The sequence below is a fragment of the Abramis brama genome (assembly GCF_963993115.1).
Source record: "Abramis brama genome assembly, chromosome: 2".
Lineage (NCBI taxonomy): Eukaryota > Metazoa > Chordata > Actinopteri > Cypriniformes > Leuciscidae > Abramis > Abramis brama.
The window spans coordinates 19,586,612-19,708,507 of record NC_139964.1 but is presented as its reverse complement, the minus strand read 5'-3'; the positions used below and the strand labels follow the sequence as shown (position 1 = coordinate 19,708,507).

The following is a 121,896-nucleotide window of genomic DNA, read 5'->3' as shown; positions in this document are numbered from 1 at the left end:
GTCTATATACGGTAGCCAAGGCTAGAGATAATATGGATTTTTTTCTAACATCTAAGAGCGTAACATTTAGTACAAGTATTTCAAACGAAATAAACTTATAACCCGTTTTCTGAGTAACATTGAGAATATCTCTATAGACCGCTGCAACACCGCCGCCACGACCAATCAGACGGGGTTCGTGCTTATAGGAGTATCCTGATGGAGTAGACTCATTTAGACCGAAATAATCATTAGGTTTAAGCCAAGTTTCAGTAAGGCAAAGGACATCGAAGCTATTATCCGTGACTATTTCATTTACAATAACTGCCTTAGGTGTGAGTGATCTAATGTTTAGAAGACCTAGCTTTAGAAATTGTTTTTGTTTACTAATAGCAACATTTTCTGGTTTAATAACAATTAGATTTTTTCTAGATCCTGCAGTAGATTTATTATTTGATCTCACTAAACGAGGAATAGACACAGTTTCTATGCAATGTTCTACACTATTTATATCAGTTAATTTGGTGCAGCAGAGACTATGATTTGAACTTTTGGTTACTAGTCAAAAGGTATTTAACATTTTGGAGATGTTATCTGACAGAAGATCCGATCCGAATCTGCTTGGGTGTAAGCCATCGGCACGGTAAAGCCTAGGACGCTCCCAAAACAGATTCCAATTATTTACAAAGAGCAGTTTCTGCTCATTGCACCATGACATTAACCATTCATTTAGCGCGAATAATCTACTAAACTTTTCATGACCTAGTCGGTACGTGGGAAGCGGTCCTGACACAATGATCGTTATATCAGGCGATGTGCTGCGTACCGTATCGATCAGATTCCTGAAGTCTTTCTTCAGAACCTCTGTCTGTCGCAGCCTGATGTCGGCCCCTCCCGCGTGCAGGACCACAGTTCCGACGCGCTCGTTCAGAATCTCGGGAACGTGAGCAGCGATTTCAGAAACACGAGCACCAGGAAAGCAGTGACTATGCACCTTACTTTTATTTAACGTAGCTTGTACGTGTCGAACGATGGAATCACCGATGATCACAGCATCGCGTTCTGTTTCGCGAAGAGGGGAGAAGCGGTTTTGTGTGGATATCTCGAAAACCGGGAGGGTCGGAGAGAGTTTTCTTGGTCTAGACCTGACTCGCGTCTTCCGCTGCGGAAATATCCAGGCTTCGTGGTGGCATGTTGGAGCCGGCGTAAACGAGACCATGGCTGATCGCGGCCTCGACGCTCGTGACCGATGCTGAGAAACGCACGGAGTAGACGAGGTCGGAGTCAGCGGGTTAGTAACGTTGATCACTGATTTGTGTGCATCGGCGCGTGATGTTTCAAGAGCTAACCGCCGGTCTATCAGCTCGGCTTTTCTCACTAAAAGGTCGTGGATCTGTTTCTCAACAGCTTCCAGCTCAGACTGCAACGCGTGTAGCTCAAATGTGTCCTCACCTGCACCAAAAGGTAGACTACTTACATCTGATATATTCGCCATTTTAACAGATGGACAGTAAGTTAAGTTAGCAACGACGCTACCAGTGATGCTATCAATATTAATACTAATTTATGACTGAAGTCTTGGATATAATCCGTCTTTTTAGTGGTACAGGTGTAGAGTAGACGCACGATAGGCGAAAAAAATGTTTGTTTGTAAGTGAGTGTGGAGAAGACGCGTTCAGCCGTGATCCACAGGAGTAACCTATAAGAGTATCCGACGTTGGATCACTAATAGGCTTGAGACGCGTCTGCTCAACAGTCCGCGTTGTAACTATGAGGTGAGGAAAAATAGAAAATGTTCGTTGTAAGTGAGTTTAAAGAGAAATCAAGAATTATAAATCAATCGATGGAGCTCCAAAGACAACAACGCGTTCAGACGCGACGCATGCGCATGCGCATGTTCCGCCCGCAACTTTAGTTCCGCCCTCATTTGTCACACCGTGACATTATATACTACAAAACATGCCCGATGTTACAGTTACTGCACTTGCCGCCCAGAACAAAAGAGAACATCCCAATCGAGTGAAGGGATTGCTGAAACTGAAATGTATCACACACCTAATTCAGACTAAAACACATCTATTTAGCCTCACATACTGACTTTATTTGTAGTTCATACTGTTTTAATACTCTGTATTTTCTTTCTCATTTTTAGGAAAAGCACTTAATTGCATTGTTTATTTCTATACCAAATGTCATACACTTGCAATGAAACTAAAAATATAAACAACTACATCATTATGTTGATATCCTATATTTTTACAATAAAACTTACAACAAACATGTCTTCTAATATCCTCAGTTGTTGCGTATACCGAGCTGCATCGAACACATTTGTAAATTACTTTCCTTGAACCCATTGTGCGAGTTCACTTTAATACCGCGTGCTTTATATACATGTTGCTGCTGATTGGACTGCAGTTCTGACACACCCACCAAACAAGAGAAAACATATCTCAAACCCCGTTGCACACCGGTGCTGCGTTCCAGTCCAAAATTGTCATGCCCTTCACTCGCTAACTTCCCTCCGTCTCGTTCACTCGGATGTACGTCATTGCTTACGTTGCACAAGTGCCCACTACTGGCGGGAACTGCAATGGGCTGAACTGGAACGTCCTAAGCCCTTGATCACTTGGAATCAGCTGTGGAGTTGATTTATTATTTACATTTTTTTTTTTATCCTTTAAGAATTTGTTTAATGCAGCATCCAAATGTTTATGTGTTTGGGTTTTAAATAAAATAAAAAATATAATTAATATATCATAGAGTTGTCTGTTGTGGAGGTGATTAGACGAGATATGTGGTGACGTCACAGTCGTACTGCATTGAGGGACATATAGGTACCTGAAGTGTACATTTGAAGTAGACTCGCTCCCTCGGTCAAGATCGAGGGAACGAGGATCTTCCCTCGTCCACTTCACGAAGTGGAACGCACTTCAAAATGGCAGCAGGGATTCCCCCGAGGGGAAGTGCTTAGGGAAGTTCGCAAGTGCGTGTCTAAAAGTGGACTGGAACGCAGCATGGTGCACTCCGTTTCCAGGAAACATGACGTTCAACCCGGAAACCGTAGCAAAACGTTGCGCAACGTTTTGAACTTGAACGTGCCCCAGCTGTTCTCGGATCAGCCTGAACTCTGATTGGTTCTATTCACTAGCTAGGGTGGGACTTGAGATTTTATTGGGTCCTCCGCTGACTGAACTGAAGTGATTAATAACAATAGGACTAAACCATTTTTAGGGAGGGAAGGGAGAGGAGATTGTTTAAATTTCAAGGTTTTTTTTTTTTTTGGTTTTCAGTTTCACACAGAAAGAGACAAACACACAGACACGATGGAGGTGAAGCTGCTGTGTCTGACTGTTGTTCTTCTCTCCTCACCCCTCCTCACACTGTGTGACCCGCTGTGAGTATTAAACACACCGTTTGCTCATAGAGTTACTAATAATCAGTTTTTAAGATTTCAAACGCTGTGATTTGATCTCCTCAGGTTTGTTCTGTCAGCTCCTAATTTGCTGAGAGTGGGTTCCTCAGAGAACGTGTTTGTGGAGGCTCAGGATTACTCTGGAGGAAACCTGAACGTGAGGATCACAGTGAAGAACTTCCCAAAGAAAGACAGGGAGATACTGTCCAAACCAGTGACACTGACTGCAGAAAACAATTACCAGATCCTTACAGATATAAAGGTGAGAGCTACATAACAGTGCAGTGATCTTTAATTCTGATTAATTTATTATCAGATATAATTTAGGCTGACTGATTATATATTCTTTAGATCCCTGATGATAAGAACTTGTTCTCTGATGATCCTCTGGAGAAGCAGTATGTGTATCTACAAGCTCAGTTTCCATCCAAAACCCTGGAGAAAGTGGTCATGGTCTCATTCCAGACTGGATATATATTTGTACAGACAGACAAGCCCATCTACACGCCTGCTAGCACAGGTACGAGTATGTGCAAAAAAATTGGAAAAATACAACAAAGTGAATTTTAAACATGTTACATAAGCATAACATAATTGTTTATTATTAAAGTGACTGCTGCATGTATTCAGGGTTTGAATCTGAGTAAAAAACATCAGAACTCATATTTCAGTTTTTTGCTTTGACCTCTTTTGCAGTTCAATACAGGATTTTCTCTCTGACGCCCAACATGAAACCACTCAGTCAGACTGGAGTCACGGTGGAGATCATGGTACACACTTCTATAAGTGCACACTGTTATTACATGCGCGCATGCACACACACACACACACACACACACACACACACACACACACTTGAGACATTTCAGCTGTAATGGGCATCATTGCACTGCTGATCTCAGTAAACACACAGTGTTTAATGCTGATTTCTGTGTTTATGAAGAATCCACAAGGCATCACAGTTTCATCAGAGAAGATAGAACCAGTGAAAGGGATGAAGTCTGGAAGCTACGCCATTCCTGAGGTTGCCAGGTGTGTAAAACACTGACTGAAGATATTCAACCTGAGTGAACTTTATTTAATGATTCAATGATTTCTCTTTAATTTATCTACACAATACTCATAAATGTGATCTGTGTTATAAGATTCATTTGATCTGTTGTATAATGCTTATTTAAAAATGTTTTGAAATGTTTTTGTTTCAGTCTTGGGATCTGGAAAGTTGTCACTCGGTACACAGACACTCCTCAGAAGACGTTTACTGCAGACTTTGAGGTCAAAGAATATGGTAAGATGTGTGTCAACAAAATGTTTGTTGTGTAAATGCAATAAAAACTAAAATAATGTATTTATTTATTTGTGTCTTTTCTCTGGATTGGTTTATAGTGCCGCTAACATTTGAAGTCAGATTAAGACCCAGTAAGTCATTCTTCTATGTGAGTGACGAGAGCCTGACAGTCGACATTGAAGCCAAGTAAGACAACATATGTTCTGCTTCACTTTATTCAAAATGAATCTTTAATTTGTGAACACACTGATTTAAAATATATTTGTTTGTAAACTACAAAATAATGTGCTATGAGCAACCAAAACTTTTCATGAGTTGAGGTGGTAACTTCCAAAGAAATAAATACATTTATTTTATTTGGTTATTTTCTGTTTTACTGGTAGAACAAATATTGTTTCAGTTGTGTCTGACCCTTCTCACTAGATCTGCACTACACAATATGTGGTAACACTTTAATTAATTAATTAACCCTCTGGGGACCAAGCTGTTTTTGGGGTCCTTGAGATGTTCTGACATGCCTTGACATTTGTGCTTTTTTCAGTTATTTATAAACATGTTAATGGCAAAGGTGTAAATTCACTCTATATAGCACAAACAGGGCTACCATAATATGCGAGCAACGTGTATGTAGATGTTTGTATTTTTAAGAGAATAATGTTTATGCGTGGTTATTGAAAAAAATTAAAATGAAAGTTGCTGAATTAAGACCACAAAACACATATTAAATATGTGTCCACAAGACTTTTGACTAATGGATGTTGTCCCTTTGAGTTCTAGCTTCAAAATGATGTAAAAATAGTCTTGCTTTATCGTTCACAAAAAAAAATACATTGATTTAAATGGTGTAAAACAGGTTTTGCTTGGAAAGCCAATATGCGAGGGGGAGGAGTAGTTTACACCTTAGATTATGAATGTCCCACCCACTCTGCATAATGAGCCATTCACTCAGGTGTGATACTGACTGAGCCACAATGCAAGGACAAAAGATGTAGAAGAAGACTTATATTGACCATTTAAGATTTCGCTTACATCTCTCTTGTAAATATGTTTTGCTATTTTATTCAAAATGTTACAATTACAACAATAATTACAATTTCAACAATATTTCAAGTGTACTCTTTCTTTGTAAAAAAAAAAAAAAAAAAAAAAAGATTATAGGCCTACATTTTATCATATGTATTCATTAGTTTGAATATAGCCAACATTGGAACATCTAACATCTTAGTCTATGAATTTATTTTTGACAAAAATAGTATTTTTTTTGCAGTTTAATACGTTGCTTATACAAATACATTTTATTTCAACATATTCCAGTCGATTTTTACTCATCTCAGTAGGCTATAGCAAAGCAGTTTATTCTTTCACACACAGACGCGCGATTCATATTTAGGCTAAACAGTCTTTACAAATATGTCCCCTTCATTCATCTCGCAGAAAGGCGAGTCATATTATAGAAATGCGATTCATCTTTTTGCGGTTTACATAGGCCTACACTAACGTTATTCCATAACGTTATTCCACACGTGAGAAAAGAAAACAGCCTACCTCACTCCTCAGCGGAATCTGCTCCTCATTTCAGGAGATATTGCTCCTCATCAGCACTGTTCTGATAAGGTAGGCTATAATGTCTCACTCGCGAGGAGTCGCGACGTGCTTTGTTTACAGCTGATGTGGGCGTTTCACAGCTCTGAAATAGTTCTCAGAATTTGCGTTTGAATAGCACGCGCTCTCCGGGGAGTGGTCACATTACTGTGAATTAGGTCGTAATGAGCTCGACAGGAGTCGCTCTCTTTTTATACAGATTACAGAAGCTGAGAATATTTGTTTTTTATATAAATGACTTCATTTAAAAGATGCGATCTCAAGCTTTATGCCCGTGGGTCTGTTTGACTGAATTTTCGCGGAGTTATAGATCATTTTCGAACGCGTTTCAAATGGGAGTTTACTGACAGAGAGAAGCCAGAACTCGCATCATGTTAATTTTTCTTTATTTGTCAAAAAGCAAAACACTTTATTTTTATTGTGAGTATACAGAAAAAAAATAGAAACTGAACAGGATCGATTGATGTATTACACGAAAATGAAAGATCAAAATTAACAGAGCATTTAGTGTTTATTTTCATTGCTAAAAAAAAAAAACGAGCAAAACGCGCGGGCGCGTTTGTGGTCCCCAGAGGGTTAATACAGTTTGCTTAACATTTAAATGGTTTTGTAGGAGCAATTTATTGTACTGTAAAGCTTTTGTTGTCCACCGAGTGGCGCTGTGACATATTAGAATTAGAGTAACAAGAAGTGTGTGAGTCGGTAATGGGGAAGCTCACAGTTTTTGAGTGTGCTAAAGGGTAGTAAGGAACATGGTAGTCTCAGCCTCAGTGACAATCATGGATTGCACAATTTACTGGGAACACTTCAGGATTTGCAATGTCTGGAAGACGTGTGTGTTGTGTTCTTTAACTGTCCGCCTGGAAACAAATGTAGTAATGCCAAAACCCCTCGTGGAAGAAGAACGCCATTGTGTTTACAATGAGCACTTACCAGGATCAACTAAATGCTGCATTTCAAAAGTATGTGAAGTTCGCGGCTCCATTGTCGCAGTAAACTTTCACAGCATTCTTGAATGAATAATTTATTAGAAGAACGCCGGTCTGTTATTGTAGGGACATCGACTTTACATTTTCACACCTCTAAACATGACGTGGAGCAAAACGAACTGTGATTGGTTGCGTTACATATCAGTCAAACCAATGAAAGCTGTGATAGAGTCCAGACCTTCTGCCGTAAGTCTGAAGCTCTGGCTATGCAAGACTATGAACATGGTGGATTATGGACAGTATGCTGGGTCTGTAATGTATGAACTCAGAGTACATGATAATGAACATTAAGGAAAGAAGTGGATTTGATGCAATGTTTATTCATTGGAACAAAATAAAGAAAGACATTTGTATGCATCTACATCTGAATGCATGGACTTTGTTTGTAGGCATCAAATACTTGTCAAATACCTGTAATAATGACAACGGCTTAATGGAAATCTGTTACAGGTTTTATATAAGATTTAATATGACAGAATCAACCTGACCTGATCATTTGGTTACAGCAGGGGTTTTTGAAGTGTGGGGCGCAGAGGAGTATATTGGCTACTTTATTGATACTTTTAGAGCTATAGAGAAACATGCTTGTTAAGTTTGTCATAAACCACAATAGACTTGCATGTCTTTTCTGACTCTGTTTACTGAACACTCATACGTACGCATGCATACATAATGCATGCATAATGACCAATGAGAAAGAGTTACTAACAAGTACTATTGCTAGTACAGTAAGGATGCACTTTACTTTCCATGAACTTGTGGAGCTGATCTTTGATTAGTTCAGATAACATTTTAAGCTGTTAAATGGTCATGTTACAATGTGCCCCACCTATGGGGCATGTCACATTTAACTTCCATTCTTTCGGGGTAAATCAGGAAAACCGTATACACTGTAATTAACATAAATAAAAATACTCTGAAAAATAAGTAGGTTTACACAAACTGAGACAGTCAAAAACTGTTAGGTTGTGTTCATTTATGCATGACTGACAAATATGAAACGCATTCAGTTTATTAATACAATTACATAAATCTTACCAGTTTCATTTATGCATAACTGACAAACATAAATCACATTCAGTTTATTAATTTATGTTAAAACAATGTAGTCCACATGGGTGGAAATTTATATGCAATTCAAATACATACATCTTAAGTTTAGATGTAAATGTTTACATGTGCAAACAATAATGTATTACTATTGAACTTAGGGCTTTAAAGAACAGTTAAGCAGGTATACCAGCAGCCAAGGTGTTGATTTAAAAATCTTGCTTTCCCCTGTTGTTTAATTTCATGGAAACAGACACCAGTGATTTTGCCAAGAGATCTCTTATTTATTTATTATATAAAACATAGGAGGAAGAGACAATGGACCAAGCGAAGGTCTAATTCAGCTTCTCAGTCATTTTTCCTACATTTCCATCTCTTCCTGATTTTCGGACAAACAGGGCTTGGTTTTTATACCACTGACCAAGGAAAAAACTACATCACCATAGGAACACATACATTCAGCAGAGGAACATATGGTTTCCATTAATGTTGGAATGCACCCCTTATGTTATGCTTGATGAAAAACTGCATATACATTTCAGTCCAGCAGCACACACTCAAGTCCAAAGTTTCCCAAAGTCTCTCCCACATATTCACAAAATACATTGAGTACAAATGATTATGAATGTATATAAAAAGTAATAATAATACTAAAAACAACATTAAATTATGAAATTCTGTTGTTTAATTTCATGGAAACAGACACCAGTGATTTTGCCAAGATATCTCTTATTTATTTATTATATAAAACATAGGAGGAAGAGACAATGGACCAAGCGAAGGTCTAATTCAGCTTCTCAGTCATCTTTCCTACATTTCCATCTCTTCCTGATTTTCGGACAAACAGGGCTTGGTTTTTATACCACTGACCAAGGAAAAAACTACATCACCATAGGAACACATACATTCAGCAGAGGAACATATGGTTTCCATTAATGTTGGAATGTACCCCTTATGTTATGCTTGATGAAAAACTGCATATACATTTCAGTCCAGCAGCACACACTCAAGTCCAAAGTTTCCCAAAGTCTCTCCCACATATTCACAAAATACATTGAGTACAAATGATTATGAATGTATATAAAAAGTAATAATAATACTAAAAACAACATTAAATGATGAAATTTGAGTCTTCACAAGGGAAGAGGTCAAATATATGTAAAACTCATTAAGGATTGTGTTTGACTTGAATGATAAACTTGATCCGCCACTGCTTTTATTCACATACAAACATTAATCAGTGAACATAAACAGAAGCTCAACTGAAACTGTTTGACGCGTGAGAACAAACCTCTTCCTAAGCTCAAACGTGCTGCGTAACACGAGAATGAACCTCATTGGTTCTTGCAGAAGCTCAAACTTGCTGCGTAACACGAGAATGAACCTCATTGGTTCTTGCTGAAGCTCAAACGTGCTGCGTAACTCGAGAATGAACCTCATTGGTTCTTGCTGAAGCTCAAAAGTGCTGCGTAACACGAGAATGAACCTCATTGGTTCTTGCTGAAGCTCAAAAGTGCTGCGTAACACGAGAATGAACCTCATTGGTTCTTGCTGAAGCTCAAACGTGCTGCGTAACACATGAGAATGAACCTCATTGGTTCTTGCTGAAGCTCAAATGTGCTGCGAAACACGAGAATGAACCTCATTGGTTCTTGCTGAAGCTCAAAAGTGCTGCGTAACACGAGAATGAACCTCATTGGTTCTTGCTGAAGCTCAAACGTGCTGCGTAACACATGAGAATGAACCTCATTGGTTCTTGCTGAAGCTCAAATGTGCTGCGTAACACGAGAATGAACCTCATTGGTTCTTGCAGAAGCTCAAACGTGCTGCGTAACACGAGAATGAACCTCATTGGTTCTTGCTGAAGCTCAAAAGTGCTGCGTAACACGAGAATGAACCTCATTGGTTCTTGCTGAAGCTCAAACGTGCTGCGTAACACGAGAATGAACCTCATTGGTTCTTGCAGAAGCTCAAACTTGCTGCGTAACACGAGAATGAACCTCATTGGTTCTTGCTGAAGCTCAAACGTGCTGCGTAACTCGAGAATGAACCTCATTGGTTCTTGCTGAAGCTCAAAAGTGCTGCGTAACACGAGAATGAACCTCATTGGTTCTTGCTGAAGCTCAAACGTGCTGCGAAACACGAGAATGAACCTCATTGGTTCTTGCTGAAGCTCAAAAGTGCTGCGTAACACGAGAATGAACCTCATTGGTTCTTGCTGAAGCTCAAACGTGCTGCGTAACACATGAGAATGAACCTCATTGGTTCTTGCTGAAGCTCAAATGTGCTGCGTAACACGAGAATGAACCTCATTGGTTCTTGCAGAAGCTCAAACGTGCTGCGTAACACGAGAATGAACCTCATTGGTTCTTGCTGAAGCTCAAAAGTGCTGCGTAACACGAGAATGAACCTCATTGGTTCTTGCTGAAGCTCAAACGTGCTGCGTAACACATGAGAATGAACCTCATTGGTTCTTGCTGAAGCTCAAATGTGCTGCGTAACACGAGAATGAACCTCATTGGTTCTTGAAGAAGCTCAAACGTGCTGCGTAACACGAGAATGAACCTCATTGGTTCTTGCTGAAGCTCAAACGTGCTGCGTAACACGAGAATGAACCTCACTGGTTCTTGCAGAAGCTCAAACGTGCTGCGTAACACGAGAATGAACCTCACTGGTTCTTGCAGAAGCTCAAACGTGCTGCGTAACACGAGAATGAACCTCATTGGTTCTTGCTGAAGCTCAAACGTGCTGCGTAACACGAGAATGAACCTCATTGGTTCTTGCAGAAGCTCAAACGTGCTGCGTAACACGAGAATGAACCTCATTGGTTCTTGCTGAAGCTCAAAAGTGCTGCGTAACACGAGAATGAACCTCATTGGTTCTTGCTGAAGCTCAAACGTGCTGCGTAACACGAGAATGAACCTCACTGGTTCTTGCAGAAGCTCAAACGTGCTGCGTAACACGAGAATGAACCTCATTGGTTCTTGCTGAAGCTCAAACGTGCTGCGTAACACGAGAATGAACCTCATTGGTTCTTGCAGAAGCTCAAACGTGCTGCGTAACACGAGAATGAACCTCATTGGTTCTTGCTGAAGCTCAAACGTGCTGCGTAACACGAGAATGAACCTCATTGGTTCTTGCTGAAGCTCAAACGTGCTGCGTAACACGAGAATGAACCTCATTGGTTCTTGCTGAAGCTCAAACGTGCTGCGTAACACGAGAATGAACCTCATTGGTTCTTGCTGAAGCTCAAACGTGCTGCGTAACACGAGAATGAACCTCATTGGTTCTTGCAGAAGCTCAAACGTGCTGCGTAACACGAGAATGAACCTCATTGGTTCTTGCTGAAGCTCAAACGTGCTGCGTAACACGAGAATGAACCTCATTGGTTCTTGCAGAAGCTCAAACGTGCTGCGTAACACGAGAATGAACCTCATTGGTTCTTGCTGAAGCTCAAACGTGCTGCGTAACACGAGAATGAACCTCATTGGTTCTTGCAGAAGCTCAAACGTGATGCGTAACACGAGAATGAACCTCATTGGTTCTTGCTGAAGCTCAAACGTGCTGCGTAACACGAGAATGAACCTCATTGGTTCTTGCAGAAGCTCAAACGTGATGCGTAACACGAGAATGAACCTCATTGGTTCTTGCTGAAGCTCAAACGTGCTGCGTAACACGAGAATGAACCTCATTGGTTCTTGCAGAAGCTCAAACGTGCTGCGTAACACGAGAATGAACCTCATTGGTTCTTGCAGAAGCTCAAACGTGCTGCGTAACACGAGAATGAACCTCATTGGTTCTTGCTGAAGCTCAAACGTGCTGCGTAACACGAGAATGAACCTCACTGGTTCTTGCAGAAGCTCAAACGTGCTGCGTAACACGAGAATGAACCTCATTGGTTCTTGCTGAAGCTCAAACGTGCTGCGTAACACGAGAATGAACCTCATTGGTTCTTGCAGAAGCTCAAACGTGCTGCGTAACACGAGAATGAACCTCATTGGTTCTTGCTGAAGCTCAAACGTGCTGCGTAACACGAGAATGAACCTCATTGGTTCTTGCTGAAGCTCAAACGTGCTGCGTAACTCGAGAATGAACCTCATTGGTTCTTGCTGAAGCTCAAACGTGCTGCGTAACACGAGAATGAACCTCATTGGTTCTTGCTGAAGCTCAAACGTGCTGCGTAACACGAGAATGAACCTAATTGGTTCTTGCAGAAGCTCAAACGTGATGCGTAACACGAGAATGAACCTCATTGGTTCTCACACGTCAAGCAAACATGCTTGAGCTTCTGTTTACCACAACTGATGTGTGTTGATGAATGTTTATATGTGAATAAAAGCCTAAATTATGTCTGTTCATAGAAAGTGATCATGTCTCTTCAGAAAACTTGGACTAAATCACTCAATATGGATTAGTTTTATGGTCTCTTTATGAATTTATTAAAGCGTCAAAGTGTAAGGTGCGTAGCTGTCAATGGAGGGACAGAAATCTCAGATTTCATCAAAAAGATCTTCATTTGCTCCGAAGATGAACGAAAGTCTAATGGGTTTGAAATGACATGAGGATGAGTAATTAATGACAGAATGATCATTTTTAGGTGAAATAACCCTTTAATCCAACAAAAAAAGGAAAGGAAAAAATCGCTCATTGCTCTTGACTATTATAGCACTTTTAATTTGTCACTCTTTGACTTTAAAACCCTCTGGGTGACACCAGCAAGCAAACATATATTCTGTTTGTCAGAACAGGAAAAGAGCTCCTTAATTGAATAGTTTGAAATAGTCCAAAAATTTAAATTACACACCCTCATGTCATTCAAAACCTGTATGACTGTGGAGAAAGAAAAGAAGGTAGTTAGTCAAACATTCAAGCTGCTTTTTTTCTATGTAATGAAACTGAATGTGGATCAGGGACAGTCGGCGTCACGTTCAGTTTTTACAGCAGAAATTGTATGTGCTTTTATAGGTACCTGTTTGGACAGAAGGTGGAAGGAAATGCGTTTGTGGAGTTTGGTGTGATGGACGGTGAGAAGAAAACAAGTATTCCTTCTTCTCTTCAAAAAGTTCAGGTGAGAGACATTAAACCGTTTACAAGCTGGGATCAATCTCATTTCTCTTCACCTAAAGGATGACTTTAAACATTAAATACATTTTTATCTTGTCTTGTTGACTGCTGTTGTCTTTCTCATATGAATAGATTAGGGAAGGAGAAGGTACAGCAGAACTGAGCAGGGAGATGATCACTAAGACCTTTCCAGACATTAAGCAGCTGGTTGGACGATCAATCTATGTTTCAGCCAGTCTTTTAACAGAAAGTGGTAAGACTCAACAGATACTGTACATCTGTATGTTTACATGCCTGTGTGTGAATGTATATGAGAGGCTAATCCTGTGCGTGTGCGTGTGTTTGTGTGTGTGTGTGTGTGTGTGTGTGTGTTTGTGTGTGTGTGTGTGTGTTTGTGTGTGTGTGTTTCAGGCAGTGAAATGGTGGAAGCAGAAAGGAGAGGCATTCAGATTGTGACGTCACCGTACACCATCCACTTCAAAAGAACACCACAATTCTTCAAACCTGGGATGCCCTTCAGTGTCTCGGTATAAACATAGATAAACATTAGAAAGTAGGGGTGTGCGATATGACAAAGTCTGCATGAAACAAAATTTGCAAAGTCTTTTTTTTTTTCTTTTGTGGCATTTATATATTTATATAGATATAGAAATAAAGATATATTTTGCCATATTGCCTATCCATACTAGAAAGTTGCAAACCTGAAGGGTTGCAGGAACAATTTCATAAATATATTATTTATTTATTTTTGCTCTGGGTTCTTTAAAAGGCAAGGCAAGGCAAGGCAAGTTTATTTATATAGCACATTTCGTACACAATGGCAATTCAAAGTGCTTTACATAGAAGAAATTAAAATAATAAAAAGAAATAAGAATAATTAAAAACGGTTTAGAAAAATAGAAATAAAATACAGTACAGTACAAACAGTCGGACGAAACAGTGGCACAGTGCTCATTCAGTAAATGCATAGCTAAACAGATGTGTTTTGAGTCTGGATTTGAATGTGACTATTGTAGGAGCACATCTGATCTCCTCTGGAAGCTGGTTCCAGCTGCGGCTGGCATAATAGCTAAAAGCAGATTCGCCATGCTTAGAGTGAACCCTTGGTATTTCTAGCTGATATGATCCTAATGATCTGAGTGATCTGTTGGGTTTATATTCAGTGAGCATATCTGCAATGTATTTAAAAGGTTTACGTAACAAATCCTGACCAGACTCCTGCTGAAAATGTGGAAGTGGAGGTCAATCCTGGAGGGGTCAGAGGTCAAACAAGAGCCAATGGCATTGCAAAGGTTACCGTCAACACTCCAGGAGGATCTTCTACACTGCAGATCACTGTAAGACCTGCAAACTCAACTAATGTTCAGTCACTTTCACTGAAGAACTGGTGGAAAATAGATCAGTTAACATATGTTGAACAAGCAATGGAGTATATTCTATACAGCACATCAGAAAACAGTGTATTTGTTCTTTTCAGGCAAAGACCAAAGATCCACAATTAACAGATGAACAGCAGGCAGTGAAGACGATGACGGCTCACGCTTACATTCCCAAAGGAGACTCCAAGAATTACCTGCACATCGACATTTGTGCTGCAGAGCTTCAGATCGGTGATCAAATGACAGTCAATCTCAACACAGGACAAAGTCCAGGAGTCAAAGATCAAGATTACACATACATGGTAAAGATTATGGTTATTTCTAAATAAAGCTGCACCACAAATGTATTTATTATATCAATATTTGATTAACTACCAAAGCTTGTATTTGAAACCATACCTATATCATAAATACTGTTAACTCATCTGTCTCATTTTCAGATCTTAAGTAAAGGTCAGATTGTTAAAGCAGACAGGTTTAAGAGGAGAGGACAACCTCTAGTGACTCTGACTCTAACCGTAACCAGAGACATGGTGCCGTCCTTCCGCTTTGTGGCTTATTATCATGTGGGCTCGTCTGAGGTGGTGTCTGATTCAGTCTGGGTCGACGTGAAGGACACATGCATGGGAACGGTGGGTCAACCATCACAAGAAATGGTTGACATGCTAATCAACTAGATCTGATTCAGTGTCTCTCGTTTTAACAGCTCAAGCTTAAGGTGAAGAACAAGATGAATACCTTTGGCACAAGAGATGAGGTCAAGCTGCAGATAACTGGAGATCCTGGAGCTAGAGTTGGGCTGGTGGTGGTTGAAAAGGCTGTGCATGTCCTTAACAAGAACAGACTCACTCAGACTCAGGTGAAGGACCTTCTTCAGATGGCATGGCATAATCAGTTCTGATAAAGCACAAACTTAATGAAAGTCAAGGGTCAAGAGCCCAACTAAAGCAAACACTGATCTCCATGATGGTGACATCAACATCTAAACCTCTGTTAATTCTCAATAAGATCTTTTGTAGACGTCTGACAGAAATAAAGTCAGTCTGGTTAGTAATAAGTGAAGCTGGTAATTCTGATTGTGGAGTTGTTTAATCAGATCTTCAGAGAGTTAATGTCTTTTATCTTCAGTTCATCTAAGGCTGTGTCTGAATAAAGTTGTGTTTGTGTTCTTATTACTCTTTCGAAAGATGATTGAAAGAATGTTTCAGGAACATCACACTAACGTTTAAATAACATTTTAGTAACATTAAGGAAAATTGACATTTTTATGTTCTTTAAATCAAAGTTCCTATAATGTTGCATTTTAAATCAAAATTAAGTTGAAAGTTTGAGGAACATTATACCTTTTAAAACACGTTCCTCTAACGTCAAGAAAACTGGACATTTTTCATGTTCCCAGAACCAACACTGAATATTTGGGGAATATACTTATAACAAAAGTCTGTTAGCTGGGATGGCACAATCCGCTCTGATTTAAACCGCATGCAACTGGTGTCTTTTTGCACCTTTAGATCTGGGACGTCATAGAGAAGCATGACACCGGCTGTACGGCAGGAGGTGGAAGGGACAGTATGGGGGTTTTCACTGATGCCGGTCTGATGTTTGAGTCACACACTGCAGGAGGAACCGACACCAGAACAAGTATATATTTGTAATTTTTTCAATTTTAATTAAAAAAAAACATTATATTTTATTTTATATTTCTCTACAAACAATCCAGAGGGGCAGTTTCCATGAACATACAATTAAAATAATTTCTTACAGATTTGCCCCTGAATGTCTCCAGTGTCTATTATGTTTGTTTTTTTTTTTGTTTTTTTTTGTGCTTTTTTTGCTTTATTTAGTTTGACATGGACATTGTACATTAATAAAAACATTCCTGTAAATGTACCAGAATTAGCCAAGGGCTATTTTTCATCCGTAGTCCCTGGACAAGATGTTATAAGTCAACCTAAACGACATATGATTAAGAATACATAATAGAAAATTTAATAATTACACAATACAAGAAAAAATCTATTTAAACAATTAAAGATCAATTAAAAACAATGCAACTAAATTCAAACAATAATAGGATGGCCAGCAGATATAAGATTCTAGTGTTGACAGAGCTTAACCAATTCTTCAATTGAACCCTAAATAAAGCATATGTGTCTAGATTTCTTATAGATGTTGGAATAGTATTCCATTCTTGTGCAGCTTTAACAGAAAAAGCAGATTGACTAAATTTACTTCGTCTAAGCGGTATGATAGTCTTGTTTTAATGCGCCTCTTGTAGAGCGATAATCAGTTGTTCTAATACGAACTAGCTGACCAAGAGGGGGAGAAGATAAACCATAAAAAATGTTATACATCAAGCATACATTTGCATACTTAATCATGTTTTCCCAACTCAATAAATTATATTTTTTCAGTATTGGACAATGATGAGAATATACCGATTTCTTATCAAGGACCTTAAGTGTACGTTTGTATAAGGACTCTAATGGTTTTAGAGTCACTGAACTCGCCAGAGACCAAGTGGTTAAACAAAGTCATGTGAGAGATAACCATAGAGTACATAAACATCTTAGCTGCTTCTAATGACATGTTATCTCTAGTAAGCTTAAAATTATAGAGATTAAACTTAACCTGCTTACAAACCTTTTTTGCGTGAGCTTTAAATGTAAGTTTAGAATCAATCAGTATTCCCAGATATTTATATTGTGGCACTACCTGCAGCCTCACCCCTGACACGTAAACATCCGGCTCTTTAATAATACTGTTAGACTTAGAGAAAAACATACATACTGTTTTGGACACATTTAGTTGCAAGCAATTCTCTTTTAGCCATGCTGACACATTAACCATAGAATTCGTAAGTTAATTTGCAACTTGTGTCAGACTATTACCATGTATATAAATCACTGTATCGTCTGCATACATTTGTATATTAGTGCCAGGACATGAAAGATGAAAATCATTTATATACATAGCAAAAAGCATTGGACCCAAGATAGATCCTTGCGGAACACCAGTTGATATACCTAAATCATTAGATAGGTGATTGTGTAGTCTAACACATTGAAATCTATCTGATAGATATGACTCTATCCAATTAAGTGTATGTGATGAGAAATTAAAACAAGCTAACTTAGATTAAAGTGAACTAATTTAAGTTGGTATAATCGGCGCTGGAAAAGCACTGCACCAAGTTCAATTGTAGTGAATTCCCTCTCACACATTAGAGTGCCATATGCTAATTTCATTCTAATTAAATTCCCTCTAGTGCCGGAGTGTCCCATCCTTTCAAAGAGAAGACGGAGATCACCGGGTGAGAATCTGCTCTTATGATTCGACCCTTTTAAAGATTAAACATGTTTTTAAAGTTCATATCTGCTGTTGTTTTTCTATCATTGTGGCTTGAACGGACCCTGTATTGGAATAAAGTTAACATAATCTTGAGGATTATCAGAATATGCTAGTAATGATCCAGCCATGATGTTAAGGGACATGGTGGGAAAAAAATATGAGATGGGAGGAAACATATTATGACAATACTTTTGCATTCTCTCACAAATGTATAGCATTCCCCCAATAAACTTTCAGAAAATAAATTATTGGTAAATCAGTGCATAGGGCTCTAGCACCATCTGGGCTTGGAACCCTAATACATTTTTACTTGACTTTGTAAAACTCAAACTTGTTTACAAACTTTTGCTTGTTTGTCCTTTTGCTGTATTAGGTCTATTCTGTCACATTTTTATCTGTTACAACAGGTGATGATGATGATGACTATTATACAGACTCTGATGAGATCATGTCACATACTCAGTTCCCTGAGAGTTGGCTTTGGGAAGAGATTGATCTATGTGAGAATTGGTGAGTAGGAGACTTTTAGACAAAAGCTGTGAGTTTAGCCCCGTTCACACCACTAGTGACTCGTAGCAAGTCATTTACATTATGTCATTCGACAAGAGCTGTTGACGGCATACAGTGTTTCCCCTACCATTATATAAGGGGGGCGCCCCGCCCTCCTAACGGCTCCCCCCGCCCCCCTTGAAGGTCAAGTAAATTTGATTTGATTTTCTTTATAGCGCCAGATTAAATGTTTTTATTTTATTACAAAAACTAAATAGCCCTTAAGTAATATGTTATTTATCTTATTTCCACGATGGCATGTCTTTTCTGTCTGTGTTTGCGCGTTTACAATTATCCCAATGAGTGCGCAAGCGCGCACACTCACACACAAACAAACACTTGCATGAAATACAGATGAGCACTAGCGGACAGAGAGCGCGCGGCGGGAAATATGTCGCTGAACTGAAGATGGCAACACTCACTCTACTGCGAGTAGCAGCCGGAGTAGCTCTCCTGCTCCAAGTCTAATGCCCGTTTCACACATATTTCGTTTGCAGTGTGTATGCGGTGAGTATTGTTTTCCGTACCCATGTTTACAGAGCTTTCACACTGCACGCGGATGCAGTCCGTCGATGATCGATCCGTTCCAGTTGCGGTGCGTATACAGCAGTGCAGCGATCGTTTCCGCACCGAGTCTATTTTTGCCGTTTATGATTTTTGCTGTGCTGCAAACACTGAATTAAAGTGACAGCGCATGTTTCGTGGTCAAAATGAACACAGATTGACCTGAAAATGTAGTTATTTCACCATAAGTGCGATTAATTAAATAAAATGTATGTATTTATACCATAAATTTATTTAATTAAATACTACTTTTTTCATTCTAAGACAAAGCAAGGAAAACTACAATTTACCTCAACAAGGCGACATAATGACATTCGTGGAGGTGGAAAAACAAGTTCTTTGTGACATGCAAGATTTATTGTATTAAAATTGAAATGCAAAAGATTTTAATATAAATACATGGTTAAATATTTTACCACTTGCTTGAGTAACTTAATATATAATTATATAGAAGTAATGCATTGAATAATACATTGTTTAAATTGTGTTTAAACGTGAACGCGCGTTCACAGCAGTGCTGCGTCTGACAGGATTATTCTCTCCAATAAATGCATCATAGAAATAAAAACTTCTCAAAAAAAGCCAATTTAAAATTTGTTTGTCATATAAATGTATTAACTAACATTAATGAACAATGAATGAGCAATATATTTGTTAGAATTTTTAAACACTTGGGTTTTATGTTAACTTTTACAAAGCATTACCCTCCCAGACAACCAATTAATGTGACAGATAGATAGATAGATAGATAGATAGTTAGATAGATAGTGTCTGTCAATTTTCCCCAACTAACCCCCCCCCCCCCCCCCCCCCCCCCCCCCCCAAACCTGTAAACCTAGGGGAAACACTGGCATATTGTGGGCCCTATTTTAACGGTCTGAAATGTGGGTGGGTCTCAGGCGCTGTTGCTATTATACCGGCGGGAATAAATGACTCTTGCGCCCGACGCAAATCTAAAATGTGTTGGTCTGAAGAAGTTACATTACTCATAGGTGTGGTTTGGGAAATAAACGTAACGTGAAATAAACCAATCAGAGCGTCATCTCACATTCCCTTTAAGAGCAGGCGCACTTGTTTCATGGCGGATTGGTATTATAACATCGGATTTGCCAGGCGCGCGCCAGGAGCGGTTCACAGCCGAGGAGACTGACGTTCTCGCCAGGGCCGTAAAAAACAAAAGTGACATTGTATGGGGAAGGGAGAAACCCACCCAAATTAATAATATTTATATATAATAATATATATAATATAATAATATCCTGAATAATTTGGGTAAATGTGTAAGCTAGATTTATGCCTATTTTTTCACATCTTCATGGACACCACAATGATTTCCCTCATGTGGAATGTTTTTCCTTGTAATTATGTATGGGTTCCAAAAATGTGAACTGCTGCATCTGTGTAGATGTGAGAAGCAAAGTGCATGAGCGTTGTGCACACGCTACATTATGGCCAAGCATGCGCCCTTAAAATAGCATCTGAATAACACGTCACTGACTTTACACAGCAAAAACTCCAGTGTTAAATTAACACTCCTGGGAGTGTATATGAGTCCACACTCAAGAGTGTAAAGTGTTAAAATATGAGTATTAAATTAACACTCAAGAGTGTTGAAGTTAATGAGATAATTAAGTGATTAATTGAGTGATGATTGATCATCATTGAAGACACCTGATGTTAACAAGCAGAATCACGGAAGAAGAAAATCTCAAATTGTAAGCCACCGTTATGGTGATCATTGTTTGCTTTAGTTGGGCTCTTGACCCTTATATTATGACAATCATCATTTGAACTTGATCACTGAACTCATTAAGATCCTTATTTCTGACTTAGATTTGCGTTGTTGATTACAGCATAACTGTGATTCTGCATAAATATAATACAAAGGATTTCTTAAAAGTTGTTTTGAAAAAAAAAACCTTTATTTTAGGCACACACAGATGTCAAGATTCAGTGTATGCATCTCAACAATGGTGACGAGCAGAATATTCAATTAGGAAAAGGAAATTAGTAAGACAATTCAGATCATAATTTATTCATACCGCAATGCATGATGGGAGCCATTAATGAGTTGTGATTGGTGGCAGCCACTGCAACATGCTTTATTATTGTCACCATTGTTGAGATTCACAGGCTGATTATTGATGTCTGTGTTTCTAAATAAATTTATTTGAAAGTCTTTTGATCAGAACAATGTTTATTAAATATTTTGGATTATATGAAAAATACTGAAACTCATATGCTGTAGAATCACAGAGCTGCTGTAATTAACAAGTCAAACCAAACTATCTCAATAAGTTTCGTTTTTCGGATCACAACATGATTGTCAAAACATAACCAACACCATCAGATCACATTGTCTCTTTGTTCATTTGACTGTTATAAATCAATAACAGCAGACAAACAAAATTAAAGTAAACATATAAGGGTCAAGAGCCCAACTAAAGCAAACACTGATCGCCATAACGGTGGCTTACAATTTGTGATTTTCTCCTTCAGTAATTCTGCTTGTTAACATCAGGTGTCTTCAATAATGCTCAATCATCACTAAATTAATCACTTAATTATCTCATTAACTTCAACACTCTTGAGTGTTAATTTAACACTCATATTTTAACACTTTACACTCTTGAGTGTGGACTCATATACACTCCCAGGAGTGTTAATTTAACACTGGAGTTTTTGCTGTGTAGACTAGGTTTTTCCTGGTCTGTGGCGGAATTGTTTTCGGAAACTGCAAAATAGCACCAGAGAACGTTTGCGCAGGAACACTCCTCCTCTTTTCGCTGAACCGCCCCCGGGAGCGCAAGTTCATTCCCTAATTTACCTAAGTGTGTCTGTGGAGGGAAAAATCCGCTGTGCGTCGGGTGCAAAATAGGAATGAGACATGCGTCGGTGTACAAAGTCAATTGCGCTTGGTGCAAGATAGGGCCCTGTGTGTGTGTGTGTGTGTGTGTGTGTGTGAGTCTGACAATAAACAACCATTAGAATTCTACATTCAGTATTTCAACAGTTTTTGTTGTATTTTCCTCATATCTCAGTCCAGCACCAGTCAGAGATAAAGTGATCCTCCTGAAAGACTCTATTACTACCTGGCAGATCTTGGCTGTCAGTCTGTCACCAACACTTGGTAAGATGAAGCTGCAAACACAGGATACATGGTCTGAAAATCATCATCATCATCATCATCATCATCATCATCATCCAGGAGCTGCTGCTTTAAACCCTTCTGTGTGTCTGTGTTCCTCCTCAAAGGCCTCTGTGTGGCAGAACCTGAGGAGATTATAGTTTTTAAGAGCTTATTCATTGACCTCAAGATCCCTTATTCAGCTGTGCGCGGTGAACAACTGGAAATCAAGGCCATTATTCACAACTACACACCAAGGAAGCAGAAGGTGGTATATATGATTTGATATTAAAAATGTATTTGATGATGATGATTTTATGGTATACATTAAAACCATGTGCATCATAATAACCCCTTCTGATTGATTAAAATTATTTACTAATGGTAGCATGGATTCTGCGAGTCATTTCATTTTTTTTCTGCTTGTGATTCAAACTGTAGAAAAGTACACTTAAACAAAAATATTGTCCATACATTTCATATTTGATTCAAATGCATTTACTTTGGATGAACTATCATCTACATATTGAAGAGATGTATACCTCACTCCCATTTTCACAGGTGCGTGTGGAGTTTATGGAGACAAAAGATGTTTGCAGCTCTGCCAGTAAGAAAGGCAAATACAGAACAACAGTAAACATTGACAAAGACTCCAGCACAGCGGTTTCATATGTGATTATTCCCATGACACTGGGACATCATGACATTGAGGTGAAAGCTGCAGCATATGATTCTGTCCTCACTGATGGAGTGAGAAAGACCCTGAAGGTGGTGGTACGTCTGATGGCATTCCTGTCAATTTTGATTTGGTCATTCATTAATGTAATCAATAGATGTTTGTCATATTTTGAATAGATAATCTCTCTCTCTCTCTCTTTCTCTCTCTCTCTCTTTCTCTCTCTCTCTCTCTCTCTCTCTCTCTCTCTCTCTCTCTCTCTCTCTCTCTCTCTCTCTCAGTCTGAGGGTGTGCTGACTCCATTACACAGACCAAACGTGGAGCTCAATCCTATTAAGAATGGTGAGATTTACTGTGAACCCTACAATTACATTACTGTGTTATACTTCCATTATACAACATTACACACATTATACTTTCAGCCAATTATAAAAATAAAAAAAACACTTTTCTAAATTTCATTATAGTTCGAGTTAATCAAGAGATCAGAATGAACTCCTACACTTTTGTAGCTACTCCTACTCTTACTCACCAAAAGTGTACAAAATTTCACCAACTCATTACTCTTCCTCCATCTTCCTCTTTGTCTCTGTTTCTCATCCCAAATGGAACAGGGGAAACACCTATAGTTATTAAAGCTGAAACACCAGCTGATCGGGTTCCAGACACACCTGCTATCACCTACATCTCCATTACTGGTGAGGAAAAATATGTTTTCATGAATGTGCAACATCCATCTACTCCTCCGGGAGTCTTAGCACTTGTATGAAGATTGTTCCTCAGTATTTAATGCTGGGACTAGTTTGTAATTGGGTTTGAACGACTTCATATTTTTTAAAGTCGACATTTATGTGATGAAAGTCGAGTCGACTAGTCGCTGATGACATCATTGATGAACAAATCAGCTTTGGCATATGACGCTCCTACATAACAGCTTATTTTTATCAGTTCTTTTGTCTTTTTGGATTATTATGTTTATCACAGATTTCTGCTCGTTCTAAATCAGATATAGATAAAGATTACATATAAATGAATGCATTAGTGTGTGAGTGCCATTGCGTGTGAATTAATTTTACCTGGCAGCGTCTCTCCACTAAGAAATATATGGCAGGACAGTTTTTAGTTTCTAAGCTATTTTATTGATAAATCACAGAACAGAGTTTACAATACATTACAGCACTACAGAAAGATTCTGTATGCGCGATCTTCACGTGATATGTGTGCTATTGTCTGTCTGTGTGTGAGTGTGTGAGTGTGTGAGTGTGTGAGTGTGTGAGTGTGTGTGTGTGTGTGTGTGTGTGTGTGTGTGTGCGAAATGCAGCAGCAGAATCCCAGATAGCGTACATATCCAGGCCTCATCTGGGCCAACTATGGCACATTTGGCTCAGTTCTGGCAGTGGGAAAGGTCAAATGGGCCGTATCTGGCTCACACACATCAAACTGGTTTTCAAGCAGATCACCTGTCAATCAAACTCCCTGTGAAGGGTGAATTTTCCAGCTTTCCATGTTTTCACTGTTATACGGTAGGGGGCGCTATTACACATCTTCTGAAAGAGTACAGAATCTCCAGATCAAAACCAAGCGTGCAGCACAAGCCCTGAAAAGTGAAGCCAAAACGTCTCGATCGCCCCCCGGTGACTGGTCCTAGTATAGGTCATAAACCCACCTCCCCGTGTTATTCAACGGGACGTGAGACCAACTAAACAATTAAATTACACTTCAAATATCTTTTTTCCAAAGGTGGTTTCTTTCATTTGCTGGTGTAAAATCAAGTGTGTGTTTCAAAAATAAGTTGGTTTTTAGTTAGTTGCGTGATGCGGTGGTGTAACGTCATGATTGACAGCTATGATTGACAGCTATGATTGACAGGACGTACAGTACGTCCAACGGACATTTTTTTTCCGGATCTTTGGAGGACTGAGGAGATTGTATTTACTTTATTTTAAAAAGCCTCTTGTCGTACTGCAATCAATTTTTTAAAAAGTGCACTCAGGGAGAGTGCATTCTGCGAGAGTGAGGGCGGGGCGTTAATTTCGCGGCTTTACTTCCTGCAGTGCTCACTACTGCGCAGGTCTGGTCCCGAGATCGCTACTGCGCAGACTCAAGGTCCAAGATGTCAGCGCCATATCGGGACACTGGCGGCTTCAGTTCTCACCAATGGAAGAGAGCGAAGAGGCGTCGTCCAAACACATGCGAGAAAGATGCAGAAACATGCAATCTCATATCATGTGCATATTTAAAATAAATAATATGATCATCAACATGAAACAGCATATAAATCAAAACTGCCTAATGTTACTGAATGAAATGTCAACCCAGGATGAGCTACAGGACTTTGGGGGGTGTTGATGGACTCGATCTACTCCATCTGTGTTTTGATCATTGTACTGAATACAATCTGAATGTAGTCTTTGACAAAAAAAATAAATAAATAAATAATAATAATTCTTAGCTTTTTGATCAAAATATGGCATTTTTATTAAACTAACCCACATTCAAATGTTGATAAAAAAGAATGCATGAAGCTAGAATTAAAACGTTTTTTTATTTTTGGGAAAATTATCAAAAACGCTGTGTATCCTGCATTAAACTTAAAGAATTTGAAACTGTGCAGATACAAAACCAAACAGTGTCAAAATGTTGCATAAATATTCCATCCTGACAAAGATAATAAAAAACTGAATTCTCAGCCTGCTCTTTCCTCCTTCCAGGTGAAGAGATCTCTCAGACAGTCGAGCAGGCCATCAGTGGAGACTTCATGGGTCGCCTTATTGTCCAGCCCAGTGCTGATGGAGAGGCAAACATGATCTTAATGACTCTACCTGTCACTGCCACTCATTATCTGGACAACACCAATCAGTGGGACACTGTTGGAATAGACCGCCGTAATGAAGCCATTAACCATATCAACACAGGTCAGCAGGACAAATATAAGGTCAGTTCAGGTTGATTGGGACACATTATGCCATTAAGATGACTAGGAAAATGTGTCCCAATCAACCTGAATTCACCCCTAAAGAAAATGAAATAAAATCAAAAGCACACTCAAAGATGCTCTCATGAAAAATGCGGAAAATATATGTAATAAATACATTTTCTTTCTTTATCTTGTTTGTATGAAGGTTATCATCGGCAGCTGAGTTACCGTAAATCAGATGGATCTTACGCTGCCTGGATAAACAGGCCGAGCAGCACATGGTAAAGTCGGTTTTGTTTCGTTTCATGCCTGATTTTGCTCGTCTTACATTTTTATTATTTAACATTGTTTTAATAGTAAAAAATCATTATTACTTGTTTTTTATTTGATTTATTTATATCTTTCTGTTTGTCTGTTTTTAAGGCTGACTGCATATGTTGCTAAAGTCTTCGTCATGGCCTGTAACTTAATTGCTTTAGAGGAAAATGTGCTCTGCAGCGCCCTCAAGTGGCTGATTCTCCACAAACAACTGGCAGACGGCTCCTTTAAAGAGGATTCACCTGTAATTCATGGAGAGATGGTGGTAAGTTGAATGTGGTCGGTTTGTGTTCACCTGTGTTCAGAAAAGAATGATGAAATAATCCAGAACCAGGTATTTATTTATCTGTGGTTGTCAGTAGTAACACATGAAATACTCACTAAAAAAAATCTTTAAAAAACTGTCAGCTATGGCTGCCAAACAAAATCCATAAAATATCCTAATTGAAATAAAGTGGAAAAAACTGAAACAGAAATTTTCCTTGAATGTTTTATAGAAAAAACACTTATTCTACAGCTATTTCCTGAATTATTATGATCAAACACTTTAAAAAAGAACGTAAAAACGGTCAAATGACTGTCAGCAATGGTTGCCATTCAAAAAACATAAAATGAAAGTAAAATATCCTAATTTAAATAAAGTGCAAAAGTCTTTTACAGACATTTTCATTAAACTTTTTAACAGAAACAGTTATTTTACAAATATTTCCAGAATTTTTACTGACAAACACATTAACTGTAAAAAGTGAATCTCTTACAGTGAACTACATGCATGATTTGCTGTGACTATACATCACTGCATCAGCAATTATATACTTATATACTGTATGTTAAATAAAGCAACACACAACATATCATCAGTGTTTCTCTGCTCATCCTGGGCTGAAGCTCAGGCTCTACTCTTCAACACAATGGTGACACACAAACAGACAATACAGAAACACTTTAAATCCCATCAGAACATTAAACACTAAGAGATCTCTCAGGATCTCAGCATCTTCACTTATTACAATCCAGACTTTATTTCTTTCATACTAAAGCTCTTATTGAGAATTAACAGAGGTTGAAGTTGCTGTTTTATTGAAAATAATAAAGTTAGCTTTAGTTGTGCTCTTGACCCTTGGATTTTTAACATTAGTTTTATTCTACATTTACATTTAGTCATTTAGCAGACGCTTTTGTCCAAAGTGACAAATTAGGACTAAATTAAGCGAGTCATCGTGAAGAGGCAAAAACAACGCAAGAAGTGCTCAAATACGAAGTTCAGGCATTGATCAGTGTAGCATAAGCCCGATAAGCGAGGATTTAAAGGAAAAGGAAATAATTTTTTCTTTTTTTTTATGAGGTTAAGTGCTCACGGAAGAGATGGGTTTTCAGCTTTCTTTTGAATGTTGTCAGGGATTCTGCATTCCGGATGAGGGTGTGGAGAGCGTTCCACCAGCATGGAACTGTGAAAGAGAATGTTCTGGAAAGTGATTTTGTGGCTTTCTGTGATGGAACCACGAGACGTCGCTCATTGACCGATCGTAGGCTTCTGGTAGGGATGTAGGCTCGTAGCAGTGAGTGAAAGGAGGAGGGAGCTGAGCCTGTGATAGATCTGTAAGCATTCTGGCTGCTTTAACTGTGTGTCTCTGAAACATGGCAAAGAATGCAAGAGTAAATCAGATCAGATGATGTTAGGTATTTTTTAGTGATGTCATCATGTAGTGGCCTGATTTATTCATACCACCTGAACTCTAATATCTGATTAAGTTGTTAAATATTAGTTGTTAACTTTGCATGCCAATACTGCTGTGATACTCTGAACGATTTTATGAAGCCATCATACAGAACATTTTTTGACAAGATCATATAGACACACATCCAGGAAATGCACACTTTAGAACCACACTGTAAAAATGAATACGCTATATCTAATCAATAAAATTGTGGCAACAGATTACAAGCAATATTATTAATTAAATTTAACAAATTAGAATTGAGTAATAATTAATCAAATTAATTCCTTAAAAGTTAACCATTTAAAATGAGTAAAATTTACAACCATTTTTTTAAACCATTTTTTTTATTGCCAACATTGAAGACACCTGATGTTAACGAGCAGAATCACTGAAGGAGAAAACCGTAATTTTAAGTCACCATTATGGTGATCAGTGTTTGTTTTAGTTGGGCTCTTGACCTTAAATCATTGACTTTAGATTTTGTTTGGCTGCTGTACCTGAGTTATAACAGCCAGATGAACAAAGAGAAAATGTGATCTGATGGTGTTGGTTGTGTTTTAACCCCCTGAGGTCGGCTCGTTTTTTTTCCTTATCTGTGCAAAAACAAATCTAAATACTAATATTAATTTTTATCTTATATGCTTGTGTTATACATCAATCGATCCTGTTTAGTGTGTATTTTTTTTGTGTATACTCATAATAAAAACAAAGTGTTGTGCTTTTCGCCAAATAAAGAAAAATAAACATGATGCGAGTTCTGCCTACTCTCCGTCAGTGAAGTCCATTCTGAAACGCGTCCGAAAATGAACTGTAACTCAGCGAATACTCAGTCAAACAGGCATACAGACACACAGGCATGAAGCTTGAATTCTCTTCTTTTAAATGAAGTAATTTTTATAAAAAACAAATATTCACAGTTTATGTAATATGTATATAAAGAGAGAGATGTCAGTCGTTCTCATCTCAGCTAATTAAGTTTTAATGTGACTCCGCCCACGGAGACCGCGCTATACAAACGCAAATGTGAGGCGATCCATACAAACCTGTGAAACGCCCACATCAGCTGGATAAGGCCGGTGACACACTGGATGCGTGGCGTAAGCGTCTCAGCTGCGTGGCGTGTTCGTTTTTATTTCGGCTCCCATGTTAACAGTTTAGAGTTTGCTAGAAATAGAACCGACGTCTATTTTTCACGCGACACGCAAGCGTCTTGGAAGCGTTTCCATGCAAAATTGAATACACAGCAAAAACTCCAGTGTTAAATTAACACTCCTGGGAGTGTATATGAGTCCACACTCAAGAGTGTAAAGTGTTAAAATATGAGTGTTAAATTAACACTCAAGAGTGTTAAAGTTAATGAGATAATTAAGTGATTAATTTAGTGATGATTGAGCATTATTGAAGACACCTGATGTTAACAAGCAGAATCACGGAAGAAGAAAATCTCAAATTGTAAGTTACCATTATGGTGATCAGTGTTTGCTTTAGTTGGGCTCTTGACCATTATATGTTTACTTTAATTTGGCTGCCACCAATCACAACTCATTAATGGCTCCCATCATGCATTGCGGTATGAATAAATTATGATCTGAATTGTCTTACTAATTTCCTTTTCCTAATTGAATATTCTGCTCGTCACCATTGTTGAGATTCATACACTGAATCTTGACGTCTGTGTGTGCCTAAAATAAAGATTTTTTTTTTTTCAAAACAACTTTTAAGAAATCCTTTGTATTATATTTATGCAGATTCACAGTTATGCTGTAATCAACAACGCAAATCTAAGTCAGAAATAAGGATCTTAATGCGTTCAGTGATCAAGTTCAAATGATGATTGTCATAATATAACCAACACCATCAGATCACTTTTTTTCTTTGTTCATCTGTCAGTTATAACTCAGATACAACAGCCAAACAAAATCTAAAGTAAACATATAAGGGTCAATAGCCCAACTAAAGCAAACACTGATCGCCATAACGGTGGCTTACAATTTGAGATTTTCTTCTTCAGTGATTCTGCTAGTTAACATCAGGTGTCTTCAATAATGATCAATCATCACTAAATTAATCACTTAATTATCTCATTAACTTTAACACTCTTGAGTGTTAATTTAACACTCATATTTTAACACTTTACACTCTTGAGTGTGGACTCATATACACTCCCAGGAGTGTTAATTTAACACTGGAGTTTTTGCTGTGTATTCAATTTTGCATGGAAACGCTTCCAAGACGCTTGCGTGTCGCGTGAAAAATAGGCGTCGATTCTATTTCTAGCAAACTCTAAACTGTTAACATGGGAGCCGAAATAAAAACGGACACGCCACGCAGCTGAGACGCTTACGCCACGCATCCAGTGTGTCACCGGCCTTATCCAGCTGATGTGAGCGTTTCACAGGTTTGTATGGATCGCCTCACATTTGCGTTTGTATAGCGCGGTCTCCGTGGGCGGAGTCACATTAAAACTTAATTAGCTGAGATGAGAACGACTGACATCTCTCTCTTTATATACATATTACATAAACTGTGAATATTTTTTTTTTTTTTTTTGCAGGACAGCCAATAGGCACGCGAGCCGTCTTGCTGTCTTGTCTGTATGCTGCTGCAATGCGTTTTACATTAATACAAAATTAAGGATAATTTTTTGGCTTCAATATCTCGCGGAAAAGGGATTTTCCCAGAGCGTAAGATACTTATCAAATCAAATCAAATCAAATCAAGTATATTTGTATAGCGCTTTTCACAATACAGATTGTATCAAAGCAGCTTCACAGTATTAAAATAAAATAATACAACAAAGTTTGTTTCTAGTGGAATTTATTGATTGATAGAATCAAATTAAATATCCCCAAAATATCCCCAACTGAGCAAGCCAAAGGCAACAGTGGCAAGGAACCGAAAAACTCCATCAAGTGACCTAATGGTGTCCTAAAACTCCATCAGGTGACCTAATGGAGAAAAAAAAAACCTTGGGAGAACCCAGGCTCAGTCAGGGGCCAGTTCTCCTCTGGCATTTATGAACTAGAGGCCGGATTGTAGTTTGAAACTGTGAGATTAACAATATTATATGAATGCCTGGTAGGGCTGGGCGATTTAAATCGCGATATTGTTATGCGCATCTCGTCAGTAAAGCCGGTTCCTTGATTAGTAGTAAATCGCCTTCACCTGCTTTCAGATGGAGCGGCATTTACTACAAAGAGCCGTAGTTAACTGACAAGCTGAGCCAAATCACATCAATATCGCGGACGTATCGCCAGCGATATTTAATGCGATATGGCTCAGCTTGTCAGTTAACTACGGCTCTTTGTACACAGCAAACACTCCTGTCTTAAATTAACACTCCTGGGAGTGTATGAGTCCACACTCAAGAGTGTTGAAGTTAATGAGATAATTAAGTGATTAATTTAGTGATGATTGAACATTATTGAAGACACCTGATGTTAACAAGCAGAATCACTGAAGGAGAAAATCTCAAATTGTAAGTTACCATTATGGCGATCAATGGTTGCTTTAGTTGGACTCTTGACCCATATATTATTAACTTTAGATTTTGTTTGGCTGTTGTATCTGGCTTATAATCGCCAGTTGAACAAAGAAAAAAGTGATCTGATGGTGTTGGTTATATTATGACAATCATCATTTGAACTTGATCACTGAACTCATTAAGACCCTTCTTTCTGACTTCGATTTATGTTGTTGGTTACAGCATAACTGTGAATCTGCATAAATGCCCAGAATTTTTGATATAATATAAAGGATTTCTTAAAAGTTGTTTAAAAAAAAAAATCATTATTTTAGGCACACACAGATGTCAAGATTCAGCCTATGCATCTCAACAATGGTGACGAGCAGAATATTCAATTAGGAAAAGTAAATTACATAGACAATTCAGATCATAATTTATTCATACCGCAATGCATGATGGGAGCCATTAATGAGTTGTGATTGGTGGCAGCCACTGCAACATGCTTTATTATTGTCACCATTGTTGAGATTCACAGGCTGATTATTGATGTCTGTGTTTTAAATGAATTTGTCCGAATATCTTTTGATCAGAACAATGTTCATTAAATATTTTGAATTAAAGTACTGATAATCGTAGGCCGAAGAATCACAAAACTGCTGCTAACAAGTTAAATCAAACTATCTCAATAAGTTTCCTTTTTAAGATCACAGCATGATTATGTCAAAACATAACCAACACTATAAGATAACATTTTACTTTGTTCATTTAACTGTTATAAATCAATAACAGCAGACAAACAACAGTAAATATTAAAGTAAACATATAATGGTCTAGAGCCCAACTAAAGCAAACACCCATCACCTTAATGGTAACTTACAATTTGTGATTTTCTCCTTCAGTGATTCTGCTTGTTAACATCAGGTGTCTTCAATAATGCTCAATAATCACTAAATTAATCATTTAATTATCTCATCAGCCCTAAATGCCGCTCCATCTGAAAGCAGGTGATGGTGATTTACTACTAATCAAGGAACCGGCTTTACTGACGAGATGCGCATAACAATATCGCGATTTAAATCGCCCAGCCCTAATGCCTGGCTGAAAAGATGCGTCTTTAATCTAGTTTTAAACTGGGAGAGCGAGTCCGAGCAACGAACAGTATCAGGAAGGCTATTCCAGAGTTTTGGAGCCAAATGTGAAAATGCTCTCCCTCCTTTGGTGGATCTGGATATCCTAGGTATGACCAAAAGCCTTGAATTTATTGATCTTAAAGAGCGCGATGGATTATAGGGTGATAGAAGATCCGTTAAATAGACTGGAGCTAAGCCGTTTAGGGCTTTATAAGTCAGTAGCAATACCTTATAATTAATACGGAACTTTATAGGTAGCCAATGTAGTGATGATAAAATCGGTGTTATATGATCATATTTTCTTGATCTAGTAAGAACTCTAGCGGCTGCATTTTGGACTAACTGTAGCTTGTTTATTGAGGATGCAGGACAACCGGCTAATAAAGCATTACAGTAATCTAGTCTCGAGGTCATGAATGCATGAACTAACTTTTCTGCATCAGAAACTGATAGCATATTACGTAGCTTAGCAATGTTTCTAAGGTGGAAAAAGGCTGTTTTTGTAACATACGAAATATGATTTTCAAAAGACAGGTTACAATCGAGTATAACACCCAGGTCTTTTACTGTAGTGGATAAAGTAACAGGACATCCTACGATGTCAAAGTTGTATTGTGAGAGGTTCTGTGGGCGGTTTTTTGAACCGATAAATAATACCTCTGTCTTGTCTGGATTTAATAAAAGAAAATTACGCGTCATCCAATCTTTTATATCTTTAACACACTCTGTCAATTTGGATAATTTAGCGTTTTCATCCGGCCGTGATGAAATATATATTTGAGTGTCATCAGCATAACAATGGAAACTAATTCCATGTTTCCTTATAATATTTCCAAGTGGTATCATATATATTGAGAATAACAGAGGGCCCAACACAGATCCCTGCGGCACTCCATAGTTTACTGGAGTTATGATCGATTTTTCTCCATTTAAATAGACAAAATGGTAGCGGTCTGATACACTGTTAGACCTTACCAGGTTTTTTTACAGTAAAATACTGGCAACACTGTTGCCAGTAATTTACTGTTAATTGTGCAGTTCTTTACTGTAAAAATGCACTAAAACTTGAGTTAACTAATTTCACTTGCAGAAACCGACTGCCTTTAATTGACCAACTGTCATTTAAATGTATTAACTAAAATTTATAATGCATTAATAACGTGAGCAAAGTATTACTGTGAACTTATTTCATTTGAAACCACAAAAAAACTTTGGTAAATAAAGAGATTTCCACTGGACCAGCAACTACACAGTCACCGCCTGTTAAATAAAGCAACATGCAGCAAATCATCAATGTTTGTAGATCTTCTCCTGGACTGAAGCACAGGCTCTACTCTTCTGCACAATGGTGACCCAACAAATTAATTTTACAGTAAACTACTGGCAATGCAGTGTTGCCAGTATAAACCTGTTTTATAACTTACAGTTTATTACTGTTAAAATACATTTTGTGGGTGTGTCTTTTTATCTTACACTGTTAATCCTTTCAACCCCACAGGGAAATCCACACTACAAAGAGTAAAAGTAACATTGAGACAGTGTTGCAGTGAGATAATTAAGTGAATATGTACGTGATTGTTGAGCATTAGTGATGAACACCTGCTGTTAGAACAGAAAATAGAGAAACACAAGAACTACAACTGACTTCCAGCCATTACACATTATTATACTTATTATTAACCAGTATGACCTTATTTCTGTCATATATCTACAGAAGTTGTTATTAAGATGTTTAATTGAAAATGTTTGGTTTGAAGTTACCATTATAGAGATCAGTGCTTGCTTTAGTTGGGATGCTGATGCTAAAACATTAGTTTTTCTTTTGCTGCTTGAGCTGTGTTTTTGCAAGTCACACTTGTGCACACACACAGTTTATGAATGATTGTGGTTATAATGATTATGATGACAAAATCATCATATTGCCTGTTCATTCACTAAGGAATTCATCCTCAATCAAAAGTGTTACATTACCACCACTGTGATACCACAACAATAAATTACAATGATTCATTTTTTTTAACACATGATGCATAACCAGAGAAACAGAGCTACACTGTCTTTTAGAAACACAGAGATATCACAATTTAGCACATTAATCTCAACAATGGTGGCAATATATATTTTTTTATTCATGCAGCAGTGCATGCTGGGAGTTTTATATTATCCTGGAACCCAGCATGCATTGCGACATGAAACTTTTGATTGTCACCATTGTTGAGATTCATGTGCTGATTGTTGATGTCTGTGTGTGTCTGAGTCAAACAGGTGTTCAAAAATGTTTTAATGCACTATATGATTACGATATTCTTCAGAAGACCTTATTATAGTATTGATTTTATGTTGTAGATTTACAGATATGCTAAATAGGAAATACCCATAAATTCAAAGAATAAATACAGAAAAAATCAGAGAATCAGACATGTCCAGGATTATGACATCATCACAAAAGCCAAAAACACCTGATTAACTTCCTCTTGGCTCTTTCTTGTCATTACAAATGTGCTTTTTAAACTCACTGTTACAGCAGCCAGAGAGAGATGAATGGTAAGAAGTCAAGGGACAAGAGACCAACTAAAGCAAATACTGATCTCCATCATGGTGACAACAAACTTTATTATTAACTCTCTGTTAATTCTCAACAAGAACTTTGTACAAGTATGAAAGAAATAATCGTAAACTGGTTTCACACTCAGTATTCCTGGAAGTCAATTGTAGTTTTTGTGTTTCTCTTTTTCATTCAGAGTTCATTCACTCTGTCAAGTGGACTATATTAGTGAACTAATGTAGGGAATAGTGAATGAGGGTATAGGGTGTGATTGGGAAAACAGCCTCTGAGTGTCGACTTTAATTCACAGTATATTCCTGTAGGCTAGTTTTTTTTTTTCTATGGTATATCACTGTTTTAATGGAAAATGGTATGATATTGTCAGAATTTGGCCTTTTTTTACAGCAAGGGTTAACAGTGTATGATCTAAACCAGCTTAATGCTTGTCCTTGAACACCAGTATAATTTTGTAGTCGATCTAAGAGTATTGTATGATCTATAGTATCGAACGCAGCACTTAGATCAAGTAAAACTAATATTGAGATACAGCCTTGGTCAGAAGCTAAGAGTAAATCATTTGTGATTTTAACGAGCGCAGTTTCAGTGCTATGATGCGGCCTGAATCCTGACTGAAACTTTTCATACACTGTTAGACCTTACCGGGTTTTTTTACAGTAAAATACTGGCAACACTGTTGCCAGTAAAATACTGTTAATTGTACAGTTCTTTACTGTAATCTAGTTTGTTTCTATAAAAATGCACTAAATTCTAATTCAAGTTAACTAATTACACTTGCAGAAACCGACTGCCTTAAAATGACCAACTGTCATTTAAATGTATTAACTAAAATTTATAATGCATTAATAATGTGAGCAAAGTATTACTGTGAACTTCTTTCATTTGAGACCACTAAAAAACTATTGTACATAAAGAGATTTCCACTGGACCAGCAACTACACAGTCACCGCCTGTTAAATAAAGCAACATACAGCATATCATCAATGTTTGTAGATCTTCTCCTGGACTGAAGCACAGGCTCTACTCTTCTGCACAATGGTGACCCAAAAAATTAATTTTACAGTAAACTACTGGCAACAGTGTTGCCAGTATATACCTGTTTTATAACTTACAGTTTATTACTGTTAAAATACATTTTGTGGGTGTGTCTTTTTATCTTACACTGTTAACCCTTTCAACCCCACAGGGAAATCCACACTACAACGAGTAAAAAGCAACATTGAGACAGTGTTGCAGTGAGATAATTAAGGGAATATGCAAGTGATTGTTGAGCATTAGTGATGAACACCTGCTGTTAGAACAGAAAATAGAGAAACACAAGAACTACAACTGACTTCCAGCCATTACACATTATTACACTTATTATTAACCAGTATGACTTTATTTCTGTCATACAGAAGTTGTTATTGAAAATGTTTGGTTTGAAGTTACCATTATAGAGATCAGTGCTTGCTTTAGTTGGGATGCTGATGCTAAAACATTTGTTTTTCTGTTGCTGCTTGAGCTGTGTTTTTGCAAGTCACACTTGTGCGCACACACAGTTTATGAATGATTGCGGTTGTAATGCTTATGATGACAAATTCATCATATTGCCTGTTCATTCACTAAGGAATTAATTCTTATTCATTCAGAGTTTTATCCTCGATCAAAAGTGTTACATTTGCACCACTGTGAAACTACAGCAATAAATTACTATGACTCATTTTTTTCTTAACACATCATGCATAAACCAAAAAAAACAGAGCTACACTATGTTTTAGAAACACAGATATATCACAATTTAGCACATTAATCTCAACAATGGTGGCAATATTTCTTTTTATTATTATTATTCATGCAGCAGTGCATGCTGGGAGTTTTATATTATCCTGGAACCCAGCATGCATTGCGACATGAAACTTTTCACCATTGTTGAGATTCATATGCTGATTGTTGATGTCTGTGTGTGTCTGAACCAAGCAGGAGTAAAATAAAATTGAATGCACTATATGATTGTTATTTTTCAGAAGACCTGATTACAGAAATATTGATTTCATTTTGTAGATACACAGATTTATGCTAAATATGACATACCCATAATTTCAATGAATATATACAGGAAAAATCTGAAAATCAGGCATGTCCAGGATGATTGTGACATCATCACAAAAGAATAAAAACACCTGATCGTCTTCCTCTTGACTTTTTCTTACCATAACAAATGTGTTTTATTAACTCACTGTTACAGCAGCCAGAGAGAGATGAATGGTAAGAAGTCCAGGGACAAGAGACCAACTAAAGCAAATACTGATCTCCATCATGGTGACAACAAACTTTATTATTAACTAAATCTCTGTTAATTCTCAACAAGAACTTTTGTACATGTATGAAATCAATAATCGTAAACTGGTTTGTAAACTGGTTTCACACTCAGTATTGCTGGAAGTCAGTTGTAGTTTTTGTGTTTCTCTTTTTTCTGTTCTTTTTTCTCTGTCCTTCAGTGATTCTGCTTATCAGGTGTTCATCAGTTTCTCAATTCACTCACTTCTTTTCATTCACTCTGTCAAGGGGACTATATTAGTGAACTAATGTAGGGAATAGTGAATGAGGGTATTGGGTGTGATTGGGAAAACAGCCTCTGAGTGTCGATTTTGAGCACTGTTCATTTACAGTATATTCCTGTAGGCTATTTTTGTTTTCTACGGTATATTACTGTTTTAATGCGAAATGGTATGATACTGTCTGAATTACGCCTTTTTTTACAGCAAGGGCTAACAGTGTAGATATCATTTTCTTGCAAGAAAGAGCCCAGTTGAGCGGACACCACTTTTTCTAATATTTTAGACATAAATGGAAGATTTGAAATGGGTCTATAATTTGCTAGATTATTATGATCTAATTGTGGTTTCTTAATGAGAGGTTTTATAACTGCCAGTTTAAATGTTCTTGGAACATGACCTAAAGATAAAGATGAGTTAATAATATTGAGGAGAGGCTCTTCCACTACAGGTAAAACTTCCTTCAGTAGTTTAGTTGGTATAGGATCTAATAAACATGTTGTTGTTTTAGATGAAGTGATAAGTTTATTTAACTCTTTTTGTTCTATAGTTGTAAAGCACTGTAATTGTTCTTGAGGGGTGATAATTGAGGCTGAATTATAAGGTGCGATTGAGGATTGAACGTTTACAATTGTGGTTCTGATGTTTTCTATTTTCTCAGTGAAGAAGTTCATGAAATCATTACTACTGAACTGTAACGGGATATTTTGTTCGGGTGACGTCTGTTTATTTGTTAGTCTAGCCACGGTGTTAAATAAAAACCTAGGATTGTTTTGGTTGTTTTCTATTAGTTTGCGGAGGTGCTCAGCCCTGGCCGCTTTTAGGGCCTTTTTATAACGTGACATACAGTCTTTCCACGCGATTCTAAAGACCTCTAAATTAGTTTGTTTCCATTTACGCTCTAAATTACGGGTTTCTCTCTTTAGAACATGCGTAGTATTATTGTACCATGGTGCTTTTATTTTCTCTCTGACCTTTTTTAATCTAATGGGTGCAACAACATCCAATGTTCTAGAGAGAATGGTGCTCATAGTGCTAGTTAGTTCTTCTAGTTCATCTGTTTGTTTGGGTTCAGGCAGCAGCTGAGACAGACTAGATAAGCAATTTGAGAAATTATCTATGGTGGATGGAAGGATTGTTCTGCCTGGTCGATAACGCGGCGCCGCATGACATATTACAGCAGTACGTAATATGCAAGTTACCAAGTAATGGTCAGTGACATCATCACTTTGTGGAATGATATCTATATCGGTTGGATCGGTTCCATATGATATAATTAAATCGAGTGTGCTCGTTCCCTCTTCTAGAGAGAACCGAGGTTACGTTAGTAACGTTTTTGCAAACTGTACAAAAACAGCGTATTTGACTAGTATAAACTACTAATATAAAATGTCAATTACAAACATTCAAAACTGATCACAAGTGGTGTTTCTGTATTTGTTTTAAATGGCTCATGTTGTATTTACTTTTTAGCAATTTGACCTCTAGAATTTACTTTTGTGCAATTTTATCTACATAGTCAGATGTGATTCTGTTGTAATAGTTCAAGTGTGAAACAGCATGCACTTACTTTTCGTGTTGATACTTCGTGTAATCCCACATCATAGATAGAGGGAAAGTTGCACTAAACAAAGTATCAATTTAGTCAAACATTCTCAAACAGAAAGACTATCACTTAATTGTCATTTATTCCTGTAAACACTGAATGTTGACCACTCTCAAAGAAAAGTCTTCACCTAAAACACATACAGTCCAACATACAAATGTGAACCAGTATCATTTGCTATCTGAGCAATGATAACTAAATCTAGTGGAGAAATACAACCATTATTTGCAAACTTTTGTGTATTTATTATAAACTGTGCTTTTCAACCCTCTCTTCTTAGTGATTTGGTCTTTTGAATCTTACATGGATGTTTTGTGATTCCTGTGTAAAGATTATGTTTTAAAGTTAGTCCATAGGCTTAATCACTGCGGTGTGACAAAATATGTTGCCGTGTAAAATTACACCCAAAGATTTAAGCACAACTATTTACACACATACCAAGTAGGAGAATATCTAACTGTATATTGTAGATTGTGAACATTCCATTATCTGTTTATTTGGGGTCAGAGAACATCCTTAGCTCATTCGTCTCTTTACTTTGTGCTGGATGTAAAAAATAAAGGTATTAGTTAATAACAAACAAACAAAAACTTTAAATCAACATGAAACCATAATATTAAAGGGATATTTCAGGATTTAGCATTAAGCTTTGTATTAGTAGAAAACCTGTAGTATTTTCAAATTACCATGCTTTCCTCCCTCATATCCCCCTGAGACGAGAGATTTATGTATTTTTTGTCTGGAAAAAATCCTCCGGAGGATTTTTTTGGCCAGAGGCTAAAGACTACAGCTAGTAGTAGGGGCTGTCCCGCATGTCTTCAACCCGCCCATAGAGGGTGGGGTCTCACTCACAGAATGTACACAGTGTCAGCCGTCTTTCTTTGGAAGCTAAGCTAACAGGCTCTTGTTCTGTGGAGAAAGCTGAGTAGTAGGGGTTACCATCCTCTTTTTCCCGGACATGTCCGGCTGTCGAGATCGTCCAAAATGTCCGGGATTCAGCTTTTGCTTTCTGCAGTCGCCCTTCATTGTTTACATGCACAATTTTTGTTTCAATCTAACTGAATTCATTCCGATTGGTGAATCTGAATGTAGTGTTTACATGAACGCTAAACAAGTGATCGGTTGATGTGCGTTTTACCATTGCTAAGAAAATTCCCGCTCCTCCGTGAGAGATGCGAGACCGGTGCGTCTCAGTAATCACGCCACCGGCCTCGCGCCGTTCTCCCACGGCCTCAGTCTCGTCCTGCTCGCCACAGTAAACATGATGAATGGTGACTGTAGAACGCAAAAGCCGAATCCCGGCCATTTTGGGCGATCTCGAAATCCCGGGTAGACTCGTCATCTGGTTTAGTCGTATTTTAAAACACTGCTTTTTCTTAAAAACATTGTGTCAGACGTATTTGCTGGCATGATTATCTTGTTTCATTGTGTATTAAGTCTTATCAGGCTGTTATTTATCAGGCTGATATTTGTACACAGCAAAAACTCCTCAGCAAAATTAACACTCCTGGGAGTACATGTGAGACCACACTTGTAGAGTGTAAAGTGTTAAAATATGAGTGTTAAATTAACACTCAAGAGTGTTAAAGTTAATGAGATAATTAAGTGATTAATTTAGTGATGATTGAGCATTATTGAAGACACCTGATGTTAACAAGCAGAATCACTGAAGGAGAAAATCACAAATTGTAAGCCACCGTTATGGTGATCAGTGTTTGCTTTAGTTGGACTCTTGACCATTATATTATTAACTTTAGATTTTGTTTGGCTGCTGTATCTGAGTTATAACTGCCAGATGAACAAAGAAAAAATGTGATCTGATGGTGTTGGTTATATTATGACAATCATCATTTGAACTTGATCACTGAACTCATATTTCTGACTTAGATTTATGTTGTTGGTTACAGCACAACTGTGATTCTGCATAAATATCCAGAATTTTAGATATAATACAAAGGACTTCTTAAAAAAAAAAAATCTTTCTTTTAGGCACACACAGATGTCAAGATTCAGTCTATGCATCTCAACAATGGTGACGAGCAGAATATTCAATTAGGAAAAGTAAATTAGACAATTCAGATCATAATTTATTCATACCGCAATGCATGATGGGAGCCATTAATGAGTTGTGATTGGTGGCAGCCACTGCAACATGCTTTATTATTGTCACCATTGTTGAGATTCACAGGCTGATTATTGATATCTGTGTTTCTAAATAAATTCATTAATTTGAAAGTCTTTTGATCAGAACAATGTTAATTAAATATTTTGGATTACATGAAAAATACTGAAAATCATATGCTGTAGAATCACAGAGCTGCAGTAATTAACAAATCCAAACTATCTCAATAAGTTTAGTTTTTCAGATCACAACATGATTATGTCAAAACATAACCAACACCATCAGATCACATTTTTTCTTTGTTCATCTGACTGTTATAAATCAATAACAGCAGACAAGCAAAATTTAAAGTACACATATAATGGTCAAGAGCCCAACTAAAGCAAACACTGATCGCCAAAACGGTGGCTTACAATTTGTGATTTTCTCCTTCAGTGATTCTGCTTGTTAACATCAGGTGTCTTCAATAATGGCCGTTCACTCATTAGGAGTATTACCGCCACCTACTGTACAGGCTACCTTGCGCACATGATCGTCGTGCTCTGATAGGCGCTCAACTGTTTTTCCTATCCTGGGTAGCCCGGATGTTACCATGTGAATATTTAACTTGAATTTTTTTATCTGAATTTGAGCAGTCGAATTAGACTGATGTTTTCTTTGAAAAATATTAACTTGAAATTTGAGATCTGAATTTGAGCAATCAAATTTGATCAACTTGAATCTATTTTATCTGAAATTCTGTAAGTTGATTTTTTTTTTAATCTGTATTTGTGAGCATTGAAAAATATTCATCGAAATTCAGGTTTTGAGAGGTAAATTCGAAACAAATAAATTCAGAAACATGGTTTCCAAAGTAAAATAATTTCTAAGGGGTGAATTCAGAGCAAATAAATTCAGATAAATGTTTTTCAAAATAAAATATTTCAAAACTAAGTATTCAGTGGCTGTTAAATTTCAAATAGTTCTGTCTCTTATTTGCTTCCATATCACAGACCATAACAAAAACAAACATTGCAGCCTGGAAACGCACATTTCAAAGTAAAATAACTGGCTGTAGAAGTGTTTTTCAGAGAAACGAGTATGTGAACTTTGCATGTCTCCTCAATATATGCAAACATATTATGGTATTTTTATGCTTTAGTAGAGTGAAAAAGTTACATACAGCACCTTTAAGGGTCAAGAGCCCAACTAAAGCAAACACCGATTATCATAATGGTGATTTAAAAATTGTGATTTTCTTCTTCAGTGATTCTGCTTGTTCGCATCAAAAAAAAAAAAAAAAAAAAAAAAAAAATTCAATAATGCTCATTCATCACTCAAATTGTTATTGAATGATTAAAACCCACACATAATATGATTGTTTTGTGATATAGTCTGTTTATGTGTGCTTTATTCCAGGGTGATGTACAAGGTAAAGATGCTGATGCCTCTCTGACGGCCTTTGTTGTGATTGCCATGCAAGAGGGCAGAGGGATCTGTGCTGGATCAGTTGGTGTAAGTGAATTTGTTTCACCTCCAGTGGCCGCTCGGGGATTTCTAAAACAGAGGAAGCACAGTAATAATAGTGGTCTTGGGATCCTCTCCCAAAACATTTTTGAAATATTATTATCTGCTTTAAAATGTCTTTTTGAATCACTTTTAGACATAAAATGTAAAAAACAAAATGAAACTTGCATTAAGGAAATATAAATATAATTTCACTCACCTTGCCTTTCACCTGAAGAAAAAATCCATCCTTCTATTCTTTTTTTAATGTCTGTGTTAGGCCTTTTATTAAAGCTGACTGCCTGTAGTTAACTTAGGCGTGGGGTCTTCCTTCGTTTATAATTTGCAGCTTCTGCTAGAATGGAATCTTGTTAAATTTGTTGGCGAGCAAATATTCAATATTTCATCTCTACATAATTAAGGTAGTTAATTGCTAAGTTAGATTAGCAGCGGGAACAGTTTAAAATATTATCACGTAATTTATGTCTCTGCCATGTAGTTTTTCTCAGCACTTACTGCTGAAAGTGAAATGCTTGATTGTGATTGGCTATTTTCTTTTAGTAACGGAAGGAAAAGTCTCCAGCTATGGATATGCCTCCGCATCTCTATCCCCTCAGACTCGCATAATTGCACAGTTTTCTGATTTGGACATTCAGGGAAGAGCAGCGGTGGTTCAGACTTCAGTGATATTTTACGGTGTTACAATGGTGAATTTACAAACAAGACATTCACATTCTGAGATATGAAATTAAATGAATAACAGAGAATTTTATTAACATTAAATCATCCTTCTCCACCTCAACATTTTGGGTAGGCTGTGGCTCCCTTGCCTCTCCTGAAGAGCCGCCACTGTTCACCATGTGCAGGTTTAGTGCTTAAGACTCTTATTTCCTCCTGAATCAATGGCAATGTAAACGCAGCTAAACCTGGATGTCACTTCATCTTTTAGTGCCTAATCATGTTCTATGCACACAAAGTTCATTGATTTACAGGCACCAAAAATTCAGTAGTGGAAATAAAACAATTCTATCATAAACATAATTATGCAAATGCTATATTTTGGAAATAAGACCAAAATATCACAACCTGCAACAGCTTGACTCATAACTGGACTGATTTTATAGAATTAATAAACTTTCTTAAGTGACTCCATAATAAAGTGACTTTTATAATTATTAGTGGACAAGGCAACACTTTGAAGCATCTTTCCAAGCATAAACCAAACACAGGGTCTCTTTCAAAGGTGGTTTAGTAAAAAAGTGCAGGACAGAACAAATTTTTGGTTGCTAATTTTACTTTCGTCAAAAATAGTAGATACCAAAGGGGTTAAATGATTCAAGGCAAGCAAAAATTTTATATATGACTTCATTACTGTCTAAAACCTTTTTTCTGCCATTCGACTGTATTATTTATGGACCCTTATGACAAAGTTAATCTAAAGAATTGTGATGGGTGAAATCATACAGGTAACAGCATAAATTAACCTTGAAGACTTGGTGAATTATACAGTATGTTGTAGGATGCAGATCTAAGAACTTTTAACCTCTTACACACACTTTTATAGAGTCTGGATGAAAGTATCAGGAGGGCTGTTGCATTCTTAGAAGGTCGACTTCCACAACTGACCAATCCTTACGCTGTTGCGATGACGTCCTACGCCATGGCCAATGCTGAAAAACTCAATAAAGACATCTTGATGAAACATTCCACCAAAGGAGATGGTCAGTAACAAGTCATCAAAAAGTGTTTTGCTTTATACAACATGGAATAATTCTAATCCAAACCCAGTGTAAATAATGGAAAAATGATCAAATTTTGCAGTGTAATGATTGCTGCTGGTTGGTGTCAATAACAGTAAAGGAACACAGTCCTGTTATTATTCCTGCTTTGTGTTTGAATCAGCCGGTAGGTCCTGGACTGTCGCTGGACAGCATCATCACTCACTGGAGGCGACGGCCTATGCTGTGCTGGCACTTGTGAAGGGCAAAGACTTTGATAAAGCAGGAGAGGCAGTGCTCTGGCTGCGTTCACAACAGTCTCATTATGGTGGATCTGACACCACACAGGTACACTAACATCTCATCATCTGACTGTGATAAACTGATGCAGAACTTGTCTTTAAATGCTGTTCTGCACTTTCTAGGCGACCATCATGGTGTTCCAGGCCGTGGCAGAGTATCGCACGCAGGTGAAGGACCAACAAAACTTCAATCTGGACGTGGAGCTGTCAGTGGCAGGAAGAAGACCTGTCAGATTTACCATTAAAAGAGAAAATGTGCATCTTACACAGTCATACAAGGTGAGGATTAAACTCATCAACCTGCTTCAAAACGTGTGCTGCTCATGTCAATTGAATGATTTTGTATCATGGTAAGTGAGGAATGTTGGGAGTTTTGTTATTTGTCATCCATCATATTTAATTGTCTACATCAAATGTGTTGTGTTTGGTCAATAAAGTCTTCAGGTATCTCTGCTACATCATGGATTTGATTATCCTGCTGACTCGAGTACGTGTGTTCACTCAACAGGTGGAGATCGACAAGGACTTCAGTGTGACGGCTAGAGGAACTGGAACAGCCACTCTCTCAGTGAGTGTTCATGAGCGTTTATACGGTCAACAGCAAGATTAAAGCGTTTGAACATCTAATCTGAGACGTGCTGCTCTTTTCAGGTTCTGACGCTGTACTACGCCAGACCTGTTGAGAAGAAGTCTGACTGTACACTCTTTGATCTGACTGTTAAAATGGAAAAAGCCCCTGAAAGTAAGATTGACAAAAAGGCCTTTCTTTAGCACTTTATAAACATTAAGGCTTTTCACACTGTGCTTAACCAAATACTTTTGTTTCCCTTTAGCAAACAAAGGAGCCACTGAAAGTTACAACTTCATTGTGGATTTCTTGTATGTGAACAAATACCTCAATCATTTTTATGTCAATAAACCATTTAATTTGTAATTAATCAGCATGTGCTCATTTAGGCTGTTTTCACACTTGGTTTGTTTACTGTCCCACATTCGCTGTATGTTTGCTTCATGAACGCGAGTATCAGGGACAGTTAGATAATGATTTCAGGGGAGACTTCAGTTTCACTGCGTTCTGACACGGAAAAAAAAGAGTTTATTCAGAGACAAGCAGCTCTACACTATACTACAATATAAGAAATCTGACATCAAACGGACTCAGGTTTGCATAAAGCTCTAGTGTGAAAGCAGCCTTAAACACAGAATCAGTTGATGGAGGAAAACTGAAGACTTACGAAACCTGTTAATAAAACCTGCACTTTATCTCCATCTTTACAGCTACAAAAATGATAAAACTGATGCCACTATGACTATTCTGGACATTGGCATACCGACGGGATTTGATGTTGAAGAAAATGATCTTAAAGAGGTATTATGATGATAAACTGATGCAGTGATGCCTCACTTTGGTATTTAGAAGAGGAATCCACACATCTGCAGATTGGCCATAAAACATGTTGGTCATCATGTGATGCACTGAGTTATTTTTCTCATTTTCTTGCCCTCAGTTGTCCACGGGGAAGGAGAGATACATTCAGAAATATGAAAAGAATAAAGTGCTGTCAGAGCGAGGATCCCTCATCCTCTACTTAGATAAGGTATTTCAGCAGACTTCTGTTGCCCGACGATGTCAAAAACTGATTTGTTTTCTTTTAATAAAGAAACCATGTGTATTGTTGAAATCTTGATTCGGATTGGCTGACAGATGTTCCAAGATGCTCATTAACTGTAACGCCATGTGGTTCAGTTTTGGTACATTTGGTTCAACTCTGACTGCTTATCAGAATCATATTTCACATGATACTTTAAGCAGAAGAGAAAGTGCAAATTGAATATATAGATCTAAATTATAATGTTTACATGTATATGTTTCTATGCAAAATAGAATACTATCTTTGCAGTGTAATTGCAGCTGTACATTGTTAAATGAATGCAAGAAAGAAACACCAATCACAATTCAAATGCAAATATAATTAATAATTTGGACTACAAAAATTGTTTTAAATTTGACCCACAATATTAGTTTTTAGTTATTAGTTGTCGCTTGTGCAAATGTTAATGTGGGCAGTTTCCATTGTACAATTTGATATTTAATATCATGTAAATTTGCTTTTAATTTTTTTGTCTCATTAGGTTTCTCATAAAGAGACAGAAAGACTTGCCTTCAGAATGCACAAGATGTTTAATGTGGGTCTGCTTCAACCTGCTGCCGTCACAATATATGAATATCACTCACCAGGTGAGCTGTTGCTGCACGTACACACACTATTTCTCTTATCTATAAAAACAATTAAACTGAAGCTCTCAAATTAACATGTTAATTCAGTGTAACAAATTAGCTCAAAGGGGAAATATTAATAATAATCCATAATTACCAATTATGATTAATTATTAATATTTGGGTCAGTTAATTAGATTAACTTTGAGGTAAGCCAAATTAATATTACAATCAATTAATCAGTTCCAACAAACTCTTTGATTATTCATTTATTCTAAGGAAAATGTATCTTTCATGGTCGCTGAAAAATAATTATTCCTTATGTACAGCCATTAGAGCATGTAACAAGATCAAAATCGTAAAAGGGACTTTGTATGCAAACAGAGGATCAGAAATCAAATTCATAATTGTGCACAAGTTTTATTAACTAAATCACAAACATAATTAACACTAAACAAACATAAATACATTCATACATCCATACATACATGCATAGGTAAAGGGGGTGAGTGATGTGGAACCGGAAACAGGAAATAGAACTATGGGGCAAGATCTATTTTGGTATGAAAAGAACCATCAGCTTATTTCATAGCACCTCATTAAATACTTGCATGGTCAGTTGCAAATCGTGGACAATTCTTGAAGTGGTTGATAAATGAGTCCGTTGGTAGGTCCGTGAGGGTCAAAAGTCATGGTGCAATTTGCCATCTTGTGGTTCCGAAGCTGTTGTGGGTCGGAGCTTGCATGGTGGCTTCGAGCACATGGCTGTGGTGAGTCGAAGCCTGCTGTCCTGGCCTGCTGAGTGCACGCTGGCTGGTGCGGCCTCCTGAAGTGCCAGGAAGGCCAGGAGTTGATCGTTGCCAATTCAATGATGGTAAAGTTGCAGTTTTTCTGGATTGAAGAAAAGGCAGTCTATCTCCCTCTGGGGAGCGTGAAAGCATGGCAGGCAGTGCTCTGGCCTGCTGGATCCAGGGCCATGGGCCCCAGTGGTGGGGGAGGGGCCCCCAATGCGAGGAGTACAGTGGAGGCCAGCAGCACAAAAACAAAAAGTGGGCTGATCTAGTGAAAAGGCCTTTTTAAAGCTTGACAAAGGACAGCCCTATGCAGGCTGGTTCACCCAATGAGAAGGGTAGAATTTCTGGCGGGAGTTTTCTCTGTCACCAGGATTTACAAGCCTTTGTCTTAAGATTGCTCACTCGGGCTGGCATGCTGAATTGGTGTTTGATGACACAACTATGAAAGATTCTTGTAATACTAATATGTTGCACAGCTATTGGCATATCATGTACACCATCATTTCGATCTTCAGAGTACCAATTTATCGAGACCAAACATGGTATAAGTGGGTTACATTGACCGTTGGTCCTGTAATAACTACATAGTGTCAAAGAGATCATAGTATCAACAGAATTATTAAAAGACAAAACACATAACAGTAAATCATTCTCAAAATGTTCTGGAATGCATGTTAATTTCATGTTAGTCAATTCATCAATAAATGAATGCAGGAGAGTCTGTTTAGCAGATTGTTTCTGTCTTTCCATGGTCTTTCTCTTGCATTTGGCCACATTCTTTAACACCCATAAAACCTTATCTGATCGTAAAAACTCTCTGTGTTGCCTGTAACAAGACACCGTCCTGCCAGTGTGTTAGCCTCATTTGGGATGTTAGTTTTTGGTGAAGGTTTCACAGTGAGTTTGCTGGATTATTCATTAAATAAATTAATAATTTGTGTGTGTCCGATTGGTCCAGACGCTACATCAGTGCCATTAAGTATTAACATTTGAATGTTCCTCCAAAACTCTTTTCCCCACTGTCACTCACACTGAAGACTGCTGAACTGCTCCAGAAATTGCTCTATTAACTATTGGGATTTTTTATAGATAGTAGCATCAACAATGTGATTGCAGTTATTTATTTATTTATTTATTTGAAGGTGATTTTTGTAGTATAGTTATCAACAAAAAGATTTCTTCTTTTCAGAAAATGAATACATCAATATTTTATGGAAAGGGCGACAGGAAGAGTGCAGAGCTAGCTCTTCCATGTGATGAGAGTGTGGATGAGTTAGCCAAATGATAGGGAATGGTAGGGATTAAATAATAGGGATCTATTTATTTTTAGTTTGCATGGTTTTATTTTTGGTTTGCATGGTTTGGTTTGAGTTCCAAGTATATAAATCTATCAATTTCCAAAAGAAATATGCATTTAAATAGCAAAGAAAATCATAATTTTATGGAAAAACTACTTTTTTTGACCATTTTCCAGCGTTTGGTACAGCGTTTCCTTAGAGCCACCCCAAACAACAAGTAACTCAGGGGTTATTCAAGATTATAGGCAAAAACACTCAACAGGGCCAAAACCATGGAACAGATAATCAAAGGAGCACTCAGAAATGCAGTTGTGACTTAGTAATGAATGACTGAAGAATTGTTATAATATTACGAACAAGTGTTATAAAAATTGCTCTGTAAAATAACGGTTATCTGCTGGCAGATGTGGTCGCCAGCAATGTACTGTTATTTACAACCCTTTACCGTTAATTTACAGCTCTCCTTTTTAACAGTATGTTACCGTAAAAATACCTTGGAAGGTAACTCATATCATTTGGGAAACCGATTGCTTCAAACAGTTTTTATACTAATTTATACTGATAGTACTGTGATCTTTCTACATTTGAGTCCACTGAAAATAATATCTCTCAAAGGGGTCATGATATGAGAAACCAAATTTGCCTTGATCTTTTGGTATATAAGAGGTCTTTGTACCATTAAAACTTCCTGCAAGTTTCATAGCTTAAGACGTCCTCTCCCCATTATAAACGAAGCATTTATTTAATCAAGCTCTAATTACAGCTTGTTGGGGACCCATGGTAAGAAGTGACGTCATGGTACGAAGTGACGTACCAGTCGTTTGCAAATGACCGCCTCCAGCGCAAGACAACTACGCCTCATTTCGCATCATCGCATCGTTGTCACGCCCACAGGTGTTCAGTCGACTTGGTCAGGCGGTCCCAGTCCTTTCTCATGGGTCTACCTTTAACTGTTGAGAATCAGCTCAGGCTTTGCTGTAAACAATACTGTAACTACACCAGAGGTGTGGTGAAGTCCAGGTTCAGAAAGTAAAAGTTCTCCTCAGTATTTTGTTCCAATCACCTGGATTTGCTAATTCAGCAGGAGAGAGAACTAATTAGTGAAATCAGCTGCGAATTCAGGGGTGGAATAAACATATGGCAGGACTTTTTCTTTCTGACCCCTGGACTTTCCACCTCTGAACTACGCTGACTGTGGCATCAGTTTTGCCGTATCAGTTTGAGTCCAATATTGACAGTCAAGAAGAACAAGCTGACTGACCCAAACTACAATCACAAGCACGACTTTCACAGTGGTAATTTCATTTCTCTCTTAAATTTCAGATGTGATGTTATATCTGTCATTTCTCTACATAACAGCATCTATATAACACACTGACCTGCATCGAACTGCAGTGCAAAAGGTTGTAAAATAATTGTAACCACTGATTCTTCAATTCCTCTGCCGTTGGAAGTCTATGCACTGTGAAAAAACCCCAGCATTTCCTCGACATATCTACTTTGGTTTGAAGGCCAGCAAAAGTAGTCAGCAGGCAGGCATTATGAAAATATGTTACTGTCATGTTTATGTTCAGTTAGTTTCACTTTCATGGACTTTTAGTTTGTCTTCCGTCACGTTTCCTTTGTTCTAATTTTCCGCCACTCATCAGTAAGCATCGACATTCATTGATCACAGCTGGAAATCAAGGAAGTGATTAAATTGAAATATTTAGTTGTCATTGTAGACTCTAAGCTTAAGTTTAATGGCCCTATTAAGAAAATGTCTAAAGGCCCGTACACCAAGAACGATAACGATAAAGATATAGGCTATAGTTCTAAAAATCGTTCTCAATGTTAAAGAATAGCAGAGTTCACACCACAGCTATAACGATAAGGATATGCCTATAGAGAAATGATATCGTTGTGATCACTTTCGGGACGATTTATTTATTTTCAGCTGTTGAACGATAAAACACTGACAGCCAATCAGAATCCATTCTAATTTAAATTCTCGTGGATATTGCAGAGAAGTTAATCGCCGAGGTCCAGAAAAAATCCAACACTGTTTGACAAGTCAAGCCCCTTTTGAAGACAGGAACACCATGCCTGTAGATTTAAAGTTGCAATCAGAACTCAGTTTTCTCTACAAAGCTGAAACAATGGCTTAAATCTTTACAGCAATGTGAACACTGAGTACATTAGGCTTATTCAGGTTAAGTGTTTTTTTTTTTTTTTTTTTTTTTTGTATGTAGGATAATTTATATTTTGTGTTTGTGACTGTGTATAAAGTTACATATGTGCTTAGGTAGGCTAAGTCAATATGCCATTGTTTGATTGTTTAGGTACAACATATAAACACCATAGTCTTTTGTTACGAACCCCTGTTTTTAAGATGCTCGTTGAGAAAGGGGTCAGCAACATAAAAGGAGACGCGAGGCAAAGAGCAATTTAAACATTTATTATAAGACTAATAAATGATTGCACAAACTCACATCTCTTATTCCCCACTCTCCACATGTAAAAATAACACTTAAACTATATTAAAGTCAAAATATACTTAACACTAACAAATAGATGAAACCAAAAGAACATCAAATAGAACCCAACTTGTCTTCAACGGCTGGCTGGGCATCATGACACACACGGGATTCACCGCTGCGTGACTCATTCTGTTACACACTTCTCTTATATACTCTAGCAGGAGCCATTAGAGCAACGGGACACATGTGTGCAGGGGCGGAGCCTAACACTCAGAAGAGAAAAGAGACTAATCAGAGCACAAACAGATACACACAAAATACAAATACAACACTCATAAGGCTTAGGCCGTAACACTTTTGTATATGTGTATTTGTATTTGTTTTCCACCTTATGATAATTGTTTGTTTTTTGATTTTATGTAAAGGAAAGGTAAAAATTATTTTTCTGATGATTTACTCATCTGACACAATAATGTCTTCAAATGATACTCATTTGTGAGCTTTTTTCAGCAGATATTATGTAATATTTCTTGAAATTAGCATTTTTAATTAATTGACCTCCCTGCATTAAAGGCAGGGTAGGTAGGACTATAAAAAAAAAAAAAGATCCAAATTTGTTAAAACTTTCTATATATATCAATACATAATTAAAATGTAAGTACTCTGAAAAAAAGAGTATAAAAATCAAGTGACTCTAGACCGTTTAATCTGTATTAAACACAGCTCATTATTTCGATTCGGGACGAATCAAAGGATTGGCTTAGGCGACTGTCACTCTCTCTCGCAACCATGGCAACAACCCTTTTGCCACGGGATCTGCCCACTTGCGCGCGGCCGCGCGCACGTTTGATTTGAGGAATTCGAGAGGCACTGAACCTAGGAATAGCAAAACAATGGCAGAGAAAGAGCAATCAAAATTCACATTACCGGCATGCAGTTAGTGAAGGCAAACAAGGCAAAAAAAAGAAGACAGTACAAGAAAAGGTAATGAACAAAAAGTCTTTGGATAAACAAAGAAATAAAACGCGTGTCAATATCAGCGTAGCTTTCCAGCGACCACCCCGTCCTCAGCCTCTACTTCCTCGGACCCTAGTTGCACGCCACGGCCTCTTGCACGACCTCCTCTGCTTCGCCCTAAAATTATTTTTATTTTACAAAAGGACATTTTACAAACCTACATTTTGCGCATGTGCTCCTGCATGCACTTTTCCAGTCACAACACAGCAATCAAAGGAGGACGCGCTGAAAACTGTAATGCTGTTCTCTTCCTTCGAATGTTTGAGTTGCAGAGGAATTTGTGACTGTTTCAGCTGTTCAACCACATCAAAGTTTCGTAATTAGTAAGTCCGTGCTTTTTCTCTTTTTGTTCTTATGTGCTGAAGGGCTGCTGTGCCTTGGTGAAACGGTGTTTGTACGTGAAGAGCTCTTTTCCAAAACGCCATAAACCTAAAAAGCTGCCTCAAAGAACCAGCAAAAGTAATGATTATGAATGTGTAAAATATTGCAATAAGACATTTTAATTGTTTATTAATTTCTGTGTCGGCTGCAAAGATGAAGTTGACGATATTTGACTCGCGATCTTCGCAGTAGGCTAGTGAACGCATGCACCGGAGAAATGCACATTTAGGCTACATAGTTTTATTTTGTTTTGGATGGTTTTGTTTAGAACCAGATTTCTGTAAATATATTCCACATTTTTTAGGCCTGTGAGGCGAGGCTACGGTTCGGTTCACGATGATATAATCTCCAGTTCAAGCACCTTATGTTGTGATTGATAGCCTATATTTACTTTATGTATTTAATGCAGGAATGAAAATATTAATGAATTAATGAAAAAAAAAAATATTAAAATTAAGATACAATTAATACAAAACGAAATTCGTTTTAAAGAAAGGCTTTGTGCTTTCTGTTTTGAGGTCTCTGTTAAAGTTTGAAAGTCTCAGTGCAGCTTTCAGAGCGCTCGCGTCCATAATGGAGAACTGTCAAGTAATATTGTTTTTTCCTCATAAATGCAAACACGAAAAATAAAAGACAAAAACTTTTTTAAAAAGACAAACCATAAATTTAGAAAAAAAAAAAAAAAAGATGGATTTATAGCGTTTTGGGGGAAAAATGAATGGATTTATACCGTTTTGAAAATGTTAATTTTTTTTTACTTTGAATTGATCATCAACAATATTGTTGTTTGATTTAATAATCACTGTTGCAAGAAGTGCCTAGTTAAGTTTTTTTTTTTTTTTTTTTTTTTTGTAAGTGGAAAAAGTAGGGGGTGCCACAGATTCTGTTTAGTTAGCTCCTTTATTGTTTTTTCTATAGCCTAGAATAATATAGGTCAAATGCAGCAAGTCAAAAGACCAACTGGACCTTCTTTGCCAGTTTGCTCACATTTCTTTGAAGGATGGCAAAAATATCGCCTGAATATCTATATCTAGATATTGGAAAAAAATATCGAGATATTCATTTTTGTCAATATCTCCCACCCCTACATGCAGAACACCATATATGTTATGAATCTTACACGAAATTCATCTTCATCACAATATAACTGATGGTAATGTAAAAAAGTGTATCAATGCAACCTGTTTTTAGCTTATATAACTAGCTCGTTAGCGAATCAAAAAATATATATTTTAAATTTACCAATATCAATATGCTAGCTTGATAGTGAGTACTAAAATACATCTTATTTGTTTATATTCATAAGCAATTAGCGTTAGATTTTTTTATTACATGTGATTCTGACATAATGTCACTACATGCACTGTGCTCCTTCCTCTCTGCTTGTCTCAGGTAAATAATGCGTCTTCAGCTCAGCGGTTGGAGTCGCGCGTTCATGTGTTTTGGGGGCGTGGCTTTGGAAGGAGCCCAGAAGGGAGGGGGTGGAGTGAATGGAAATAATGAACTGTCTTTAAAACAGTCCTGAGAGGTCTACAGACACTCGATTTTTATACTTTCTTTTTCAGAGTACTTACATTTTAATTATGTATTGATATGAACATAAAGTTTAAACAAATTTGAAAAAGAAGTTTTTTAGACCATTCCTACCTACCCTGCCTTTAAATATCTCTCTCTCTCTCTCTCTCTCTCTCTCTCTCTCTCTCTCTCTCTCTCTCTCTCTCTCTCTCTCTCTCTCTCTCTCTCTCTCTCTCTCTCTCTCTCTCTCTCTCTCTCTCTCTCAGATGCACGCTGTATGAAGTTCTACCACCCTGAAAGGGCAGATGGCGCTATATACAGACTGTGTAAGGGAGACATGTGCATTTGTGCAGAAGGTATAATCACACACAAATAATAATATAAAATGACCATATCCTGAACTTTTGTAGTATTTGATTTGGTTACCTTCACTCTACTTGTAATTTTAAACATTATGTTTTTTTTATTCTTGTATGTGAACGAGGAAACAAAAAAATGATTTATGTGTGTGTGTGATTACAAGTGTGCATTAATAACTTCTCTGAACACAGAAAGCTGCACTTTCCAGAAGAAAAACAACGTCGATGAAAATGCTCGTATGAATAAATCCTGTGAAACTGGCATGGATTATGGTAGGTTATTTCATTTTCATGACTGTTTTACTTTCATAAATCAAGAATTCATTATTTACACCCCCCATGTTGTTGTAAACCTACATGATCCGGTTGTTTTTCAGTGGAACTCAAAAGGAATTGTTTTCCACACAGCAAAATCCCCAGTATTAAATTAAAACTCCTCAGTGTACATATGTGTCCACATTACAGGGTGTTAAAATTAACACTGAAGCAGTGTTGAAGTTAATGAGATAATTAAGTGATTAATTAAGTGATGATTGGCCATTAGTGGTGACACCTAATGTTAATAAGCAGAATCACTGAAGGAAAGAGAAAAAACAATAACCGAAAAAAGAGAAACGCAAGAACTACAACTGACTTCGTGCCATTACAAATTATTGCACTTAATATTACCAGTTTGAGTTTATTTCTGTCATACATCTACTTGAGATTCAACAGAAGTTTAGACGGTAATGTTTTATGGAATTTTTCGTTTCAAGTCACTATTATGGTGGTCAGTGTTTGCTTTAGTTGGGCTCTTGACCCTTTTTTTTGCTGATAGTTTTTCTTTGACTGTTCCAACCACAGATATCATATATAAACGCTAGATGTCTCGTGCGCGCTGCTGGCCAATGGAGGTTGACGTCTGCACGTGGCAGCCATCTTGCCACAGACAGCTCGCTCACTCGTTTAATGGTGCATGTACTTTTAAATAACTATAACTTGCTCAATTTTCTACCGATGTTCAAACGGTTTGGTTTGTTATAAACGTCAGAGATGTAGTTATGACACTGCATACATACACTGCATACATATGAATAATTATAACATACATGTTCAAGCATTCTGAATTATAGCCACGTTAATAACATTTGTAAGAAACCAAACCGTTTGTAAATCCTTCAAGATTTCAGCGAGATAAGAGGATTTGTGTGCATGCTGATCACTCACCTTAATTCACAGCTTCACTGTGACAAGATGGCCGAACGGTGATGCCGGAAGTGACTGCGCCATAAGACATCTAGCGTTTATATACAGAGGTGGAAAGTCCAGGGGTCAGAAAGTAAAAGTCCTGCCATATATTTATTCCACCCATGAACTCACACAGCAAAAACTCCAGTGTTAAATGAACTCTCCTGGGAGTTTATTTGGCTCCAGACTCAAGAGTGTTAAAGTTAATGAGATAAATTAGTGATTGATTGAGTGATGATTGAGCATTATTGAAGACACCTGATGTTAACAAGCAGAATCGCCAAAGGAGAAAATCTCTTTTTTCAAGTTGCCATTATGGAGATTAGCGTTTGCTTTAGTTGGGCTCTTGACACTTAAACTGTTAACATTAGATGTTGTTTGGCTGTTGTATCTGAGTTATGACTCTCAGATGAACAAAGAGAAAAGCTGAACAGGTGGTGTTGATTGTGTTTTGACAGTCATTATTTTACTTGAATCACTGAACTCATTTAGAGCCTAATCTCTGATTTAAATGTATATTGGTCATTACAGCATCACAGTGATTCTACAGAATAAGATCCAGATTTTTCAATTTAATCTAAATGATTTCTAAAAGTTGATCTGATATAAATAAAAAAAGATCTTTCTTTAAGGCACACACAGACATCAAGAATGAGTGTATGAATCTCAACAATGGTGACAAAAAGAATATTCAATTAGGAAAAGGAAATTACTAAGACAATTCAGATCATAATTTATTCATACCGCAATGCATGATGGGAGCCATGAATGAGTTTTGATTGGTGGCACCCAGAATGCACTGCAACATGCTTTATTATTGTCACCATTGTTGAGATTCACAGGCTGATTATTGATGTCTGTGTGTCCAAATGCAGTACTACTTTAAAGTCTCTTGATCAGAAAATCTTTTAAGAAATCTTTTTGATTATATTGAAAATGCTGAAAATAGTATACTGTAGAATCACAGGCTGCTGTAATCAACAAGATAAACCTAACTCTCTAAATGAGTTTTTGAGTCAGGTCAAATGATGATTATGTCAAAACATAACCAACACCACCTGATCAACTTATCTCTTTGTTCATCTGAGAGTTATAACTCAGATACAACAGCCAAACAACATCTAATGTTAACAGTTTAAGTGTCAAGAGCCCAACTAAAGCAAACGCTAATCTCCATAATGGCAACTTAAAAAAAGAGATTTTCTCCTTTGGTGATTCTGCTTGTTAACATCAGGTGTCTTCAATAATGGTCAATCATCACTCAATCAATCACTAATTTATCTCATTAACTTCAACACTCTTGAGTCTGGAGCCAAATAAACTCCCAGGAGAGTTCATTTAACACTGGAGTTTTTGCTGTGTGAGTTCATGGGTGGAATAAATATATGGCAGGACTTTTACTTTCTGACCCCTGGACTTTCCACCTCTGTTTATATATGATATCTATGGTTCCAACATTGTGTTTATAAAGCACATTTGTTACTGCAATAGAAAACATGACCTGCTCATATTATGTTTTGATGATGACATTATCAGCATGTAGTGACCTGATTCACTGTGTCATTCAGTCTAAATCTTTTACTATATGCTTGATGTCTCATTTTGTAGTCCTGAGATTTGACAGTTTGAGATTCAACAGCAATATAAACAATTTTGAAGATACTTTGTGTACTGAAGTTATTGTTTTTAAACACACAGACATCAAGAATCAGCATATGAATCTCAACAATGGTGACAATAAACAAACTAGTGACAAACAGATCAACTCTGAACGTCACAAAACTAAAGTCATAATAAAACAATAGCAAAATAAAAGCAACCAGGAAAAAATGAAAATTTCAGGACAATTCAGCTGCATAATTTATTCATGCTGCAATGCATGGTGGGAACCATGGATGCGTTTTGATTGGTGGCTCCCATCATGCACTGCAACATGAAGCATTTGTTTGATTGTCACCAATGTTGAGATTCATATGTAGATTCTTGATGTCGGTGCATGATTTTAAAATCTTCAGAGTATTAAAGCATTGCTGAAAAATTAATAAAGCATTTGTATAATCAGTTTATAATGCTGGGTGAGATCGGTGAATCAAGTCACTAATAATTTCATCATTGAAACATAACCAGGGCTGCATTTCCCAAAAGCATCTAAGCCTAACTTTATCATAGATCAACTGCAACAAATGGTTTGTACGATTAAGTTAGACTGGTAAAATGTTAAGCTCCAAAAATGGCAAACTTTGTGAGAGCAACAGACCCAAATTTCACTTTTAAATCACTGTAAATATTCCCTTCAAGTGAGTTGTTAACTCAAGAACCATTGGAGCCAATTCATCCAGTGAGCGGTCTGATCAAATGGAGTTTTTCTTTTTCAAATGGGAAATATCTTAGTTTTTGTTGTCAGAAGTCAGGGGTCTGGAACAACATAAATGATGACAATGTGCCTATTTGAGTGAACTATTCATTTAACCCCTGTGTAAATTAATTAATAAAAAAAAAGATTTCTGCCACTGAAATCCAATCTAATCAGTTATTATTCCAGTAACAATATTACACTTATGTTTGACAGTTTATAAAGTGACAGTGGATAAGATGGATCTGGCACATGACTCTGACATCTATCACCTGAAGGTGGACCAGGTACTGAGAGAAGGTACGGTTCATTATTCTCTCCATGCTACTCCACAGATCATGAAATGTGTCTGATTCTTGTTAAATGCAGTCTTTTCACTCAGATACATATTCAGCATGAGGCTAATTTGGATTGTAGAGAAAGTGTGTCCTAAACACTGTTCTGTCCTGTAGGCACTGATGATGATGATGTTGAGGGGAAAGTCAGACAATTTTTGGGTCGTCCCGGTTGCAGAGAGAGTTTGGGATTGGTAGAAGGCAAGTCGTACCTCATCATGGGCAAATCCGAAGACCTGCCAAGGCTCGGAGGAACGTAAGTGTCCACTCTGTGTCTGTAAATTACAGAATTTGCCTGAGCTTTATGTATTTAAAGTCTGCAGAATGTTGTTCATGGCTCAGTGTTTGGACAGTTGTATAATGCATTTTATATAACCTAGAATAGACTTGAACAAAGTAAGACTTCAATAAACTTGAATAAATAAAGGCATACAATTTTTCTCTTTCCCGTCCAGTTTTTATTTATTTATTTATTTATTTATTTTTTAAGTTGGCTTTTCCCTTGAGCATTTTTTATCATTTTCACAAACATTTGAAAGCTGTATGCATTCTTTATCAACACTTGTGTGTTGGTAAGTTTATTTAAAAAAAAAAAAAAAAAAAAAAGTACAATTTTGAACAAAAAAGCTGAGAAAATCTTGTTTTTGTCAGATTGGATTCAGAACAATGATCAAAACACAGATGGAGTAGATCGAGTCCATCAACACCCCTAAAGCTTTACAGTCGTTTCTTCTTTATGGGTCGACATTTCATTCTGTAACATTAGCAAGTTTTGAATAATATGCTGTTTAATGTTGGTGATCACGTTATTTAACATATGATTACATATGATATCGCTTCTTCTCCTGTGTTTTGATCAGGAGATTGTCTACTCTGAAATATCTCGTCAGTGGCGGGGAAAGAGTTAAAAATATGTGATGAACATGGGTTTAAGTTATTTTGATTATTTTTGTGGGGTTTAAAGTAAAAAAAGTATAGGTGGTAAATACGGTATTACTCTTTCCCCCGCCTTTGACGGAATTTTCCGGCAATCTATGTTTTCACTGTTATATGGTAGGGGGCGCTATTATGCATCTGGAAGAGTACAGAATCTCCTGATCAAAACACAGGCGAAGAAGAAAGAAAAACAAGCAATAGAAGCATTGCTTACGCACATGTAAGCTAACGTGATCATAAACATTACATAAATCAAAACTGCCTAACATTTCCAAATGAAATGTCGACCCAGTACGAGCTGTAGGACTGTGAAAGCATTAGGGGTGTTGATGATTATTAGAGGCATTGGGGGTCTGATTATAAGGCTGTAAAAAAGAAATATTGACATAAGTGAACACTTATATTTATTTAAAGACAAAAAAGCTATTTTGTTTTAAAATGTATGACAAACTTCAGTATGACGTAAGCATTATGCAGGAGGCAATTACTTTTGACAAGAAAATCATAAACCTGAGAAGACTCTATTAGACACATATAACACATATTTTGACCTGTTATTAAAATACATGTTTGGTTCCGGTGAAACTGAGTGTGTATTAAATGTTTTTCAAAAATGTATAAAAACCAACACAAATACAAAGATTGTTAAAATAAAGAGTGTAGTAGTTAAGTCAGTAATTTTGTCTGTTTTGTCTTCACTTGTCTGTTGTTTTAGTCTGCAGTACGTCTTTGGAGAGCACACCTGGGTTGAATACTGGCCGACAAGAGAGGAAAGCCGAACTCCAGAATACAGGGAGCGGTACATCGGCATCTCTGAGCTCCAGAATAGCCTCCTCAGATACGGATGTGCTTCATAATGTTGATTAAATGTTCAAAATGTTGATTACAGGAAATTAAACATCCTCTCTTGCATACTCTCAATAAATCTTAAATAATATTGTTGGAGCTAAAATACTTTAAAAAAAAATCATGAATTCATTTCAATTTCAATTTAGAATTCTGCCTAACTAATACCTTGCAAGAATATTCTGATAACTTTTTCCAATCTGAATCACAAATCCAACATTATAATTTGTTTTGTGTGATATTTTACATGTCTATCTCATTTTAATAATCATAAGAAACTTTAAAGAATAATTTCTGGATATCTGAATAAGCTAAACATTCTTCAAAAGAAGAAAAAATAAATGCGTTCAGATGATTATTCCTGGCATTTGCTTTCTGACAGGAGTTGATGTGGATGATAAAAGATATGGAAGAGGTATTGGGATAAATTATTCATTTGAGGAAATTGATTGGTCAATTGCCATTACATATTTATACTGTGATATTATTTCATTTGAATCAAATTTCATTTGATTATTTCATGAGAAGAAAAAGACTTTATGAGTTAACTAGAAACATCAATTTAACTAAATCCTACTAGTGATCATCATCACACATGAATGAGATGAAGAACTTAAAAACATCATCAATGCATCAGCAACTACACAGTCACTCAGGCGTATGACACGCCAATTCGTATTTCCATTTTTGGCGTGCCATCAACACGCATAATCGTTTTTCAGCATGTTTATCAACGCCATTGACTTAACGTTACTGTATGGAAAATAAGTATTTGAACACCCTACTATTTTGCAAGTTCTCCCACACAGCAAAAAATCCAGTGTTAAATTAACTCTCCTGTGAGTTTATATGGCTCCAGAGTCAGTGTTAAAATATGAGTGTTAAATGAACACTCAAGAGTGTTAAAGTTAATGAGCTCATTAAGTGATTAATTGAGTGATGATTGAGCATTATTGAAGACACCTGATGTTAGCAAGCAGAATCACCAAAGGAGAAAATCTATTTTTTTAAGACACCGTTATGGTGATCAGTGTTTGCTTTAGTTGGGCTCTTGACCCATAAACTGTTAACATTAGATTGTATTTGGCTGTTATATCTGAGTTATAACTGTCAGATTAACAAAGAGAAAGTTGATCAGGTTTTGTTGGTTATGTTTTGACATAATCATAATTTCACCTGAATCACTGATCTCATTTAGAGTCTAATCTATGACTTAAATGTATATTGTTGATTACAGCATCACTGTGATTCTACATCATAAGAACTTTTTTTCTAACTAGTCTAAAGGATTTCTTAAAAGTTGTTCTGATAAAACAAAATCTTTCTTTTAGGCACATACAGACATCAAGAATCAGTGTATGAATCTCAACTATGGTGACAAACAGAATATTCAATTAGGTAAAGGAAATTAGTAAGACAATTCAGATCATAATTTATTCATACCGCAATGCATGATGGGAGCCATGAATGAGTTTTGATTGGTGGCACCCAGAATGCACTGCAACATGCTTTATTATTGTCACCATTGTTGAGATTCACAGGCTGATTATTGATGTCAGGATGTCTAAAAGAAGTAATTTTCTAAGTATTTTTATCAGAACAATTAAGAAATATTTTGGATTATATTGATAATGATAAAAATCATTTGCTGTAGAATCACAGGCTGCTGTAATCAACAAGGTAAATCTGACTCTCTAAATGAGAGTTGATATTCAGGTGAATTTATGATTATCAAATCATAACCAACACCACCTGAACACCTTTTCTCTTTGTTCATCTGAGAGTTATAACTCAGATACAACAGCCAAACAAAATTTAAAGTTAATTATGGGTCAACAGCCCAACTGAAACAAACACTGATCACCATAACGGTGTCTTAAAAAAAATAGATTTTCTCCTTTGGTGATTCTGCTTGCTAACATCAGGTGTCTTCAATATTAGTCAATTATCACTCAATGAATCACTTAATGAGCTCATTACCTTTAACACTCTTGAGTGTTAATTTAACACTCATATTTTAACACTGACTCTGGAGCCATATAAACTCCCAGGAGAGTTAATTTAACACTGGAGTTTTTGCTGTGCACTTAGAAATCGTGGAGGGATCTGAAATTGTCATCGTAGGTGCATGTCCACTGTGAGAGACATAATCTAAAAAAAAAAATCCAGAAATCACAATGTATGATTTTTTAACTATTTATTTGTATGATACAGCTGCAAATAAGTATTTGAACACCTGAGAAAATCAATGTTAATATTTGGTACAGTAGCCTTTGTTTGCAATTACAGAGATCAAACGTTTCCTGTAGTTTTTCACCAGGTTTGCACACACTGCAGGAGGGATTTTGGCCCACTCCTCCACACAGATCTTCTCTAGATCAGTCAGGTTTCTGGGCTGTCGCTGAGAAACATGGAGTTTGAGCTCCCTCCAAAGATTCTCTATTGGGTTTAGGTCTGGAGACTGGCTAGGCCACGCCAGAACCTTGATATGCTTCTTACAGAGCCACTCCTTGGTTATCCTGGCTGTGTGCTTCGGGTCATTGTCATGTTGGAAGACCCAGCCTCGACCCATCTTCAATGCTCTAACTGAGGGAAGGAGGTTGTTCCCCAAAATCTCGCAATACATGGCCCTGGTCATCCTCTCCTTAATACAGTGCAGTCGCCCTGTCCCATGTGCAGAAAAACACCCCCAAAGCATGATGCTACCACCCCCATGCTTCACAGTAGGGATGGTGTTCTTGGGATGGTACTCATCATTCTTCTTCCTCCAAACACTTTTAGTGGAATTATGACCAAAAAGTTCTATTTTGGTCTCATCTGATCACATGACTTTCTCCCATGACTCCTCTGGATCATCCAAATGGTCATTGGCAAACTTAAGACGGGCCTTGACATGTGCTGGTTTAAGCAGGGGAACCTTCCGTGCCATGCATGATTTCAAACCACGACGTCTTAGTGTATTACCAACAGTAACCTTGGAAACGGTGGTCCCAGCTCTTTTCAGGTCATTGACCAGCTCCTCCCGTGTAGTTCTGGGCTGATTTCTCACCTCTCTTAGGATCATTGAGACCCCACGAGGTGAGATCTTGCATGGAGCCCCAGTCCGACGGAGATTGACAGTCATGTTTAGCTTCTTCCATTTTCTAATGATTGCTCCAACAGTGGACCTTTTTTCACCAAGCTGCTTGGCAATTTCCCCGTAGCCCTTTCCAGCCTTGTGGAGGTGTACAATTTTGTCTCTAGTGTCTTTGGACAGCTCTTTGGTCTTGGCCATGTTAGTAGTTGGATTCTTACTGATTGTATGGGGTGGACAGGTGTCTTTATGCAGCTAACGACCTCAAACAGGTGCATCTAATTTAGGATAATAAATGGAGTGGAGGTGGACATTTTAAAGGCAGACTAACAGGTATTTGAGGGTCAGAATTCTAGCTAATAGACAGGTGTTCAAATACTTATTTGCAGCTGTATCATACAAATAAATAGTTAAAAAATCATATATTGTGATTTCTGGATTATTTTTTTTTAGATTATGTCTCTCACAGTGGACATGCACCTACGATGACAATTTCAGACCCCTCCATGATTTCCAAGTGGGAGAACTTGCAAAATAGCAGGGTGTTCAAATACTTATTTTCCTCACTGTATATAAATATATGACCTACCCCAACCCTGTCCGTAAACCTACCCGTCACTGGGGTTAATACCATTTATGAGTCTTCCCCTACCATCCTAGGAAAAAAAATATCGCTCCCCAGATGTAGATAATACATTTTGCTTCGTTTCGCTCGGACATTTAACGGCGTACACATACACGCGGAATCACTCTGACATTTAACGGGGTAGACATACACGCGGAAGATGACGGTTATTCGTTTCGGCGTGGACATACACGCGGATAGCTCAAAATGCGTATAGATAAAGGCCTCATTATACTTCTGCGTCGGACCTACGCCGGAGCCTATACGCCGTAGGCAATGTGTTGGTTTTAATTTATACTTCTGCATCGTTGTCCTCGTTGACACGCACCTAGGGAGCATGTGAAACCCCGAGGGAGGGGTTCTGGCAGACCAATCACAGCACTTGCGTCCGCGTAGAATTGACGCGTTGTTACATTTTTGGAGAGGTGCACGTCAGGGTACGCCGTAGGGTACGCACGCTACACACAGCCTACGACGTAGCTACGGCGGCAGTTCGACGCAGAAGTATAAATAGGCCTTAAATAGGCCTTAACACACCACTTGACTTGAAAGTGGCGTGTATGTTTACGCAAAGTCATGATGTCATGTTGCACTGCCTTTAAATAAAGCAACATGCAGCATATCATCAGTGTTTTTCTGCTCATCCTGGACTGAAGCACAGGCTCTACTCTTCAGCACAATGGTGACACACAAAACTCAACAGAAACCCTTTAAATCCCAACAGATCATTAAACACTAACAGATCTCCACTATAGCATTATGTGCAAAAACACATAAAATCACACAAAGCAAATCACAGAATTGTACTTTTTTGTTTAGTAAATTTGACAGTGAGATTTTACTGTAAACAACCAACTGAGGAATCTAACATCACACAGACGGGAAATTGATGTAGTCTATTGATTTGTTTTTCAATAAATAAACTGAATTAACGTTTTTTTTGGCACGCATCACCACCAACAACACTAAATCAAGACAGAATTTCATTTATAATGATAATTGGTCATTTTGAATGGATGAATGAGGCATCTTGGCAAGATTTTTAAAAATTGACTGTTCATCGTATTGGTCCAAGACCTTGGGAGATTTGTCGCACTTGAACTTTGACTGGATTCGAGGAGTTTATGTGGTTGTAATAAAAATTGTAACAAATACTTCCCTCGCGGGTCAATTTGACTCCCATAGGAATGAATGGGAAATGGGATTTTTTTTTTTTTTTTTTTGGTCAAAAAACTCAAAAATCTGGCACAATCCAGAACACACACACACACAAATGAAGAAATTAGACTAGAGAGCATCCCCAATGCAGAACACACACACACACCAGTTTTTTTTCAGTCAGTCACAATGCAGACTGCACATATATGAAGTTTACAATGCAGAGCATGGTTTCATTGTTTGCATATATTATTGAGCAGATTATTAAATGACAATATGATGTTCTCCATGTATGTCATGTATATACATGACATACATGGAGAACATCACAACCTATACTGTTTTCTTTTTTAACATCCATAGAAATTAATGAATACAAATTATATAAATAACCAGAACAACATCCTTATCCCTACCCATCCTAAAGTACCCCACAAAAAAATAAAGGGAAAAAAATGTAAAGAAGGGACATTCTCAATTAGATAAGTCTATACATACCCTTCTCATCTCCGTGCGTGCCGTAACTCTGTCTGACGCACCCGCCACTAGCCTAGCTTAGCACAAAGACTGGAGGTAAATGGCTCCAGCTAGCATACTGCTCCCAATAAGTGACAAAATAACGCCAACATTTTCCTATTTACATGTTGTGATTTGTATAGTCACAGTGTGTACGAATAACAAGGTCACATGAGACACAGACATCTTCTAACTGTATACATACTGGGAACTATATTCTCAGAAGGCGAAGCACTGCTACTTGGGTGGAGTGATTTACTCCAGCTCTGAGCGAACTCTCTGCTCCTCACCACGGGGCTTCTCAGGTGCTGCGAGCAAATCACTCCGCCCAAGTAGCAGACACAGTCTTAGATGAAATCAACTGAAGAGAAAAGAAGACATTAAATCTGTGAAGATCTCAGCAGAGGAGGATTAAACAACTCCACAAACAGCATTACCAGAGGTGGAAAGTCCAGGGGTCAGAAAGTAAAAGTCCTGCCATATATTTATTCCACCCATGAACTCACACAGCAAAAACTCCAGTGTTAAATGAACTCTCCTGGGAGTTTATTTGGCTCCAGACTCAAGAGTGTTAAAGTTAATGAGATGATTAAGTGATTGATTGAGTGATGATTGACCATTATTGAAGACACCTGATGTTAACAAGCAGAATCGCTGAAGGAGAAAAATCACAATTTTAGTTACCATTATGGATATCGGTGTTTGATTTAGTTGGGCAGTTGACCTTTAAATGTTTAACTTTAGATTTTGTTTGGCTGTTGTATCTGAGTTATAACAGCCAGATGAGCAAAGAGAAAAGGTGAACAGGTGGTGTTGATTGTGTTTTGACAGTCATTATTTTACTTGAATCACTGAACTCATTTAGAGCCTAATCTCTGGTTTAAATGTATATTGGTCATTACAACATCACAGTGATTCTACAGAATAAGATCCAGATTTTTCAATTTAATCTAAATGATTTCTTAAAAGTTGTTCTGATATAAAAAAAATTAAAAAAAATCTTTCTTTAAGGCACACACAGACATCAAGAATGAGTGTATGAATCTCAACAATGGTGACAAAAAGAATATTCAATTAGGAAAAGGAAATTACTAAGACAATTCAGATCATAATTTATTCATACCGCAATGCATGATGAGAGCCATGAATGAGTTTTGATTGGTGGCACCCAGAATGCACTGCAACATGCTTTATTATTGTCACCATTGTTGAGAATCACAGGCTGATTATTGATGTCTGTGTGTCCAAATACAGTACTTCTTTAAAGTTTCTTGATCAGAAAATCTTTTAAGAAATCTTTTTGATTATATTGAAAATGCTGAAAATAGTATACTGTAGAATCACAGGCTGCTGTAATCAACAAGATAAACCTAACTCTCTAAATGAGTTTTTGAGTCAGGTCAAATGATGATTATGTCAAAACATAACCAACACCACCTGATCAACTTATCTCTTTGTTCATCTGAGAATTATAACTCAGATACAACAGCCAAACAACATCTAATGTTAACAGTTTAAGTGTCAAGAGCCCAACTAAAGCAAACGCTAATCACCATAATGGCAACTTGAAAAAAGAGATTTTCTCCTTTGGCGATTCTGCTTGTTAACATCAGGTGTCTTCAATAATGGTCAATCATCACTCAATCAATCACTAATTTATCTCATTAACTTTAACACTCTTGAGTCTGGAGCCAAATAAACTCCCAGGAGAGTTCATTTAACACTGGAGTTTTTGCTGTGTGAGTTCATGGGTGGAATAAATATATGGCAGGACTTTTACTTTCTGACCCCTGGACTTTCCACCTCTGAGCATTACCAGCTTCACTTATTACTAACCAGACTGACTTTATTTCTGTCAGACGTCTACAGAAGTTCTTATTGAGAATTAATAGAGGTTTAGATGTTGATGTTCTATTATTTCGTCATGGAGAATAGTGTTTGCTTTAGTTCGTGACCCTTGACTTTTAGACACATATTTTCTCTGGCTGCTGTACCTGTGTTTGTAAGACACATTTGTTATGGCAGGAAAAGCCAAAAGACAACGCATTCAGGTGATGTCGGTTTGTTATTGATGATAACAACATAATCATCATCTAAAACACACGTGTCAAACTCAAGGCCTGCCCTGCGGGCCTATTCTGGCCCGCCACATTATTTTATATGGCCCGTGAGAGCATATGGGTGTCTTAAAATTAGGGATGCAACGATTCATGCTGCAATGCATGCTGGGTACATCTCACATTGTGACTATAGTATGAGTACACAGAAGTGTGCTGTGAGGTTACACTTTTATCTCACTGTGAGATCAAACTGTGAACACATCACGAGTATCCTGAGAGCTCATGGTGAGATCAAATTGTTGACTGTGAGGGTTGCTCATTTCACAACTTAACCAGTTTAGTTGATATCACCGCTATTTTAAACAATTGTGAATGTTTCCTGTTATGAAAAAAGGCTTCAATTTAGGTTTTGATAAAGACTCTGAAATTATTACAGACTTTACTATTACAGAGTAAATGATTAAGAAATGACATCACAACAGTGTATGTGTAGTTAAATCTCCATACTTTTGCCAATTATGTCTTCTTCATGTGCACGTTTGTGAATAATGTAACATCACATCATTTTTCTCTTTTTATTCTATTCGTAAATGCAAAATACCTTGAGTAACTTTTAGCTTTTACAGCATGCTAAATGTGTAATGTGTTACTGTGGTTGATCATTTTAGTCACTTGTAATTCATTTGTAACATTTTAATTGTGGTGGTAATCTTGTAGACTGTCACTAGGACATTGTGAAGGTACTGCCCCTTTAATAGTGAAAGTGAAAGTGTTTTCGGTCGTATCCAAGCGGCGACCTCCCCTGCTGAGTCCCAATTCGCATACTATCCATCCTAAATAGTATGCGAAACTAGAATTAGTACGTCCCAAATCGTAGCATGTTGAAATGAGTGTTCCAAAGATACCCGGATGGTCTACTATTTCCGGTTAGAATTCGAAGTGCAGATCAATGCACACTCTTACGGCTAATATTGCCCACAACCCATTGCGTGCGGGAGGGAAGAGCTTTGCGGTGATTGTGGTGATGTAAACCTGGCAGTCGGATGCAGCAGCGGAGATGCGCCCTCAGTTTTTAAGTGTAAGAATTCAAATGTTTAACCCTAATAAAAGTTATATTTTATTGTCTCGTAATATTAATGGGTTTATGTTGTGCCAAAAAAGTACCGTGTTTATCTTGTAGGGTCTGATGAAGATACTGAGCGCCTCATTGCAGGCTACAAAACAATAAATAAAAAGGCTCTACAGTGTCATTCAAGTGTCTTTTTTATGTATTTATTTTGATGTTCCTGTCTGACTTATTTGTAGTAATACTGTGGCTGTACAAATGTTAACTTTATCAGTCCAACCAAAGAAACATGGTTACACACATACACTTTTACTATAGTAAAAGCATGGTTCATTTTCATCGGGGTATTTTTAAGTATTATACATAAGTATAAGATTAAGTATAAAATACGTTAAACAATAGTTACACTTTAAACTTTAAATATTTTAACTCAGAAAATAGCTTTCGTTACACATTTGCACATGAACGTCAGAACCAGCCGCCTCACAAACGACCTGCGTCTGGTTGATCTACGACGACGACGCCCTGCTTCACTCCTCAATTTGGTAAAACACATTGTAAATGTATTGTGGAAAAAAAGATGGGAATAGTAAATAAAATGATATTGGACATATAAGAATGAATGAAATGTAAAATGTTTTGTTAACAGTTGAGGTGTGCGTAACTAGGCAACCACGTTCAAGTTCACGTTGCATGACGTCATCGAAGTATGTCCCAGAACGTGCATACTCTTTTGCTACACACTCAAAAGTATGTACTTTTTCCTCACAAAAAAAGTACATACTTTTAGGTCGTAGTATAAGTAGGCGAATTGGGACTCAGCGCCCGTCTCTCTCTTGAAACCAACACGGAAGTGAGTTAAACTGCAATTCGTTGACTGGCCGCTTGAGGCTGATGTCAGAAGTGAGTCAAATCTGTATCTCCCCCATGTTAAAATGCCAAATTTTACAGCAGAAAAAAACGTGTTTACAGCCTGGTGTCTGTATGTGGCTTTTGTCTATACAGCTAATTTTGCCCTTCATGACAACTGAGGGGGGTGAATTTTTTTATAACTCATCCGTTTAGTTGATTAATATTTAAAGTTCTGCATAATTAAGGGTGCGGCCACTTGAGTGACAGGTGGGTTGTCGCTGATGTCAGTGCTAGCCGTTTTCGTCTGTTGTTACTAGCCGTCACTTCACCTCAGCAAGTGTTCGCTGCTGAACTTGCCTTCTCTGCCGTGTTTTGTGTTTTTTTTTCGGGATTATTTCATACAATAATACACCCATTAAGTTACTTCGCCCACGGCTTAGGATTCCGTCGTTGTCGAGTATCGTTCGAGAGAACAACCAGCGCTGTATTTCAGTTTTCCTCTGTGAACATGCACTAATGGATGTCTGACAATTTCGTTGCTTTTTGGGGTTTTCAGATTTAAAAACGTCAATAAAGGCTCGTTCGTTCTGCTCTCACGGAACAGATATAGATTATAATATGTACCGTCAGATGAAATCCTGCAGGCGTCGGCGCTTTCTCCGTCCATGCAATAAATGCACATCCTTGAATGAGTGCGGATTTTCTAGCGCATTTACTTGAACTTCATAGACAATATATCTATGGTTTAACCCATTTGAGAGGCGGCCAAAATCAGAATTTAAAATGGACTGAATAAGCTCTCTACGAACTTGACGAGCGATGCCGCGCTGACGGACCATAGACTATAAAAAAGGAGTGACTGACATGCACATCAATCACTGTCACACACACTCTCAGAGTAATATTAAGAGTTCCTGCATTATACATTTTCAACTAGTAGAATAGTACAGAATCACGATACAGTCTCACATGTAGCCATGTCTTTTTTACTATTATAATATTTCGACGGGCAAATATAGGAACTTTTAATTGGCTTTACTGTCATCAACTGTCACTTTAGCGCGAGGCCCTGTGCAGTCGCAGACTTGGTACTGTCAGTTGCATATAACGTTATAGAATTACCTCCCCAGCCTGCATAGAAATAAACATATATCTATGCCCAGCCTGAACTAAAAACTCGATCACGTCGAGCTAGTGATTTCAGATCAGTTCCAGGCTCCAGCTCACGCCCCGCCTCTGCCCATCCGGGAGTGACGCAAGGCCAAGATGGCGACGGCCGGCTCCGCCCACTTTAGGCTTCAAAAATGCTCTTCAGAAACCTACGGGTGACGTCACGGACACTACGTCCATATTTTTTTACAGTCTATGGTCGTATCGCGTAACCCCCGCGCCACTGGTGTCTTTTTCCCGTGAAAGTAAATCTGGCAGCGAAATGATCAGGGCACGACATCCCATCACATTTACATCCATCATAGATATATACATATCTATGGACATCCATACAGTGCACTAACCTGTCTTGTTAAATATCTTGTTTTGATAGACTGATTTAGCAGTTCTCCTGGCCTTCCTCTCCTCCTTTTCTTTTCCCCTCTCCTTCTTTTTATGACGTACCCACATTTTTCCCCCGACATTTTCAGTCATTCTCACTTCCACTGCTTACTTCTAACTTCAGGGCTGCGTTCAGCCCCGACAAAACGTTGCAAAACGTTTTTTAAACAGAAACGGTGATGCGTTGAACACACTGTTCTGATGACGCAAGAGTTGCAACTATGGCAGCTGAGAAGGCCATTCTTTGTGTTCTTTGTGAAGAATTTTCGGAGCCTGATGAAGTCGGTATAAATATGTGTTTAATACTACAAAATATGCCCGATGTTACAGTTACTGCACTTGCTGCCCAGAACAAAAGAGAACATCCCAATCGAGTGAAGGGATTGCTGAAACTGAAATGGAAGCACACATCTTACCTAATTCAGACTAAAACACATCTATTTAGCCTCACATACTGACTTTATTTGTAGTTCATACTGTTTTAATACCCTGTATTTTCTTTCTCATTTTTAGGAAAAGCACTTAAAGGAGCTGTATGTAAGAAATGTATTTCAATTAATCATAAAATGGCCCTGATATGTCACTAGACATTAAGAAATCATGTTCATTTCAAATACTTATATCACTGACAACAGTAGTACGGCCAGGATATTGTCATTTAAAAAGTGATGTTGCAGCCCTCAACTGATGTTGATGTTGTCATCTTGTGTTTTGGCCTGAAGCGCCACCCTCCACCTATCTACCAATCACGAAGTCAGTAGTGTTTCGGCATCCGGGTTGCCAGCTCAGCTCTAGTTACCACAGCTGCAGCTACAAACGTTTGTGCTGGATCCTGCAGCCTATCTGGCAACCTCGAGTCAGGGGGGAGGGGATACACCGCTCTACAGTAATTTGAAAGTGATTGCAGTACCAGTTTTGGCCACAATCTTACATACAGTTCCTTTAATTGCATTGTTTATTTCTATACCAAATGTCATACACTTGCAATGAAGCTAAAAATATAAACAACTACATCATTATGTTGATAACCTATATTTTTACAATAAAACTTACGACAAACATGTCTGTTGCGTATACCGAGCTGCATCGAACACATTTGTAAATTACTTTCCTTGAACCCATTGTGCGAGTTCACTTTAATACCGCGTGCTTTATATACATGTTGCTGCTGATTGGACTGCAGTTCTGACACACCCACCAAACAAGAGAAAACTTATCTCAAACCCCATTGCACACCAGTGCTGCGTTCCAGTCCAAAATTGTCATGCCCTTCACTCGCTGACTTCCCTCCGTCTCGTTCACTCGGATGTACGTCATTGCTTACGTTGCACAAGTGCCCACTACTGGCGGGAACTGCAATGGGCTGAATTGGAAGGTCCTAAGCCCTTGATCACTTGGAATCAGCTGTGGAGTTGATTTATTATTTACATTTTTTTTATCCTTTAAGAATTTGTTTAATGCAGCATCCAAATGTTTATGTGTGTTTGGGTTTTAAATAAAATAAAAAATATAATTAATATATAGGGAACGAGGGTCTGTCCATCTAAACTTCCCTTGTCCACTTAAGTGGAACGCACTTCAAAATGGCGGCAGGGATTCCCCCGAGGGGAAGTGCTTAGGGAAGTTCGCAAGTGCGTGTCTAAAAGTGGACTGGAACGCAGCATGGTGCACTCCGTTTCCAGGAAACATGACGTTCAACCCGGAAACCGTAGCAAAACGTTGCGCAACGTTTTGAACTTGAACGTGCCCCAGCTGTTCTCGGATCAGCCTGAACTCTGATTGGTTCTATTCACTAGCTAGGGTGGGACTTGAGATTTTATTGGGTCCTCCGCTGACTGAACTGAAGTGATTAATGACAATAGACTAAACCATTTTTAGGGAGGGAAGGGAGGGAGATTGTTTAAATTTCAAGTTTTTTATTTTTTTTTGGTTTTCAGTTTCACACAGAAAGAGACACACACACACACACAGACACGATGGAGGTGAAGCTGCTGTGTCTGACTGTTGTTCTTCTCTCCTCACCCCTCCTCACACTGTGTGACCCGCTGTGAGTATTAAACACACCGTTTGTTCATAGAGTTACTAATAATCTGTTTTTAAGATTTCAAATTGGGTTCCTCAGAGAACGTGTTTGTGGAGGCTCAGGATTACTCTGGAGGATCTTTTGATGTAAAGATCATAGTGAAAAAATACCCAAAGAAAGACAAGGAGGTACTGTCCAAAACAGTGACACTGACTGCAGAAAACAATGACCAGATCCTTACAGATATAAAGGTGAGAGCTACATAAGTGATCTGTGCAGTGCAGTGATTCCTTAATTAATTTATTATCAGATATAATTTAGGCTGATGATTATCTGTTCTCTAGATCCCTGATGATCAGAGCTTGTTCTCTGATGATCCTCTGGAGAAGCAGTATGTGTATCTACAAGCTCAGTTTCCATCCAAAACCCTGGAGAAAGTGGTCATGGTCTCATTCCAGTCTGGATATATATTTGTACAGACAGACAAGCCCATCTACACGCCTGCTAGCACAGGTATGAGTATGTGCAAAAAAATTGGAAAAGTACAACAAAGTGAATTTTAAACATGTTACATAAGCATAACATAATTGTTTATTATTAAAGTGACTGCTGCATGTATTCAGGGTTTGAATCTGAGTAAAAAACATCAGAACTCATATTTCAGTTTTTTGCTTTGACCTCTTTTGCAGTTCAATACAGGATTTTCTCTCTGACACCCAACATGAAAACACTCAGTCAGACTGGAGTCACGGTGGAGATCATGGTACACACTTATATAAGTGCACACTGTTATTACATGCACGCATGCATGCACACACGCGCACACACACACACACACACACACACACACACATTCGTGGCATTTCAGCTGTAATGAGCATCATTGCACTGCTGATCTCAGTAAACACACAGTGTTAATGCTGATTTCTGTGTCTCTGAAGAATCCACAAGGCATCACAGTTTCATCAGAGAAGTTATATCCAGTGAAAGGGATGAAGTCTGGAAGCTACGCCATTCCTGAGGTTGCCAGGTGTGTGAAACGCTGACTGAAGATATTCAACCTGAGTGAACTTTATTTAATGATTCAATGATTTTTCTTTAATTTATCTACACAATACTCATAAATGTGATCTGTGTTATAAGATTCATTTGATCTGTTGTATAATGCTTATTTAAAAGTGTTTTGAAATGTTTTTTTTCAGTCTTGGGATCTGGAAGGTTGTCACTCAGTACACACACACTCCTCAGAAGACGTTTACTGCAGACTTTGAGGTCAAAGAATATGGTAAGATGTGTGTCAACAAAATGTGTGTTGTGTAAATGCAATAAAAACTAAAATAATGTATTTATTTATTTGTGTCTTTTCTCTGGATTGGTTTATAGTGCCGCCAACATTTGAAGTCAGATTAAGACCCAGTAAGTCATTCTTCTATGTGAGTGACGAGAGCCTGACAGTCGACATTGAAGCCAAGTAAGACAGCATATGTTCTGCTTCACTTTATTCAAAATTTGTGAACACACTGATTTAAAATATATTTGTTTGAAAACTACAAAATAATGTGCTATGAGCAACCAAAACTTTTCATGAGTTGAGATGGTAACTTCCAAAGAAATAAATACATTTATTTCATTTGGTTATTTTCTGTTTTACTGGTAGAACAAATATTGTTTCAGTTGTGTCTGACCCTTCTCACTAGATCTGCACTACACAATATGTGGTAACACTTTAATTCATTAATTAATTAATTAATTAATACAGTTTGCTTAACATTTAAATGGTTTTGTAGGAGCAATTTATTGTACTGTAAAGCTTTTGTTGTCCACCGAGTGGCGCTGTGACATATTATAATTAGAGTAACAAGAAGTGTGTGAGTCGTAATGGGGAAGCTCACAGTTTTTGAGTGTGCTAAAGGGTAGTAAGGAACATGGTAGTCTCAGCCTCAGTGATGACCATGGATGGCACACTTAACTGGAAACACTTCAGGATTTGCAATGTCTGGAAGCCGTGTGTGTTGCGTTCTTTAACTGTCCGCCTGGAAACAAATGTAGTAATGCCAAAACCCCTCGTGGAAGAAGAACGCCGTTGTGTTTACAATGAGCGCTTACCAGGATCAACTAAATGCTGCATTTCAAAAGTATGTGAAGTTCGCGGCTCCATTGTCGCAGTAAACTTTCACAGCATTCTTGAATGAATAATTTATTAGAAGAACGCCGGTCTGTTATTGTAGGGACATCGACTTTACATTTTTACATGACGTCGAGCAAAACGAACTGTGATTGGTTGCGTTACATGTCAGTCAAACCAATGAAAGCTGTGATAGAGTCCAGACCTTCTGCCGTCAGTCTGAAGCTCTGGCTATGCAAGACTATGAACATGGTGGATTATGGACAGTATGCTGGGTCTGTAATGTATGAACTCAGAGTACATGATAATGAACATTAAGGAAAGAAGTGGATTTGATGCAATGTTTATTCATTGGAACAAAATAAAGAAAGACATTTGTATGCATCTACTTCTGAATGCATGGACTTTGTAGGCATCAAATACTTGCTCACCCCTGTAATAAATGGCAATGGCTTAATGGAAATCTGTAACAGGTTTTATATAAGATTTAATATGACAGAATCAACCTGACCTGATCATTTGGTTACACCAGGGGTTTTTGAAGTGTGGGGCGCAGAGGAGTATATTGGCTACTTTATTGATACTTTTAGAGCTATAGAGAAACATGCTTGTTAAGTTTGTCATAAACCACAATAGACTTGCATGTCTTTTCTGACTCTGTTTACTGAACACTCATACGTACGCATGCATACATAATGCATGCATAATGACCAATGAGAAAGAGTTACTAACACAAGTACTATTGCTAGTACAATAAGGATGCACTTTACTTTCCATGAACTTGTGGAGCTGATCTTTGATTAGTTCAGATAACATTTTAAGCTGTTAAATGGTCATGTTACAATGTGCCCCACCTATGGGGCATGTCACATTTTACTTCCATTCTTTCGGGGTAAATCAAGAAAACCGTATACACTGTAATTAACATAAATAAAAATAAAAATACTCTGAAAAATAAGTAGGTTTACACAAACTGAGACAGTCAAAAACTGTTAGGTTGTGTTCATTTATGCATGACTGACAAATATGAAACACATTCAGTTTATTAATACAATTACATAAATCTTACCAGTTTCATTTATGCATAACTGACAAATATAAATCACATTCCATTCATTAATTTATGTTAAAACAATGTAATCCACATGGGTGGAAATTTATATGCAATTCAAATACATACATCTTAAGTTTAGATGTAAATGTTTACATGTGCAAACAATAATGTATTACTATTGAACTTAGGGCTTTAAAGAACAGTTAAGCAGGTATACCAGCAGCCAAGGGAAGAGGTCAAATATATGTAAAACTCATTAAGGGTTGTGTTTGACTTGAATGATAAACTTGATCCGCCACTGCTTTTATTCACATACAAACATTGATCAGTGAACATAAACAGAAGCTCAACTGAAACTGTTTGACGCGTGAGAACAAACCTCTTCCTAAGCTCAAACGTGCTGCGTAACACGAGAATGAACCTCATTGGTTCTTGCAGAATCTCAAACGTGATGCGTAACACGAGAATGAACCTCATTGGTTCTTGCAGAATCTCAAACGTGATGCGTAACACGAGAATGAACCTCATTGGTTCTTGCTGAAGCTCAAACGTGATGCGTAACACGAGAATGAACCTCATTGGTTCTTGCTGAAGCTCAAACGTGCTGCATAACACAAGAATGAACCTCATTGGTTCTTGCAGAAGCTCAAACGTGCTGCATAACACAAGAATGAACCTCATTGGTTCTTGCAGAAGCTCAAACGTGCTGCGTAACACGAGAATGAACCTCATTGGTTCTTGCTGAAGCTCAAACGTGATGCGTAACACGAGAATGAACCTCATTGGTTCTTGCTGAAGCTCAAACGTGCTGCATAACACAAGAATGAACCTCATTGGTTCTTGCAGAAGCTCAAACGTGATGCGTAACACGAGAATGAACCTCATTGGTTCTTGCAGAAGCTCAAACGTGCTGCGTAACACGAGAATGAACCTCATTGGTTCTTGCTGAAGCTCAAACGTGTTGCGTAACACTAGAATGAACCTCATTGGTTCTTGCTGAAGCTCAAACGTGCTGCGTAACACGAGAATGAACCTCATTGGTTCTTGCTGAAGCTCAAACGTGCTGCGTAACACGAGAATGAACCTCATTGGTTCTCACATGTCAAGCGAACATGCTTGAGCTTCTGTTTACCACAACTGATGTGTGTTGATGAATGTTTATATGTGAATAAAAAAAGCCTAAATTATGTCTGTTCATAGAAAGTGATCATGTCTCTTCAGAAAACTTGGACTAAATCACTCAATATGGATTAGTTTTATGGTCTCTTTATGAATTTATTAAAGCGTCAAAGTGTAAGGTGCGTAGCTGTCAATGGAGGGACAGAAATATCAGATTTCATCAAAAAGATCTTCATTTGCTCCGAAGATGAACGAAAGTCTAATGGGTTTGAAATGACATGAGGATTTTGACATGAATGACATGAGTAATTAATGACAGAATGATCATTTTTAGGTGAAATAACCCTTTAATCCAGGGCCGGAGTGGGGCCACTTTTCAGCCCGGGAGTTTCAGGCCCAAGACCGGCCCTCTTTTTCCATGGTGGAATTCCAAATTAGCACTTTTTCCAAATTGGATAAATGAAGCAACAGTTCAGCTCTTACTATTGTGTAGTTTGTATTAATACCATGGTTCAACAAATAATGTAAAGGTTAAATAATAATTAACTTGGACTTTAAAAGAAGCAATTGCGGCTTTATTTCACACAATTCTGACTTTATATCTCGCAATTCTGACTTTATAACACGCAATTGCGACTTTATATCTCGCAATTCTGACTTTATAACATGCTATTGCGACTTTATTTCACGCAATTCTGACTCTATATCTCCCAATTCTGACTTTATAACATGCAATTGCGACTTTATTTCACGCAATTCTGAGGAAACAAGCTTCCATACTTCCTGGCCTCTTCCTCCCATCCATCCTCCCTGACGCGTACCGTTACGGTAGGGCCGGCCCAGCTATCGGTAGGCGCCGGCGGTGCTGCGGTAGCCTACCTGAGAAAACGTTTTGGAAAAGACGGGCTATGGACCCAAGCAACTCTATAGGAGGGGAGGAGAGAACTCCCTCACATGGTACAACCCATGCAGAGGCTGCGTGCTGCGGTGTCAGAATGCGGAACGTGTAATGTAACTAACGTGACAAATGTAAAAAAATAATAATAATCTCGACCGGCCCAATAGTGAAGCGTCCCACTGGGAATTCTCCCGATTCTCCCGATTACCCACCCCGGGCCTGCTTTAATCCAACAAAAAAAGGAAAGGAAAAAAATCGCTCATTGCTCTTGACTATTATAGCACTTTTAATTTGTCACTCTTTGACTTTAAAACCCTCTGGGTGACACCAGCAAGCAAACATATATTCTGTTTGTCAGAACAGGAAAAGAGCTCCTTAATTGAATAGTTTGAAATAGTCCAACAATTTAAATTACACACCCTCATGTCATTCAAAACCTGTATGACTGTGGAGAAGGAAAATAAGTTAGTTAGACAAACATTCAAGCTGCTTTTTTTCTATGTAATGAAACTGAATGTGGATCAGGGACAGTCGGCGTCACGTTCAGTTTTTACAGCATAAATTGTATGTGCTTTTATAGGTACCTGTTTGGACAGAGGGTGGAAGGACATGCGTTTGTGATGTTTGGTGTGATGGACGGTGAGAAGAAAACAAGTATTCCTTCTTCTCTTCAAAAAGTTCAGGTGAGAGACATTAAACCGTTTACAAGCTGGGATCAATCTCATTTCTCTTCACCTAAAGGATGACTTAAAACATTAAAATGCTTTTTACTGTGTCTTGTTGACTGCTGTTGTCTTTCTCATATGAATAGATTAGTGAAGGAGAAGGTACAGCAGAACTGAGCAGGGAGATGATCACTAAGACCTTTCCAGACATTAAGCAGCTGGTTGGACGATCAATCTATGTTTCAGCCAGTCTTTTAACAGAAAGTGGTAAGACTCAACAGATACTGTACATCTGTATGTTTACATGCCTGTGTGTGAATGTATATGAGAGGCTAATCGTGTGTGTGTGTGTGTGTGTGTGTGTGTGTGTGTTTAAGGCAGTGAAATGGTGGAAACAGAAAGGAGAGGCATTCAGATTGTGACGTCACCGTACACCATCCACTTCTTCAAAAGAACACCACAATTCTTCAAACCCGGGATGCCCTTCAGTGTCTCGGTATAAACATAGATAAACATTAGAAAGTAGGGGTGTGCGATATAACAATAAAGTCTGCATGAAACAAAATTTGCATAGTCTTTTTTTTTCCTTTTGTGGCATTTATATATTTATATAGATATAGAAATAAAGATATATATTTTGCCATATCGCCTATCCCTATTAGAAAGTTGCAAACCTGAAGGGTTGCAGGAACAATTTCATAAATATATTATTTATTTATTTTTGCTCTGGGTTCTTTAAAAGGTTTACGTAACAAATCCTGACCAGACTCCTGCTGAAAATGTGGAAGTGGAGGTCAATCCTGGAGGAGTCAGAGGTCAAACAAGAGCCAATGGCATTGCAAAGTTAACCATCAACACTCTAGGAGGATCTTCTACACTGCAGATCACTGTAAGACCTGCAAACTCAACTAATGTTCAGTCACTTTCACTGAAGAACTGGTGGAAAATAGATCAGTTAACTTATGTTGAACAAGCAATGGAGTATATACTACACAGCACATCAGAAAACAGTGTATTTGTTCTTTTCAGGCAAAAACCAAAGATCCACAATTAACAGATGAACAGCAGGCAGTGAAGACGATGACGGCTCTCGCTTACATTCCCAAAGGAGACTCCAACAACTACTTTCACATCAGCATTGATGCTGCAGAGCTTCAGATCGGTGATCAAATGAAAGTCAATCTCAACACTGGACAAAGTCCAGGAGTCAAAGATCAAGATTACACATACATGGTGAAGATTATGGTTATTTCTAAATAAAGCTGCACCACAAATGTATTTATTATATCAATATTTGATTAACTACCAAAGCTTGTATTTGAAACCATACCAATATCATAAATACTGTTAACTCATCTGCCTCATTTACAGATCTTAAGTAAAGGTCAGATTGTTAAAGCAGACAGGATCAAGAGGAGAGGACAATCTCTAGTGACGCTGTCTCTACCTGTAACCAGAGACATGGTGCCGTCCTTCCGCTTTGTGGCTTATTATCATGTGGGCTCGTCTGAGGTGGTGTCTGATTCAGTCTGGGTCGACGTGAAGGACACATGCATGGGAACGGTGGGTCAACCATCACAAGAAATGGTTGACATGCTTTTCAACTAGATCTGATTCAGTGTCTCTCGTTTTAACAGCTCAAGCTTCAGGTGAAGGACAAGATGAATACCTATGAAACAGGAGATCTGGTCAAGCTGCAGATAACTGGAGATCCTGGAGCTAGAGTTGGGCTGGTGGCGGTTGACAAGGCTGTGCATGTCCTTAACAAGAACAGACTCACTCAGACTCAGGTGAAGGACCTTCTTCAGATGGCATGGCACAATCAGCTCTGATAAAACACAAACTTAATGAAAGTCAAGGGTCAAGAGCCCAACTAAAGCAAACACTGATCTCCATGATGGTGACATCAACATCTAAACCTCTGTTAATTCTCAATAAGATCTTCTGTAGACGTGTGACAGAAATAAGGTCAGTCTGGTTAGTAATAAGTGAAGCTGGTAATTCTGATTGTGGAGTTGTTTAATCAGATCTTCAGAGAGTTAATGTCTTTTATCTTCAGTTCATCTAAGGCTGTGTCTGAAGAAAGTTGTAGTTTGTGTTCTTATTACTCTTTCGAAAGATGATTGAAAGAATGTTTCAGGAACATCACACTAACCTTTAAATAACATTCTAGTAGCATTAAGGAAACTGGACATTTTTATGTTCTTGGAATGTTAGAAATCAAAGTTCCTATAATGTTGCATTTTAAATCAAAATAAACATTATACCTTTTAAAACACGTTCCTCTAACGTCAAGAAAACTGGACATTTTTCACGTTCCCAGAACCAACACTGAATATTTGGGGAATATTCTTATAACAAAAGTCTGTTAGCTGGGATGGCACAATCCGCTCTGATTTAAACCGCTTGTAACTGGTGTCTTTTTGCACCTTTAGATCTGGGACTTCATAGAGAAGCATGACACCGGCTGTACGGCAGGAGGTGGAAGGGACAGTATGGGGGTTTTCAGTGATGCAGGTCTGATGTTTGAGTCACACACTGCAGGAGGAACCGACACCAGAACAAGTATATAGTTGTAATTTTTTCAATTTTAATAAAAAAAAAAAACATTATATTTTATTTTATATTTCACTACAAACAATCCAGAGGGGCAGTTTCCATGAACATACAATTAAAATAATTTCCTATAGATTTGCCCCTGAATGTCTCCAGTGTCTATTATGTTTTTTTTTTTTGTTTTTTTTTGTTGCTTTATTTAGTTTGACATGGACATTGTACATTAATAAAAACATTCCTGTAAATGTACCAGAATTAGCCAAGGGCTATTTTTCATCCGTAGTCCCTGGACAAGATGTTACAAGTCAACCTAAACAAAATATGATTAAGAATACATAATAGAAAATTTAATAATTACACAATACAAGAAAAAATCTATTTAAACAATTTAAGATCAATTAAAAACAATGCAACAAAATACAAACAATAATAGGATGGCCAGCCGATATAAGATTCTAGTGTTGACAGATCTGAGTACTGATTAACCAATTCTTCAACTGAACCCTAAATAAAGCATATGTGTCTAGATCTCTTATAGATGTTGGAATAGTATTCCATTCTTGTGCAGCTTTAACAGAAAAAGCAGATTGACTAAATTTACTTCGTCTAAGCGGTATGATAGTCTTGTCTTAATGCGCCTCTTGTAGAGCGATAATCAGTTGTTCTAATACGAACTAGCTGACCAAGAGGGGGAGAAGATAAACCATAAATAATTTTATACATCAAGCATACATTTGCATACTTAATCATGTTTTCCCAACTCAATAAATTATATTTTTTCAGTATTGGACAATGATGAGAATATACCGATTTCTAATCAAGGACCTTAAGTGTACGTTTGTATAAGGACTCTAATGGTTTTAGAGTCACTGAACTCGCCTGAGACCAAGTGGTTAAACAGAAAGTCATGTGAGAGATAACCATAGAGTACATAAACATCTTAGCTGCTTCTAATGACATGTTATCTCTAGTAAGCTTAAAATTATAGAGATTAAACTTAACCTGCTTACAAACCTTTTTTACCTGAGCTTTAAATGTAAGTTTAGAATCAATCAGTATTCCCAGATATTTATATTGTGGCACTACCTGCAGCCTCACCCCTGACACGTAAACATCCGGCTCTTTAATAATACTGTTAGACTTAGAGAAAAACATACATACTGTTTTAGACACATTTAGGTTGCAAGCAATTCTCTTTTAGCCATGCTGACACATTAACCATAGAATTCGTAAGTTCATTTGCAACTTGTGTCAGACTATTACCATGTATATAAATCACTGTATCGTCTGCATACATTTGTATATTAGTGCCAGGACATGAAAGATGAAAATCATTTATATACATAGCAAAAAGCATTGGACCCAAGATAGATCCTTGCGGAACACCAGTTGATATACCTAAATCATTAGATAGGTGATTGTGTAGTCTAACACATTGAAATCTATGTGATAGATATGACTCTATCCAATTAAGTGTATGTGATGAGAAATTAAAACAAGCTAACTTAGATTAAAGTGAACTAATTTAAGTTGGTATAATCGGCGCTGGAAAAGCACTGCACCAAGTTCAATTGTAGTGAATTCCCTCTCACACATTAGAGTGCCATATGCTAATTTCATTCTAATTAAACTTCCTCTAGTGCCGGAGTGTCCCTTCCTTTCAAAGAGAAGACGGAGATCACCGGGTGAGAATCTGCTCTTATGATTCGACCCTTTTAAAGATTAAGCATGTTTTTAAAGTTCATCTCTGCTGTTGTTTTTCTATCATTGTGGCTTGAATGAACCCTGTATTGGAATAAAGTTAACATAATCTTGAGGATTATCAGAATATGCTAGTAATGATCCAGCCATGATGTTAAGGGACATGGTGGGAAAAAATATGAGATGGGAGGAAACATATTATGACAATACTTTTGCATTCTCTCACAAATGTGTAGCATTCCCCCAATAAACTTTCAGAAAATAAATGATTGGTAAATCAGTGCATAGGGCTCTAGCACCATCTGGGCTTGAAACCCTAATACATTTTTACTTGACTTTGTAAAACTCAAACTTGTTTACAAACTTTTGCTTGTTTGTCCTTTTGCTCTAAAAGGTCTATTCTGTCACATTTTTATCTGTTGCAACAGGTGATGATGATGATGACTATTATACAGACTCTGATGAGATCATGTCACATACTCAGTTCCCTGAGAGTTGGCTTTGGGAAGAGATTGATCTATGTGAGAATTGGTGAGTAGGAGACTTTTAGACAAAAGCTGTGAGTTTAGCCCCGTTCACACCACTAGTGACTCGTAGCAAGTCATTTACATTATGTCATTCGACAAGAGCTGTTGGCGACATATTGTGGGCCCTATTTTAACGGTCTGAAATGTGGGTGGGTCTCAGGCGCTGTTGCTATTATACCGGCGGGAATAAATGACTCTTGCGCCCGACGCAAATCTAAAATGTGTTGGTCTGAAGAAGTTACATTACTCATAGGTGTGGTTTGGGAAATAAACGTAACGTGAAATAAACCAATCAGAGCGTCATCTCACATTCCCTTTAAGAGCAGGCGCACTTGTTCCATGGCGGATTGGTATTATAACATCGGATTTGCCAGGCGCGCGCCAGGAGCGGTTCACAGCCGAGGAGACTGACGTTCTCGCCAGGGCCGTAAAAAACAAAAGTGACATTGTATGGGGAAGGGAGAAACCCACCCAAATTAATAATATTTATATATAATAATATATATAATATAATAATATCCTGAATAATTTGGGTAAATGTGTAAGCTAGATTTATGCCTATTTTTTCACATCTTCATGGACACAACAATGATTTCCCTCATGTGGAATGTTTTTCCTTGTAATTATGTATGGGTTCCAAAAATGTGAACTGCTGCATCTGTGTAGATGTGAGAAGCAAAGTGCATGAGCGTTGTGCACACGCTACATTATGGCCAAGCATGCGCCCTTAAAATAGCATCTGAATAACACGTCACTGACTTTACACAGCAAAAACTCCAGTGTTAAATTAACTCTCCTGGGAGTGTATATGAGTCCACACTCAAGAGTGTTAAAGTTAATGAGATAATTAAGTGATTAATTGAGTGATGATTGATCATTATTGAAGACATCTGATGTTAACAAGCAGAATCACTGAAGGAGAAAATCTCAAATTGTAAGCCACCATTATGGTGATGATTGTTTGCTTTAGTTGGGCTCTTGACCCTTATATGTTTACTTTAGATTTTGTTTGGCTGTTATATCTGAGTTATAACTGACAGATGAACAAAGAAAAAAAGTGATCTGATGGTGTTGGTTATATTATGACAATCATCATTTGAACTTGATCACTCATTAAGGTCCTTATTTCTGACTTAGATTTGCGTTGTTGATTACAGCATAACTGTGATTCTGCATAAATATAATACAAAGGATTTCTTCAGTTGTTTTGAAAAAAAAAATCATTCTTTTAGGCACACACAGACGCCAAGATTCAGTGTATGAATCTCAACAATGGTGACGAGCAGAATATTCAATTAGGAAAAGGAAATTAGTAAGACAATTCAGATCATAATTTATTCATACCGCAATGCATGATGGGAGCCATTATTGAGTTGTGATTGGTGGCAGCCACTGCAACATGCTTTATTATTGTCACCATTGTTGAGATTCACAGGCTGATTATTGATGTCTGTGTTTCTAAATAAATTCATTTGAAAGTCTTTTGATCAGAACAATGTTTATTAAATATTTTGGATTATATGAAAAATACTGAAACTCATATGCTGTAGAATCACAGAGCTGCTGTAATTAACAAGTCAAACCAAACTATCTCAATAAGTTTCGTTTTTCGGATCACAACATGATTATGTCAAAACATAACCAACACCATCAGATCACATTGTCTCTTTGTTCATCTGACTGTTATAAATCAATAACAGCAGACAAGCAAAATTTAAAGTAAACATATAATGGTCAAGAGCCCAACTAAAGCAAACATTGATCGCCATAACGGTAACTTACAATTTGTGATTTTCTCCTTCAGTGATTCTGCTTGTTAACATCAGGTGTCTTCAATAATGCTCAATCATCACTAAATTAATCACTTAATTATCTCATTAACTTTAACACTCTTGAGTGTTAATTTAACACTCATATTTTAACACTTTACACTCTTGAGTGTGGACTCATATACACTCCCAGGAGTGTTAATTTAACACTGGAGTTTTTGCTGTGTAGACTAGGTTTTTCCTGGTCTGTGGCGGAATTGTTTTCGGAAACTGCAAAATAGAGAGAACGTTTGCGCAGGAACACTCCTCCTCTTTTCGCTGAACCGCCCCCGGGAGCGCAAGTTCATTCCCTAATTTACCTAAGTGTGTCTGTGGAGGGAAAAATCCGCTGTGCGTCGGGTGCAAAATAGGAATGAGACATGCGTCGGTGTACAAAGTCAATTGCGCTTGGTGCAAGATAGGGCCCTGTGTGTGCGTGTGTGTGTGTGTGTGAGTCTTGACAATAAACAACCATTAGAATTCTACATTCAGTATTTCAACAGTTTTTGTTGTATTTTCCTCATATCTCAGTCCAGCACCAGTCAGAGATAAAGTGATCTTCCTGAAAGACTCTATTACTACCTGGCAGATCTTGGCTGTCAGTGTGTCACCAACACTTGGTAAGGTGAAGCTGCAAACACAGGATACATGGTCTGAAAAACCTCATCATCATCATCCAGGAGCTGCTGCTTTAAACCCTTCTGTGTGTCTGTGTTCCTCCTCAAAGGCATCTGTGTGGCAGAACCTGAGGAGATTATAGTTTTTAAGAGCTTTTTCATTGACCTCAAGATCCCTTATTCAGCTGTGCGCGGTGAACAACTGGAAATCAAGGCCATTATTCACAACTACACACCAAGAAACCTGAAGAAGGTAGATCTGATTTGATATTAAAAAATATTTTTAATTAATGTTATCCATTAAAACCATGTTCATCATAATAACTATTTCTGCTGGAGTCAAATCATAGAAATATCAGAAATATCCTCTATCATCACACATTTCATGTTCAGTTGAAATGCATTTATTTTGGAGGAAGTTTCCTCTAGATATTGAAGAGATTTGTGTCTCTCTCTCCTGTTTTCACAGGTGCGTGTGGAGTTTATGGAGACAGAAAATGTTTGCAGCTCTGCCAGTAAGAAAGGCAAATACAGAACAACAGTAAACATTGACAAAGGCTCCAGCATAGCGGTTTCATATGTGATTATTCCCATGACTCTGGGAAATCACATGATTGAGGTGAAAGCTTCAATATTTGAGTATGAGGATGGAGTGAGAAAGACCCTGAAGGTGGTGGTACGTTTGATGGCATTTCTGTCAGTTTTCAGTAATTCTGTTTTATTTGATTTGGTCATTTGTTAATATAATGATTAATAGATATTTGTCCTATTTTTTGGAATAGATAAACTAGATTACCACAGGTAGTTAACTTACTCTGTCTCTTTCAGTCTGAGGGTGTGCTGTTTCCACTACAAAGCGATATTGTGGAACTCAATCCTGCTAAGAATGGTGAGATTCCCTGCTCAAGACTCACCAAAACTGTACAACATCTGATCAGCACATGACTCATGACTCTTCCTTCATCTTCCTGTTCTTTATCCCAAATGAAACAGGGGAAAAACCTATACTTATTAGATCTGCAAAACCAGAGGATCGGGTTCCAGGCACACCTGCTAACACCTACATCTCGATTGCTGGTAAGGAAAAAGATGTTTTTAAGAATATGTAGTGATTATTTCTGACATGTATAGTTGTGCATTTTTTGTTTAAAGAAAGCTGAAATCTGGGGTGGTATACAATTTTGGACACTGTGTGGGTTTTTGGTAATCGCAGGTGGTAAAATTAAAGCAATGATGTAAAGTCCATGAACAATTGTGAGGGCTAGTATAATTATCTATATTTGCCTCACATTTTCCCACACAGTATGTTCCTTCTTTTTGGCCAGTCCAAACAAATGTTTTTAAATTATTGTTAGATACCTTATTTGTTAGATTAAAAAGAAGTTTAGTAAACTTAAAATGTGTATTGTTATGCGTTGTAGTATGTGTGCACCTATATGTGGCTGGTTCGAGATCCTTAGTGGAATGACATTTTTTTTAATCTATGCCATTGTTGTTATTTTCATATAGTGTGTGCATGCTACCAATATTTGAATCTGTGAATTCTTTAAGTTGGTACCAGGCGGTAATGTTATGGTGATATTGTTGCGTGCGTGTGTATCTTGTGATGTTTTTGTCTGGAAGATGGGTAGAACCCGTCTTACAGCATATTTTTGTTACACAATTTGGTTCCGGTGCTAATCCGGGGGGCCATGTGACTATTTTTTTGTATGTGACTGGAATGTATGATGTGGATGGCCCCTTAGTATATTTCCATACCCATCTACTGCATCCTAGGGTGTGTGTGTGAGTGTGACTCGTTGTCCCAATTTGATGCAGGTGGGTCCAGATACTGTCCATCTGGCCTCCATGGAATTGCAGTGACTGTCCTGTGAAGGAAAAAGATCATAATTAATTTTTGTTCATTTTAAAGCCTGCGTCACCTAGCATATGTAACACTTTGTCAACCAACTGCAAGTGGTTCTCAAGTGGTTCCTCTGTGGCTATCAGTATGTTGTCTACATAGTGACCTACTTTACCAGTTCCTAGTAAGGGACTGAGCACATCTGCCATAGCTAGATGAAAAATGGCTGGGCTGTTGTGAAGGCCCTGTGGCATTCGTTCCCATGTATACTGCATTTGATTTACAACAAATGCTAGTTTCCATTGGTCTTCTCGTTTGACTTTAATAGACCAAAAAACATTTTTGATGTCAAGCATTGTAAACCACGACGCATTGGTTGAAACTTGTGATAAGATTGTAGCTGGATTTGCCACTATAGCTGTTGCTTTAGGCAGAACTTTGTTGAGACGCTGATAATCAATGCAAAGATGCCATTTACCGTTTGAATTTGTAGTTGTAGAAGTTGAACTGCATCGCCGAACTATGCCTCTAATCTCAAGCTGTTTCACTATCTCATGAACAGCGACCTCTGCCTCTGGCTTGATGCAATATTGTTTTTGTGGGGGAGGGGGCTCTCCCTCAATGCATACTTCAAAATCAACGAGGCCGCAGTCGTTTTCATGATTAGCCCAAACATTGCTGTGTTTGTTGATGAGAAGTTGAGTTGGATCTGTACTGGATATGGACATGATGTTGGCCCTACCTTGAGGCAGGCATTTCTTTGCTGTTTTGTTTGTTTGCACTTCAATTTGTTTTTTAAAGCAATGAATTACAAAGCCATGTTTTCTCATAATGTTCATTCCCAGTACAGTTCCTTCGCTGTTATCTGGTAAATACCAGAATGGCTCTTTTAACACTACCATGCCTAAATCAAGGTGAACCGATTTAGTTTGAGTTGCTGTCATCAAAGTATCGCCTATACCTTTAATTTGAACTGTTTGCGTGCTTAGTGGTAACGGGATGTTTGTGCAAGAACAAGCGGCTCCGGTATCAATAAGAATCTTAACTAACCTGTGTAACGATATTAGCTCAAAGGGGAAATATTAATAATAATCCATAATTACTAATTATTATACTAATTATAATTAGATTAACTTTGAGGTAAGCCAATTCATATTAAAATCAATTAATCAGTTCCAACAAACTCTTTGATTATTCATTTATTCTAAGAAAAGTGTATCTTTCATGGTCACTGAAAAATAATTATTCCTTAGCATGTAACGTTATAGATCCTGGGAGGGCGTGGCGCGTCGGCACAAATAAACTGATGTGGATTTTAAATTATTTTATCAACTTGAAATACAGGCATATTTTTGTAGATGTGTTCCTAAAAATATGCATATATATTTATGTTTGCATGTGATTGTTTTAAACCCATGTTTAGACCCGTGTTTCCCCCGTATCTGACACAGTTGGATATTTTTCACCCGTTTGAGCAAAATTTGCGGGTCACCCGTCGGGTACCCGAACCCGGGCAGGACTCTAGTGTACACGATGGTGTTCAGCGACTATTGCCGTTTGTGCTGCATCGAACTTCGCGTCTGCTGTCATGTTGGATCCATAGATATAAACAAACTGCTTTGGTGTGTCGCATAGACGTCGTCATCGTCTTGCTGCTCCCTACCCGTTCTGTAATTGGTTCCCTTTTTGAGGGTAAAATCTGGTCCATGGTATCCAGGCTACCTAGCAGCGTAAATAAAATCGTGCTGCGCTCAAGGTAGCATGGGGAAACCCAGGCTATGTTTAGATATTCATACAACAAAGTATTCTGGGGGCTATGAAACTTTTGTGAAATTATCAAAAACGCTGGCGGGGAAAGAGTTAAATAATTTAAAACTGTCTAGATACAAAACCAAATAGTGTTACACATGAATGTACATACAAAATGTTACATACAAAATATTTCATCTTGACGAAGATGATTAAAAAAAACTAAATTCCAGGTGAAGAGATCTCTCAGACAGTCGAGCAGGCCATCAGTGGAGACTTCATGGGTCGCCTTATTGCCCAGCCCAGTGGTGATGGAGAGGAGAACATGGCCAGTATGACTCTATCTGTCATTGCCACTCATTATCTGGACAACACCAATCAGTGGGAGGCTGTTGGAATAGACCGCCGTAATGAAGCCATTAAACATATCAACACAGGTCAGCAGGACAAATATAAGATCAATTCAGGTTGATTGGGACACATTTTGCCATTAAAGGGTTAGTTCACCCAAAAATGAAAATTCTGTCAGTAATTAAACCCTCATGTTGTTCCAACCCCGTAAGACCATCACACACATAACCAGCGTCGGCCAATAGTGAGCCTACGTGATGACGTGTAACACAGACGCGCTGTGCAAAAACACTACGTGAACCAACTCGAGGCCCAGAGAGAAGGAAAAAAAAGTTGCGCACAAAAAGTATTCTTGTCGTTTGATATACTTAAGATTAAGCCACTGTAGTCACTTGGACTATATTAACGATCTCTTTAATAACTTTTCTGGGCCAGCAAGTTTCAGTCACATAGAAGCCTATGGAGAAGTGATCCAGCTGTCAGATTTCATCAAAAATATCTTAATTTGTGTTCCGAAGATGAACGAAGGTCTTATGGGGTTGGAACAACATGAGGGTGAGTAATTACTGACAGAATTTTCATTTTTGGGTGAACTAACCCTTTAAGATGACTAGGAAAATGTGTCCCAATCAACCTGAATTCACCACTAAAGAAAATGAAATAAAATCCAAAGCACACTCAAAGATGCTCTCATGAAAAATGCTCTCATGTTGTGTATTAAGGTTATCAGCAGCAGCTGAGTTACCGTAAACCAGATGGATCCTACACTGCCTCAATAGACAGGCCGAGCAGCACATGGTAGTCATTTTTTGTTTAATTTCATGCCTGATTTCTCCTGTCTTACATATTGTATTATTTAACATTGTTATAAGTAGTAAGTTATAGTAAAAATAATTAGAACTTGTAATTCATTTGATTTATTACTTTCCTTCTGTTTGTCTGTTAAAGGCTGACTGCATATGTTGCTAAATTCTTCACCATGGCCAATAACTTTGCTACTATAGAGGAAAATGTGATCTGCACCGCCCTCAAGTGGCTGGTTCTCCACAAACAACTGCCAGACGGCTCCTTTAGAGAGGATTCACCTGTAATTCATGGAGAGATGGTGGTAAGTTGAATGTGGCCTGTTTGTGTTCACCTGTGTTCAGAAAAGAATAATTCACGCAGAAGATGAAATGATTCAGAACCAGGATTTTTTTCTCTGTGATTGCCAGTGTAACTGCCTGGCTTAAGAATGGTTTGACCCTTGATGATTCCCACACTTTATTTGAATGTCCGTCTTCACAGATACGATCACAGTTGGACGCTGTAAGATGTAGTACACCACCATGAGCTTGTTCTCCATTTAAACCAGGAGCTAAATCCTGTTAAGCTGCAACCCCACTTTTGAAAAATCCCAAGAAATGACATACCCAAACTGAAACAGATACAGTTCATGAACCCTTTGTACTAAAAGCACAAGTATGATCTCATTTGAAAGCTGACACCTGGCAGTTTATTGTAAATGTAGAATTAATTATTGTCATAATGACAAAAATTGTTATAAATAGCTTCAAAGTTTTGTAAAGTTATTAGAAATTATTTTTTATGAAACATCCTCATGAAAAAAAAATTGAAGTTGGCACTGGAGCAATCTAGAAATGCACTACAGCTAATGCCACATGTCTAAACATTTTATGTTTAAAATCTGAAGATAATAAGTCCAAAACTCTGTATTTAGTGAAATGTTTTTCAAGACCATGTCATGTGACTTTATTTTGATTTGACGCTAAAATGCTACTGATGTTTATTGTCATCTTCTAACCATCTATCCAGTATATTGTCTTTATTGTTTTGTGGTGCAAACGAGCCCCATTCAGTCTCAGTCTCCCCCTGCACACATTCACACCTCTCCAGACTGGTTATGGCTCTAAATATGCATTTCTTTTGTCTGCATTATAGTTACTAACGACTGGCTATTCACAGGCTATTCATATGGTTTCAGTCACTAATTTCTTTTCTTAAAGTTCACCTCACATTTTAAACTGTATCAAATGCATTTCTTGAATAAAGAAACATTTCAGTAAGCATTCAAAAAAATAATAAAAATATAACTTCTAGGTGGCAGGTGCACCTAGGGCTAGCTAGCATGTTAGCTTAGCACACCATCAATACACGACAATTTATGAGATTAAAACCATGTTTGTGCTTATAAACTTACTTTATAAAGCAAATCGAGTATTTTAAATAATTTTTTGTGATCTAATTTGGCTTCAGATAAAAAATCAGACAGAAAATATACTATTGGATAGTGTTCTGCACAACGATTCTATATAGATTAGCATTACATTATAAATATAATCTATTATTATGGAAATACCTGGCATGGATTGAAAAACACAGGTAACTCAAATATCATAGCAAACATGTTTATTGTCTTCAAAACTGCATGTTACAGCCATAGTTACAGCGCGATCTCTTGTTAGCTTTGTGTGTGTTCGAGGCTTCCTGGATTGTCACATGATTATGGCACTTCTTCATGTTCTAATACTGTGCACAGGGCGGCGAGGGCGCCCTCAGGCTATTGGTATGAATTGAAAACACAGTATAAGAGTATGCAAGCACTCATAATGATTACATCGACGCATTTGGGTATAAATTCAATAAATATTATTCCTGTCTATAGAAATCTGATGTAAACCTATGAGAATATATCAATATTTCTCCAAATCTGCACATTTTTGAGCTAAAGCCCTGAGGCACGTTGTTTTGTGTATCGCTGTCATGACGACGGCACGGGAGTTTTTTTATGAATGAAAGCGGCTGACGCGCATAATTCATATCAAAGGTATCGACTAATTTTTTCATTTCATAACTCCTGACACAAATTAAGAAATAACTGTCGCTATAAGTTTCTCAGAATACAATAGTGGTCAAATTCTGAAACTTGAGTCTTATATCTTTTTAATGATGTATAGTTTGTCAAGGTATAACATTAAATCTGATAGTAACTTTGAACTATATATAAATAAAACCGCTTCAGTGCGTCCGCGTTCTGGCAACGGTTAACAGGTTAAAACCCTTTGCAAACTGTAAACCTTTGACGTCACGACCATTTATGTCTGGGTCTCGTTCGTACTGAAATGTTTGGAGCACACACGCAATACATCCGCTCACACAGGTGAATGTCAAAATAAAAGACCTCCTTTACCATACCATAACACAAATAAAAGCCAAGATCAGAAAATTAAATGCCATACAAAAATAAATAATATATAAATCGTTTAAGGACTATGAAAATAATAAAGCAGACAATATAAAACAAAGTCACTAACAGACAGTACTAACCATAGAGTTTAAAAAAATCGTGTCCATGACCACCATCTTGGCAGTGCGTCTTTCCCGGATAACAGATTAATCTGATGCGGGACGTGGGTGGAGCTAAGGTGCCTGTTGCTGAAACCACGCCCACCTAGCTTGACGTGATCAAGTTAGCTCAGGTTAAGGAGCTAATGCTATATGCTACTGGCAGTACCATCGCAAGTGCTGTGCCAAGTGTGCCACCGCACAGGGCCTTGCGCTAAAGTGGCAGCTGACTTGATGATGTAAAGCCAATAGTTAAAGTTCATGTTTTTGCCCCATAGCTAAAAGTGAGACCAGTGTGATGCTGTATTATTTTGCTAGTTAAAGATGTATTATGCAGTAACTTAAAATATTGCTCTGAGCATGTGTGTGTGAGTGATTCATGCGCATACATGTCAGTCAGCGCGGCATCGCAAGTCAAGTTCATAAATGGGGCCATAGATATTACCTAAGAAGTTCAAGTAAATGCGCTAGAAAGCCACACTCATTCAAGGATGTGCATTTATTGCATGGATGCAGAGTAAGCACTGACACCTGCAGGATTTCATCTGATGGTGAAGAAGCAAGCATATATAGTCTATCTATTCCATGAGAGCAACGGTGTCAATACCGCAGAACGAGTGTAGCCTCTATATTTATAGACATTTTTAAATCTGAAAACTCCAAAAAGCAACAAAATTGTCAGACATCCATGTCATGAGTGCATGTTCACAAGGGAATCCAACTGAAAAACAGCACTGGTTGTTCTCTCGATACTCGACAACGACGGAAATCAACGGTGTGGGCGAAGGTATACTGGGTGTATTAAACTGAATGAAATAATCACGAAAAAAGCATGGCAGAGATGCCAAGTTCAGTGTGTGGAATTAGCTGAGGTGTCGGGATGCTAACAGACAGCAGACAAACAGCTAGCAGTGACAGCAGCGGCAACCCATCTGTCACTCAAGTGGCCACGCCCTTAATTATACAGAATTTTAAGGCTTCATATAATTTAAACAGGGAGATACAGATTTGACTTCCTTTTGCATCCTTCCGTGTTCCGTGTTCGATTCCAGAGAGAGACCGGGAGGCTGCTGCTCAGATACTACACAGCAAAATCCCCAGTGTTAAATTAACACTGCTCAGTGTTTATATAATCCACACTCGGAGTGTTATAAGTAACACTGAAGCAGTGTTAAAGTTAATTATATAATTAAGCGATTAATTGAGTGATGATTGAGCATCATTGAAGATACCTGATGTTAACAAGCAGAATCACTGAAGGAGAAAATTTTAATTTGTGAGTCGTCATTATGGTGATCAGTGTGTGCTTTAGTTGGGCTCTTGACCCTTAATTTTTTATTTTAGATTTAGTTTGGCTGCTGTAACTTGAGTTATAATGCCAGATGAACAAAGAGAAAAAGTGATATGATGGTGTTGGTTGTGTTTTAACAATCATTATTTGACCTGAAACACTGAACTCATTGTGAACCTAATTTAGTTTACTTTATTGATTATAGCAGCACTGTCCTTGTACAGCATAATATGTTTAGCCTTTTCAATGCAATCAAAATGATTTCTTCTTAATAGTTGTTCAGATACAAAAAAAAAAAAGCTTCTGAAATGTTTTTCATCTAGGCACACATAGACATCAAGAATTAACATATTAATTTTAGCAATGGTGACAAACTGTATATTCAGATAAATAGATCAACTCTAAACATAACCTCATTATTTATTCATACCGCAATGCATGTTGGGAGCCATGAATGAGTTTTGTTTGGTGGCACCCAGAATGCGCTGCAACATGCTTTATAATTGTCACCATTGTTGAGATTCACAGGCTGATTCTTGATTTCTGTCTCTAAAAACATTTAATTTGTGTATAAGAACGATTTTTAAGAAATCATTTGTGCATTGTAACTGTTTAATTATGCTGTTCAAGGACAGTGCTGCTATAATCAATAAAGTAAACCTAATTCAGGTCAAATGATTGTGAAATAATGATTGTTAAAACATCAAACACCATCAGATCATCTTTTCTCTTTGTTCATCTGTCAGTTATAACTCAGTTACAGCAGCCAAACTAGATCTAAAGTTAATAGTTTAAGGGTCAAGAGCCCAACTAAAGCAAACACTGATCACCATAACGGTGACTTAAAATTATTAATTTTCTCCTTCAGTGATTCTGCTTGTTAACATCAAGTGTCTTCAATAATGCTCAATCAGCACTAAATTAATCACTTAATTAGCTCATTAACTTCAACACTCCTTCAGTGTTACTTATAACACTCTGAGTGTGGATTATATAAACACTGAGCAGTGTTAATTTAACACTGAGGATTTTCCTGTGTAAGACATCTATAATAATCATTATAGTGAACTATAAAAGACGTCATAGCCATGATAAAATGTTATATTGTAGCTTACAGCAGTTTAACCAGCATTCTATATTTTTTTTTTAGATTTAAACGCAAAGGCAATGAAAAAACTTTAGCCAGCAGAATAAAAATATTTTGTCCAGATTGTTATTGAATGATTAAAACCCACACATAATCTGATTGTTTTTGTGATATAGTCTGTTTATGTGTGCTTTATTCCAGGGTGATGTACGAGGCAGAGATGCCGATGTCTCTCTGACGGCCTTTGTTGTGATTGCCATGCAAGAGGGCAGAGGGATCTGTGCTGGATCAGTTGGTGTAAGTCAATTTGTTTCACCTCCAGTGGCCGCTCGGGGATTTCTAAAATAGAGGAAGCACAGTAGTGATCTGGGGATCCTCTCCTGAGTATTTCTCTATTATTAACTGCTTTAGAATCCCTTTTTGGATCCCTTTTAAACATAAAATGTAAAAACACAGGGCCAAACCAAACACAGGGCCTCTTTCAAAGGTGGTTTACAAATTTTTGATTGCTAATATTACTTAAGTCAAAAATTGTGTCAAAGGGGGTAAATTATTCAAACTGACGGTTCTTCTTCACAGCCAAAACATTGCAGTCAGTGAGTACTGTACGTGGCCACAGAGTCAAGGCAAACAAAATGAATATCTATGACTTCATTACTGTCTAAAACATTTTTTTCGGTCATTCGACTGTATCACTTCCCACATAGCAACATTGTGTCGGCCCAGATCTGGCCCACATCTGGCACTTGTGGAATGCGGATCTGACCTTGTGTGGAATGACGGCCCTTGGGCGGCTCACTCCTGTTTGCCAGATCTGGGCCACAAGCAGGCCATAGCAATGCCACATGTCAGCCAAGAGCAAAGCAATAAGCCAGAACTGGACCTTATCTGAGCCACAAAATCTGTGTATATTAAATATGGAGTCATCTCAGCCTTAATAAGCCTGTTAACAAGCAGAATCACTGAAGGAAAGAAGACTCTCATGGAGGAGCGGAAGCATAAAGGAGGAACGACGGCAGTGAAGAGCGAAAGAGGACAGTGTTGTGTTTTGTTTTATTGTGACAGCAGTCGTCCGTGAGGGGCTGCTGTCTTTTACTTTCATTTTGTATTTGTTTTATTTTTGATATTAAAGATATGAATGTTCGCTGGTTCCCGCCTCCTTCTTCCCGGGTTGTGGCACCAGTGTAACGCAGTTCAGATATTATGGGAAGAAGAGGCGTCACTCCTCCTTTATGCTTCCGCTCCTCCATGAGAGATACGAGACCGGTGCGTCGCGCAGGTGTAATCAGTAATCATCAGTAATCACGCCACCGGCCTCGTCCTGCTCTCGCCACAATATATTCACATCACAAACCCTGTTTGACTGTAGCATGAGATCCAGCAATATTATAACAATCAGTTAGACTTTAACAAACATCTCTGGTACTGTAATTTACTATTATCACTGTAAAGCTGCTTTGAAACAATTCATATTGTTTATAAGTGCTATATAAATGAAGGTGACTTCACTTGACTTGACTTGAAGAGTTAGGTTAAAAGTTCTGAGATCTACATCCTACAACTCTTTTATAGAGTCTGGATGAAAGTATCAGGAGGGCTGTTGCTTTCTTAGAAGGTCGACTTCCACAACTGACCAATCCTTACGCTGTTGCAATGACGTCCTACGCCATGGCCAATGCTGAAAAACTCAATAAAGAGATCTTGATGAAACATTCCACCATAGGAGAAGGTCAGTCACACCAACAAGTCATCAATTTGTTTTTGTTTTCTTTATACAACATCCAACAATAAAACAAACCCAAGTGGAAGTTCTGAAATAATTAATAATGTAAGTTTTGGTTTGTAATAATAGCTGTGTGTTGGTGTAAAAAAAAACAGTAATGGAATGAATAGAGAGGCAACACAGTCCTGTTATTATTCCTGCTTTGTGTTTGAATCAGCCGGTAGGTCCTGGACTGTCGCTGGACAGCATCATCACTCACTGGAGGCGACGGCCTATGCTGTGCTGGCACTTGTGAAGGCCAAAGACTTTGATAAAGCAGGAGAGGCAGTGCACTGGCTGCGTTCACAACGGTCTCATTATGGTGGATCTGACACCACACAGGTACACTAACATCTCATCATCTGACTGTGATAAACAGATGCAGAACTTGTCTTTGAATGCTGTTCTGCACTTTCCAGGCAACCATCATGGTGTTCCAGGCCGTGGCAGAGTATCGCACGCAGGTGAAGGACCAACAAAACTTCAATCTGGATGTGGAGCTGTCCGTGGCAGGAAGAAGCAAACCTGTCAGATTTACCATTAAAAGAGACAATGCGCATCTTACACGGTCAGACAAGGTGAGGAGAAACTCATCAACCTGCTTCAAAATGTGTCAATCGGATGTTTTTGTTGTATCATAGTTATGTTATTTGTCATTTATCATATTTAGTTGTCTATGTCAATAGTGTTGTGTTTGGTCAATAAAACAAGTGGTGCTCACTGCAGAGCCAAATGATGTCCAGCTTGCCCTCTATCAACAAAATGGGTGGAGCTTTCCCTAGTCCAGCTCCACCTATGTGGACCTACTGGGTGAAGCTTAACCTTAGTAGGTTAAGGTATAGGGAATAGGGTGAACCCCAATTTATACTTCTGCGTCGAAGTCACACCGTAGGCTGTGTGTAGCATGTGTACCCTTCGGCGTACCCTGACGTGCACCTCTCCAAAAACATAACAACATGCCAATTCTACGCGGACCGCAAGCGCTGTGATTGGTCTGCTAGAACTCCTCCCTCAGGTTTCACATGCTCCCTCTGCATGTGTAATTGCACGTCAACGTGGACAACGTTGCAGAAGTTGAAATAAAAACTAGGGCTGTCAAAGTTAGCGCGTTAATAACGCGTTAACGCAAAATCATATTAACGGCACTAATTTTTTTAACGGGCGATTAACGCAGCGCATATTTTCTGTTTGACCCGTGGCCCAACCCCTAGTTGGAGAAATGGAGATACACCGTGTTGGCAACTTAGCGACATTGCAGACCCCTTTAGCGATTTTTTTTTTTCCTTCAACAAAGCGCCCAAACCTTATTTAGTTTCTGAGAATCTACCGGTACCGCCGGTACTGCTCTCTCAGCACGCGCGCCTCTCTCTCTCTCTCTCTCTCTCTCTCTGCGTGTCGCGCGGAGGAGCAGCGCTTTAATTCAGTTAAACAGATATTATGTTGCTTCTCTAATTTTACAAATATACACGGATATTGTCTTTAGCTTATGTGTATTTGATTTCACCAGACGACGGCTCGATTATCAGAATTTTTGTGCAGATTAACGTCTTGGAAGGGAGAGCTGGTTATGTTTATTGGGTCGCGTTTCAGTCACAATTTCAAATTCATTCCGTTGTTTGACAACAGAAACAGTAAAATATACCAATGAAAACTGTTTTTGAGAATTTAGCTTCATCAAAATGGGCACAGAGAGAGACAAACTACAATGTAATAATAAATGCTAAATGTACATTTAGCATTTTCAGAAGAGCTGCCCTGTCATGCAAAAATCAAAAAAAAAATTTGTTAGTAAATTGCTCAGTGCAAAGAAAGAGAAGTAATGGGAACATGGCATTTCTTTGTTCTTTCTACATGCGTCTAATAGACATGAACAAGTTCTTTGAAAAAACATCTATGACCTCTGAAACATGTCTCGTCTTCATGCTCTATATTGACTGGTTTCAATAATAAACATACATTTGCATAAAGCATCTATATTTATCCATGCCCACCTTGATTAGAGTATTACAAACTTGAAAAGTATTAATTTAAGGTATATTTAGAACAAATAAAAAAATGTGCGATTAAATGCGATTAATCACGAGTTAACTCACGACAATCAATGCGATTAATCGATTAAAATTTTAATCGATTGACAGCCCTAATAAAAACTAATCTGTAGTCTACAGCGTAGAGCAGGGCTATTCAGATGGTGTTCCGTGGGCCAAATCCGGCCCGCCAATCATCTCCATCCAGCCCGACGACACCAACCTCCCTCCTCCTCTTTTCCTGGCAGTGTGGATAATTTAGTTTGATACTCGCTTCGATTTACCTGAGAAATGTTTTACATGCGAATATTTCAGCAGTTATTATATGTGTCCCGTATTTCTGTCGACTGAATACCAATCATTTGTGAATGAATCATTCTTTTGGTTCGATTCTTTCTAAACGCGCTTGCATAACGGTCTAAAACTATTCGGATTCATTTGGACCGCTCCGTCACTGAATCATCTGAAGCGGTTTCTCGTTCAGTACAGTAACAACAAATAGCGCTGTTTTCAGTTGTTTCAACACGGCCCAGAAAAGAGTTGTGTTTACTCCCGGTCCTGGAAACTATTATTAATCAGCGTTGCGACAACCAGTGGGAAGCGTTTCAATGCGACAGACACCTCTCTGTTACAAACCACATCACTCGATGGTTTAACTACTATTATAAAATTGGATGAAACAGCCTCAACATTCCCAATAAGACTGATGAGGAAAGCAGGAGAAACATTGTGTCTTGAACGAAATTAGAAGACTTTAAATCCCCTAACCACCCTTACAAACATTTACCATGAATGTACTGTAGTAATTTACCATGGGTTGGGTAGAAATGTGCAATATTCATATTGAATACTATGTTATAGTGATTTATATTGTATTTGATTTATTAAGTGGATAGAGGAATATATAATTAATGTTTGTTATGAAATTATGTCAGTTTCTTTGTAAAGGTGTGTATAGTTTTTAACTTGTGTTAAGGCATTTTTTATACAGTGGGAGCGAGTAGCCTGTGGTTAACAAGTCTCACTGTCAGAATATTTTCATTTAAGCATAACATTTATGAATAAAATTATTATTTTTCACCAATAGCTATGAGTTTGTATAATTCATTTATTTGTTCCAAGGAAAATAGTTGTAAATGATCAAGTTTTTATTTATTATGGTTTTATATATCTGCATACTGTTGGGTACCACATTTCCAAGTAAATACCATACTTTTTTAGGTTTACTTTAACTTATTTACTGAAACTGTTATGTTTCAATAAATAAGCTAAACCCCCAAACCACCCACCGGCCCACCTCAACTTTTCGATTTGATAAGGCGGCCCTTGAATGAAGCTAGTTAAAATAGCCCTGGCGTAGAGGCTCCGGAGTAGGCCTTGAAGTAGACTAAATCAGCCTTGAAATTAGAGTTAGGGTGTGGCTGGACCTTCAAGCTCCACCCTTTATGTCCAAAGACGGGGAGCTGGATGTCAAGCTCCACCCACTGGCTCTGCAGTGAGCAGCCTCTCCAATAAGGTCTTCAGATATCTCCATTACATCATGGATTTGATTATCCTGCTGACTCGAGTACGTGTGTTCACTCAACAGGTGGAGATCAACAAGGACTTCAATGTGACGGCTAGAGGAACTGGAACAGCCACTCTCTCAGTGAGTGTCTATAAGCGTTTATACGGTCAACAGCAAGATTAAAGCGTTTGACCATCTAATCTGAGACGTGCTGCTCTTTTCAGGTTCTTACGCTGTACTACGCCAGACCTGTTGAGAAGAAGTCTGACTGTACATTCTTTGATCTGACTGTTATTATGGAAAAAGCCCCTGAAAGTAAGATTGACAAAGAGTTCATTCACTTTCCATTAATTTAGAAAGTGACATCTCCAAAATACCCATGTGTGTTGGATTTTTGTGTTAATTATTATATATTTTTTTTGCCTTTAGCAAAACAAGAGGGAGCCATTGAAACTTACAAGCTCACTATGGATTTCTTGTATGTGAACAAATTTCCTAATATGTTTATTTTTATGTCAAGGAACCATTTTTATTTGTAATTAATCAGCATGTACTCATTTAGGCTGTTTTCACACTTGGTTTGTTTGCTTGGTCGGAGTTCACTACATTTCATGAACACGATTACTAGCAACAGCTGGTTACCACCGTTACACTAGCGGAGACTCAAACTTCACTGCGTTCTGACACAGATGTAACTTGCTCTTCAAAAAGTTAATTCTGAAACAAGCAGCTCTGTTTACAGTATACATTGTACAGTATACTACAATATAATAATTCTGACATCAAGCAGACTGAAAAGCTCTAGTGTGGAAGCAGCCTTAAATGTAGAATCAGTTGATGGAGGAAAAATGAAGACCTACAAAATCTGTTAAAATCTGAATTTGTTCTGGATCTGTCCTTCACAGCTACAAAAGTGAAAAAAAAGATGCCACCATGACAATTCTGGACATTGGCATACCGACGGGATTTAAAGTGGAAACCACAGATCTTGAAGAGGTATTACGCTGATAAACTGATGCAGTGATGCTTCATATTTGTGTAAATGATTCCATTCTAGAAACAAAAACTCACGAGCCCTGTGGGGCATCTCAGTACCAGTAGCTTATATGTAAATAGATGAGGAATCTAATAAACATCTACAGACAGGACATTTGATCATATCATGTATTGTTATTTTTTTCCTCATTTTCTTGCCCTCAGTTGTCCACAGGGAAGGAGAGATACATTCAGAAATTTGAGATGGACAAGGTGCTGTCAGAGCGAGGATCCCTCATCCTCTACTTAGATAAGGTATTTCAGCAGACTGTGTTGCCTGATCATTTCCATCTCTTTTTTTTTTTTTTTTTTTTTTTTTGGACCTGAAAACCACGTGCTTTGCTTTATATTTCTGTAAGCAATTGTTGAATTCTTGATTCTGATTGGCTGACAGATGTTCAAAAGTGCTCATTATTTCACTTATAAGTATGATATTGATATTTCACACAATATTTTAAAGCACAAGAGAATGTACAACTATACGACAAGCGACTCTGTCTTTGCAGGGTAAATGTAGCTATAGATGTATTTATTAGATATTTAAATTCAGTGCACAATATACTGTATGTAATCATACATTTGCTGTGGTTTTTGTATTATTAGGTTTTGCGTAAAAAAATAAGAATTTCCTTCAGAATACACAAGATGCTTGATATGGGTCTGCTTCAACCTGCCGCTGTCACAATATATGAATATTACTCACCCGGTAAGTATTTTGTGCACGTGCATAAACACATACACACACTTTTGATTAATTAAACTGGAGCACTCATATTAACAGGGTTATTTAGTGCCATTATTAATGGCACTAATTAATTATGACAATAATTATCTGGTTTCATAGTGCTGGAAGGATGTTACAGTCATCTGTTGTTAAACTTGTGTGTGTGTGTGTGTGTGTGTGTGTGTGTGTGTGTGTGTGTGTGTGTGTGTGTGTGTCAGATGCTCGCTGCAAAAAGTTCTTCCACCCTGAGAGGGCAGATGGCGCCATTTACACACCGAGTGAGGGAAATTTCAGCCAGTGTGCAAAAGGTATTGTGCTATTACTTTTAAGTTTATACTTTCACCAGACACGTTTATCTAAAGCAACTTCTAAATGACAAACTATAAGAGCCATAAAATCTTCAAATCTTCAATGCGTCTTTCTTGCATCAAATGTAGGGGTATTTACTTTTATGAATGGGGGAACAACTTTGTGTTGGGTCTGTTATGAAAGTGTGTGTTTAAGTATAGATATCAGAAAATCAACATCTCATAACACAGAAAACTGCAGTATCCAGAAGAAGGATCAGGTCAGTGAACAGGAGCGTTTGGATAGAGCCTGTGAATCTGGCACGGATTACGGTAAACGCATGTTCTCCTTCCTCAGCCATTGACTTCTCCTTCATCCAGTCTCACGGCTGATGCTGATAACAATATATCGTGTATCATTGACAGTTTATAAAGTCACAGTATTGGATATGGATCTGGTACAGGACTCTGCCATCTATGACATGAAGGTGGAACGTGTGCTGAGAGAAGGTATGGGCAATTATTCCCGTCTGTCCATCAAAGTATATTAAAATGCATGTTTTTAGAGCATGTAACTCTTGAACTGTGGTTGACGTTTGGACGTCCTGTTAGAACTGTGTCCTGTTCTGTTCTGTCCTGTAGGCACTGATGATAAGAAAGTTGAGGGGAAAGTCAGACCATTTTTGGCTAGTCTTATTTGCAGTGACCTTTTAAATTTGGGACAAGGCAAGTCATACCTCATCATGGGCAAATCCAGTGACCTGTCACGGCTAGGAAGAAGGTGAGTGTTTGTTCTTCCTACAGGATTCTGTTTTTGCACAGGAGGACACTCAACATTTAGGATGCAATACAAACACATATGAGGAAAAACTGATTGCATTCACATAGTGATCCAACGCCGGATACTCTTATAGGTTACTCCCGTGGATCACGGCTGAACGCGTCTTCTCTCTACACTCACTTACAAACAAACATTTTTATTTTATTTTTTTTTTGCCTATCGTGCGTCTACTCTACACCCTTGCCACTAAAAAGACGGATTATATCCAAGACTTCAGTCATAAATTAGTATTAACATTGATAGCATCACTGGTAGCGTCGTTGCTAGCTTACTGTCCATCTGTTAAAATGGCGAATATATCAGATGTAAGTAGTCTACCCTTTGGTGCAGGTGAAGATACATTTGAGCTGCACGCACTGCAGTCTGAGCTGGAAGCTGTTGAGAAACCGATCCACGACCTTTTATTGAGACAAGCCGAGCTGATAGACCGGCGTTTGGCTCTTGAGACATCACGCGCCGATGCACACAAATCAGTGATTAACGTTACTAACCCGCTGACTCCGACCTCGTCTATTCCGTGCGTTTCTCAGCATCGGCCCCGAGCGCCGAGGTCGCGATCAGCCATGGTCTCGTTCACTCCGGCTCCAACACGCCACCACGAAGCCTGGGTGGTTCCGCAGCGGAAGACGCGAGTCAGGCCCAGACCAAGACTCTCTCTGACCCTCCCGGTTTTCGAGTTATCCACACAAAACCGCTTCTCCCCTCTTCGCGAAACAGAACGCGATGCTGTGATCATCGGCGATTCCATCGTTCGGCACGTACGTTAGGTAAAAGTAAGGTGCACAGTCACTGCTTTCCTGGTGCTCGTGTTTCTGTAATCGCTACTCACGTTCCCGAGATTCTGAACGATGACGAGCGCGTCGGAACTGTGGTATTGCACGCGGGAGTGAACGACATCAGGCTGCGCCAGACGGAGGTTCTAAAGAAAGACTTCAGGAATCTGATCGATACGGTACGCAGCACATCGCCCGAAACAACGATCATAGTGTCAGGACCGCTTCCCACGTTCCGACTAGGGCATGAAAAGTTCTGCAGATTATTTGCGCTAAATGAATGGTTAATGTCATGGTGCAGTGAGCAGAAACTGCTCTTTCTAAATAATTGGAATCTGTTTTGGGAGCGTCCTAGGCTTTTCCGTGCTGATGGCTTACACCCAAGCAGATTCGGAGCAGATCTTTTGTCGGATAACATCTCCAAAATGTTAAATACCTTTTGACTAGTAACCAAAAGTCCAAATCATAGTCTCTGCTGCACCAATTTAACTGATATAAATACTAGTGTAGAACATTGCATAGAAACCGTGTCTATTCCTCGTTTAGTGAGATCAAATAATAATTCTACTGCAGGATCTAGGAAAAATCTAATTGTTATTAAAACAGAAAATGTTGCTATTAGTAAACAAAAACAATTTCTAAAGCTAGGTCTTCTAAACATTAGATCACTCACACCTAAGGCAGTTATTGTAAATGAAATAGTCACAGATAATAGCTTCGATGTACTTTGCCTTACTGAAACCTGGCTTAAACCAAATTATTATTTTGGTCTAAATGAGTCTACTCTATCTGGATACTGTTATAAGCACGAACCCCGTCTGATTGGTCGTGGCGGCGGTGTTGCAACAATCTATAGAGATATTCTCAATGTTACTCAGAAAACGGGTTATAAGTTTATTTCGTTTGAAGTACTTGTGCTAAATGTTACGCTCTTAGATGTTAGAAAAACATCCCTATTATCTCTAGCCTTGGCTACCGTATATAGACCGCCTGGGCCTTACGCTGATTTCCTAAAAGAGTTTGCAGATTTTCTGTCAGATCTATTAGTCAATGTCGATAAAGCATTAATTGTTGGAGATTTTAACATACACGTAGATAATCCAAATGATGCGTTAGGGGCTGCGTTTACAGATTTATTCAATTCATTTGGGGTCAAGCAAAACGTCACCGGACCAACTCATCGTCTTAATCATACACTCGATTTAATTATATCATATGGAACCGATCCAACCGATATTGATATTATACCGCAAAGTGATGAAGTCACTGACCATTACATGGTAACTTGCATATTACGTACTGCTGTAATATGTCATGCGGCGCCGCGTTATCAACCAGGCAGAACAGTCCTTCCATCCACCATAGATAATTTCTCAAATTGCTTATCTGATCTGTCTCAGCTGCTGCCTGAACCCAAACAAACAGATGAACTAGAAGAACTAACTAGCACTATGAGCACCATTCTCTCTAGAACATTGGATGTTGTTGCACCCATTAAATTAAAAAAGGTCAGAGAAAAAAGTAAAGCACCATGGTACAATAATACTACGCATGTTCTAAAGAGAGAAACCCGTATTTTAGAGCGTAAATGGAAACAAACTAATTTAGAGGTCTTTAGAATCGCGTGGAAAGACAGTATGTCACGTTATAAAAAGGCCCTAAAAGCAGCCAGGGCTGAGCACCTCCGCAAACTAATAGAAAATAACCAAAATAATCCAAGGTTTTTATTTAACACCGTGGCTAGACTAACAAATAAACAGACGTCACCCGAACAAAATATCCCGTTACAGTTCAGTAGTAATGATTTCATGAACTTCTTCACTGAGAAAATAGAAAGCATCAGAACCACAATTGTAAACGTTCAATCCTCAATCGCGCCTTATAATTCAGCCTCAATTATCACCCCGCAAGAACAATTACAGTGCTTTACAACTATAGAACAAAAAGAGTTAAATAAACTTATCACTTCCTCTAAAACAACAACATGTTTATTAGATCCCATACCAACTAAACTACTGAAAGAAGTGTTACCTGTAGTGGAAGAGCCTCTCCTCAATATTATTAACTCATCTTTATCTTTAGGTCATGTTCCAAGAACATTTAAACTGGCAGTTATAAAACCTCTCATTAAGAAACCACAATTAGATCATAATAACCTAGCAAATTATAGACCCATTTCAAATCTTCCATTTATGTCTAAAATATTAGAAAAAGTTGTGTCCACTCAACTGGGCTCTTTCTTGCAAGAAAATGATATCTATGAAAAGTTTCAGTCAGGATTCAGGCCGCACCATAGCACTGAAACTGCGCTCGTTAAAATCACAAATGATTTACTTTTAGCTTCTGACCAAGGCTGTATCTCAATATTAGTTTTACTTGATCTTAGTGCTGCGTTCGATACTATAGATCACACAATACTCTTAGATCGACTACAAAATTATACTGGTGTTCAAGGACAAGCATTAAGCTGGTTTAGATCATACTTATCTGACCGCTACCATTTTGTCTATTTAAATGGAGAAAAATCGATCATAACTCCAGTAAACTATGGAGTGCCGCAGGGATCTGTGTTGGGCCCTCTATTATTCTCAGTATATATGATGCCACTTGGAAATATTATAAGGAAACATGGAATTAGTTTCCATTGTTATGCTGATGACACTCAAATATATATTTCATCACGGCCGGATGAAAACGCTAAATTATCCAAATTGACAGAGTGTGTTAAAGATATAAAAGATTGGATGACGCGTAATTTTCTTTTATTAAATCCAGACAAAACAGAGGTATTATTTATTGGTTAAAAAAAACACCCACAAAACCTCTCACAATACAACTTTAACATCGTAGGATGTCCTGTTACTTTATCCTCTACAGTAAAAGACCTGAGTGTTATACTCGATTGTAACCTGTCTTTCGAAAATCATATTTCATATGTTACAAAAACTGCCTTTTTCCACCTTAGAAACATTGCTAAGCTACGTAATATGCTATCAGTTTCTGATGCAGAAAAGTTAGTTCATGCATTCATGACCTCGAGACTAGATTACTGTAATGCTTTATTAGCCGGTTGTCCTGCATCCTCAATAAACAAGCTACAGTTAGTCCAAAATGCAGCCGCTAGAGTTCTTACTAGATCAAGAAAATATGATCATATAACACCGATTTTATCATCACTACATTGGCTACCTATAAAGTTCCGTATTAATTATAAGGTATTGCTACTGACTTATAAAGCCCTAAACGGCTTAGCTCCAGTCTATTTAACGGATCTTCTATCGCCCTATAATCCATCGTGCTCTTTAAGATCAATAAATTTGAGGCTTTTGGTCATACCTAGGATATCCAGATCAACCAAAGGAGGGAGAGCATTTTCACATTTGGCTCCGAAACTTTGGAATAGTCTTCCTGATACTGTTCGTTGCTCGGACTCGCTCTCCCAGTTTAAAACTAGATTAAAGTCGCATCTCTTCAGCCAGGCATTCATATAATATTTTTAATCTTACAGTTCAAACTACAATCCGGCCTCTAGTTCATAAATGCCAGAGGAGAACTGGCCCCGACTGAGCCTGGGTTCTCCCAAGGTTTTTTTTCTCCATTGGGTCACCTGATGGAGTTTTAGGACACCATTAGGTCACTTGATGGAGTTTTTCGGTTCCTTGCCACTGTTGCCTTTGGCTTGCTCAGTTGGGGATATTTTGGGGATATTTAATTTTATTTTATCAATCAATAAATTCCACTAGAAACAAACCTTGTTGTATTATTTTAATACTGTGAAGCTGCTTTGATACAATCTGTATTGTGAAAAGCGCTATACAAATATACTTGACTTGACTTGACATAGAATTGCTGTATGAGTCATTTGTTAGACAGAGGAAAACTGAATCACACACAAGAAGTGCACGTTAGTGTCATGTTTGTGTATTTAATGTCCATTAATGGTTGTTTATACCATGTTTTGCATGTTTTTTGTGTTGTTTTAAGTCTGAAGTACATCTTTGGAGAGCACACCTGGATTGAATACTGGCCGACAAGAGAGGAAAGCCGAACACCAGAATACAGGGATCAGTACACTGGCATCTCTGCGCTTCAGGAAAGGCCCTTTAAAGAAATATGTGCTACGTTATAGTATAAATATTCTTGATTAAAAGAAATGTAACATAATCTCTCTTAATAATCATGGTGCATGATATACAGTGCCTTATATTGAACTTGAATTCTTATTTCAAGATCTTGTTTCTAATATTCTAACTTATCTCGGTTGTTTAAATTCTTTTATGCTGTCAGGAGTCTGAGTCGGTCGCATTTAAATTCATCCACTTCTCCCACAAACGTTAGTGTGGCTGGTGAAATATATAGGAATATATTTACTCTATTTACAATGCGTGTTTGATATGAATAAAAACATGTCAAATTATGATTGAAATGTTATTTCGAATATTGGCGCTTCCATAAGAATATTTCCTTATGTTTTTTCTTGTAGGCTATTTATTTGAATGTAAATATCTAAAGCTACAAAAACAAAAATGTGGTTGAAAACACTGGACAGTTTTTGATTTATGACAAGCGCTGAGGGAGTATGGCATGATCATACATCTTAAAAGGGTTAAAAGTGTATTTTATTGCACATGGTTCCTCCCCTTTGATGCTCATGGTTGTGCGATCAACATTAACCCATTCATTGAGTCAGATGACTCGCCATTTAGACCAGTAAGTTTTTACCTGCGGTTACTGTTGTGAATTTGGCTGATTTCTTTATTTTTTCTTTATTTTTATGTATATATATGTACTACATATCACAAAATTCCAGCAAACTACACTACATTACCCATATACCCCCTGGTCAAGGTCTATAAGTAGACCTCAGTTAACATTTACAACGTGTGAATCTGCTCCATGTGAATCCATGAACTTCATGCCATGTGAATTACCCAAGACTTCATCATCCTGAACTTAAAATAAAAGAGAGCAAAGGACTGGTATTTGTCCCGTGTTTTAATCAGACACGCAGACAAGTTTCTGCAATATATTTAACATCTGATATCCAACAGTTACCGTTTTCAGCGTAGTCACATCACTCACGCGATCTCCTTTTGAAATAGTTATTTCTCATAAACCATATTTGTCAACATATAAAAATGTAATCACTTTTACAGTAATTTCAAAAAGAAATGTGGAAAATGAAAAAAACATGTTGAAATCAAAATTGAATTTTTTTTTTAAAGTGAATAAAGCAGTATTTTTTAAAAAAAATATTTATTTGTACACATTGTTGTTTTTAAAATAACAGGCCTCATAAATAACTTCCCTTCCCTCTTGCAACAACATCTCTTTCTCTCTGATTCATTAATATTTTAAAATAATTTATTTGGAAGAACAATCGCATTATTTAGTTCTGCTTGTCCCACTTGACACAAAATTGACTATTATGATTTCATCTGAGTTGACCAATTATTGCTTTCTGACTGAAATTGAACGTTTGAACTGCATGCAAACGCACTGATATGGTGCACAATGACTCTAACTCACCAACTAATGATTTCCATCAGCTCAGCAAACAGTTTCACAATCATTACATTAATTACACTAAATTCAGTTTATTTTAGAAATGGCTTGGCTTCATGTTGGGCGATGTTCTCCACTCCTGACTGCTACATCATCTCCAGAAATCCCTTTACTCCGGACAGATTAAACACTTAGGACAAAAAAAATATTCAAATATTTACTCAATGCACAGAAAGAAAGAAAAAAGAAGAAAATTCTAATACACTTTAAAAATGTTTTAAATGTTCAGATTTACTTATGTTTAAGTGATTATAATTCAGCAAACTTTATGCTTAAGGGAACAAAATAATAATTTGCCAATGGGGAAATTAAGAAAAATAAACTTCTTCAAGATAGGTTCAAGATATGAATTATACAATTTTGCTTTTTAAATAAGATTAGCGTGAAATGTTTAGGTAATTTAAGGGGCAAACTAATCATTTTTAAGAAATTATTTCTGGACAGTAGGCCCATATTTTCTTTTTTGTATTAGTTCTCTTGGCCAAGAAGCAGGTTTACTTAAAGGCACAGTATGTAAGTTTTGCCACTAGAGGTCACTTATTCAAAACAATAGCAAAGGCGTAGCTTGATGACGCTGTGAATGAGTGTGGAATCATGGGAGATGTCGTCTTCACCTCCACAGCCGATGGAAAGCAATCTGACGGGACTCGGGCAGAAATCATGGTCATGGATGAGCTAATGCAGGTGTTGGCAACCTTTTAGTCATGAAGTGCCATATTTAAGTTCTGTGTTTATCACTGCGCATAACCCCACCCAAAGGGCCACCCATGCGCATTGGTCGTGCTAATGGTTTGTCAGAGCTGCGTGCTTTTATTGCCTTGTGCAGTTTAATTCTCACACTTTAATAGTATAACTCCTACCTTAATATAAGAAGCTGTGTTACTATGAGGAATGATTACCTCAAAATACAGATCAAGTGCCAGCGATTAACCCTCAGCGTGCCATAGGTAGTTGAAGTTTTATTAATGTTACTGTGGTATGAAGCAGGGCGGGGCCGAGAACAGAACGAGGCCAGTGGAGTGAATGCTAATGAGAGACATCTGCGTGACGCACCAGTCTCGAGTCCCACGGAGGAGCTCCAGAAGGAGATAAGAAGGAATGATGGCAATGAAAGTGAGAGAGGACCTGGGGCCTGATTCAAAAAAAATCTTCTTAAGAAAGAAGTTCGTAAGTATGTTCCTAAGTGCAATTCTTAAAACATTCTTAAGACGATCTGTAAGTCTGTGCTCCCTCGCTAGTTCTAGCTGAAAGCATCATATACGCGCAAATGATTAATCAGCGTCAATTCAGAGTGCTCATCCACATATGGTGCTGTTAGTTATATGCATTACATTTAGCTAGCTAGTGTTATGTTGCAGGGCAGTAACCATCATCCAAGTCCCCCCCCCCCCATCAACTCAAAGAGGGCAGGGCTTACTGTTAGACACTTTAGTAGTGTGTTGTAAGATGTAAGTAGCTGAACATTTAATATTTGCCTGTAAAATAAACTGTTTTGTGATAAAAACATCTACATATTAGACACACGAATAAGAGTGAATGTGTGCATATATATATATATATATATATATATATATATATATATATATATATATATATATATATAAAAAAAATTGCAAATAGTTTACTTCATATCTACAATAAACCTGGGACTTTTACCGTTCTTATTTCTTTTTCTTTATTTCCTTAATTTAATTGCTTTAAATAATCCAATAAGACCAAAATCCGGCCCCAGGCCTGGGACATTTTATGTTGCTGTTTTTATTATGCCGCAGTCGTTTTGTTGTTTGTGTTAATTTCACGATTAAAGTTATGCTTAATGTTTGCCGGTTCCTGTCTCCTTCTTCCCTGAACTTGAACATTGTTACACTTGCGTTTGATCACTTAAATTCACACTATTTTATCTCATTCTAATTCTACTACTCATACAGGTCACTTTATCTGACGAATTAAAATTGTGGGGTAACCAAGTTTTACTTGGTCAGAACAATCATACTAAAAATAAATTTGAGTGTGTTGAAAGTTATGTTGTAACATTAAATAATATATAAAAATGATTAGATTTATCTGGATTTAAACATTTTTGGAAACATTTGGGATAATAAGTACAAAAAGTCAACAAAATATATAACATTGTTCTAGTGGTTTTTGGATATTTTAATTTAAAAATATTACATACTGTGCCTTTAAGGTCACTCCTGAAAGGACCACTTAGTCCCAATGTAGGCATGTTCGGACACATTTTGCTTTTGTAAAATTTATTCAATTTTCACACTTTGGAGAGAAATTAAGGTCCAGATTGTTGAAAGCAAGCAGTAGCTATTTAAAATACATTGATTCTCAAACCAGTGCTACTCACCTGTCGGAACAGCACTCTACACACACTTCCACAAGAACAAAACATCCAGAAAAAACATCCAATATGTTTACACATATTTCACACATCACACACACATCCAGCATGGTGTGTTGGTGATGTTGATGACAGAGGCATGTGCATTCATTATTGCAATTGTCCTTGCAGTCCTCACATCCTTTTATGCTGGTCGCACAACCCATAATTTGTCTAGTGAGATTTAATGATCAGTTGATGTGGAAACGTTCTTGAATCTTTACTTCGTGTAATCAGATTGCATGTAGGAGCATGAGTTTGTGAGGCAGCGCAGTCCAGCCAATCGACTGGTCTCGCGCAACAAACATTTGCATAAAATGTGTTCACCCAAACTGTATGCAAATTAACCATGAGTGGGTTTACCAGGACCACAAACACACTCACACACACAGTTTTCAGAAGCCTTTCTGAGCACACACAGACATCAACTGTTGCAATCCAAATACAGTCTAAGATGTGAGATTTGTTTAGATATTCACTGGATAAAAAGTCTCTTTGTCTGCTAATGATCTGCTGAACTACTTCCTTGATGAAACCAAAAGGATCCATCAGACATTTTTTGTGTGAATTAATTGGCACATATCCAAAAATAATTCTAAACTGACCAAGTAAATGTATAGCTGTATGAGTTAGTCATTTATATGCATGTGTTCAGTGACCTTTAGAGCTTCAACAACAAGATATAGTAAGTGTTTTGTCTTCCTATTAAAAGGTCATAACCACATAAAAAAAACAAAAACAAAAAACACAATCTTACAATCAGACTTAAGCAATAAGACTGAAACAAAAGTCTTTGGCATTTAACACCTGTGTCGAAGGATTTGCACTCGCACAATCCACACATTTACATCCCCTTTAAAAACAAGCTGTTTTGCATTGGGAGACTTTGTATTCTCATGTTCAGTCCTAAAACGCTTTCATTAAAAAACCAACACAATCATTGAGGCAAACAGTCTTGTTGATAAAAGTGAATGTCCTGTCATTTTTTTCCCAGCTGACTTTCCGTTTTAATGTCGGGTATACTATTGAAGTTACTCTGTTCTAAGATGCCAAACATCCCTTTAAATAAATCACAAAAACATATTAAACATTCACGTGAGTTACTTTCACTCATTTGAGTTATGTTTCTGCTTCACAAATTATTTGAGTTGAGTTTACAAGGAAAGTTGTGTTAGTATTACTTAAGGGTGCATGTTGGAAACGTAGTCTAATTGGTCAAATACAAATTAGTTGAGTTCAAAATACTCAAATACTCAATTTCCTCAAATTTTATAGTTCACTGCTATTTTTTGTGGAAACTGGTTGCCTTAAATATCTCAAGCCTGTTTTACTCAAAGTTGTAAGTTGTTAAAATAAGACGATAGACTAACGAATTACGATAGACCATTTCGTTTGTAGTCACCATTACGATGATCTGTGTTTGCTTTAGTTGGGTTCTTGAAACTTGACTTTTAATGTTAGCTCTAAGTAGAATAGTAGAAAATTGTGGAAAATAACAGATCTGTCTCAATAGGTTATATGCGTTGAAGAAGCAGAAAGACTGCGTCTTAGGAGCTCCTCTAATACTGTGATTTATGAATGCAGGATGTGTTTATTTAATTAACTTTGGTCTTTTACTCACACATCTTTATTTTTATTGGGATTGTGCTATCATTAATCATTAAATCGTTATTAAGCATTCAGTCAAGCCTGTTTAAAATGCATAAGCTCAGGAGGAGAGCTAATAAACGAACAAAGACGTCAATCGATTCGCTTTCTGAAGAACAATCGCATAGGCAGAAGCACATTGTCTCTCTGTAGGGTCTCTCTTCTCACTTTGGTTTTGTTGCATAGTCTTATTCATTGAAAGGTTTATTAAAGATCACTGCAAATTCAGATGTGCATACCTACAGTTTGAGGAGTCCGATTGCACCAAGAAAATAAAAGAGAATAATCTTTTTGGGATTCTTCCTATCGTATTTATCTGACATGATAAAATTCCAATGCAGTGGATTTATTATGCATGACTGAGCGGATGCCTGTGACGGTGGATCAAATTTCAATATTTATGAGGACGTCCCTTTTTCATTTCTGCTGCTTCATACTGCATTTCTCTTCTCTAACCCTCATATTCAGTTGAACGATTCTTACATTTAAATGGAGCTAAAGGTCAAAATAAACCTGCATTTTGGCATAACATTAAACTTACAAATGCAAATGCATATGTTGTTTCATGAATGAACAGCACTGGAGTAATGTGAGATTACAGGAGATTCAGACCATAAAATATTTTTAGATAATTTTGCCAACAGGATTAAACCAATCCGGTCACACTAAATGCGTCTCTATAGCACGCATTGTGTTTATCGTGAAATGTATATGCGAAAATTAGTTTTCAAGTGCATATGATACGCATGGGTAGGTTTAGGGTAGGATTAGTAGTGGTGTGGGGTACATACGTATTATACATATCATATGCATGCGAAAACTGCATATCATATGCACGTAAACTCATTTTCGCATATAAATTTCACGATAAACACAATTAAGATGAGTGTGGTTATGGGGTTGAATGGGAAAATTGAGACACATTTTCACAAGATCAGGCTGATTTGATTTGAACACTGTGTAATGTTGAGGTTGGCATTGTGAACATCCTTCAGAGAAGATTTGTGTGAGGGTTAGATTTAGAGCAAATATAATTAGCTCAATAGAAAAACAATCAATTGTCAATGGAAAATCCCTCTATATAAAAGTGTGTGTGTTTGAATTATTTTCCTATTCAACCCCATAACCACACTGCACTCATCTTAATAATTCAATCAACAAAGAAATATGCACTCATTAATATTTAATTTGTTCATAGCCATATAGCTCCAACTACACACACACACACACACACACACTTACTTGTATCCAAATGTGGACATTTTACAGGCTTCTATTGTTTTACAGATAATTACGAATACCATAGTCTAAGAAACATGTTTAAAAAGCAAATGTTTTTAAGTCAACCAGATGCTGAACCAAATCTATTTTCTATACAGTTTTGTGTATATGGACATTACATTGTATTGCATGTGTAAAGAAAAGTTATTATTTGCTAACAGTTTACTTCAAAGCAACTTGATTCAATCAAGTTATTTTGTCTAATTTTGCTTGTTACTCAGTTGAGTTTAGTTCATACATTAAGTATTTGAGTAGAGATAACATATTTCCATTGTGTGGAACCACCACTATCCATAATTTAAGTTAAGTCAAAGACTGAAGTCATTACTCATTATACACTTTGTAAATCTTTGAATTTTATTCACTGCAGTGAAATGTGAAATGTTCATAGATTAATATTACTAAATAATCAGACTGACAGACCAATAACAGACCATCAAAAGGTTTCATAAATGCTTGTCAAAAGTGTTTATTTGAGGAATCACTTCAGTAAAATCTCCATTCTTGAGTAAATGGCTGGTCTGAAACAAGCAAAATTGAAGGAGTTGGTGAAGAAAACACACACTTCGGCCTTTGCGTGAGCCGAGACACGGTCTGGTATTTTTTTAATGGTGACAGTGAGCAGCTCTAGATGTCACTGAACATATGCATACAAATGATTAAATCATGCTATACATTTACTTGGTCAGTTTAGCTAATGTTTTTTTGATTGACGGCAACTGATTCACACAAAAAAATATCATCACTTACCATTCATGTCACTGCAAATCCAACATTTCTTCTATTAAACAAAAAAGGGGTTAAAAAAAGCTTGAATAATAATAATGAAAACTATTATAAAATGGTCCATAAAATGGTAAATTACTAATCGCTTTTTTATCAATATCATTTTAATACTTAATTTGCACCTTTTTTTCCAAATACTTTATTCAGCATTTTACTGTAATTATTATTATTATTATTTTTTCCATTTCTTGTACGCTTGCTTTTATGCTTTGCTATTGTGAGTTTGTCATGCCAGTAATACGGTACACAGTACATTGAACTGAAAATTGAAATCCAGATGGGCTAAATCATCTTTCACCATTGACAGCCATTCAAAAGCAGCCGTGTATTCTCACAAAATAAAAAATACCTGTATTTTTCGAGTAGCATTTCCATGCATGTCTTTGCTTTCTCATCCGTTTCTAGCACTTTCTGTCTGCCTGTGTGTGATGAGAACAGGGATGCAGAGTGTCTGGATGACTTTAAATCACAGTCATTATGGAGAGAGCAAACGAGCGCTAAAAGCTTATCAGGAGGCAGACAGACGCCTACATAAACTGCATTTTCCACTATATTACTTTAATGTAAAATGAATTATAAAAATATTAGTCTATTGTTATCCTTATTGTAGTACCGTGCTGTAATTTAGCATGCTAATCCACACGTTTATCACTGCTTATCAGTGATTTACGAGGTCCATTTCATAGGATGTTATCTCAGTGTACAACAAGGCAACTCACTGTGGTTTAGAACAGTCTCACTCCTTCAGTTCATTCACCGAGCAGACGAGATACATGAATACGGATACTTTCAATTAAAAACTCAGACTCAGAGTAAATAAACAGAGACTTCCGTCGGCACCGCAGGCGCGCGTGACCATGTTAATGTTCACATGAACACTGCGATTATAAACACACAGGAAGCATTATCACACACGTTTGCTAGATTATGTGGAGCCACGGGCCAAACAAACTGTTTGTCAGTAAAACGCAGCATAAACACTGACAGATCGTTGAGGGAACACGAGGGGAATGGAGTCGGTTGGAGTTTGTTTATGCAGCTCGTGCAGAAGGACGATAAGAACTGGACAATAAATCAGTCGCTAAATGGAAATGTAAAACATAATCTCAGATATTTCTGTCACACATACTTAGCTCTTTATATGAGGCCGTATTGTTGTTTACACTGAAAGTTAATTAGTCCAAAATATGTGTTTAATGTATAAAATGGCAGTCTAGTAGACCTCACGTAAAAAGCAAATGTACATGTTTTTAGGTTATTGCTGCAAATGTAGAAATGCTCTATACAGTCAGCCATGATTCATTTATTCAACGAGTGAAGGCTGCGTCCAAAATTGCAGACTCGATTGAGTACTTATTTTGAACTAATAATTATGACTGCTAAAAAAGTATGTTCTATGAGTGTGTGTAGGCTATAGTATAATCTGGACGTAGGCTACTACATTCGCCATGTTGTCATTATCATGACCAACCAACGTCAGTTGCGTCACTTCCCTTCCATTCACAAATCCTCTCCACCAGAAGAAGTAAATCCTCTCCACCAGAAGAAGTAGGTCATCCAGGTACTGTTTGCCTACTCGTGTATGAGTACTGTGAATTCAGACATACTTCTCTCGTCACATACTGTTTTTCGCCTAGATGTGATTTCGGATGCAGTCAAGGTGTCCAATAACTGAAGCGTTACTGGGATGAATCAAGTATTATCCAGCTGGTCATGTGATTCACCCATAAGGTCCCCTGCTCACTGTAAGATAACGCCTAATACATACATAATAACGTTTTTTTTTTATTAGACATCCAGGGTCTTCATCGCATAAACCCATTTGAAACAGATTTCTCAAAAGTACTTGCATATTCATTTATTCAAGGCAGAACCCTTCAGTTCATTCATTTAGGCTTAAAATCTGGCCCTAAATCAGTTTTGTCAGATTTAGATCTGCAGGTTGTTTGTGAGTTGTGATCATTATATCTGTGCTGTTTTTACATAGTTCTTTATTTACAGTCTAATCTGAGGATGCGATGACATTAAGGCCTCTAGAGAAATCTAGCATTGTAATCTTGCAAAATTCAAGCTGAATGATCTGATCATATGAATAATCTTGATGGTTGATGTTTGAAGGATTAGCTTTGAAACGTTTAAATCTTCCTAACATTAAAAAATGATTTTGTAACGTCCTACTCAAAAGATTAGTTCACTTCAGAATTTACATCCAAGATTTCTCACCTCCATGTCATCTATGTTCATGTCTTTCTTTCTTCAGTGGAAAATAAATTAAGCTTTTTGAGGAAAACGTTCCAGGATTTTTCTCCATATAGTGACTTCAATGGGGTCCAAACGGGGTTGAAGGTCCAAATTGCAGTTTTCAATGCAGCTTCGAAGGCTCTACAGCAGGGGTGCCCAATCCTGCTCCTGCCGATCGACTGTCCTCCACAGTTCATCTCCAACCCTAATCAAACACACCCATAGATATCATATAATAAAGGCTAGATGTCTCGTCCGCGCTGCTGGCCAATGGAGGTCGACGTCCGCACACGGCGGCCATCTTGCCACAGGGAGCTCGCTCACTCGTAACATGGTGCATGTACATTTAAATAACCATAACTTGCTAAATTTTCTACCGATTTTCAAACGGTTTGGTTTGTTATAAACGTCAGAGATGTAGTTATGATACTGCATACATATGAATAATTATAACAATGGACTTCCATATGAAAGAATTATAGCCACTTTAATAACGTTTGTAAGAAACCAAACCGTTTGTTAATCCATCAAGATTTCAGCGAGATAAGAGGATTTGTGTGCATGCTGATCACTCACCTTAATTCACAGCTTCACTGTGGTAAGATGGCCGCCGGTGATGCCGGAAGTGACTCCGCCTTAAGACATCTAGCCTTTTTATGGATATCTATGAACACACCTGCCTTTAATTTTCAAGTGATCCTGAAGACCTTAATTGGTTGCTTCAGGTGTGTTTGATTAGGGTTGGAGATGAACTGTGCAGGACAGTCGATCGGCAGGAGCAGGATTGGGCACCCCTGCTCTACACCATCCCAGCCGAGGAATAAGACCACTTTTTAACCACAAATGCTCGTCTTGCTCGTCTACGACTTCACGCATTATGTAATCATGTTGGAAGGATCAGGCGATAACCTAACGTAGGTGGAAAATGTAGAGTGAAAAACTCCAACTCATTCTCTCCTCCAACTTCAAAATCGTTTAGCGCTTGACTTGCACGTTGGCTTTGTAAACACTAGGTCGCTACTTCACTACACGTGACCTTTCAACATGATTACTTAATGTGTGACGCATAACAGAGCTAGTACAAGACGAGCATTTGTGGTTAAAAAGTATATGAATGTTTTTTTTAATGGCGGATGGTTTGGCTAGATAAGACTCTTATTCCTCAGCTGGGATCATGTAGAGACTTTGAAGCTGCATTGAAACTGCAAAAATATGGAGAAAAATCCTGGAATGTTTTCCTCAAAAACCTTAATTTCTTTTCTACTGAAGAAAAAAAGACATGAACATCTTGGATGACGTGGGGATGAGTAAATTATCAGGAAATTTTAATTCTGAAGTGAATTAATCCTTTAAATTGAACGTTACAAAATCACTTTTTAATGTTAGTAAGATTTAAAATGTTACAAAGCTAAATTGTTTGCTTGACAGTACAGAATGCTCTGTTAAACTGCAGAGTTTAGCTTCCATTGTAAATCAGGTGTACGAGCACCGCAGTAATACCGCAGTAAATGAACTGAAGGATCTGAGCTACACGAGGGAATATATCAGAGTCTTTTGTAAATGACACACAGTTACAATCTCACAGTCATTCACAGTCAAATTATCCATTCAGCTGTAAATCAGGGCCGTAAAAGAAATGCTGTGGAAATTACGCGGGCGGCCGGTGAAACGTGTGTCAGAATGTGAAGTGGGGCTCTGAGATGTTTGATCAGATGATGATCAGACCATATGCTCGAGCAGCGCTGAAACACACACGCTTCAACAGTGCCTCCTTAACAGAGATTACTGCATCATAAAGAGAAAGAGAATGTGCTTCAGCAAACGACCTGAGAACAGAATTAATGAAGGGGGAAGAAGAGGTACATCCCTCACTTCAGCAGGCCTTTATTACATACAGAGTGAGTGTGTGTGTGCGTGTGTGTGTGTGCGTGTGTGTGTGTGTGTGGTTCCCAGAGATCTCCATACGAAACTGTAAATCAAACCCATCCACAACAGACTAAACATCCTGGCTCAGGGAGTTTTATTTTCGCAACTTTCCTTTCGATTTCTGCATCTTTTTTGCTCTCTCTTTACTTCTTGTTCTCACAGGCAATAACACAAGTGATTTACACATGTACCATAATTCAACTCTTCCATACAAATTCTTTCCACAAAGCACAGAATAACACTCAAATGAAGCAGATGCGTGAGATCACGATCACATGACGTCCAGGACTCCACACGAAGCTCCGTGTTTATGATGCTGCATTATTCATACGTGAAGCTTTAGATACATAGTCACTTGAGATTTAGCCGTCAGGTTTGAACTAAATCTCATCTTTTCAATGTGAATCTTATAAACATAAAAAATGTAAATGATTAGCAGCATCTTTAAAGGTTTGGATTCTGATTGGTCAATACAGCGTTATGTAAATCAGAAACCGCTACAACACGAAAGACCTTGTTCATTTCTGATTATTTTTGGTGCATGGCAACGTTCTGTTATTTAGGGACTAAATCTTCAAGCAGAAGGATGGCATTTGACACTAAACTATTTGTTTTATAAAACCTTTCAGTCACTTGAGGTTGTTTTATATTGTGAATTCACTGCGTGCTGCTTTATAACACCCTTTAACAGTATATACTCATATCCTTTATATATATAATCTCATATACGCAAAAATAGTATTTCAGCTGCAGCTGTCAAGGTGTAATTACTCATTTTCATTTAGTTTA

At 37.7% G+C, this 121,896-nt stretch overlaps 2 protein-coding genes and 1 pseudogene across 3 annotated transcripts in view; 2 read left to right on the top strand and 1 right to left on the bottom strand.

Moving 5' to 3' along the window:
- Positions 1-3,142: 3,142 nt before the first annotated feature.
- Positions 3,143-61,014, top strand: LOC311077824 (complement C3-like). The gene is made up of 40 exons (XM_084106454.1): positions 3,143-3,376; positions 3,461-3,656; positions 3,746-3,914; positions 4,091-4,164; positions 4,338-4,426; positions 4,600-4,682; positions 4,781-4,868; positions 13,289-13,391; positions 13,520-13,640; positions 13,799-13,914; positions 14,578-14,724; positions 14,865-15,068; positions 15,207-15,398; positions 15,473-15,625; positions 16,278-16,407; positions 18,035-18,079; positions 18,525-18,627; positions 22,272-22,360; positions 22,486-22,625; positions 22,919-23,131; positions 23,315-23,375; positions 23,648-23,731; positions 25,745-25,948; positions 26,156-26,231; positions 26,374-26,533; positions 42,812-42,907; positions 44,463-44,619; positions 44,801-44,964; positions 45,042-45,197; positions 45,427-45,486; positions 45,570-45,660; positions 45,752-45,797; positions 46,197-46,287; positions 46,427-46,516; positions 47,052-47,157; positions 54,867-54,956; positions 55,152-55,232; positions 58,756-58,839; positions 58,992-59,130; positions 60,526-61,014. Exons 1-40 carry the CDS (start codon positions 3,306-3,308, stop codon positions 60,665-60,667), a joined length of 4,704 nt encoding a protein of 1,567 aa, XP_083962580.1. The 5' UTR covers positions 3,143-3,305; the 3' UTR covers positions 60,668-61,014.
- Positions 61,015-73,518: 12,504 nt separating this feature from the next.
- On the top strand, positions 73,519-110,525 carry LOC311077819 (complement C3-like; annotated as a pseudogene). The gene is made up of 39 exons (XR_014609570.1): positions 73,519-73,831; positions 73,925-74,093; positions 74,270-74,343; positions 74,522-74,610; positions 74,783-74,865; positions 74,964-75,051; positions 79,357-79,459; positions 79,588-79,708; positions 79,819-79,937; positions 80,184-80,330; positions 80,471-80,674; positions 80,813-81,004; positions 81,079-81,231; positions 81,877-82,006; positions 83,638-83,682; positions 84,127-84,229; positions 86,565-86,653; positions 86,761-86,903; positions 87,120-87,326; positions 87,479-87,539; positions 87,644-87,727; positions 90,476-90,679; positions 91,316-91,391; positions 91,542-91,701; positions 96,518-96,613; positions 97,889-98,045; positions 98,257-98,420; positions 98,498-98,656; positions 101,694-101,753; positions 101,837-101,927; positions 102,042-102,090; positions 102,518-102,608; positions 102,813-102,902; positions 103,251-103,353; positions 103,590-103,679; positions 103,911-103,991; positions 104,085-104,168; positions 104,301-104,439; positions 109,257-110,525. The product of XR_014609570.1 is annotated as a complement C3-like (transcript).
- A 10,446-nt stretch (positions 110,526-120,971) lies between these two features.
- Positions 120,972-121,896, bottom strand: part of LOC311077966 (glucagon receptor-like) — a 62,126-nt gene continuing 61,201 nt past the window's right edge. The window contains exon 8 of the mRNA XM_084106613.1: positions 120,972-121,896. This exon is cut by the window's right edge and continues 3,618 nt beyond it. The gene's annotated coding sequence lies outside the window, so the exon portion shown is untranslated.

Coding starts and splice junctions, on each gene's coding strand:
- LOC311077824 (XM_084106454.1), top strand. CDS start 3,306: ATGGAGGTGAAGCTGCTGTGTCTGACTGTTGTTCTTCTCTCCTCACCC. Junction 15,069..15,206: donor ATCAAGATTACACATACATG/GTAAAGATTATG, acceptor TCTCATTTTCAG/ATCTTAAGTAAAGGTCAGAT. Junction 15,399..15,472: donor AGGACACATGCATGGGAACG/GTGGGTCAACCA, acceptor TCGTTTTAACAG/CTCAAGCTTAAGGTGAAGAA.